The sequence below is a fragment of the Elaeis guineensis genome, chromosome 2 (genome assembly GCF_000442705.2).
Source record: "Elaeis guineensis isolate ETL-2024a chromosome 2, EG11, whole genome shotgun sequence".
NCBI lineage: Eukaryota > Viridiplantae > Streptophyta > Magnoliopsida > Arecales > Arecaceae > Elaeis > Elaeis guineensis.
Window position 1 is genome coordinate 91,807,546 of NC_025994.2, and position 139,395 is coordinate 91,946,940.

The 139,395-nt window shown below is 37.5% G+C and overlaps 6 protein-coding genes and 2 long non-coding RNA genes across 17 annotated transcripts; 6 read left to right on the forward strand and 2 right to left on the reverse strand.

The window, feature by feature from the left end:
- Positions 1–12,169: 12,169 nt before the first annotated feature.
- On the forward strand, positions 12,170–16,975 carry LOC105053337 (thioredoxin H1). Its single transcript, XM_010934437.3, is given in 4 exon segments — positions 12,170–12,331; positions 16,425–16,547; positions 16,645–16,758; positions 16,761–16,975. Coding segments are annotated over 4 exon segments (366 nt in total). The 5' UTR covers positions 12,170–12,244; the 3' UTR covers positions 16,803–16,975.
- An 11,491-nt stretch (positions 16,976–28,466) lies between these two features.
- On the forward strand, positions 28,467–35,179 carry LOC105053327 (probable ubiquitin-conjugating enzyme E2 16). The gene is made up of 6 exons (XM_010934428.2): positions 28,467–28,601; positions 28,741–28,844; positions 28,966–29,068; positions 29,149–29,212; positions 34,644–34,732; positions 34,818–35,179. The coding sequence occupies exons 1-6, from the start codon at positions 28,572–28,574 to the stop codon at positions 34,911–34,913; spliced, it is 486 nt and encodes a 161-aa protein (XP_010932730.1). The 5' UTR covers positions 28,467–28,571; the 3' UTR covers positions 34,914–35,179.
- Positions 35,180–36,863: 1,684 nt separating this feature from the next.
- LOC109505975 (uncharacterized) lies at positions 36,864–39,006 on the forward strand. Its single transcript, XM_073251181.1, has 3 exons — positions 36,864–37,150; positions 37,961–38,112; positions 38,843–39,006. Exons 1-3 carry the CDS (start codon positions 36,864–36,866, stop codon positions 39,004–39,006), a joined length of 603 nt encoding a protein of 200 aa, XP_073107282.1.
- A 991-nt stretch (positions 39,007–39,997) lies between these two features.
- On the reverse strand, positions 39,998–78,548 carry LOC105053302 (protein SABRE). Of its 5 annotated transcripts, none has more exons than XM_010934412.4 (23): positions 78,161–78,548; positions 74,459–74,570; positions 72,267–72,527; positions 69,337–69,602; positions 68,434–68,656; positions 67,056–67,229; positions 66,885–66,962; positions 63,302–63,553; positions 57,818–59,935; positions 53,260–55,171; positions 52,811–52,911; positions 51,478–51,834; positions 51,213–51,331; positions 49,088–49,343; positions 48,455–48,679; positions 46,810–46,949; positions 44,688–44,760; positions 43,246–43,347; positions 42,954–43,142; positions 42,226–42,576; positions 41,969–42,136; positions 41,199–41,583; positions 39,998–40,663 (listed from the first exon to the last, which is right to left on the reverse strand). In XM_010934412.4, the coding sequence occupies exons 1-23, from the start codon at positions 78,229–78,231 to the stop codon at positions 40,560–40,562; spliced, it is 8,037 nt and encodes a 2,678-aa protein (XP_010932714.1). In that variant the 5' UTR covers positions 78,232–78,548; the 3' UTR covers positions 39,998–40,559. The 5 variants fall into 5 exon arrangements, 3 of the variants coding, with proteins under 3 accessions (XP_010932714.1, XP_010932708.1, XP_019708910.1); XM_010934406.4 differs by having other exon boundaries at positions 40,082–40,663; positions 52,811–52,914; positions 78,161–78,446; XR_833449.4 differs by lacking the exon at positions 39,998–40,663 and having other exon boundaries at positions 41,366–41,583; positions 41,969–42,111; positions 52,811–52,914; positions 78,161–78,446.
- Positions 78,549–97,290: 18,742 nt separating this feature from the next.
- LOC105053284 (uncharacterized) lies at positions 97,291–99,518 on the forward strand. The gene is made up of 2 exons (XR_833448.3): positions 97,291–99,038; positions 99,172–99,518. It is a non-coding gene; the product is annotated as an uncharacterized lncRNA (long non-coding RNA).
- A 6,358-nt stretch (positions 99,519–105,876) lies between these two features.
- LOC140855463 (uncharacterized) lies at positions 105,877–108,378 on the reverse strand. Its single transcript, XR_012138388.1, has 4 exons — positions 108,177–108,378; positions 108,013–108,104; positions 106,375–107,882; positions 105,877–106,226 (listed from the first exon to the last, which is right to left on the reverse strand). It is a non-coding gene; the product is annotated as an uncharacterized lncRNA (long non-coding RNA).
- Positions 108,379–122,373: 13,995 nt separating this feature from the next.
- Positions 122,374–129,455, forward strand: LOC105053265 (BEL1-like homeodomain protein 7). 3 transcript variants are annotated; one of them, XM_010934370.4, is made up of 6 exons: positions 122,374–122,964; positions 123,855–123,931; positions 124,459–125,562; positions 127,587–127,963; positions 128,050–128,110; positions 128,605–129,455. In XM_010934370.4, exons 3-6 carry the CDS (start codon positions 124,627–124,629, stop codon positions 129,244–129,246), a joined length of 2,016 nt encoding a protein of 671 aa, XP_010932672.1. In that variant the 5' UTR covers positions 122,374–122,964; positions 123,855–123,931; positions 124,459–124,626; the 3' UTR covers positions 129,247–129,455. The 3 variants fall into 3 exon arrangements, with proteins under 3 accessions (XP_010932672.1, XP_010932680.1, XP_029123261.1); XM_010934378.4 differs by having other exon boundaries at positions 122,374–122,592; XM_029267428.2 differs by lacking the exon at positions 123,855–123,931.
- Positions 129,456–131,548: 2,093 nt separating this feature from the next.
- On the forward strand, positions 131,549–135,880 carry LOC105053249 (BEL1-like homeodomain protein 3). 4 transcript variants are annotated; one of them, XM_019849730.3, is made up of 6 exons: positions 131,549–131,778; positions 132,113–132,233; positions 132,601–133,641; positions 135,093–135,454; positions 135,551–135,611; positions 135,702–135,880. In XM_019849730.3, exons 3-6 carry the CDS (start codon positions 132,817–132,819, stop codon positions 135,810–135,812), a joined length of 1,359 nt encoding a protein of 452 aa, XP_019705289.1. In that variant the 5' UTR covers positions 131,549–131,778; positions 132,113–132,233; positions 132,601–132,816; the 3' UTR covers positions 135,813–135,880. The 4 variants fall into 4 exon arrangements, with proteins under 4 accessions (XP_019705289.1, XP_010932659.1, XP_010932651.1 ...); XM_010934357.4 differs by having other exon boundaries at positions 132,670–133,641; XM_010934349.4 differs by having other exon boundaries at positions 131,550–131,778; positions 132,667–133,641.
- Positions 135,881–139,395: the final 3,515 nt, after the last annotated feature.

Consider the following 139,395-nt stretch of genomic DNA (forward strand, 5'->3'; position numbering starts at 1 on the left):
TCACAGGGTGGGAGAGATTTCAACTTGCAATCTCTCCTCTCTCGACAAATCCTTAATGAACTGATTCCTATTTGGTTCAAGATGTCTACTGTGGAGTCATTCGATGGCTCCACTAATCCTTTAGATCATTTAAAAAGTTTCAAAGCCATCATGAGCCTACAAAGGGCGTCTGATGTTCTACTTTGTATTATCTTCCCTATGACCCTCAAAAAATCTGTAAAAATTTGATTCTTTGGCCTTCAGCCATGATCTATCTCCTTTGAACAATTAGCCAAACTATTTATCACTTACTTTGGCAACAACAAGGTTCACCTAAAAAATACTAACAGTTTTTTCACTGTAAAGTAATAGAAAGGTGAATCTCTGCGAGACTATACTGCACACTTCAATATAGATACTTTGGAAGTTAAAAACTTCAATAAGTCCATTGCTATAGCAGGTCTGAAGCAATGACTCAGGAGTAACCACCTGATCTTTTTCCTCAATAAAAACTATCCGGATAACTATGAGCAAATACTCGTCCGAGTACGAAAGTATGCACAAGCTAAAGAAAAAAAAATTATACTTCGTTAGACAAGAAAAGAAGAAGGTGAAAAAAAGTGGCCTCAAAAAAAAGACTACAGGAAGCAACATGATAATACTGACATATCTCAAAAAAATTTGAGGTCTAGAAGTCCACCTCAATAATTTAATTCCTACACTCCGCTGTCCACCCCTCAAGCTCAGAAACTAATGGAGATCGAGGATCAAGGATATCTTCATCGACCAAATCCTTTGAGGGCTCAACCAGAAAAAAGATATAAAAGAAAGTACTACTGTTACCATCGAAACCACAGCCATGATACTAAAGAGTGCCAACAACTGAGGGATGCAATAGAGGCACTGATACGCTGAGGTCAACTTGGCAAGTATGTTCGAGATCGAACTAACCAAACGGCCTAAAATTTTTCATAAAGATGATCTAATTCTCCTCGAGCTGAGGTATCAAAGCCAACAGAATAAGAGAAACTTGCCTCGAACTGGAAAGGGTCATATCAGATTATCGAATTAATCCATCTAGGAGCTTACTGGATTGAAAATCTGGATAGTACGACCATCCTAAGGATATGGAATATTGAAAATCTCAAAATATAATATTAGTGAAATCTTCTCAATAAAATATTTAATTTTTGTCCTGATAAAGATAAAGTTTTGATCAAAGTTTTTATTGAAAAATCCCTCTTCATCCAAATCAGATCAGTGAAACTTGACCAAACAAGATCAGAAAAATCTCAAAATAATCAAGAAAAAAGAAAAGTTGATCTTCGAATCGAGCTTAAGTCTAGATGAACCATGAAAAAAAATTCGATCTCCAAATTGAGATAAATCCCAAAGAACCAAAAATTTGATCTCCAGATCAAGATAAATCTCAATAGGATCAAAAATTTGATCTCCAAATCGATTTAAAGCTCCAGTAGGCCAAGTCCCCTTGAGGATCAAAATATCGATCTCTGGATCAAGCTCAAGTCCTAAAGAGCCAAAAAGAAAAGTCAATCTTCGGATCGAGCTTAAGTCCTAAAGGGTCAAAAAAAAAATATCGATCTCTGAATTAAGATAAGTCTCAATAGGACCAAAAATCCGATCTCCGGATCGAGACAAGTCTCAAATGATCAAAAATTCGATCTTTGGAACAAGATAAGTCCCAAAGGATCAAAAATACCTATCTCCGAAATGAGATAAGTCCCAATAGTATCAAAAATTCGATTTCTGCATCGAGACAAGTTCTAAAGAATCAAAATACCGATCTTCAGATCGAGATAAGTCCCAATAGGACCAAAAATCCGATCTTTGGATCATGATAATTCTCAAAGGACCAAAAATCCGATCTTCGGATCGATTTAAAGCTCCAATGGGCCGAGTCTCTTTGAGGACCAAAATATCGATCTCTGCATCGAGATAAGTCCCGAAAGGATCAAGATTAAGTAAGATATCCGATCTCCAGATCGAGCTTAAGTCCCAAAAGCATCAAAAAGAAAAATTGATCATCAGATTGAGTTTAAGCCCCAAAAAGATCAAAAATAAAATATTCGATCTCTGAATTGGACCTCACAAAAATCTGAAATATTGATTGGACCAAAGTCCTGATAAGACCAAGATCAAAAGTGAGATATCCGATCTTCGAATTGGATTTATTCAAAAAATGCTGAACCTCATAAAATATCATCTCGACAAGTTTTGGCTTAATTCTCAGATAATATGCCCTTGAAAAGGAAAAAAATGAGACACCAAAGATTGAAATCCTATCAAATACACAAGAGATCCGACCTGCCCACTTCAAGCTTAAGTGGAAGAATGCAATGATTCAGTTGAACCAAACGGTATGGATTCATCATCTCGGATAAGCTAAAAAAATTTTTCATGAACTACTTGTTTCGTCCGAAATGATCTCTTCAGACTCAAAAATGGGAGGCAAATATTATGGGATCTTACCACCTCAGCCAATATCCTCAAAACTCATGCTCAGGAGCTCTCGAGTTGACAAAAATACCGATGTGAGCCTTGACTGCCGACCTTATCAGGAGGTCGAGCTCATCATAAGACCGACCTCATAAGAAGATCGACCTCATCAAAAGATAGAGGTCATCAGGAAGTCGACCTCATTGGAAGGCCAAGATCATTAGTAGGCTAACAGCTGAACTCATTATAAGTCTGACCTCATCATCATCTGAGTATGAGGCAGCAAATCATTATCTGAGTTAATGACACTCTCAAGTTACATCAGTCTATAGCCGACCTAACTCTTTAGTATTATCTGCTAAGTCGGCTTAGCTCAGAACTGCTAGTAAGTCGGACACCCACTTTAATTATTTACTGATCTCCCCCAACAGAATCAGAACTTATGTTGGTTTCTAGCCGACCTGATTACTGACACTCAAGACACGGCACCCAATTCAAATATTTACTTATATTAGTTATTCCACATCAGTCTCCTACCGATATGCCATCAGAAGTACGGGCTGTTATCTGACAGCTATCATTCAGCTCAACCGTAACTGTCTTTCAGTTGTATTCTAGCTTATTTGCCATATGGATAGCTGTCCCATGATTTCTTCACAGCTGGCCATTCTGTTACAACAACCAAACGACCTAACGAATCTCTAACAGTCTAACAAATCTCCAACGGCCTAAATAGCCTTTCCTTAAGACCTAAGCAAGCTCCCTCTATAAAAGGGAGACAATGTGCTCTCCGGAAGATAAGTCCAAACTAAGTCTAAACTCACAGAGATAAAATTCTGCTAAAATTTTCACTAAGAAACCAGAGTTCTCTCTACTTAGAGTTCATTCTACTTCTCTCTACTCACAAACTCTCATTTCTTGCTTTCTAGTTCTCCATTTTCACTACTATTTTCGAGGTCCCAACTGACTTAAGTATCGAAGAGTTCTAAATCGAAGGGCACCCTAAGATTTTGGAATTTTTTTTGTAGATTTTACCAGCGGTTTTCATCGAAGCAACCTCAGCTCTCCAGCATGGTTCAGTACCAATTTCACCTCCGGAGCCTTACAGCAACAGCACCCATCTAACCTACAAAAAAGAAAGAGATAAGGAGCTTTTGGAGCTACAAGCACCCCAGAGCTTTGGGCTAGGAGTTGTAGATTCATTTGCATCAATAAAGAACAAGGCTTGTCTAATGCACTAGTCTACAAGTACCTGTGGAAAGATACATGTCTTGTTAGAGCAAAGGAAAGATAATAAAGAATCAACCAAATCAAATGGAATAGCCTTTGAACAACTTGATAATGGTATATCCCATGACTGCTTTTACAATCGGTCATTTACGGAGAATATGATCAATATCTTCATTAGCCCCACAGATATCACAGCCAACTGACATTGGATCCAACATACCTCAACTCACTAGGAATTTCATACAAGGCAACTTACCCCATGCTATCTTCGACCAAAATAAGCATACATGAGGAGCAGCCATCAATCTCCATAGAGCAACAATGCTATCTGTATTATGATCATGATCCAAAGAGCATGACATATGATAAAGGTCTCGAACTTTTACCATAGCAGAACCAGTTTGTCTCCAAACCATCAGATCTTCGCAATGGTCTTTTGGAAACTGCAGTGGATTCTATGGCATTCACCCCATCTTGGTCAAAAATCTCCTATACAGAAAGAAAACAGACTTACCTTCCAAAGGAATGCTCATATTCATACGAATAGGCCACTTATTATTGAGAGGACGTACAACCAACAACTATCATTTAAAACATCTATTTTGTTTCCATCACCAATGAACCATTGCAGTGCCGAGTTTAGCACAATTGAGGAAGTTGAATTGCCCACCGGATTGTGGATGAATGCCTTCCACAATTATAAGCTTCACAAGATCCCCTAAGGTATATTTGGAGGCAACCAATTTAGCCCATAAGATACGAGGATTAAGTATAAGAAGATTTGCAGTCGAACGAGCTGGGAAAGCTAAACGCCTCATTCTAAGATTAAAAGTACCCAAGTCACCACCCCATCTGGGCATAGACAATATCTCTCAAGATAACAGATACAGCCCTCTGCCACCAATATCATGCGCCTAAAAAGAAGGATTTGAACATCCTCTGCATTCCATCAATCACTTTCAGTGGAGCCACACAATTATATGGTAGAAGAATTTTTCAAGTGCATGAAATGAGCACCCCTTTTGTATTACTTGTATATAAATCATTAGTTTTTTTTTTTTTTTGAAAAAAAATGCCAAAACTACAATTTATATATAAAGAATATGCAAGCATTTACATTCTCTATATCAAAACTTCCAACCATTCTATAGCTCCTTGTATGATTATTAATTGTTTAAAAATGTTTAGAACTTTGCATATAGACCGTAGAATGTCCACAATTTTTACAGGGAATACATTTGTTCACAAATTACTCTTTGAAAGTCTTCCTGGAGATGGGAACTGCATTGTAGTCCAAGTAGAGTTGTAAAGGAGAATTTGTTTCAGGTTCTTTTGTTGAATCTTTTTATGAGTTTCCCAGGTTCAAGTTCAGGTTCAGGTTCTGTATTCTTTACATAACATTATAATATGGAAATAGAATGCATTTAGCAAATTCTATTTAAGATCTCTGATAAATTATTTAATTATTTACAGATCTTCAAGTTTGAGTTCTACATATGTGCTTCAAATTTTTAGCGAGGTCTTATTAAGCAAAAATTGAAGGATGTTATCGTCATTCTCTGTTGCTAGTCCTGATGTAGCTCTACTCATTTCTTATTCAATGAGATGCGTGGTGGTGACACACTGACACAGCCACCATTTTGCTATGTTTATGTTGATAAAAATTCATGTTTGAATTTTTAGTTTTCTAGAGATTTCTAAAATTCAAACTATAATATCTAGAGATAGGATTTTTTTTTTTCTTTTTTTTTTTCTTTTTGAAGGGAAAAGGGAGGCAACAGGGGAGCTACACCCCTAGAGATAGGATATTTGTCGTCCATGGAACATGTTAGGTGCCAATTGTTTGAGGTCCCTGCCTAAATCTCTAAGTTTTTGCATGTCTTTGAGGTTCAAATTCAACCAGGAGACCACAGATAATCCACTGTTAATTTTCAATGAGATATGAAAATATTATTTATATTTCCTATTTGAATCTTTTATTTTCCTATGGATCTGTAGCCTTCAGCTTCTCCATTGATGCTGCAAGGCCCCGAAATGAGCTTTTAGGATTTAATTACGTACAAGTCTATTATTTGGAAGAAAAGCACATCCTTCTTTCTTTTAGTTCTAGCATTTGTGACAAATTAAATGATGTTATAATTAGGAGAACATCACATGATCTATCCTTGACAGCGCACATTATGATGGAAGTCACCAGAAATTTTATTTTCTATTATCTATTTTCTTGTTAACAATTTAATATTTAGTGTCCAGATCGGTGGGAGTGGGATGTCTATTTCACCTAACGAAAAAAAAAAAACCCTCTCAAATTTATTTCAATTCCACTTGTATCTTCTCAAATTTAAAACATCTCAATTAGACCTTTCAAATTATCAAAGTATATCAATGTATTCCTTTCGTCCATCTTCGTTAACAGAATACTGTCACATGACCCTCACATAATGTCTTACTTTTTCGAAAGGGCAAAATTACCTTTGATTTCAATTGAAAAAAATTACACAGACACCCTTTCAAGTTTACTTAATTTCATTTACATCCCCTCAAGTTTAAAACATCTCAATTAAACCCTCCAAATTATTGAAATATATCAATGTGCCCCTTCCATCTAGTACCAGCTCCTCCACCCCCATTGCGACCATCTTTCCCCACCCCATATCGATTCCACCATCCCTTGCACCATTCCCCCACCCCACGCCAACTCCCCCACCCCCTACCGTAGTGATCTTCCCCCATCCCATGCCGGCTCCCCCGTGCCCCTCTCTTCCCCCACCCCATGTCGACTCCCCCATGGCCCGCACCCCCTCTCCCCCTACTGTGGTCTTCGTCCATCCCATGCCAGCTCCCTTGCCCCCCCATCGTCCTCCCATGATCGTGCCTCCTCACTCCCATACCGTGCCAGTCCCTCTCCCATTCGTCCCACCCCCATGTTGGCCCTCAAAATATTATCGCGATTAAGCTCGAATTTTTGAGTTAATCAATTTAGGCCAATAAAAGAAGTATCTTCTTCCCAATTTTTTATTATTTTATTATTTTAATATAAGAATCCTAATACAAATAAAATAAGAGAGAGAAAGAGAGAAGGAAAGAGGGTAGAGGGAAGAGAGAAGCCCTTTTTTTTTTTTTTCCTTTCTTTCTTTTTTTTTTTTCTTTTCTTTCTCCCTTCTTCTTCTTCCTCTCATGCATTTGGGCAAACCAAAACTGGGGATCATGATCCCCTTCTACTTCCTCCTCCATTCCAGTATAATCCAACTAGAAATAGCGACCTGGGGCTTCGGCCCACAGTGGTGCAATCGTGGCTCTCCGATCAAAAGCTCATTGGCGACGAGCGGCGTCAAAAAATCAGCCAACAAGAACGGCCAAACATGAAACCAAAATCATTCGATAAATTTCAAAACAATCAGTCAGAAAATCATAACAAATCTCTTTATAATTCAAAAAAATCAAAGGGAATGGTTTTTTATGGGATTTACCTTGCTCTTCTTAGTATTTTTGGCCACGAATCTGTAACAGCCCAGCCCACAGGGCTCTTGGGCCTTGCAAACCTGGAGAGCCCAAAACAGGGCCCGACAGGAGGAGGAAGACTCCTAACCAGAGCCTTCTTCCTCTCCGACTCCAGCAAAATCGGATCGATAGAGTCCGATTAGGGGTAGAAAATCACCTCTATAAAATTCTCTTTCTCTCTTCTAAAGCTAGCCATGACGAGCATCAGATTTTTTCTTTTATTTTTCTCGAATTTTTTCGTTGAAGCCGCGGCAGCCTCTTCTCGTGTTCGTCGGAAATTGAAGGTCGAAGAGGCCACGGGAGTTCAGGTAAGGGTTCAATCTTTCTTCCTCTCCCTCTTCTCTTTCTTCCCATGGTTTTAGACTCCTCGCCGACCGTCAGGATCGCCGGAAAATCCATGAACAAGATGACCCCTGTTTTTGATCCGTTCGGCCGGGCCATCTTCCTCTCTTTTCCGACCACCGGCACCGCCGGTTGCGGCATTCCATCCCCGAGACCGGACCCTCGTCTCTCACTCTTCCTTTCCTGAAAGTCTTGGCCGTCGGTGACCGACCAATGATCGAAAAATAAAAAGAATAGGGACGGTCTCCTGTTTTTCAAAAAAAAAAGAGAGCCGCCGGCCGAACCCCATCACCGGCCGTTGTCAGATCTCTGGCCAAGCCGCCAGAGCCCGAGCCATCGGGGGGCGACCTCACGGTCTTCCCTATTTCAGCCAAGGGAGGCCGCGGGAAGAAAAGAAAAGAAGAAGGAAGAAGAAGAAGAAAAGAAAAGAAAAGAAAAAAGAAAAAGAAAAAGAAAAGAAAAAAGAAAAAGAAAAAGAAAAGAAAAAAAAAGAGAAAGAGAAAAATAAAAATAAAATAAAATAAAAATAAGAAGAAGAGAGAAAAAATTTTCTCTCTATCTTCTCTCTCCAGTTTCTCTCTCTAGATTCTCTCTCTATTTTCTCTCTCTAGATTTTTTCTCTTTTTGTGAATTTTATCTCTCTAGAATCTTTCTCTACTCTCTCTCTGATTTCATCACAGATCCTAGGATAAATTTGAAATAAAAATATGATGATTTGAGATTGCTCCGAAATTCGTGCGGTAGATCTGATCCCAGTCCGATCCTATTCGAAATTTGTAACACTTTATTCATATTGAGTCACCCTAATAGGACCTCTGATGATCTCGATCATGAGTGCCTCATCGGAAGGATGCAAAGATTCTCTTCACTTTCTCTCTCTACTTTCTCTCTCTAAAATTTTCTCTCTCTTCATGGATTTTCTCTCTCTAGAAGTCTTCTGGATCAGTGGAGGATCCTGATACATAGACAAGTCCTAATTTTGGTTAATCCTAAGAGAGATCCTCGATCTATGTTATTAGGATCGATTATCGGTAATTTTCTCCATATATGATTTTTTATATTGATCAGGGTCATGAAGAGATGATTGTCTGCATATGATATCGAGTGAAATATTTTGTTAAAGACATTCATAATTCAAAGAAGAACATTGATTTCTGTGCTTGGATCAGTCATCGGTAAAGGTAAGAATCCATGTACATGATCACTATTATATATATGCTATTTTACTGTTGGTCTTGCATCGTTGGTTTTGCATCGTCAGATTTGAGATCGATGAATTTATTATACCTGAGATACTGTTATTTGATTTTGAGCATGAGTATGTTATGTCAATATATATGTATCAGAGATTGATGGCATGATTATATGGATATGACATATCTGAATTGATCATAATGCAAGACAGAGTTGATTGGATGAATCAACACATAATGATTAAATGAAAAGAAAGAGATATATGGTATGGACTAGCCTTGTCATATGGAACAGCCCGTCAGGAGCTTATGTCTGGGACAGCCCCCACTGGCTTACAGGTGGATCAGCCGGCCAGGAGCTCATGCCTGGGACAGTCCGCCAGGAGCTTATGCCTGGGACAGCCTCTCACGGGCTTTGGTACGTGGGACAGCCGGCCAGGAGCTCATCCTGGGACAGTCTTGAAAGACTTTTTAAGTGGATTCGATCCGGATGACGACTGAGGTATAAACTTGGATAGTCCAGAACCAGAAAGAAAAGGTTAAAAATCATGTGATTATGAAAGGAGAAATGAAAGATAAGGCATGAAATAATTGTTGAATAAAAGGGGTTTCACCTGTTAACATATGATGATGCATCTATTTTAACAAGACAGAAAATTTATGAATGTTTGCATTATTCTGGACATTGAACATGAGATTTTATATTTTATTGCTTATTCTTATTTTCAGATTTTATTACTATATCAGTGTGATATGGAAATTCTTACTGGGCTGTAAAGCTCATATCCCTTCATCTTTCTTTTTCTCCTCAGAGTTACAGGATGCTTATGATTGGCTATGACTTGGATTTACGGGTGAGCAGAAGGATAAATAGAGTGTCATAGTATCTGATCAAAGGATTGAAGAAATTTAATTTGTACTTATACAAGATTTTACGAATTATTATTGAAATTAATTGTTATGGTTGATAAGGTTGTAATGCTTTAATTTGGCCTTGCATATTCTTTAGGGCTTGCTCTAAGGAGTGTGCGGCCATCACGTATTCGACTCGGGTGTTGGGTTCGGGGTGTGACAGAATCTCTCGACACAACTTCGTCAATCCATGGACATGAAAAAGAAAAACTTGAAAGAATAAGAAAAGGAGGGATTTGTGGTGATTGATGGTACAAGTAGTGCATTGAAAGAATAAGAAAAGAAGGGATCTGCGGTGATTGATGGCACAAGCAGTGCATTGGGGGGGGGGGGGGCGGAGGCCTGGGGGGTTGGGGCGGGGAGGGGGGGTGGTGTGGGGGTGCGAGGGTTCTTAGGTCCGTATTTTTTTGGAGGATGGCCATGGCCCCTCTCCTCCCTCCCTCCCTCGATCCCTCCACATAGCTCCACTGGACGGCACAAGCATGAGGTGGGGGGTTGCCAGGGGCTCGAGAGGCTGCGGTGGAGGGGGGTGGTGTGGGGGCACGAGGATTTTCAAATCCGTATTTTTTTTAGGGATGGTCATGGCCCCTCCGTCCCCCCTGGTGCCTCCACATAGCTCCACTGGGTGGCACAAGCATGGGGTGGGGGGTTGCTAAGGGGCTCGAGAGGCTGCAGTGAAAATGGGTGGCAGTGCGGTTGCGGGAGGGAGGGGAGTCGTGAGGGAGAGAGAGGAGAAAAAAATGGGGTAGCTCAACTCCGCCCTTCGTTCACCCCCCCATCGCCCACGGCTCCGTCTTTCGTCCACGCCCCCTCCACATGCCACCCATGGCTCCACTGGTGGCTGACGGTAAAATTTTTTGAAAAAAATTAATTTAATTATAATTTAATTATAATATATAAACAGTAAAAAAATTGAAATATCTTTTAAAGCACTTAAAGGGGATGGATATTTTCATCTTTTCGAAGGGTAATATAATAACTTTATCACTTGAATGGACAGTAGGAGCATATAGATACATTTAGATAATTTAGAGAGTCTAATTGAGACGTTTTAAACTAATAAAATTAAGATAAATTTGTAAAGATATTCATATAATAAATTAAAAAAAATTCTTGTGACGTGAAAAATGAACAATTTATTAGCTTTCAACAATAGAAAGCGACTATTCCAGACAATGACTTGCAATATTTTTGTGGATGGAAACTATTTATAAAAAGTATATCTTATAGGAAAACTAAACCCAGTCGTGCTGAAAAAGGCGTAAGGTTTATGCACCGACATGTTCACCGATACAGTGTTGCGTGAAACACGTTGCTGACGGTGACGGGTGAGGGAAGCGGAACCGCAATTTTTGCTGGGTCGGCGGGCAATGGATGGTCCTACGTTTGGAACTTATCACCGTTGGAACTTCATCATCATCCATCTGCAGAAATCTCAAAGCGAGCAATGGATGATCCAAGGATGGATGGGTCCGAAGAAATGTGAATCCTTGTTACGGGATGCGACGACATTCCTTGAGCATGTGGGTAACAAAACATTTCGATCTCGAAGATGTGGCCTAAATCAATGGAACCATGAAGTTGCCCAAGGTCTTACGGAAATGACCACAAAAGTTTGTTCCAAGTCTATGTCGTAATTATGTCCAGAAAATTTTGATAAATCTCGAGCAAGTCAAGAACTTTTCTTGAACATAATTCATACACGCACGCATGCGACATATACCAACTTCGTGTGAACTAGAGGAAGCTTCCATTTTAAGTGGTGCAATTTTACGCATGAATAATTATTATTTGTGATCACACCATGGTCGCAGTACCCTCTAAATTATCGCCAACGGCAACTCCCCGCACCATTAGTTGTGCTGCCGTTTAGAATAAATAATAAATATTTAGAAAAATCCAATCTGCCGATCGTTACATTAAAGGAGGGCTCATAATCTGGACTGTTTGCGGTATGGCATTATTTTTGACTTTAAAAATGCAGCTTACTATGACATCTGGTGTTTTCATCTTCTCCTGCTGTGGTGCAATCTTCATTCAGCTTTTCAGCAGGTCTTCCCCTACTATAATATCTGGTCACTCCCACTTTGTTACATGTATTTGTATTTATTTCCTTGGTCAATATTTTTTGTTGCTGCCTCTTGTGGCTCTATCATTCTGCTGGATTTTTTGTGATATGTTACCAGTAGGGAAGACTGTTTTGGGTTATACTAAGAGTTCTTTGTTAGTAAATCTTGTCTTAAAATAAAATTAATAATAATAATAATAATAATAATAATAATAATAATAATAATAATAATAATAATAATAATAATAATGGGACCCACCATGCTGGGAGGTGAAGGAGGCTGTTGCGTTCCCAATGTGAACAGGACTCCGGGTATCATAATCCAGGAGCTACCATCGCATGCGCAAACGTCACGGGTTGAGCGGTCATATGAAATTTGACCACTTTATACAAAATACAAATCACATACGAAACAGGTGGACGAGATGATACGCTCAACGGCCAATGGCGTTTACGTAATTTTGAGGGAGACTTGGCTATATAATGGGTGGGGGTCCTCCGCCGTCGAACCCTAAACCGAGAGAGAAGAGAGAGACAGCGACCAAGATAAGGAGATACAGCGATGGCGGAAGAGGGAGCGGTGATCGCTTGCCACACCGTGGACGAATGGACCCAGCAGCTCCAACAAGGCAATGAATCCAAGAAGCTGGTAAAGCCTAATCCGCTCCTATCGACCCTTCTTCCGAATCCCTGTGTTTTTATCTCTCATTATTTTTGGACTTAGATCGCTATATCCATGTGAAATCTCGGTGCTTTGAATGCTTTTCTTTGGTTCGAGGATTTGAGGGTACTATTCTCGATTGATTTCTCCGATTTATTTGGATCTGGATGATTGGTTTGTTTTGATGATTTTTTTTGTGTGATCTGCTTTTCTGGTTTTTGTTTGATTGTCTATATTGAAGGGTTATTAACGTTTTGAGGAATCTGGATGATGGATTTGATGTGGTCCTTTTCGTAGGGTTAATTTGATCTTTCAAAATTGGATTTTTAATTTTTTTTTTTTTTTTTTTGGTGATGGTTGCATGTTCTGATTTCACTATTATATAGATTATAATGGGAAAAAAATCGGAAGGCATTTAGTAAAGTTTGGATTTTCATTTTTGCTCAACCATTTTTTTCTTAAATACATATATGTGCATGTATCTGAGCACCATTGTTAGGAATGTTCATGATGGGTTGGGGGTTTAGATTTGTTGGCCGAGGTCGAAATATTTTTCTCTTTCAGTTCCATCAGTTCTGCTTTTCTCCTTCTTTTTTTTTTTTTTAATGATTAATTTTTTTTGCTATATTTATATTGCTATTTATATTAAAAAAATATTTATATTGCTATTATTTGAATTTAGACGGATAAAATATGATCAACATTGTTGAAACCATTATCATCATTTTGTGTTTGATCTGCATAGATCCATGCGTCATATCCAATTCCAATTCTCATTGGTAGGTTAATGGTGTCCAGCTGGAGGAAGGAATATGTATCTATGGAACTAATGCTATGAGCCCCTTGCCCTAGTTTAAGGGTGTTGGGCAGTCCTTTTTGACTTCCTCATATTTAGGTCCAGAAATATTTAGTTTTATTATTATCTACGGATGCTGTGTTATGGTCATTCTTTTTCACATCATTTTATTGTGTATCACAGTCCCATACTAAGACCTGGCTATCCTAACTCTCAGAATTATTAGTTTTGCCAAAATCCTTCATGTAAAAATCAATAACTAGATGATTCCTTTTTCATTGAGTTGGTTTAATTGCCAACTTAATCAGTTATAGCAAAACAAAGATGCCAATTCATTTTCATTTTTCTATTAGTGGTAGTGTTTCGACAGAATCAACACCATCGACTTTTGCTTATATTTCTTAACTGTAAGTCTGGTCAGATTGTTTATTAAGGCAGGATCTATATTGTTCATCTATTTAGGTACAATATTATCACATTATGGACAAGTCGTCCAATTAATCTTTCTGATCAGTGACTATGACAATGAGCTTAGGTGAAGGAAAGCACCTGTTTTGGCAAAACGCTACCATGCTTTAGATAGCAGTATTAGTATGAGGATCTTCATTTTCGCCAAAGTCATTTTTAAATTTTATACCCAAAGGTGAAAGATATAAAGGTAATGGATAACATAGAACAGCTTTTTATGAGGAAAAGCCAGCTTAAGAAGTTATTTTTGGAAAAACCATAGTGCTGAATTCACTTGATATTTGATATTTTCATAGTTCCTGGACATCAACATCAACTATTCTAAATAGGTCTTGATGATGATTATGTTTTCTTTTATGCTGAATAATTAGGGAAGAAGATTGTTAAAAAAAAAAAATCAAGAACTTAGTTATTGTAAAAAAAGACTGATGAGAATTTTGGGCATAAAAAGTGAAGAGGGTGGTGATGGTGTAGCATGAGGATTTTTTCTATGCACTTTATCCCTACTTGCGGCTGAACCATCATGTAGCATAATAAATGTATGTGAACACTTTTGATCATTACTAAAATCTCCTCAGTTCTTAAGCTCATTTATGTGGTTCAGTGCTCTTGCTCCATGGAAAAAGATTGATTTAATGATTGGGCAAGCGTAGTGGAGGTAGACATAGAGGAATGCTTGATGGATAGTGCTGGCTTTAGAATGAAGTATGGCATAACTAAGCATTTCCTTGATGTGTGTCTACCTTGATGTGTGTCCATGGGTTTGCTTTCAGTAATAGCTGGATTCATTCACAATCACTATCTCCATAGCTTTTTTTAATTTGCATATGCTAATCTACCATGGAGGTTGTAAAAAAGTGTTAGTAATAAAATAAAGCAAATTATGATGTTGGCTTATTTTTTAAGAATATTAGTTGGTTCAGAACTCTACTTATGTCATTGTAGTATGAAGTCTAGTTTTGACATTATCACCACGGCTTTTGAAGCTAACATGAACATATTGAGAATTTGATCAAGTGCTAACAAATAGTCTGATAGTCTTTGTGAGTTTACTAGTGAATGCTAGTGTACTTGTGTTAGATCGCTTTTAAATAAGGTTCAAGCTTAATCTGTTTGTTACAAATAGGATTCCTCCTGACTCTAAGCTTTACATGGGTTTGCAAACTAGTTGAAGCATTATCTATGATAACCAAGTTTTTGTTGTGATTCTAGATATGGTTATCATTTTGAAAAGACCAGCATATATTGCCCAATTCTTGACTTATTGGGTAAAAAGCTTGACTGAACTCAATTTGTTCTTGCTGGTCTAATATGTTAACTATTTGATTGGACAACTTCTTTTACATGACTTAAACTCACAAACTTGATCGGTACATCTGCATGGATGTAGTCTTGAATCAGTTGATCAAATTGATCAAGTTTGGCAGGAATCCAAGCCTAAGCTGAATATTGGTTAGATAAGGTGGTCAACGATTTTATTTTTGGCCACATAAACTGGAGATGCCTTGGGAGACATGCATGGTAAAGGATGCTTGTCCAGTTGTTGATTTTGATGCAGCTGTGGTGTTGGTCTCCTTTGCTTGTTTTAAAATTCTTCCTGCGGCTCTACTATATGGAATCAATTCGCAGTAATCAGTAGGGGTGGCAATGTATTGCCTGACCGACTTGAGGTAAGCAGGTTTAGGTTTGGCAAAAAAGGTCTAGATCCTAAACAGGTTGACCTCACTTAACCCATTTATCATATTTGTGGAGTTAATTGGGTAAGATTAGCACAGCTACATCCCAACCTATTTAAGGCTTGTTTAACCCGTTTAAATTGTTTAAGACCTGTTTTAACTTGTGTAAAACCCTTTTAACTTGTTTTCATCGACATGATCTGATCTATTTTGTTTATTGATCAAGTTACGTGAATTGGGCAAGGTCATCCTGTTTAATGAACAGGTTGGGTTAGTTTTGGATTTCACACCTGTTAAATAAAAAGGCTATTTTGGGTTTGACAAGCTTTCCCTAATTCCTATGTCTCAACCCAACCCAACTTGACCCATTACTACCTGTAGTAATCTGCAGGGCCTCAATTGTCTTATGTTACTTTGCTTATTTAAATGGTTAATTAACAAAATTTTGGAACAATAGGTTTGATAACTTAGCGTTTTCTTGCTGACTAAAATGAATATATAAGTAGCTGTTGCTTGTATTTTGCTTTTAACTAATCATGGGAGGTGTTGCTTTTCTTGTTCTTTTAATTTATGATAGGGGGTGTCTATCTTGTTTCAGCATTCCTGTTTTAAGCAATCAGGGTAGCTGGAAGCGAGATTTTCATGCATCATTTATTCAACTGTTTCTTTCTCTTTACAGGCTTGTGTTGGATTTATTGTTGCGATATCTGAAATGTGAACCCTGTTGAGTTGTTTCATTCTTTACTAGTTTTGTGCACTTTGATTTTGAGTTCCTTCCTTGAGGGCTGGTGCTCTCTGTCTCTCTATGTGTGTGTGTGTGTGTGTGTGTGACTTGACTTAAATTTTTCTTGGTGCACTTAATTGTGATTTATTTAGTTTCTAGGTTGCTTTTCTTTTGTTTAAATTTTCAAGAGAACTTGTATCTTTTAGAACCATACCATTGGAGTAACAAAGTTAAGGTCTCTGACTTGATTCTTGATTTAAGAATGGTGTGTAGGTAGCTGGGCATTTCAATAGATTTAAGCATCTTCCTATTTATGAGTGAGAGAGAGAGAGAGAGAGAGATGAAACTGTACATTTTCTATGATACTACTAGGATATTTGTGTGCTCTGACTATTTTACATGTCATGCTTGGTATAGGTGGTCATCGACTTTACTGCTTCATGGTGTGCACCTTGCCGCATGATTGCCCCAATTTTTGCCGAGCTGGCTAGGAAGTTCCCTGGCGTGCTTTTTCTGAAGGTGGATGTTGATGAGCTCAAGGTAGGCATCCTCATCCTTTTGCTGAGAACACTTGTATTTGTGCCGTTTGGTCCATTTGATTGTGCTGGTTTTCTAACAATTAGTCGTATAATGGCAGTCGGTTGCCCAGGACTGGGCAATAGAAGCAATGCCAACTTTCGTATTCCTGAAAGAGGGAACTATTGTGGACAAGCTCGTTGGTGCTCACAAAGATGATCTGCCAAAGAAGATCGAGCTGCACATGCCCAAGTGAGGGCTGCCCCCCATGCTTGCTGAAGTATCATCTATGCGTAGTATGTCCTGCATATAGGGTCTTGGGTGTGGTTAATAAACATTTTATAGAATCTTGGATGTTTTGAGATTCGGATATTGATGAAGTTGCTGTGTGGTTTATGTATCTTGGATGTTTTGAGCTTCGGATATTAATGGAGTTGCTGTGTGGTTGATGATGTGCATATCTTTTTGCTGCTTGAATTACCTTTTTGCTTATACTTGAGTCAGGCTTAGGCGTGGCTTTGAATATATTTTGTATATAGCTTACGGAAAATGTGGTTGTAATTCACGATGCCCCTTCTGTCAATTATGGAATCGATCTTGCCCCTTCCCCACCAGAGCTTCTGCCCGCCCTTGATCTGTTGTATGAAGTTCAGAATGCCGGCCGGTCTGCTGGCTCTGTGGGATACCATCTAGAGAACCACTGGATTTTTGCGATGATCTCCCAGTGGAGTGAGATTGACACGATTTTTGAGGGTGTCAGTCTGTCAGGTTAAGCATTTCTTGATGGATAATGGTTTGATGTTTCACTGGCTCGCGACTGTTTGTGCATTGGGACCGTCAAATTGGAGGTACCGTCTCTCTCTTAGTACTACCGCGACTCGTGAAGTGCGTTCTCAGCCGAACCTCATGGTAATGCAGTCAGCGTTTGCACGGCCTGAGTAGTAAATACTTAATTAAAAAAATATTAAACATGAGTTCCAAATTCACACCATAGGTGAACAACTTCGGTTTTACCATAAAAAATCTTCTGTGAAGCATTCAAAATGTGATGATGCCATCAAATCAGGTTTTTCTGTTATCCTTGCAACCGGGGTTATCCAGGGATGACGAGTCGGGCATCCAAACCGTTCCTAATCCCTACCACCATCAATTCGTCACAAGCTACGTAGGCCCGGAGGACTCCATGGTTTACAGGCCTGTTCTTGGTACACATACATGTATTCTTTGTCTTAGAAGTCATGTACATGTATGAAAGAATTTGTAACTTGGACGTTTCAGGAGGGGGCTATATGGAAAAAAATAAATCTTAAGATAATCTTGAACTAGTTTTGATGACACTAGTTCCTGTATAAGATATGCATTTTTACAAACAAATCTCTGTGAAATAAAGGTATATCTGACTTCGTCATCTGATCATCCATAAATTCCCGTGGAAAATCTCTAGGATGATAGCGCAAGCCGGACACGCTTATTCGTAATAAATATTTCCTATTGGTTTGGCTAGGGTCCAAAAAGTGGGAGTGTTCTTAACACGCTATGATGGTACGATAGAAATCACACCCTCTCCTCCATTCTGTCACATGCATCGTGTGTATGTGACTGGTGATGGTGCGAGGCGAATGATGCTATTGTTGTTGTTGTTTTTTTCTTCCTCTTTTTTTTTTCTTTTTTATTTTTTTTTATTTTCAAAATGGTTAGTTATTTGACCATCACTTTTTTATTTGTGTGCGCATGTTTGGATCCTTCTCATGTAATTCATGGCTGTCATGCCATACATAAATAGTCATAATTATCTATGTGCGGATTCATATAAGCACGTGTTTTATTCTATATTGATTATATATTGAATAAATTTTAAATATTTATATATAAATAAAAATTTTAAATAATATTTTATAGATAATTTTTTAAATGAAATTTTAATTTATAATAAATGATATCATAGTGCATCCAACTTATGGTCTATGCAAATTAGTGGATGTTGCAATATAGATCCATTAAAATTGATCACCGATCGATTGTGATGCTTATGAATATATTTACACTCGACTAAAACAGTAGGGATGTGTGAAGATCCATGTGTTTATGATGGTTGTTATGACCATTAAAATAGAATGACGTGAAAATATCTATTATGTGATGGATGGATGTTATGCAATTTCAAGCAATCAACGTGCGTCATAGACAAGTTGAAACTTCTCCTACAGTGAGTACTAGCGAGAAAGGGATAACTATAATCTCTAATATTTTAATAGTAGAGACCATGAGGTGCTGCGCTTCATGTTCATCATGCATTTTGAATCCTTAGAACAGTACGGTCTAAAAGTAGCCCTATCACTCTTACGGCTCCATCGGCGCTGGTTCATACTTTAAGGCTATTCTTTTGAAGATAAAAGGTATATCCAAAAATTTTAATTTTTTTAGATAAATATTTTTCAAATAATATTTAAATAAAAAAATAATTTATTTATATTTTTTTATATATTAAAAAATAATTTAGATATCTGTTATTCATATCTTTTTACATTATTAATTTTCTGATTAAGTTGCTAAAATCTATCCATATTTTTCATAATATCTTTTATTATATAAATATTATTATATATAATAGTATAATATATTATATTATATTAATATATTATATTATTATTATATTATAATAATTTACTATAATATAATATAATATTAATATTTTATATTAATAAAATATAATATATATTATATAATATTATTATATAATAGTATAGTATAATATATTATATTAGTATATATTATATATAAAATATATTAAATTATGATAGTATTATTATAGTATTATATAAATATTATTATATATAATATTATTATATATTATTATAGTATTATATTACTATAATATTTTATAATAATATAAAATATTAATATTATAATAATATAGAATATTGTACTATATTATATTATATTGTAATATACTTCATGATAATATAATATATGATACTATTATGATTATGATTATTATTATTATTATTATTATTATTATTATTATTATTATTATTATTATTATTATTGTAAGGTTAAGCGTTAGGAATGAATTTAAAAAATTATTTTTTTGATTGATGAGAAAATGATTTAGCTATCCTCTGGATGGATAAGATTTTTCTCCATTTGATGGATAGATACTCTTCATAAAAAAATATCTTATTTATTTTAAAAAATATAAAAATATAAATAAATTGATCAATGATATTTATCCACAAAAAATCAGATTCTTGGCTCCTTTTGGTATAAATATTACTTCGAAGTCCCTTATTTTTAGTTCTTTCCGATAGAAGGGGACGGTCCTCCACTTAGTTACTGCAGGAACCACAGACTTGCTCCTGCCTGAACCTGCGCCGAGCGACTCAAGTGAAAATGATTCGTTGATGAATGACAAGCTTCGAAAGGCTAGCTGTGGTGTAACAAATTTAAGCTAGTCATAATGGCATGTTTAATGCCTTGCAGGAGTATCTCGTTCTGCCTCTTCCAATTTACCTTCTTCCAATGAGTCAATAGATTGTAATGCTTGAGAAGCAATGAGCATATATTCAAGGTACTTTTTGCCGTTCTTCGTTCAAAAAAAATTATCTGTTCTTAAACTCTTGTAAACGTGACATAGGCTTGGTTGTTCTAATGGAAAATGAGGTGGCCCAAGGTAAGGTATCATCATGATAATGGATTCTTTTCCTTTTTTTTTTTCCTCCTTTTGAGTATCCATAATTTTGCTGATAGTGGATAATGAAGTATACGGGTGCTACTTCTGTCACATATTATTCTTACTTCTTTTATCACCAATTCACATCTCCTGCTTTATTCTCCTCTTTCGGTTCTCTATCTGAAAAAGAATCCAATCCACATCTGGATGCCTCTCCTTTGGCAGCCTTTAGAGGTCCTCATGTTGAGAACTACTCATCAAAGAGCTGGAGATAATCTACCTTTTCCTCGAATGTTTATCTAACAATTACTCAACCTGGCCATATACTCCAAGCTGAAAGGAAGTGAGGGAATATTTTTTTGAGGCTCGGAAGTGAGGGAATATTATAATAGACTTGATGCTTCATAAGGTCATAAGTATCCTATCTTGTGCTTTCGTTTTGGAACCTGCCAAGATGGCAACTCCACTTTAATGCAACCTTTCCATAAAATAATTCCAGCATCTAAGTTGTGGACAAATTTAAGAAATCTGAAAGGGATCGATTACTCCTACAAATAGGATGCTGAGAAGACTTGTTCTCCTTTATGAAAGGACCACACTTTCAATAAATCTTGCACACTGATCATACCTTATTGTACGGGAATAATTAATAGTGCTCAGAATCTCCTTCAAAACTGCACAGCCTCCCACTATTTCGATAACACCTCTGCAATATGGGTCACAGCCTCCAACCATCACAGATCATAATGATCGATGGTTAAAACAGACTATGATGATGTCAGAATGTTAAAGCTTATCATGGCCAATATAAACTGTTAAAATGAAACCATAATGGTGATTTAACAGTTGATGCTATCAGGATACTGCATGTATTCAAATGATATCTCATCGATGTATTTAAAAGTATGCATTTTCTTCAAAAGAGTATTAGTGTTAAATTTCCCTGAAACCATTACAGATTTAATGTTATAACAATGCAACATGTCCCTTCTGGCCAGTATTTATTTCATTGCAGATGTTAATAGCATAAAAGAGGTGGTTCAAATCCATTGCAACTCATGTTGCCATTACAAATCTGTTCATATAGTCAAGTCTTGGATCAAGTTTTCTGAATATTTAAGCCATGGGTTTAAGTCCACTTAGAAATCGAATGAGCGTTGAATCAAGTTAATTGAGTTTTTAAGAAGACTTTGGCAAGCTCTTAAGCCATGGTTTTCTAGTGTCATGAAATCTGCCTCGCCTCTAAGCAGTGCTGGTGCCATCAAAAGAGTGAAGTATTGAAGGCCTGAAGGCAATAGAAAGCCATTTTAGTCATTTTGGAACATATCTCAGTGATAGAAACTTTTTCCAGTATTGTATGAAAGGTCGATTTCCATGTGGACTTCATGGAAGGTGAGTGGTTTTATTTAGAGGAGCATCTCAATGTAGAAATGGACAGCAAGGTTGGGAGGGGCTCCAAGAGTGAACTAGTGTGATAGTGTTCCACAATAAGTGGTTGGGTTCTGTCAAGGAGTCAGATTTTGAGTATGTGGAAGAGGTTGTCAGCAGATTTAAAAGGATCAAGACAATCCACAGACACAAACCTCAATTACGGAGGATCCAATTTAAACTGTGGTCCACTAGCCCTGTGTAGAAGGAGCTTACCCATGGCGAATTGGGATCAAATTGGCTGGTGAGAGATTTGTGAAGAGGCTTTAAGGAGGAGAGATTGGAGGCGGAGTGTTGTGGTAGGAATCAACATATCTAACCTCTTATTCTAGACGTGGAGGGCTAAATAATTACTATGGATATAACTTCCTATTCCAATGACAACATGCCTGTTTATGAAAAATCATGAACAAATGACGATATTGGAAGGGGTATGGTGTGACTAATAATTTTAAGCAAGCCACAATGGCATGTTTAATTGCGTTCTCAGGAGTTTAAAACTCAGATGTTTTAATTTATCTTCTTGCAATGACTCAATAGATTAATATACTTAAGAAATGTCTGATGCTCTAGATAATAACGTTCTTAACCTTTTTGTAGAGGTTACAATCGTTTGTTCATTCCAGTTGAAACTGAGATGACCTTTGGCTCTAGTGGCATCTTTTCACATCCCCACCAGCTAAGTTGAAGTCCGGGTCAACTGGGAGGTTCTTTATGCCGTGGTCCGTGGAAAATGAAGTTGATAGATGCTGCCATTACATGCAGTACCGTCCACCTCCTTTGTCACACTTTTGATCTCTTGCTTTGTTCTCCCATTCTGGTGTTGTAAGTTGATGGAATCCAATACACAATCTGGATGCCTCTCTTTTCTCAGACAATCCAATGGACATGTTTGTTTTTGTCTTACCAGTTGCTTTATAACTTGTCTTTTTTGATGAAAGCTTTATAACTTGTCGACGAACTTGATCATGCTGTTAACTGCATGAATCGGGCGGAATCATGTTTCTTTCTCTGCATGTTCTTTGTTGGCCATGCAACCCAAAATTGTTTTTGCTGCACATGGAGGCAAGCCTACAGTGAGCATCACCGAATGCGCTGAAGTCTTGCAGGAAGAAGCGAGACACGCATTTTATGCCCAAATTAGCCTCGCAATATCCAAGTAAAATGATTTATCGTTGACAAGCTTGGAAGTGCATGGCATGACCGATATTTTAAGCTATATGCACGGTGGCATAGCCAAGAAATAACACCTCTAAAGCATTTTAGAGTGAAATAATCCTCCTAGCGAGCCTAGAAAAGGGCATGGAGGCCTTGAGATTGAGAGAGGAAGGAGTGAGGGGCACGGGTGGTGCGGGATTTCTGAGGGATCTCTTGGCCATCATTTGACCATCCATCATCTTGGTCGATTTGGAGCTCCATCCTTCAAGCATTTGAATTGGATGAGATCTGGTATGCTGCGTTGGAACGGAAATAACTCTCAACTCTTCTATGGTTGTAACCATATGATCAGGACATTTCCCTTCGGAGAAGAGCATTTCTACGGTTGTAACTACATGAGCTTGTACACTTTATAGACCAGTTGATGCACAAGAAAAGGACCACACAGTCTAGCCATTAATTCCACCGTAGAAATATTCCATTTCTAAGAGGGAGGAATGTCCTTATCAGATGTCCTTCTACACATACTATTGTCGAAGAGTTGAGAGTTATTCCATTCCAATCCAGTAGATTAAATCTCATCCAATTCTAATGCTTGAAGTGTTGAACTCCAATAGACCAGGATGATGGATGGCAAGTTAGAGAGAAGAGCTCCAAGAGGGGCAATGAAGTGGCTAGCTGCTTGTGAGGAGATGAAGGTGGATGAATTGAGTAGTAATTTTGACATTGGTTAGGGGCTTATAGATATAAATTAGTAAAACATAGTTCAGTTTGACCTGGTCCCGGAACGCAGATAAACACATACGCTTTTACACATAAGCCCCTGTTTGAGATGAATGTTGTATATATGCCTCTCATATACATATTACATGAACAAACTTAGCATGGACTACTTTCTAGCACCTGAAATTGCTCCATCTGACCTAAGTCAAGACTTCAAACAATTTGTCAACAAATTGGGAAGCGTGACAGGATCTTGGTGTAACATAATGGTATGTGTGATAAGTCTACAAGATTATCGCAGCCCACCTGCATTATTCACAAAGACTCGATAGATTATGCTACTTCATGAACAATGTGAACCTATTGAAGATTTGTTCTTAATCTTTGTGCAAATGCAGCGAGAATTTAGTCATTCTGATTGAAAAGGAGATGGTTGCTGCTGCCATTTTTTTGCTTCCACAAGAGGCAGTGTCAAATGCTTTACCTTGCTTCCAAGGTATCTCAATGAATGATGTAGTTTAGAGTGGTTCCATTGCAATGGACAGCGTTTCTTTTACCACCAATTCATATCTCTTGCTTTATTCTCCTCTTTCGGTGTTATGGGCTGAAAAGTATCTAACCCACCATCTGGATGCCTCTCTTTTGCTTAACTCTATGCGCACTATGTCAATAGTCAATAATCGAAAACCCAGAGATAATCAATCCCAATTTTGAGCAATTGGCTTATAATTGCTCAATTTGGCCATATTCTCGATGCTCAAAGAAAGGAATAAGCATTTTTTATGAGTTCGATGCCTCGTAAAGATATGAATAACCTATCTTGTGCCTTTACTTTGGAACCTGCTAAGATAGCAATTCCATGTCAGCTCAACCTTTGTCTAAAATAATTCCATCATCTAAGACCAGGACAAACTTCAGCAATCTGAAAGGGATGATTCCTATCTATGTGAGGTTGAGAATTTTGTTCCCCTATACTAAAGGACCCCATGTTCCACTGGATCACTATGGTAGATACCTAATAGATTGGAAAGAATACAATTTAGTATCTCCACGACTGCACACAGCTTTTGCTGTTTCAATAACAAGATTATTCACATTTAAAAGCCTTACCCTGGAACTGCTATGGAATGTTATGATGGTTAAAACAGCCAATTATGCTGTCAAAATTATTACATTATATTTTAAATTGAATATTGTTGCACTGTAATGGCTGATATAGGCTCTAATAAACATGCATAACCAATTTATAATGGTGATGTGCCAATGCTATGAGATTTCAAATATGAATGACATTGTCATGATGGTTTTTTAAATGCTAATTCAAAACTTTGGTGAGAAAAACTTGAAACCAGTGTAGAATGGCATAACAATGATGTAAGCTGTATATGATGGTCAGTATATGTTTAGTTAGTAGCATGACAAAGCTGGGTAGATATTATAACAACTGTTGCTATACATAACCTTCTATATTTTTTTTCTTTTTTATTTTGAAGGGGAAGGAAAATTTTTGCCAATCACTACCAATCCATTATTGATGATGAATCTTAGACCAAATTTCGTGAATTTTGATTTAAGAGTTGAGTTAACACTAAACTGAAGTAGTTTAGGCAACTAAACTTTTGAGTAAATGGTTTCCTGGCGTCATAAGATATCCCCACAACAATTATTTAGTGGAATTAAGCATGTACAGCACTGTTTCCCTACAAGAAAAAAGGGACATATCAGACTCCACTTTCTTGAGAAGACATTTGACTCCACTTAGAAACAATGCTATCCTTTAGGTGGTGCATGCACCATCAAAAGGCCAAATAGATGGATGGTTGTAGTTTAACTAAGCAAATATAATACGTATTTTCTAAAATCAAATCATATTTTATTCATTTTGGATCGTATTTCAATGATAATAGCACGTTATAGTTAGTATGAAAAGTCAGTCTCCAGCTGGGCTTGGTAGGTCTCATTTTTTAATGCAATGACTAAGATTAGGATAAGATGGAACAAGGCAAAACAATAGTTAGATTCAAAGCGTGGGGCATGGAAAAAGCTGTCCTGGTACTCCTTTCCTGCGGACGACCCGGCAATTTGGTCAGCAAAGACATTAATAATTGCTGATATCCTATTCCCTCTTCAGTGGATGCCTTCTTAATGTTACCTCCCCCGGATACCACCAAATAGATTATCTGCAAAATGGCCTACAAAGATGAAGCATTTTAAAAGAGAGAACAAATGGAGAATGTGGAAGAACAAACAGGACTCATAATTTAGTTGGTCAGGTCTTGTGTGTTTCCTTGATGACAATTCCAAACTGTAGAGATTGACTTTTGAGTCATGACCAATCCATTTCTTTGTTGAATATGGCCTGGGTTTTATGAATCCATCTCGACATTTTGATCTAATTTTTCTCTGCCTAACCTGTCCATATGAGTCTAAACTTGTCCCATCTGAACCTAAATTGGAGTTTCAATCTTCAATTTGATATCCATGACCCCACCTATAGCATAGAGGTCCTAAGAAGAGGACTACAGCCTACATCTACGTCCCAAGACAAGCTGAAGCTGATGCAAATGAACCTGAAACATGTGGTGGAATTGCAAATCTTAACTTTAATTGCAGATGTGGACTGTAGAACCTAAGCAGACCCCTTAAATAATTGGCTTTTTTTTTTTTTTCTTTTGATGTAAAATGATTTCCAATTGGTTATCTTACTGTTTTTAGCTGTGCTACGTAATATGGGATTTTTTTTTTTTTAATAGGAGATTTCCGACCTGAAATTAATACCTTCACGAGCTAATTATGTCTTGTTTAATTAGTAGTTGAATAGAACTGCCTTTCCAAAAGAAAAGCTCCAAATTTGCTATGGCCTCAAATGGTCATTTCTTTCTTGAAAACTCGTGCTCATGTGATGATGAGCATGTAATGCCATGTCAGTTGCATAAGATAATGGATTCAAATCACTTTATTTTGAGGTTCCTACATCAGCAGCAGTGAAAGCGTTGCCCATCAGACTAAGCAGTGTTTATCAGTTACCAATATCCCATATCCAATAGCTTGGCAATCTACCAGGAATCTATTAGACTCAAGGAGACAGAGAACCATTATTCACGTACCATCAGTTGGTGATACATACGCCTGGTCGCTGTCCATCAGACATTGGCCTACACTTTTGGTGTGCTCTAGAAAAGGGAGAAGAACAGATAGGAGAACATCTCTGTGCTTAGGACGGCCAAGAGTCTGCAAGCAGTATTAAGTACAAAAAAAATAAGAGGAATTCTAGGTGGCGCCCATCCAGTCACACACGCTAAAAGAAAAAAAAAAAAAATGGTGAATCCTTTGATCTCATGGCACTACGAGATTAGTGCACCTTGTGGGGATTTAGGGATGGTAATGCTTAACAATTTAACCCACTTAAGTAGTTTCAATATGCAGAAAAGTTGATTAGATTACATGTTTAATAAAATGGGTAGATTTAGGAGTGGATTTTCGATCCATCTAGTAAACAGATTGGATTTAGGTTAATATATTTTTCATCTATCCTACATCTGGTCTACCATATTTGGTCCGATCCAATCTAATTGCCATCACTATTAGTCAGATTTTTTAGTAGTATTTTTAGTTGGCAAAGATGCTATACATATTAGACTTGATTTTTGCTATTTCATGAAAGTGATTTTAGTACCGAGCAGCGGCATTTTCTACAAAACCATGATTAGTGCCAAGATTGTCAATTATAAATGTAGTTATTGTCTAACAAGTGCTTTCAACATGTAAGAGGTACAAATACAATGATACAAGACCCACTAAAAGTTGACAAAAAGAGTTGGCTACAGGATTATGGGATTTGCATAGAGAGCTTTTTTTTTTTTTTTTTTCCTTTTTATATCATATCAACAGAAGATCTTATTAGCATCATGTATGGACATTCGTATTAAGTTTGACTAGTGTATCACTAAACTTTATAGGGACCACTTTTGTTTTTTTATGTAAAATCAACAGAAGTCATGCTTATATAGTGATACACATCAATCTCACATGCGTTCTTTGACAGAAACATGCATCTGACGTGTTAGACCACTAAAAATCAAGAAAAAGATTCCACTACAGGATTGAATAAAATCCACATGGATAGTTTCCCACTTTTGATTGCACCAACGAGTGATTCTACTAGCATCATGCTTCGACACATTTTTTGTTTGACTAGCTCTTTGTTTTGCTTTTGTTGCAGAGAAAACTTTTCAATCCGTCTCGTATTCATAAATAACAACTTCACATGCACTCTCCCTCAAAAGGGACATGAATCCACCAAATGTTAGATCCACTAAAAGCGTGGATAAAAAGTTTCCACTGTAGCACTGAGTGGTTTGCAGGGGGTATTTTTCGCTTTTTGATTGCATATAGTTCTACAAGATTGATGTGTGCTGCAACAAAAACTCCTTTTATTAATTTGTCTATTTGGCTCAAACTCTTGCTCGCATGCATCAACCCCCGTTGGTGGTTGAAACTTACCAAACAATTGATACAACTAAATTAAAAATAAAATAAAATTTTTGTTTTCGGCCATTATAAAGTAAAATTATTTTTTTGAGAAGATAAAATTATAATTTGGTGAGAAAGAGGTTGCATGTATTTTTTAATATCTTTGGATGTTTATTATGTCGCTTAATATTATTTTGATTATTTTTGAAATTTTTTATAATGTGATATTTGGATCTTTTAAAGTTAATGGTTTGATTAATAATCTATTTAGTTATGGATTAAAGTAATGGATAAAAAATAAATTTTAAGAAGATACGGATGGATTTTTCAAATTATTAGATATAAGTACGATTTATCCAGTATATTTTTGAAATTTATTTTTTCAAAAAAAAATCCACCGGCCGCCTAATTGATAATATCAAACTTTTATAGGTGCTTACTGCAAAAGAAAATCCTACGGAAAGAAAGGGCAATTTCGTCTATGAAAAAACATCACTCCACGAAGAACTGAAAACTATATTAGAAGCCAAAGGCGGTCCCTTTCTTCTCACCTCCGCCCCTTCTCCACCCTCTCCGCTGTTGCTTGCCGCCGGAGAATGACCAGCTCCTCCGCCGCTTCCCGCAAGGTCTTCTCCTTCCCCTCTCTCCCCTTCCTTCCAATCCCCTCATGATTTTTGCTTCTTCCCGTGCTCCAATTCCCCTTCTTTCTTCTCCTGGCCTTCCCATGTCTCCAAGAATTTCCTAATATTGTCAGGTTCATCGCAGGCTCTGAGCAAGATCGCGTGCAACAGGCTCCAGAAAGAGCTCGTGGAATGGGAGGTCAACCCCCCAACGGGATTCAAACACAAGGTCACCGATAATCTCCAGAGGTTGGGACTAGGGTTTTGTTCATCTCTTTTCCGCTTCTTTTGATCCGATTGTTGGTTTTTTTTTTTTTTTGGTGATTTTTTTTCATGCATTTACTTGATTATCTGTTGCTTTGATTGGAAGATGGATCATCGAAGTGGTCGGTGCACCGGGGACGCTCTATGAGAGCGAGAAATACCAGCTTCAGGTTGATTTTCCCGAGCATTACCCAATGGAAGCTCCGCAGGTGATGAATTCTTGATTTTTTCCATAAATTTTGAATCTTCGGTTGGGGAGGACTGGTCTGATCTATGGGATTTTGATCAGGTCATTTTTCTACACCCTGCACCTCTTCATCCGCACATTTACAGCAACGGGCATATCTGTTTAGGTAATTTTTATTTTCTTGAAAAGGAAAAAAGGAATTTTGATCTATTCAACATTCAAAATTAGACTTCTTATATTTTATGTTGTCAGAAAGTTCCTTTCTTGATTAAAAGCTTTTCAGCTTTATTCATTCCGAAGTCATGGTTTTAGTTAAGTTTTAATCATATATATGAATAAGAAGTAAGGTATCTTGGTATTGGTGTCACCGCCAGAGATATTTGAGGACTTGAAAACGTTGCTGTATTGAGAATCATGACATGCGATGGGGAGCTGTACAGATGCCTTTTTCTGTTAGATTGTTTGTTTGTATTGCATTCTTTTGTGTATTTTGAATGCTGTTAAGGGCTCCGATAGGGAATATCAGGTCAAAGTATGAGTTTTGTTAACTTAATGATAACAAATTTGTGTATATATATATATATACCTTAATTTTATTACCAAAATTATTTGAAAACAGGAGTAGATATGACAGTTTGGATAGCAATAAGTTTTACTTCTTTGATTTGGATTCACTAGAAAAGGTGCCAAGAAGAAATAAGATTTCAGTGTATAAATTATTAAGAAATATGTTTTGCTTTAGGTAGACTAGCCAGTCGATTGTGATATCAAGATCATTCAGAATACTTCTCTGTTTTGATTTATGAATTCCACCAACTATTTTGGAGTTAACCTGTTGTAATGTATGTAATGCCCAACCATTGTGGCTAGTATTCCACTAACTATTGTGGCTAGTATTTGGCTTAGTGGGTGGCACATTAAAGCCTGCATACTACAGCTTATATGATTTTCATGCAATGAACACAAGCGATAAGCGACAATTGCTCTCTGATGATCCGGTTGATTTTATTCTTGGAAGCTCAACCTTGAATTGACACATACATAAGCATGTATGCATATGCTTATATATGTGAATGACAGTGTCGGTGTGAGGTGTGTGGCAAAATTGTTGAACTTATGAAAGTTTTTTAGCCAGAAGTGTGTCCCAAAATTCAGAGTACGAAGATTTGATATTGCAATGGAAGTAAAAGTTGCAAATGTTTACAAATCCACATTGTTTTTAATATCATGACCAAGATAAACCTTGATATGGAACGCTATGTTTCTGGAATGGTTTGATCCATTTTTCTATGCTGATAAGATAGTGACTTGAAATGAGGGGACCTAAGAATGTTAGTTCTTTCTGCAGGTTTTTCTTGCCTTGGAATTCCATGCTTGAATTAAGAAGCTTGAAAGCAACCTACCTAGAATTATATGAAACCTATTCCTGGAACCTTGTCTTTGGAAAGATTCTTATGATAAAGTTGCTAAAACAGCAATAGACTTTTAACTATGACTTGCTGTAGATGAGATGATGCAGCATATCTTCTATTATGTTTTACTAATGAAACTTTTCTTTTGGTCTTGTATACTCGAAATGGTACAAAATAAGTTTTCATGTAACATATTCCATTTGTCATATGATGGGAACATGAAAAAGCAAAATCAGAAGATTTTTGGAAGCAAAAATTGTTTGGAAGAAACAATATATTCATTATTTGTTTTAATGTGAAGAGGCCATGTTGCTAATTAGAACTTGTTTCTTTTAAGGCCTTTCAAACATTCTTACTTTTCCTCCATATTCTCGCTTGGGTCTTCCTTTACCTTTGTCCTTTGTCCTTATGCTAGGGATTTTAGAGAATGCTTTGTTATTGCTCTTCCTCTCCATGTAATTCTGACTTTGCAAATGCTGCAGAAAAGAAAAGAGATGAAAATATTCTGGTAGAATTATTGGGTTGTTGAAGTGGTGGCACACTTTCGGAGTGTTTTGTACCTACTAGATACATGCGAGGTTAAGGGAAAAGTTGAGACATTTAACAAGCAGTAATACAGACTATAGTTAAAAGGTTTATTTTGATGCTTGGCTTGCCTTGCTCCTCCTCTCTTAAGGGATGCATTGGGAATCATAGTGGGGCTATGCAAAGTAAGAACATGCATCCCATGGAAAACTTATTCTGGAATACACGTCTTGTGCCTTATTTTGCCTTTTAAGTGAGACATTTAATACTCCGTTTCCTTATCATTGCTGTTGCTGATTAAGGGAGTGTGTTCTGTTTATTATTGGATGATGTTGTCCATAAACTTGCATGCAACACCTGCATGGCCAGATAGGCACAACAGAATGATATTGAACCAAGGCATGCAATCTGCTTAATGTTTGTGCATGGCTGTAGCATGCATGATATATCCATGCTAGCCAAAGTTTGATAAAATTATAATGTCCAATCCCCATACTTACATGCACCCTTTTTTCTTTTTCACATGGTTTCTCATAATATCTAAATATTTCTATATAAAAAGTTTTGAAAAACATGATGCTTGAACCTTACATCTTGTGTTTCCACCTTCTTATACAAATGAGAAAAATACCAATTATAGGCAAAAGTATATGGGAGCATATAAATTCAATTAGAAGGATTTTAGCGTGTATCCTGTCATTGCATGTACATCATGCATCAAATGCTCATAAAAGAATGGTGCTAAGTTAAAATACATCCATGGTGGGCCCTATATATTGGGAATCCATATCATGATCATGAATAGTGTCTATTCATCTTCTCACATAGACCAAAGTTTGAGCTGGATAGAATATTTCTGAAGTACATATCATAGCAAATGTCCAATAAACAATGCCCATTCTATTTACCACTCAATGCATTTCAGATGTTTTAAATCAAAATGGACTTTGTAATAAATAATGACTTGCAAAGAGAAATGCTAAAGTAAAACAGAAACCTCATAACAAAAAGGTTGCAAAACTAACATGTAACCTTCTGATTGATCAGATGGCTGACTGCCTGTGCTTCTTACTGTAGAGTGTGGCAATGGATGGTCCAATCAGAAAGCTACATCATTTGCAACAAGGGTTGCTTGATTTTAAAACTTTCTTTTTGTTTATGTTCCTTACCTGGTATTAAAATTTTGGTATGTTTGTGAGACATTATCTTTTTCCAGACCATGTCTCTACTCTATATCCTGTTGTTCGGAAAAATGTGCATTTATCTTATTGTTTCCAACAAGGATTTCTGCTGATCATGCAACAAGGAACACTTAGGCTTCTCTCAACAATGCGATAATAAGATAGAGGGACACAGGAAGAATTTGGTAGATGTGAACATTGCAATGATTGAGGAAGCTTCTTATGAGGAAGAATGTGGATTTGTAATTTTGTATTTGAACTGGTAAAGAAACATAACACATCAAGGCTGGTCTCAAATAGAATTGTCTATGTTCATTCATTGAAGAAATGGTTCGTTATTAATGGTGATTGCATGAAGCATTGACGTTAACCACAAAAAAGAGTAACAAAGAGAAATGTAAGAAAAGATAAATAAGAAAAACTGATGGCCAACACTAATTAATGGGTTCAACTTTTGAGCAACATAGAGAATCCAAACACAAAGGACAAGTGTTGTAGAGATGCAGCGAGGTTGATTTTTGACAGAACTAAAAGGAATGGACTGCATGAGAGGAAGTTAGAGAATTACTTGATGGATAACTATGGATCTTTGGAGAAGAGTTGATTGAGCCCTTGATGCCTTGATTTGTATCAAGGGCAAGAGAGAAGATGGTGAAACTCCCAGAAAAAAAGGATACATATCTTACAAGCTTGTCTTGGTAGAATCTATAGCCTTCAATAAGAAGACTGATTGAGCGATTCTTGCTACACTGTTGATAGAAAGATTTTTGTTTATCGATAGATCTCATAATGTGTCTGCTACAAGGCTCTTTTCAAAGTTTGAGTAAAGGTTTCTCATCCATAAATTCACTTTTATTTGGTAGCTAGTTACCCTCTGTCAGATGGCTGTTCGCAATGGTTAATGAATATGTAACTCTTGTGTCAGGCATAAATTTATTACTTTATATCTTATATATTATGTTTAAGTTGATATTCTTCTTATTACTCATAGTTTTCTGATACAAATCAAACTTTCTAGTTTCCCTGGTGTTGCATATACTACCATTTGTTGTTTTATCCATATAGTCCATATCCACACTGCATAACTGATGTAATAAAACTGAAAAGGAGTTCTTAGTTTATGTGGAGTTTTGACATTTTTTTCAATGGTGAAACAAGCTATGTTACTTGGACACTCACGTCCTACTGCTAGAAATCCATGTCAGATACATACTGATTCAGATACATAGCAGAGACTTGGATACTTACGAAGTTCTAGAGTCGTCACTTTTAAGGATTTGTGGGGAGTCGAACTTTTCCAGCAATGAGTTTGACCATCCTTTTTTCAGTATTCTTTCTTTCTAGTACTTGATCCATGATGTAGGTATTAAAATGACTTTGAAAATTATATATATAAGGGCAGACTTAGGTAAGGTCGATCGGATCTGGGCTCAGATCCAATCAGGTCAAAACTGGACAATAAGGATCCTATATCGATAATCCAAACCGTAGGATGTGATCTACTATCTAAAAACTACTTGCATACTAAAATCATATGATTTGAAGATCCCTAGCTTATGCATCAAGTTATTAAAAAATACATCTAATTCAATTTTATTTATTTAGACTGTTCAATTTTTGACTACTTGATGCATAGGCTAGGGGTTGCCAAATTATATGATTTTTATATGCAAGCAGTTTTTAGGTAGTAGATCATATTTAGCGGCTTAGATCATTGATATAGGATCCCTATTATAGAGTTTTGATCTGACTGAATCTGAGCCCCAATCCGATCGACTTGATTCTAATCTGGCTCTCTCTCTCTCTCTCTCTCTCTATATATATATATATATATACATATATATACATGCATACATCTATGTATCGATACATATGTACGTATGTATGCTTTAGTTTGAATGATAAATATATTTATTGAAAGACCTTGAAAACAGTATGTTCTTAATTTTCATTTTTAAGTTTTAAACAAAGAATATTAAAGGTATACATATCTAATTTTAAAATTATGATTTATCCTGCATATTCCTGTATCCTTTTTTCCCTCTTGCCAAATCAGACCCTTGGATACGTGTCTGAATGTGATTCTCGTATCCATCTCCATGCAATATTGAAAACAAGTTGATTCTGGATGACTTGATGGACTATCATGTAATATCTACTGTATTACTGGATCAGCCAGCTTAAAATTTTCAGTGTTCTAGGCGGAATACAGAATTATGAATAAAAATAATATTGTATTATGCGCGTGCGTGTGTGTCTGTCTGTCTGTCCATCTATTTTTCTCCTGTTTTGCTTGGGCAAGAACGAGATTGGATACTACAGATAACTAAATGATGTTTCATTGCAACATGGTTACTTGGCTTTGGGGGAGCTTTAGAAGTGCCTAGTATGAAGTCAAATGCAATGCATTGGAATTGAAGGCATGCTTAAGATAACTTCTTTTAAAGATGTACCTTACATTTTATTGTTGGCTCTGCAGATATATTATATGATTCCTGGTCACCAGCAATGACCGTTAGTTCTGTCTGCATTAGCATTTTATCCATGTTGTCAAGCTCAACTGCAAAGGTTCCAGCACCTTTCTCCTTCTTAGTGCCATCGCTTATGCTATGTATGATGGTCGTGTTATATGACAATCTTTTTGTGGTTGCAGCAACGCCCTGCTGATAATGATCGCTATGTGAAGAACTGCAGGAATGGGAGGTCTCCGAAGGAGACGAGATGGTGGTTTCATGATGACAAAGTTTGATTCTGATGGTGGTGCTTCTGCAGTATAGTAGTTACCACCAATCTAACTAAGAGAAGTGTGCTCCATTTCCCTGTGACACAGGAGTATTAGGTGATTCAAATCAAGGAACTACTGCAGGTTTGCGTGCTTTAATATTTGTGAAGGAATGAATAGCTGTATGAACTTGAAAGTACATCAAGGACCTGTAAGGCCACAAAGAACTCGATCTGAGAAACACTTGTCAGCCTTGTCAACGAAAAGCTTGTGAAGCTCAGTTTAATCTCCAACTGTGATAATTTCTTCTGCTTCTTTTCCTTTTTTTTTTTGAAAGAAATAACTATAACCTCTTATCGTGACAACCAGTTCATGGAGGTTTCTACCGGTCCAAAAAGGTGCTTGCGTAGCTAGCATTTTATGATAGCATGGGTTGTGGGGGTTGGGGTGGGGGGTGTTGTATGGAATTGTGATCAAGTTGGAAAAAATCCAGGAGAACAGGTAGACAGCTGCTCTAGAGTTGCCAATGAGATGCTTGATTATGGACAGGTGCACCAGCGAGATTTGATTACTAAATGCCCAATGTGCTAAAACTGGGAATCTTAAATCTAGATGTGATGATTCTTGACCTGGATGCTGTACTTACCGACCGGATTATGGTGATGCCGGAGCAGTATTATATGGCAACCAAAACTGACAAGCATGGGGATGGTGAAATGTGGAATTTTGTTTTCTTAAAACATAAAGTGCCCGGCCCTCTAGCGGTCAGAAACTTGGTTGAAGCCTTTCAGAGATCCTGCTCTCAGTCTAGCGGGAAAGCTCTAAATTTGTTTTGTTTATTTATTTTAATTGCCTCTCCTTTGGTTATGGTTTTTGAGTTGTTGATTTTGATAATTCAAAGCGGCTGTACGGCTGCCGTCAAATTTTTCTAAAACAAATAATTATGAAATCATATTTTATATAAACCGGTTTTATGAAAAATAAATAAGATTTTTAATTTTAGCAAAACAATTATCTAAAACAAATTTATTCTAAGTTTTTCTTTTATAGTAAAATTTGTGAACAATACAGTTCAAAAGAATCTAAAGATGCCTACCGATTGAATTGACAACATCTCTTATGTGAATACAGAAGAACTTGGGATGGATCCCAACCTTCCCATTGATTGTCAAATATTTCACAGCTAGCGTCCGTGGCGTTTATTTATTCCTTAAATTATACAAAAGGGAGCAATTCTTTGTGCACCATCTGCAGTGCGAAAAATCTGATATGGAGCACACCACTTCGTCCTATTGGATCATGTAGTTATAACTTTTTAACATATATTTAATGTCTGTTGTTCTATTTTTTTGTTTGAAATTTTGAATAATGAAAATCTCCTTCTTAAAAAGTATGACACTCCTTCATAAAAATTATGACACTCTTTTGCTTTTGAAAAAATTATGACATCCTTTCACATAATTATGACATCCTTTCTTAAAAATTATGATACCCCTCCTTCACAGAATTATGACACTCTTTCATAAAAATTATAGCACCCCTTCACAAAAATTATAGCATTCCTCCTTCACAGATGTATTATAATTTTTGTGAAGGGGTGTCATAATTTTTAAGAAAGGATGTCATATTTTTTTTCAAAGGACAGGAGTGTCATAATTTTTATGAAGGAATGTCATAACTAAAGAGTAGAGATATTTTCGTCGTATAAAATTTTTAAACGAAAAAAATAATTTGCAGATATTAAATATGCATTAAAAAATAATAACTATGTAGACCAATCAGATAAGACGGTGTGCTCCATGTCGAATTTTTTACACCGCCCACGGTGCATAAAAAATTTCTAATATGAAAAGATGGTGGAACCATACATCATCAGCTTTCATTTCAAAGGGCAGATGACTAAAAATACTTCCCGAATTCTAGACACTTGAACGCCTACGCTAGAATACAAATAAAATCGGAGTAATTTTAAAAGCCATGCCAGAAGGGAGGGCAAGAAGACGGCGAAAGAAATGGCGGCGGATGGCAAGGTTCGGCACTGGCGATCGAACAGCAACGGCGTCGAATGCAAGTGGTGGTGCAGTGCAGCCCTGCCGGCCCCCCATGCTCCTCCTCCATGGCTTCTCGGAGGGGCGCCACCAGACGGCCAACCTTGCTTGTCGCTACTTCCGCTCCCTCACCCCCGACCTCCGCAACTACGACGACTCCGATGCTCCCCCCAAACACCATTCCTGCTCCATCTTCCACCTCCAGCCACCTAGGAGGTGTTTGATATAGGATGATCCACCTAGGATCAAGGGTGATATGAGTAGAGATGATGAGATTACCATATTTGATTGCACCTTTAAGCACGATATTATATGGTCGGTATTAGATCACCCCAGGATTTGGATCATCAATGATTTTAGATCACCATGGTGATCCAAATTGGATCACCAAACGTCCTCCTAAGGGCCACACCAATCCCCTCTCTGCTCTAGAATTTGAGACCGAAATAAACGGCAGGTGTTTGTGGTGGAGTATGATCGGGGGCCTCTTTACTTTTATCACAATCTGTGGTGTACCTATGGGAGGAGTCCATGGGTCTCATAATTTTGTCCTTCAAAAGATGCTTCATATGGAAAGGATGGTTTCTTCCTATATAAGCTAGAGTCTTTTTAACTCATAATTAATATGAAACTAATGATGCCCTCCCTTCTACGTCATGATACTGAGTATTCTACTATCTTTAGCAAACCCATCCTTATAACAAAATCACTTTTCCATGGTGAGGTGTTTTTCTTTTCTTTCTTTTATTTACCGTTGTTGTTGTTGTACACGTGTAAAAGGCTTATGTGATTCAGGTCTAGATTCCAAATTCAATATTTTAGTCTATCATGGATTCAGACATCAAGACTGGGTCGATATCAAGAAGCCACATCCAAAATTTCCAAGAGAAATTATTTTATTTTCGATTTACAAGCGTTGAAGATAGCTCACAAGATCGCATTCAGGTTTTACATGGAAAATTGTTACTTCTATAGTGGAAAACTGCTGCAGTTTGGTCTAATTTTTGAAGTTTGATTGGACGTGAGAGAACCTGGAAGAGCAGAAAAAGCGTTTGCTCATTATGATGTTTCGACAGTCATGAGGAAGATTTTGTCAACTACATTGCAAGATCTTCTTATTGCTCCTTCGGGAATGGAAATCATAGATTTTATGAAGAAGGAAGATATTTTGCTAGCAAGTTTGAAAAATCTGGCTTCATTGGATCCTCGAACTAAGTTTTGTTGCTTGCTTTCAAATTCTTAAAACCTTTGCACAATGATTTATCGTGGCTATGTTTTACGCTTTGGAATCCTATTCTCTTATTTTTTATTACTTGGTAGATTGGGTTTATTAAAGGATTACATAGTTCTAATTGACGTGGATAAGAAATTGCAACGTCAGGTAATTATTAACTCCACTTATATAGTGTTCCCCCACATAGATCTTTAATATATGCGGAGAATATGAGGCAAAAATATACGTGGTCCTTATCGATTAACCAATTAGAAGTTAGTTCATCGCATTGTAATATCGGCGTTGGTATATATATGATGTTGTTACAGTTGGCTCAAGTTGATATTAGTTGTACATCATTGGAAGTATGTATCGAGAAGATGTAATCAACAGTCCATTTAGATGATTTAATTTCAGTACCAACATTTATCAGTGTGTGCAGAAAAAAATGACATAACCACCTCAGCTTCAATAATTGGAAACTATGCCACCCTTCTGAAGTATTTTAACTTCATCATAGCTATCTCATTGGTTATGCTTCTTATACTTTTATTACATTATTTTGTGCTGTTTCTTTTCCTTTAGTCTCTCTCTCTAACACACGCACGTTACAGCTGATTTTGTTGAACACAGAAATTGAAATCTTCTTGCACCTCGGCAAGGATGAAGAATTTTTGTTCCAACAAAACTTATAGTTGGTGATGATGACATCGGATTTCAATCCTCCTTTGGAAACCTTGAACTTGCTGTCATCGATGGGCATCATTTTATCCAACAAGAGAAAGCTGAAGAGGTGACTGCAGAAATATTGTCCCACTCTGGTAATCTGGTCAAGGAGTCAGCATGGCAGCATTACTAGTGACTGTATTTTGTTATTTAGAAAGAAAAATCAGAGACCTTGTAGTTTCGGTCAACCATTCAACTATGTGATTGTGGTAATATTGTTGTTATATTTGTGTTATCATGATTCTATAAAACTAACATAAAAAGTCCTTCCGTATTTTGTTGATATTCTTTTTTGTGAGAAGGAAAATATTGAATTCACGTTCAATTCCGGCAAGTGGCTTCGATTTTGAAATTTAGAATGAGAGAAACGAAAACTTTAGTTCAGTTAAGGTGTGATCACTCACATAAGTTGCGGGTGCATAACGTAACAGTGGCAGTTATGAAATTTCGTCAGAATGTTAAATAGATGAAACCTTAAGCCATTAATATTGCACGGAGAGACTGTCGGTTTGAATATTTTTATGAGAAATAAAGAAAAAAAAGAAGGTATAAAAATTTATACCATCTCATCCGATTGATTCACATAGTCATCACTTTCCAACACATAATTTTATTTTTTTATTTAAAATTTTGATTGATAAAAATATTTCTCATCTTTGATAAAAATTATGTTAAAACCGTTAACAAATTGCATCAAGCTGCACCAAGCTGTGCCACCGGTACTGGATCATGTTAAAACCACGGCAAGCACTGAAAAATGTGCTGAACTTTGCCCACTTTGATGTGAACCTGCTATAATGCCCCTCTTCCAAGACCGAAGAGGGGCAATAACCTGTGCCATTCATTCCAGCATTAGACCATGCATTCCTGCACTAGTCCTCGGGAGCCCTACCTGCCTGATCTGAACATGGCACTTCACACCATAGGGTGAGGTGGCACTGAGGTTACCGAGCTGTTGGCGTCCAAAAACGATTTCAAATTCGAGTAAAACGCAAAAAGCGATGAACAAGTTCACTGTAAGCTTTTATATGTGATGTCTGGAGACTGCTGCGCAAGGTATCAACCCGGAGCTCAACATGGCATAGCAAACAGAATCACCAAATTAAGTAACTGCATCCAGCCCGTGCAAAGAAGTCAGTAAAATGAATTTCTTTGGAGAGCTAAGCATGTTCAGTTCCAAAAGATTGACCAAGTAGAATGACTTGGGATATTTGTGAGAAAACATGAATTTAAGACCTAAATTTATAAATTACATGATGCAAACGTACTTACAAAAATATGAACCCGTTAAATCTTGTATACCCATGTTAACAAGAAGGGTTCAAACGTGCTTAGAATGCATGAAGCTGCATAGATACAAACACATGCTAGCCCTCCATACATGGAATACATACAAGATGAAGCTTGTCGAATCTGCTTCTGGTCATCGGCGAAGCAGAAATCCTGATCCTCATTACTGCATGCAGATCACTTCCGCAGCTTTGCACAGGAAGCCTGTATGATTATTCAAGTGCTGGGTGAAATCTTGCCTCTACCGTCAATCACTGACGCCAGCTTAAAACAATGAAAACAATGTTAACCTAGTCAGCCTTGCAGCCCCTAGGTTCATAGTAGTGGTGAAGCAACACCCAGCAAACTGTTTGTGCCCAGATGGACAAGAAACCCAGTTAGCAACACAGCCTCCCTCTAATCATGGAAATCCTCGTAGGAAGATGGACCAGAGGAATCACTTTGAAATGGTGTGGACTCTCTTGGAGTTGATGGAAATGAATCACGTTGCAGTGTCAACCCTGAACAGGAAAAAGGAGAGACCACAATAAAGAGTGAAAAATATGTGACATAAGATGGCAAAGTTTGAGTGTGCCTACATGACAAAAGGAGCACGTGTTACAAGTAAGGTTGATGAACATATTGACAGCAGATTAGTCATTAAAATTGTTGCTAATGCCAACTAAACCAATCATTGCTTAACCCCACAAGTGTCAGCTTGATGAGTTGTTTAGCATTACAAGTCTGTTGGACAGTTCTATTTGTTTTCAGTTATGATACAAACAGGTGCAAAGCCAAACTACTCAAGGGAGAAACAAAGCTTATGCTTCAGTAAAATGATAATGAAGTGTTTTTTTTTAAGGTAACATGCACAAAATACTCCCTTCTTCTACCAAGACGATGCTTAAAAAAATTGTACTTTTTTGGTTGAATATTGAGCACATAATATTCCCCTCATTAAAATTATGATTTTTTTAAAAAAATTTGAGCATGCCATTATATCGTAAAGAATCATTTCTGGAATAAAGATGTTGTTAATCTTGATGATAAAATCACCTGAACTCTTATGCCCTCTTGAGCGAAACTTCTTAGCATGCCGCATAAGCTTCTTAGCTTTTGTTATAGTCAGTTGCCGGGCAAAGGGTGAGAACTCAACATCACTGTCACTCCACTCACCATGGAATTCACCATCTGCATCACCTCTCATAGTTCGCAGTACAAATGCCTTGGCTTTGCGGCGCTGCGAATTGAAAAGTCCCCTAATTGATGTGACAAATCCATCACCAGCCCCATCGCTAGGCCGCTTAAGCCAAGTTATAGGAAACTGATCAGATTTTCCAGGTTGACCTCCGTCGCTATCACTGAAGTTAAGATCACTTTCAGGAACAGCACTTCCATTGGCGTCCCTTTGGCTTAGGGCTTTATCCTTGAATTTCTTACCCTGCATCATGGAAATAAAATCGAAAGATCAATTCAGTTTCCTAAACCATGTCAACTTTCCAGCCAAGGATAGTCATCTGCACATGAAAGCTAAATATTTCGATACTCACAGGGTGTTTGAGAGCACTAGTTGGATCACTAGATAAAGCGAGACTTATTTGTGGCTAAACATGAACAGGATTTGAAGGTATATTTTTGTTTGGAATTGAACTGAATGTGTTATTTCATAGAACAGACACTTCCCAAAGAAGGTTCATAAAATAACTCAGCTGTTAACTGACAATTATGAAAATAAACTAGAATATTATTTAATATATCATTAACGCTTCGAGATGCATGTTAAAGGAATGAAATGTAACATACAATGCATTATAGGTGGTACTTGCCTGCATGCCAGTTACTGACTTCAAAACTCCCCAGATGATATGCTTCTTAACTCGCGAGAAAAGCCGCCTCCACGTGCCAGTAAAATCAACACGGTGAAAAGAATCCATTAGCAACCTCAGATCATTGACTGCAAATCTTGATCCTTCATAAGTAACAAGCAACTCAACCTATGATAATATTACCACGTGAAGAAGAGGATCAATTCACACAATCTGTATTATAAATAATAACGGGCCATATGCTGAAATGCACTAACCTGGCTTATTTTGATATTATGGAACTCCATCATCTTGCGAGTCCTAGCTCTTTTCTCATCCTGAGATTTCCCTACCTTCTTTTCCTCATGAGACAAGCGGCCGGATCTTACTGACTTGGATTCTTTTGGTTTATTTTTGGATATCTCGTTAACTGCATGTTGGTGTTCTGGTGCTGGATTGAGGGGGCCACTCTTTGAAGAAGTATTTGAAGAATGAGCTTGCAACACAAGGTCATTGGCTGCTGACTCAGCCGCACTTTCTTCCCAAGTTCTGTCAGATGAAGATGTTCGCCGTAGCTCCGGATTTGAACCACATACAATATTTGCTTTTAGGCTTTGCAACTTGGATACCTGCACAAAATCCACCTTCTAAGAAATATGATAGCATCATGTGATTTGCACTCAGAATATTCTTGACATTTTTTTTCAAATATATAAATCTTAGAACGCATCGCATGCACAAAAAAGGTCCTTTGATACAGTAGAATGACAGCAGGAAGCTCAATTGTTAGAGTAGTGATAGGTAAGTCGGTTCATGGGAAAAAAGTTATAACTAGATTACAGAACACATTGGACTGGTGAAGAGTTCAGTAAATTTGAACCAAGTTGTCCCTTTTGTTTGTTTTTCATTGCAATAAATGTATAAACACACAACCCATATTTAGAGTTTAGGGTTTGAGAAAGAACAACGGATCTTCTAAAGTACCAAGACTCTTAGTGGAACTTACTTGGGAAGCATCACCATGAATAGAAGCTTGGTTGATGCTAGCATTAGCTGAAGCTCCTGTAGTTGCACTTGATCTTCCAGGAGCCTCAGATTCTCTGGTAGATTGGCTGGATGAAGCAGCTGCTTCAGGGCCAGCAAAACTTTTCCTTAGCCGTCTTGATCCAGCATTGGTTGAAACTTTCCAAACCTCCTTTTTCAAAAAAAAAAAAAAAAAAAGATTCAGCATGAGAGTAAAAACTTAAAAGCACAAATGAAGTAAGATGAGCAATTCGAGATCAAAACATTCATCCAACCTGCCGTCTTTGTGAATCTTGTTCTTCTTCTGGGAAAAAATAATCCCACATCATTCTGTACATAGTTTCAGTCAAATATATCTTCAAAGGATAGATCTCCACCTACAAAGATTGGGAAAAAAAATAAAAACATTGTACAAGACACATCACTCACCATATTCCACTGAAATGAAAAACTTTTCTACATGAAACATGTAGAAAGCCATGCTGACATTTAATGATAACTACAAACACACATTCTTCATAAGGAAAGCCAAGAAATAATAATATGATGCTCAAACTTTCTTTACATCAAGCATTTCTACGCAAAGGAAAAAAAAGAAGAAAAGGACATATACATCATGAACAAAAACAAGCAGTATACACAACTGAAGCAGCTGGATGGATCAAAATGATAGAACAAAAGGTTTTTACATTTAGCTGAAAGCTCTAGATAGAGCTAAAGTAAGTCCATTTTAAATTAATATATGCAGGATCTGGATAAGATATTTTAGGTTTATAAATGTAGTTTTCCAGTGCAATTTCATGACTATTTGTGTTTGCAGTATATTGTTGCATGCATTTCTTACGTGCCAGAGACATGCTCCTCCAAAATATTCTCTTATTTTAACCTTTTCAGTTTTTGTTAATTTCAGTGCAAAGCTAACCAATTCATTTTAATCATCTCATTGACTGGAGTAGCATATATATATATATATATATATATATATATATATATATATATATATATATGTATGTATGTATATCAAACCATGATAATTCAACAAAAGAATAATATTACATTGATGAATATCCCCAAACTTTTGCATTATCTTATTATCAAAAAATAACAACACTATGTTGACAAACTTATAGTTGATTGATATTATGCATTTGATGACATTGTGCTGTGGAATTGGAGAATTGTTTACAAACAGAGTGGTCAATAAAAAGAAACAGCTAGTTGTCTGGCATACATAAACATAATAAATATCTATATTCAATTAATTCGCACAATATTATACATAAGCATACATGCATTGCACATTGTTTAAGAGATTAAATCATGAGAATGAATAGAGAGAATTCAGGTCATTTTAGGCCTTGACGAGATGAGAATTAGGAGAGAATAGCAGGTTGATGGGATCCTCAGTGAGAGATGAGAGAAAGGAATTAGATGAGAGATAGAAGATGGAAAAGAGAGAACAATCAGATGTAATTACAAGAGAAACTACCGTGTTGATATACATGTACCATATTATCAATGCAAAACTTATGTGTACAATAAAGTTTACCAAATAATTCTTTTTCTTTGAACAAAAACCTATTGACAGGATATCTTAACTCATATTTTTCATCACATATTATAATGATGTTCTATAGCACATAAATTATAGCATAACATTTTGCAGAATTAAACAATAGCAACAGAATACAGTTGATAAATAGAAGACCAAGGTTACCTGGAAAAGTTCAAGAGGTGAATTTCCATCCTTTGGAGCACCCTGTTTGGCATCGACACGAAGCATTACATTTCTGCAGCCAATGTAAGCTATGCAGAGATTAGTCAACAGTGTAAGAGACTTTATATTATTTTAAAAAAAAAGCAAGAAGATAGATAACTGCCAATTACTAATAAAAGAGACTGAAAATCAAATTGAAAAAATTAAACCATCACATAACTACAACTGCACTTGTTAAGCAGTATTATTTATGAAATACAAAAAGAAAACATCTCAATAAAAATGTGTTGAGATGCAGACAGCTGCGGAAAAATGAAGATATAAAGCTACCAATTGTGCCTTCTGGTCAGCCCAGAAACAAGCAAATCATAGCGTATTAGTGAAGTATTCACATGTAAAAGCAATAGGAAATACAATGACATGCAGAATGTCACACTTAAAGTCTCAAGTAACAGTTGTATTTCTGCCCGGCACTAGATTGATGCTTTCATGAGTTTATCATTGTCAGAGCATGTTAGAGAAAAATGCTTTTACTTACTTGCCAATCTAATCAACCATTGATCTCATAGAATCTATGTTCCTCATGTTAGCATCAATAAGCATTACCAAAACATAAAATCACCAAACAAAAACTTCAGAAAGTTGTATATGACCCCTTATAATCTTGTGATTTACCAATAAACCCCATATTTTACTTTGTTCCAAAAACCCTGCTTATTAAATAACCTATTTATCTCCCTTCCCTCTTTCATGCACTCGACATTTCCTACTATCAGAATGCATCTAATTGGAATTCTTGGATCTTGAAAAACATTGCCCTGGTCAACTCTTTTCTGCTGTCTTCTTTGACAATATGTCCTCATCAATATTCTTCAAAAGACACCAGAAACAGATGGAAGACAGAGGTTTGACACTATTTCTTAACCTGATCCACCTCAGCACAAGATTTTTTTAGCCTAAATTTGTATACAGAAAATATTATATATTGACAAAAACTGAAATTAAAAATAATAAAAAAGGTGGAAGAGAAACCCCAAGACTCTGCCCTCCATCTCAAGGATGCCGCACCCCTTCTCTCCGCTTCCACCTCTCTCTCCGAATGACACACCTTGGGCCCAACTGACACCCCGCCTCTCTCATCCTCCACCCTCAAGCACACGTGGAACACTTATGGTTGTCAATCTGCCTCCTCTCTCTCTTATCAACATGCCTCAGGACCAGCCATTGCCCCCAATCCACCTCACACAAACCGCCCCCCACCACCCCCCCCCCCCCCCCCGCCCCGTGCAACCCAACCTCCCCACCACCAGTAGCTGTCACCAATCTCCATCTCCCCCAAATCCTAGCCAGAATGGGATGGACATGCCCTAGATCAGGCCAAGCTAAGTCAAGCCCGAGCCTATATCTTAAGAAGCTTAAAGTTTTAAGCCCAATATTGGGGTCCGGTTGGGCTACAGCCTAGTTTTGAGCCATCGATGTTATGTTTAGGCCCGACCTGAATTCAGCCTCACCCATAGATACTCAAGCCTAGTGGTACCATATGGCACTTATCTGTGCTTATGACAGCCATTGCTTGAGACTTCAATGGAAAAGAACAGATAATAACAGCCAAAGAAAGGACTCCCCTGCCCCCCACAAAAAAAAAAATCACCGTCCAACAAATATTTTTTTCTAAATTAGGATGTCAAATTTGAACTTAAAAATATTATTATGTTACATTAAGAGTTTAATAGTTAACTAGCAACCATCATAAGTGTCAACATGAAGCTGGTATACTGATTATAAAGTATATACATACCAGCAGTTATAACATGTCCATTATCGACAGAAAAAAAATATAACGGCCATGATAAGGCCACTGAGTTTTATTCAAAACCATGCTTGTAGGTTGTCAATTTGAATCTTCGTACATCAACCAGTACATGATGGTACAGATAGATGCTAAATAATGACAAGCAATATTACAAAAAGTAAAACATGAAAAACAAACAAACACATATCAGCTGCAAAGATACCATGCAGGCGAATGCAGAAACTGGCATACAATGTCTCAAGGTATAATAAGTGCAAGTAGCATGAGACATCAACTATGCAAGGGCTAAATGTAGTCAAGCTGTCTTACTTTCCCCATTCAGGAGGTGCATTCCAGGCTGATAACAGCATATCTGACTTGGCATTAGGCAGACAATTTCTCACAACAAAGGACTTTGTTGTGAACCGAGCAACACCAATATCTTTGTAGTCTCGGTCAAAATCATATATCTGTCAGAATAATTGTCAGGACAATTATTTTTGAAAAAAAAAGGGTTCTTACTAAACCATCCACAAAAGAAAATTCACTATGCGAAAAGAACAGAAGAAATGCAGAATCATGAGAAGAAGGTATCATAAACTCTGCATGATGAGATAGATGACCTTTATGATGTAGTCAAGAACGATGATAAACAAGACTCTGCAAGGTTAGAAACACTTACCAATTATACACAGCAAAGCAATTCACACCTACTGAAGGACAAAACTTGTGGACAAATAAACCTGTATACATGAGATAGGTAAGGGCCTGTTTGGATGAATGGGCTGAAAATCTGATTGGATTCTTGGATTGGGCCAGTAAATAATAGGCTTGCAGGCCAGGCCAAGCCTACATCCATAACCATCCAGGATTGGTTTTGGAGTGGCTGGCCCGAATCCCATAAGAAGAAAAAAAAGACTTGGATGGTTATGGATATAGTCTTTGCCCAGCCTGTAAGCCTATATCTAACTAATATTACTGGCCCAATCCACAAATCCAAAGTCATCCAAACAAGCCCCAAGAATTATTTAATTTGGATAGTGTTCTAGCCCAGAAAAATCAGGAAAGCAACAACGTCTGCTACATCCAAAGTAGGAGTCAACTTCCAAGTTTTGCCTCATAACCAAAGTCATGCTTCCTAACAAGGTAGACTATTTTACAATGGATTTCCATCTATATTGCTTTAATCAGCACGGTAAAAGAAATTGATTAAATCAACAAGTTAAACCACAAGCACATCTGAGGAAATAAAACCTTTTTTATAAGAGTATTAAGAAATAAGATAAAATTTGTATCCAGGAAGACAAGATATTTTTCCAACAACGTATTTTCTAGAGCATGCAGTGGAAAGGAGGAAACAATGACTAACCTCACTTTTAGCTCTCAAACCAGTCTATAGATTTAAGAGCTCATACATGAACATATGAAATGTGAATGATACCAGAAAACATAAGATCTAGCAGGTCACAGAGAACAATATCATTTATTAAAATGAAGCGAAAAACATCTTATAACCTGATGCCAGAGGAAATATATCATATAATCAATCTAAACATATAACCTTTGACAGGAAGGATTGACCCATAAAATTTGGTAGATTTAAGAATCTATTAGACAATACAGTTCTACTCGGGGACAACATCTTTGGTCAACCTAAGCCCTTTTTCACAGATTACATCTTGGTGCTCAGGTCTCTCTCTCTTCAAGTTTGAAAGAAAACATAAATTTCTTTTGGCATACCATGAAATAGTTACAGATAAACTCTCAAAATCAAACTGCAAAAAACAAAAACAGGGCAAAGATGACCTCTCAAATACTTTCTAATTTTAGAGGGTTATTTTGTGAAAAAATTTATTCGATGACAAATCCTTAAGTACCATTACTTTTTCATTAATAAGATGACAGAAAAAAAAGGTCAATAGTATGTACAACTAGCACAATCTTGTTCAAAAGATAGAATTTTGCATGCACGCACCATGTCATTTATCTCAGCTTCGGCAAAGGATTTTCCATCTGCAAGCATACTCCATACCACCTTGTTGATTCTCATAGAAATTCGCATAGCATAAGAAGGGCTTCTGTTCTTTTCTTTCTCCATAAGATGCAGCTGTGCAGCTTTTTGCAAAGCCATTCTTAATGCAGAAGATGCAGCCTTTCTAGACTTTTGTATGTTAAGTAACTCTTTCTTCAGTCCTTGCACCTAAGCATCATAGGCAAATTGTAAGTTGCAATGATATTCCAATGTCAAAATTAGTAAGAGAAACAGATACTTGTTTGACAGCTCAAATTCTATAATAATGTGAACAGAATATCACTGATCCTGTCAATACTTTGAAAGTTTGAATAAAAGATGTATTATTAACAAAGAAGATGATAGGTAGAAAATATAGGCACCCTGAGCAAGGTCCACTGAAGCACACCTGAGTAATATAGATTATCAAAGAATGAGTTTGTTCTAATTATAAATGCCAATGATATGAATGAACACATGACATTCAATTCTTAAACATAAATTCTCTGATTGAGAGAAAAATTTATTCCAAAAGCATATTAAGATTTATCTGAATATAATACGAATTTCCAATACTTTGTATGGTTCAAATCCTACCAGAACTAGTTTTCCACTAGTAATCATCCACAAATCACCATCCTTCTCTGGAGATTGGCAGAGGTCAGCAGGAACATCACTAGCTTCTGATAGGGTCCTTATGTCATCAAGCAATAACTTCCTCTCTCTCTCTTTCTGTTCGAGGTTGATCTTTGCAAGCTCTACCTCTTCAACACCATCAGGAACCACCTCATCAGCCTCCTCTTCAATATCCTCATCATCTTCAGATGGGTACAAAAGGCTACTTTTACGAGGCCTAGAAAAATGGAAGTAACACAAAAAACATCCTGTAATTCAGTAAAAGAAATTTCGTATGATCTTAGCTTCCGCTACCGAAAATAATATTGACATTTATATATTAACTAGCACAACATTCTTGCTATCAACCTTAATAATATCTAAGTGGGAAATAATTTAATGGATACAAGCAATGACAAACAAATTCATAGTTTGGAGCTTGCGTAACTGTTGGAAAGCAAGCCAAATTAAAAATATTAACTTGGTAAGTCATCAACATCTCAAGTTGAAAAATCATCAATCAGCTCAGAATCAGTAGATAGTATCAGTAACAAACATAGGCACTCCAAAGTCCAAACTAAAGTAAAAGGACTAATCTGTTATTTCTTCCATTGCCCCTAGAATACCAATATTAGCACAGATCATACAGAATGTAACTCACTATTCAAGCAACTCGTCATGAATCCTAAGGCTCCCTGTAAAGCTTGTCAAAAAACTTGTTGTCTGACCCATTTAATTGCTCTTTGTCATTGGAAATGAAACGCAATAAGGTCCACATTTATCAGTACCAAATAGAGCCAAAATGTTAATAAAAGATAATAGCACATACACCAATAATTGTGAGCATAAATTGACAAAATTTATAGCCTAAGGTACTATAAGACACTGAATGTTCAAAGCGTGTTATCTTTTGCAAATGCAACAAAAGCAACAAGATCTGAAACATTCAAAGCCTAGGAAAAAAATGTATATGAAAATAAAGCATCATTACAATATTCTAGAGTAGAAAACATACTAAGGATCAGTCATCTAAAACAGTTAAATCACAAAATTGTAAATTAACTAATATTGGTAGGTACCACCTATCGAGAGCCAGGCTGTTATAATATTAAGAAAAGCACATGGCAATATCATTAGAGTTGATAAAAAATGTTTAGGTCAAGTAGGTTAGGCTTTACATCTGGTCAAGACCAATTTGCACAGGTAGCTGTTGAAAATTGATTGGCTTGGTATAGGTAAGTCTACTAAATTTCTTTGGCTTAAAAGATAAAACTGTTCGGATGTCTTCTCCACATGTCTTCAGTAGTTTATTTTTTCTCAAAGCCCTCAAAATGGAATGCAATTGTTTTCCAACCAGGGCCTCAGAAGCAGCGAGTAACTAAATTGAAGTGCTGACCATTCTGGACTATGCCCTACGCTCTCACCATCAATCCCATGAATACCTATTTTAAACAGAGCAACATAAAACCTATTTTTCCCTCCACTGCATCTCGTAACCATATTCTATCCAATTCTTGCTTTTACAATAGGAGTATAGGACTATCATGCCAAAAAAAATACTTTTTAGAGTTAAAAATTTTCAGTTTTTTCTTTCACCAAATTATGTGCATTACAAAAGATATACTTGTACCACCACCAGGTCAGCATTTCAATTTGCTACATTTAATACAGAGGAAAACTTCCTTCTAACTTGGATCTATATACAAGATATCCTGACAATTTTTAACCGTATCCAACCAGGGTTTCAAATACCAGTCCAGGACCTGGCACCATTTTTTTTTCAGAATGTACTGGGTACCAACACAAGGTGCAGGCATCCTGTACTGAAACATTATCCATTGGTGCCTGAAACCTGCTGGAACGATACAGTACCGTTTGTACTGTCCCATTCAGGCAGTATTTGAAACTTTGTGTCCAACATTCAGTTTTGAATACCAGTTTCGTGATCAATATAACCAGCTTTTATTCCAAACTTTACAAGAAAGTATAGCCAAACATATAGGTTAAAAAAAATCAAAAAAGGTTTTGAATTTAAGAACAATAGAAAAAAAATACACTAACACGAAATATTATAGAGTTGGCATTAGGATGCAAAGTAAAGTCTCACTTGGGAAGCCTGGCAAAGAGAAGATTGCTCAGTACATCCAGCATGACCTGAAACTGGCGTGAAGTCATTGTTGCAGTAATATTAGGAGAGTTGAAAGAGAGTTCTTTTAGTGGCTTGACCTGTATGTCCATAATAAGCAGTCATAACACAGTTGCAGAGTACATAATTAAGACCCACTAAAATTATTTTATATATTATATATAAATGCACGTGCATGCACGTACTGAATTTCAGAGAGGACATAGTCAACAAGTTTACATCCTACCTTCAGACCTGCAGTTCCACTTTTGTGCCTTGTGTAGCGGAAGTACATTTGACAAGGCATAAACACCCTTTCAAGTAAAGCACCAGTACGTTTTACCTTCGGTGAACTCCTAAGAATCTTAGGGAGCCATTGGAGTCCAGCACCTGGGTCAACATCAGTTGGTGCAACATGAGCTTGAACATGCTCCAGCATCACAGAGAACTCCGCTCGTTTCCATGTCATTTCAGGTTCTGATCCAGGAATCTGTACATTGCTGGTACCTAGCGCTTGCTCAATCATCTCATATCCAACATGAAGAACTGAGTGGAATGAACGAGCTAAGACACGGCCACTGGCTGCAGCAAGCAGAAATCTACCCTGGGTACGTATACATACAAGGTCAGCTACCACATAATAATAGTGAACAGCATCTAACATAATTTTACCTTGATAAACAGTGGATAAAGTACATATAAAGCCATTCATTACTCAAGGCAGACTCATCTAGATATGTTCTATGAATACATGCTGGTAATGTTACATACCAACAATCCATCAGATCTTTCCGTAATCTAAACAATCTCCACTTATGTGAATTTGTGATGCACAACATGTCTTCAGACCCAGTGGTGGACAATATTTAACACAATTGTACCTTGACCAGCAGTGGATAAATTACATACGAAACCATTCATTGCACACAAGGCAGACTCATCCAGATATACTTCTACAAATACATGCTGGTGATGTTACATGCTAACAATCCATTGGATCTTTTTGTTATCTAAAATCTCCACTTATGTGGGCATGATGCACAACATTGTCTCAGACCTAGTGCTGAGGTATTGTACCAGCAAACGATATGCATCACTTGGAAGTTTGCAATGCCACCTTGCAACAAATAACTACTGAAGAAATTCTGAATAGTCTGGTGTTTTGATAAGAGTTGACCAAACATTTTGAGATCAACTGAAATTTCCTACAATGCAATTATAATTCAGTATCCTGCAGACAGCTTCATGGAATCGCACATCTTACAACAATTATATCTCAACACTCATAGCAAGTATGATGCACCTTGACTTCAAGGTGCTAGGATGCATATTGCTTCTGGATATATAGTAGAGTAGGATTTCACATCCTGATTTGTTGTGTTCAGAATGTTGAGTAAAACATTATGGCTCCTGGCAGTTAAATACCAAGGAGTATATGCTAAAAAAATTAAGCAAAAGGAAAGTTTGGTACCAATAAAATTACATGATTACTCCACATTCCAAGCTTTGATGATTCAAATCCTAAAGATCCAAAAGGACAAATATTGTTCAGTACATGAAATGCAACACAGTTCACTTACATTCGCTTCTTCTGAATGCAAATTGAATTGAGGTTGAATAACATTCACCATGAAGTGGCGTGTCCCCTCTTCCTCTGAGTCATCAATGTATCCATGCTTCACTGCTAGATGAGCACCGGGACTTAATATACAACTATTAAATATATTTATGAAAGAAGCACAATCTTAAATGGAAGCAAATTGTTAAAGCAGAGCAACTTTGACAACTAAAAGACCCCTCATTTGTGTTGTTAAGCTCCAAAGCTAGAGGTGACACCAAATATAATCCATATCAAAGGAAGAATAACTTTCCCATATCCTTAAATGAAGGGAAATCTGCAATACATCCATATTAAAACCAAGAGAACTAATAAAGCAATGCCTAAACTATAAAATTTGTTTTCCCTAATTTTAAAGTAAAACCCCACACAGGAAACAATATGAGAAAGATGCTTTCTTAATGAACTCACCAACTATATCAGAGGATGAGCATTCCATTTTACTCGAAGGAGATGGAGAAGAAACTGAACCCATAGTCTCAACTTGTCGAGAAGGAGAATTAACACTATGGGATGTAGGAGGAGACACAAAGTTATCATCACAAGGCATTTTAGACCCATCATGCATCTGTTGTTCCTCAATCATCTTTCTTTGTGCATACTGCCTAGATGGAGAAGGTTTTGGAGGTTCAAATGCTTTGGATATTCCACCAACCCAGGACCAAACAGCATCTCTGTTTTCTATCGTCCACAAGAGCTTAAGGCCATAAACGAAAACACGTTGACAATTATCAGCTATGACAACATTAAATCCATCATCATCACTAGGATCAGAGCGTGTATGGTCACTTTCACTACCATTCTCGAACTCAGACCTCACATATGTCATCTCAAGATTCTTTCTACCAGATTCTTGCCATGCCAACAGCCTTGCAGAATCAGCCTTTGGAGCTTGCCTTCGTATTGTGAAATAATCAGAATACAAAAGAAACCCATCATCTCGATTTTTCTCTGTAAAATTACTAAAATTATTGTATTTCACATTGCCGACTTTACCAGACAGCCCAGTGTGAGAACCTCTCTTTGTTGTTGGAATATCCTGAACTGCAGATGAGTTATTATCCCTATTCAAATATGCTTTCAACATATGAAGGTCAAGACCCTGGTAAACAAGATCAAGGTGATCACGCTTGCAATCAAATGTATACCGCTGCTTACCACGACTATAACAGAGCTCATACTTCAATTTTGACATTTTAAATGTTAGACCACTAGCAGGATCATCATCTCCTAAAGGCATGTGTTCAATGCAAGTGGGTGTAGCATCAACACGAAGAAAAAACTCAGTCATAACTTTGTCCAAGGACAAGTTGCCAGATCTTGCAGCTCTTGAAATTCCAAAGCGTGGCCATTTAGAGAATGTTCTCAGTTTATGAGGAGGATTATAATTTATGTTCCACCATTTGAATATCCATGCAAGGTCATGGGCTCCCAGGTTCATTGTTGGGGAGTCAGTGTTCTCCAACTTTTGTGAAGTATCATAAAAGGCACCATCTAGTATCATGCTGTCTCCAAAACCCGAAGATGTAGCATGCTTGTCATGTGGCAGCAGAGAAGGTCTCAGAGAAAAATTCCATCTTAGAGAGAGAGAAGTCGAACGAAATGGATCATAAACTTTCTTTCGAGGTTCCCCTTCAGAGGGAAGTGCATGCAAATAATGATTTAGGGGATTACCAGAATCACATTGCCAGTCCATGATCACTTCAAGAGAGAAAGCAGGGGAATATAAAAATGGTCTAGAGACACCACATGGAAGTTTTAAACTGGAGTTTTTGGTCAAACTCTCTAGACTGCTTAGATAAATCTTAAATGCCTTTGCAGAAACAAATACACGACCATCTGTTTGCTGGATATCCATGTAATTAGAAATGATTTGAAGTCTGTCTAGCTTCTCATAAGGATTAGTTGTTGCAAGCAGGTTCCATTTGGTCTCGTTGAAATACAAGACAATCTTCCCATGAATATAGTACCTCATGTCATCCCACCATGGCAAGCTGCGCTCCTTTTTAAATGGTTGACTCTGTGAAATATTGACATTTGCAGCCTGTGAAGTGCCCACAACATTTTGACCCTTCAAATCAGAATTCTGATTCCTAGTGCTAAGATTAGCCCGGCGCAGGGCTACTGTGAATGCATAACTTACATCTGCAAAAGCTGGCTCATATCCAACTCCAAATGAAACTTCCCCTTTATGAAAATATATAGGTAAGTCAGAGTACATTTTCATTGGTGGAGTTGTACCACTAGCTGAACGTAGCATTCGTACTCTCCTCCATCTCCCAATGTATACATCCTGATGTATTTGGGGTTGGAAACATGTTGCCTGCAACCAAAGACAGGTTTTCGTGAAAAAGCAAAGAAATAATACCAACAGAGTGTGAAAAAGCAAAGAAAATGGCCCTGTTTGTCCATATTCAGAAACCAAGGAAATGATATAAAGTATGGAATAAGGATTGGCCCCTGCAACCTTCATGAAAAATTAACATGATACATAAACAATTTTTCAAGAAAAATTACTATACGTCGCATCTTAAAATTTTTTACCACATGTTTGGAGTTTGTAGGTTTTATTTTCAGGGAGGGGGCAGTGCATGAGGTTCCCACCATTGCAGGGTTTGGGGAGGTTCAAATGTATGCAGCTTTACGATGCATGTGGAGAGAATGTTTCTATGTTTTGAACCTTTGACTTCCAAATCAAAATGGAGCTACTTTACCACCGCACCAAGGTTCACCCTCTCAGTGTAGTAGAACTGAACATATCAATTATAATCTGAAGTCTGAACATCAACCTTTTAACTGCCTAGTCATATGCCAGAGGCAGGTAAATAGTGATAAACCTTTTCAAATAAATAAAATAATACATCCCACCATGTAGAGCCAAAGTTCATAGACTCGGTATCGGAACTCATGCCAACCGGCCGGAGGTACAGATTAGTACGGATCCGTACCAGCCCAGACCGGCACAAATCGACACAGAGCAAAGAAAGCGAACCGGGAGGAAAAGAGAAAAAGAGAGATAAAGAGAGGGGGAAAGAAAGAAAAAGAGGATGGAGAAGCCGTCGGAGAGGCCGCCAGTTGGCGCACTCGACGCCTGCAGCACCGCAGGCATGAAACAAGGGCAATCACCCCTGTTTCATGATTTTTTTTTAAAAAAATCCGGATTACGGTGAAACCAGTAAAGAGATTTTTCTTAAAAAAAAAATCCGAATTACGATGAAGCCGGAAATGGGTTTGCTGGCTTCACTATTTTTAAATATTTTAAAAAAAATCTCTAAAAATGAAGCGGGCAATGGGTTTGCCGGCTTCACTATTCATCGATATTTTTTTAAAAAAACGATAAAAGAAAAGAGGTGGTTGCACCAGTTCCGCAGCCGCGGCTCTGCCTGTCGCCTGACCCCTGTTCCACGGCCGCGGCTCCGCCAGCGCATTTTCTGCCACCTGATGGTCATAATGGCCATCCAATGCCCTTTGACAGCCTCTTCGCCAGCTGCACGACCCTTCGATATCGTCGGTCCCCCTCTCTCTCCTCTCTCGTTTAAAAGTCCTATCGGACGACACCAAGCCACAGAGGCCTCTGCGGCCCTCTGACGGCCGTAGTGGACAACCGCAAGCCTTCCATGACATCGTGATCTCTCTCCCTCCCCTCCTCTCTCTGTCTTCCTCTCTTTCCCTCTCCCTTCTCTGGTGCAACATTTTTCTCGACTAAACAGTCCCAGTTCTCCGTCGGTCCGGCTCGATACAGGGCGTACCTGCCAATTTGGGTCGGTACAAAATTCCATGTGTAGAGCAATGATCTATGAAGCATCACTCTATTAACAAAGAGGGGCCTGGTGCACTAGGCTCCCGCCATTACAGGGTCAAGGGAGGGTTAGATGCACACTACCTTCCACCTATGTGTGGAAAGGCTATTTTCGTATTTCAAACCGATGACCTCCAAGTCATAATGGAGCAACCTTACCTTGCACCAAGGCTCACCCTTATGAAGCACCATTGTAATGTATATGTGAAAAGTTGCGCATCTTGATTATGAATTTTTATAAAAGCAAACCAATATTTATGGCCGGGCATTACAAGGAATGAGTACATAATGTACACTATAAATATGTGCAAGAATATATCAAACAAACAAAATTACTTTTAACCTAACAGTGACTACATAGTTAATATATCAAAAATTACATATGGCTATGCATGCTTCTGATAATGCTTCTCTAAGCATCAACTGTGCAAGGTATAAAGAGTTAAAGACTTCATCAATGTAAACTTGATGAAATCAAGTACATGAGATGCATCATGCAAGTAAAACAGAAAGCAGGAATATCAATTAGGATATTGGACGTCAACTTCAGTCACACTGCTTATGTCAGGAAAGAACACAAAATTGACAATTTCTGCCTTTAATAGAATTTTCTGATTCATATTTCCTATCATATCATATTTTTCCATATTTGGACTTTTCCTTTTGACAATGGAACACCTCCTAATAACTCTCAACTCTCAAATTTTATTTTTTTTTTAACCACTAAAAGTTCATAATCATGAATTTCAAACTAAACATCTATTGTAGCCTTTGATGGACTAACCTAGTATAAAAGATTCTCTAACTCACCAGGAAAAAAAATCCACTCATTCACAAATAATCCTCTAATAATTTTATATTTAACTAACAATGATCATAGAATGATTCTTTATTCAGCTAGCTAACTATGAACAGAAAATACATTGAGAAGAAAAACAAAAGGAAGAATGACCGGTTATGTAGAAGAAACTAGATAAATTGGATAGGTTCCATCATTGAAGAAACTAGATAGGTTTCATCATTGCTGGATGGAAGGTTTTCAACTATGATCGGTTATGTATAAGATAGTTTTCAAAATTACTATCACAAAACATACTAATGAAGCAGAAAACATGATGAATTAAATATAAGATGGCAAAACAAGCTAAAACAAGCGACATTGAACCTGACCTGTTGAGCAAGCACGATACGGCCTTGACATTTCCCTGCAGTAGCAGAAAACAATGGAAAAGTGTAATTTCTTATCTGGAGAACTAAAGAACCTGTATGTAAATGAATATCTCTTCCATACAGCCGGGAGAATGGTATATCATTTTCTAAGCAGACAGGGTCAAGTTTCTTTATAAATTCAACCATTCCAGAAACACCTCCTTCAATTTTGGTTAAACTTACATCCAAATCTGTTGCACAGAGTGATAGAAGTGAAGCTCTATGAGTACTGGGTTTGAAACCAGATTGAAAACCTCTTGAACATGCACCTGATCCTTCCACAATTACCATTTTTTGACATGCCTGATAATAAGAACGAAATGTCTGCTTATGGATTTCTTCTTGCAATCTCTGAACAACTAATTTATCATGCACATCAATCTCAATTCCATTATAACGAGTCTTCCTTTCTGAGCACAAATTATTTGGATCAGCACTTCCTGAAATCATACTGCCAGCAGAGATACTTTCATCAAGTAACTTCAATCGAACAGCTAACTCACAAACTTCATTCTTCATCAAATGGTAATGTTCATCAAGCCAGCCCTGTATGGGCTCTTCCTCAATATCTGCTGTCAGTTTACGTATGACAAATCTGACAGATCCAAATTTTGTTGTTCTGGGCTTTGGTTTTTTCGAGTTCTCCTTCCTAGAAGGAAATATTAGACTGGTTTTAGCAGCAGTAATAAGCTTCAAGCCCCGCAACATATCCTCAACAGCATCCTCTATAGCACGTAATTGCAACCTGTAAGGCATGCAGATATGTATGTCAATTCCTTGAATAACCCAATCTCTTGTTGCTGCAGAGTGTACCTTTGCATCAAGAATGCTACTCGTTGAAACTGGAATACAGGAAATCTGCATGCGGCTACTTTTAAGAACCCTGGCTTCGTTAAAACTAAGCATAAGCCCTTCAAGTAGTATGCCTATCCTGGCATTCTCAGAAAATATAGACTGAACATTGATCACTGTTTCAACACCATCTGCAAGTTCCCCAGACACTCTTAACATTTCCACATCAACAGCAAAAATTGACTCCCTTTTTCCATATGGCATCTCAGGTCGCACCTGGTCCAACCTGTTAACATTTTTCTCTGGTTCCATATCTTTCATATCATGGGATTGTACTCTTATTTCATTACCATAACCTTGGAGCTTGTTATTATGTATCAAAAACCTCAAGCGGGTAAAAAATTCATGTAGTGCCAAATGTGCGTCAGGCTCCCATCTAACAGATATATCAGTTGCACTGAAGAGAGAACAAACAGCAATATCAGTAAGCCCACCAGTACGACGCACAAATTTTGCATTCTGCATATCCACCAGTGTCACTTTAGCACCAGGTTTGTGCTCTTCAGAGTATTCCTGGTAGACCGATCTTGCTCTTTCAACATCCATTTGTGTTGACTTTGTTTCCTTGTTCACACACAAACTAAGATGGAAGATGTCAAGAGATGTTGAAAATTTCAGATTCTTGCATTCACCAGGAAGAGTTGAAATAATGCTTGCTCTGCGCGGTGTGCCATCAGCGGAGACACTAATTATAACTTCCCCACCTTGTGAACCAAAATTCACTCGCTTCGGATCTGCAATAACTGTATCTTGGATGCTCATATCACCACAATAACTTACAGAACATTTTTCAAGATTTAGTTTCAAAATTTGCGTCCCTTTTGCCGACTTTTTGCTCATGTGCCCCACCTTGCTCTCTGAAGCTCTTTTAACAGAAGATAAACTTTTAAATAGTGCCTTGAAGGACATCAAGGTAGTTATAAAAGACTCAACATGCTGAAAGCCAAAGTGTACTGCCATACCACTTATATCAATGGAAAATACCAATGCCCATCTAATGGGATCATGCTTTTCTTGCAATTCCATCTCCCTGTGTCCCCAATCTAGACTTAACCGTGCAATGTGCATTAAGGAACCTGAATTAGTTTCTACACCGAATAAATTTTCCTTCATGCACTCCTGGTATTCATCTTCCATCTGCAAATGTAGTTCACCAAGTTCTGTATGCACTTGAATCCCCCTGCTAGCTATATTATTTGCAAACAAATGGGACGACTGTGAGCATCCCTGCATCATGACGGGATGTAATAATGTGATACCCCAAATAAAAGTATAGAAGGAAAAAACAGAAGCATCAAAAATCCCTTTTTTCCTGTGCTTTCCTGGATTTGGGAAAAGGATGGCTTTTGCAAAGATAGTATTTCTTTCACAATTATCTATAAGTTTCACACGCAAATTGCTGTTGCAAGCAAAGGATCCCAATGTTTAAAAATGAAGGAAAAAATAAACAGCATATATGACATGGGACATATAAATCTAATAAAATAAGTAGCTAGCTTTTCCCACTTGCCAAGAGCATGAGGCTAGATTGCATGACGATGTACAGTGCACTATCTGTTGTGTGGATATAGTAGAAAGAGAAGATCGAAACTCAATCTTTGTTATCATAGCCATCATCCCAACTTCTTACCATTCCAATAAGAGAAAACTGCTACATAGTTTGCTGATGGTACTCATCAAATAGTTTAAAAAGGTATTGAAAGATAATTATTTATTTGTGATGTTATGTAGAGATGTCCAACATTGAACTTGTCATATTGCGGGTGCTTCCATAGACATTGCTCTTTAGGGAACATTTGAACAGCCATGTCCACTCAACCTTATTGAGTGATAGAGGGAATAGATAGATACACTATGATTTGTGATATATGGTTGCACATCTCCCTTAAAAACAGTATCTAGAGATAAAGGATTAAGGTAATGTGTGTCGTACCTATGCTGATCACAAGCAAGCATGACACATACTGTGACATTTTGTATTGTGCCATGCTGATCACATGCCAAGATTTGCAGCAACCAAATATATCTACCCCAGCCAGTATTAGACCATCTCAGTGTGGACCGGTACAAGCCAATATGCATGACAGGGGTGAGCACCCCCAAGGACTGAAGTGTCAGGCATGCTCATCAGAGCACCAGCATGCAGCACTTAAAACCTCGCATACCTTGATTATGCCACTATCTTATCAGCAAAGTACATACCATACAGTATGAACCAGCACAATACGGTACCCCAATCCATGATGAAAAGTAGAAAAGGTTTAGCGCACATTAAAGAACCATATCATGGAGATAATTTCAAAATGATCTGACAGCTATTCTTGATTTAAATATTTCCCAATTGCACAGCTTTAAAACCAGTGGTCAGAGTTTTACCCACTCCAGAGACCAGATTTTATCTACCAAAGCATCATAATATTTATAGTCATCAACAATTCAACAACGGACAAACTGATGTCATGTTTTGTCTGCTCCAAAAAGATGACCGAATTCAAAGGGCAAATTGACACAACTTAAGCTACCATTAGAAGGTATATTTTTAAGTAATTACTCTATAAATTTAAGTACATAGTCCATAAAGTTTGGCTAAAGGTTGTTTATGTGAAGAAGGCCACCACCCATAATCAAAGGTTTCCAAAATTGATAAGGACTATGGAGAAATAATAAGGTCCTCCCTAGCTAAAATATTTGTCAAATTTATAGATGATGATCATCAATTGAAATTTGAGATATGATAATCCACCTTATTATTAAGAAAGACAGGAGCCTAAATGATGATATGTCCAATTTATTTTGACCAAGAATAGAACTAGAAATGGGAGATAAAGTAACTGCTGAATATAAGCCTAATGTAATAGACCAGCATTCATTCAACACATTAGCACACTAAACAAGACCCATCTTGACTTATAAATAGGATAGATTCTTGGCCAAAAGTATAACCATTCCTTGGTTGAGCCGGGTCAAGATGAACCTACAACTAGGCCCGTCTGACCACTTGCACTGTGAGTCTTGTTTGATAGTTCACAATTTGTTCTTAGTGTCTATTTAAATGAAATTTTAAGTGATAATTAAAATAAAACAGGGTTGAAATCACACTGAAAATTTACAAGGGAAAATAAATGCTTTGAAATGTATATGTTAATGAATGGCCCAACTGATGGCTCATGCTGGTCTGTGCCGGGCAAGTACCTATCACTAGGTTGTCAACTGCATTCTCACTAGGACTTGGGCACCCAACCTTGATCAACCCACAACAATGTTCAGCCAAGGTTCGCTATTTTGATATCGGATCCTGTATCAGTACCATTCTATTACAATGTCAGTACATGGTTCGGTACAATACGAGATGGCATACCGAGCACCGATACGGTACGAGACAGCATACTAGTACAAAACTGATATGGTATGCCCCGTACTCATTTGATATGGCTCAATACCACTCCTCAATAAGCCAAAGGTCCTTTTTTATTCTCACATAGTACAAAAGTTTCATATGAAAAACTAGGGCATGCTTGCGCCAGCCAGATTGAAACTTTATGATGCCAGCACAAGTACAAATCCAGGTTTGAGAGTGAAGAGATGTCATAATTATATGGAGTAGGTCAGAGGACGTATGAAGCATCAAGCATTTGTATAAGCTAAAGGTATGCTTATTCAATTTATACAAGTTAGGTTTACCAACCAACTATTTATTCAAAGACGTTTGAGATTATAAAAAAGGTGGTGTATAACATAAAAAAGATGATATGATCAAGAAGTGGGAGTCCCCCAAAAATCACTTTGACACGTAAACAATGATTCAAATCCTAATGGGTTAGTGGGCATCCCACCCATCCCAACATGTTCCTTTGAGAAACCAGGACCTAGGTTGGGGTGCAACCTCAATCCTTGCCAACTGGGATGCCCCACCCTTTCCATATTCGTCCCACCCAGTAAACACTAGACTAGCGGGAAAAACACAATCCCCCTACTGTCAGCCATCATCCCTTTGGCTTGAAGAAAAATTGAAAACCAAAGTGGGACCAAGCCCCGCTGTCTCCTATCCATCATGGCCGCTTTTGAGAGGTGGCAATAACCCAAGCCTTCTTCATCTCCTCCAGTGTCTACGAGAGACCAGGATGAGATCTCCTACAGGATCTCAATAAGCCATGAACAGTCCTCCAACAGTCTACCTTAACCCTTTCTTCTAGCCTATGCCCTAGTTCCACTCCCTCCAGTGTCCTCTTATAGATCTTCGCATGTAGATGTGGTCCAACAACAGACGACATGTGGACCGAGATATCCATTGTCGTGAGCATTGGACATTGTAGGACGCGGCGCATCTTGTTCCATAGAAATACTGGGATGGTCCTTTCCCAGTCTTAGAATCATTGGACCTAAGAGGGTAAGGAAGCAATGTACAGACTGAGGAAATAGTTAAAGTTACTAAGATATTAAAGAAAACATTGATATCTCTCAATAAAATTGGTGAGCATGTAATGCATAAAATCACATTCTGTTACCATATTCTTGCTTATAACTTAATAAAACGAGCGACTGTCCAACAAGAAAAAACTTTGGGGTATTCTGATTTGTGATCAGATAACTTACATGGTATAATGGCAACCCATTAAGGTCGTAAAGCACGATAGTCATCTCTGGTGCTGAGACAGTACACGTCCACATGATGGCTTTCATGTCACTTGGCTGAGACCTTTCTTTTCGAGAATTTTCTTTGCCAAGCATCATTCTTTTCTTTTTAGACGAGTGAAGGTGCAACCATGGCTTTAGTCTGCTCATGATGAGGTTGCACTGGGTACCACCAAGCTTAACATCAACTTCAGCTCTAATAGGTAGAAGTGGCTGAGAGCAAAAGGTAGATCTATTAAGTATTTATTAATACTTTATAGTGAAGTAAGTTTGTAGTATAACACTATCCAGTCAAATGCATGCACGGACACTCAAACACAAAATATTATATATTATATTTCCAAAAAAAAGCAAGTTCGGTCGATCAGCATTCATTTTTTTCACTGTAATTGCCTTTATCTTTTAAATAAACAATTTAGTCATGGCATTAGAGATTTAGTCAAAGAAAAATATTTTGATGGTACGGTAATGTAAACATCAGAAAATTACATTAATTGAAACATCAGAAAATTTATGTCCAGCAGCTTAACTACCTTTTCCATTTCACTTTCTAAACTTGATTACTAGGTTTTTTATTCAGAGTTCAGATAAAAATCAAATCTTGTTTTTCCTACCATGCATTTGAACATGATCATACTAGTGGATACAACTAGTAGATACATATACACATCCATATGCATTTATGTGTGTGTATAAGATAACGTATTGTAGTTCAATATAATAGCTGAGATACATATTAGATTATAAGTTCTATTTTTAACATATGAAACTAAACAACGAGCAAGAGTGAAAGAACCACAAATTTCATAACTTCGCAAAGGCATCATATTCATAGTAACAAGATGTTTATAGGGAAAAAAATGCATGTGATTCTTTGTATTACCAAACTAGAATGCTTCAGTAATAATCCAGAGAAAAAGAGCAGATTTAATTGGAAAACATCCAAATATTGTCAAGACAAAAAAAGGGGTCAAATGAGAACTATTAGAAAGATCTAAGAAAACTAAAAAAATAAGTGCAGAAAGGATAAGGCAGAACAAACAAAATGGCTGTAACTCATCTATCTTGATTACTTATACAACGGTGCATATTTCCTGTCTAGTTCACTTAATAATAGGCAGAACTGTGTTCATGGATACCATGCAATCCTTCAAATTGTTAGAGACATGACGCACCACACTAAGACAGAAAACCTAATCTGAAACAAATATAATAAGAAGGTGACGACAGAATTGGAAACCATTTAGAATTACGGACATATGGTCTCCTTTTGGAAAACACAGGCAACATGTGCACGAATTAATTGAAAAACAACTCCATACTTTCTGCTTTTAAAAGTCCAGTTGGAACTCAGACCATGAATTTTGACAATTCATGAAAGTTTTAAGAAGTATGATGTTTTAAAAATTGAGGGCAATCTTAAGTGTGATGGATGCCACACAACATTGCTATTATCAAGGTGACAATCTTAATATAGTGCATAAATCACATGTAACAATTTGTCAAAAGATCACAAGGGATAGAACTAGATAGGTCATATCAGCGATCCATCTCAGTACTATAGAAGAATACCCTGCTCTTTGCTGCTTCATATTAAAGTCAGCACCTAGGATAGAAGTACTTCAAAATGAAAGAACTATAGAGCTAGACTTTTGTTTAGTATCATCATGAAGGTACTTCAAAACCAAACTTCAAAATCACAGCGAAAGTGAAAAGGCAAAGTAAAATAATACAGCAACACGATAAAAGATGTTGTGATTGCCTGAAGATCAGCAAAAGAAATGACAAAATGAGCAAGGAAAATCAGATTTGGTTAAAAGAGATCGCAACCTTATTTATGTTTATTTGGTGTTAAGGGTCTCCATGCCTAAACAACATTTCTCGGATGAGTAATATAGAAGATAGAGATGAAAGGCAAGTTCCCTCTCCTCTACCTTCCACTTCCACTATCAGACAAATGAACTGGCATAAATTTAGCTAATTGTGATATGAGAATTTAAGAATATGATGGTTCCGTGGAAAGGTAAAAGTACTATCTTGCAGATGAATGGTGGCTCTGATTTATGCAGTCCTCTCACAAATGCCAAGTATCATTTTATAATCTTCATGACACCATCATGGGGTCGTGGTCTGAACTCTGAAGCAATAGGGAATCTGAGTTGAAACACACACCTGGTGAAGTGGGAAGTTCTATGCAGATTAAAAGCAGATTGAGGCTTCGGTCTGGGTTTCATCAGAACGCTAATCAAAGTTGTCTAAAAATTGGTGGTGCTGGATAAAAGAGGATGATCAGCTGAGAGCATATCATTCATTTAGACAATAACAGTTCTAAGAGGAATAGGACATCCACCTACTCTTTGACTAGGCCTTTGAGCAACTGTCAAGACAAACTAATTAGAATCACTTTCAACATTTAGCGCATTTCCAAAGAAAACTTCATATCAGAAATGGAAATCCATGCTTTTCATATAAAGTTCATATGATAGAAGAAGACTTGACACCCAAATCTGTAAGCAGAGGAGTGCTACAAACGGGTTGGTTCGGGTCAGATACAGGTCCGATCAGATGGAGGTTAGATCAAAAATCTGTCAACCTAAATCTGACCCATTTATTGAACAAATAAACCAACCTGACCACAATGGGTTGAATTAAGTTAAACAGGTTAACCATGTTAAGTGTTTCCACCCCTAGGCCCTGCCACGGCATAAACATATACAGGGAAGAGCTCTAAGAAGGGTATTCCAACATCAATAGGAGATGAAGAGGGGGAGGCTATGTTAACTCGGTTCCTTCCTACATACAACTTATCTAACCCAAAAGTTAGTTCATAGTTACACTTCAGCAAACAAGGTTTGGCAAAAAGAAGTGTCACATGCCACATAAGTGTAATTACAATCCTGGAGGGAAAGAGTTCCTGCATGAGTTTTCTACTTTTCTTAGAAATAATTCATTTATCATACTAAATCAATTATCATTCCTTGGGATGACATTGATGATGCATACACAATATGAAGCATGGTTGTTAGGATGTGCAGTCAGATAATGCAATCAAGTGTAAGTCCACAAATAAAGAACCATGTGAGAATCTTTACATTGAAATTTTAATATACAAATATATTTTTTCATGAAAATCGATTTTGTATTTCATGAAAATCAATGTACTTTTTTACCGTAAAAGAATAATTTAATTTTTAATCCATGAAAAAAAATAATAAATTCCTATGATCGATTCTTTTGGGAACCACCTACCTCCACTTACCCAACAACCGAATGTATTCCATCCATTTTTCTTTTAACATTGTGGCTAGCCCTCAAGCAACCAAGACTGAAAAATACTAGATTAATCATTTCCTTCAACCCAAGAACCAAATGCAACCTATGCATAAAGAATTTACACCTTAGACCCTTTTTCTCTGGAAGATTTTCTGTCTTGATCATTTAATCTAATAGTCCAAACTTGGCCAAATGGTTACCAATATCTTATTAGGAAACAAGGGAATGGTTAAACAAAGTGAACAATAATAAGACTAGATCAAGAGCTTACCTCCATTGGAATATCTACTGAAGCAACAGCAGCAACTTTCAGAATTTCCAAGATAGAAGTTACACCTTCTCGGAGTAACTGCAAAGATGACATAAATATCAGTGGAAACACCTAAAGCTTCAAGATGAAAGAGATGCATAAAAAGAAAGTCTTGTTAAACGAGTAAGGTACATGAATTTCACTCAAGTCCATCTGAACATCAAAATGTGATGTAGTCTCTCCAGAGTCCTCATATGATATTGATTTGCTACTACTGAGATGAATGCCCATAATATTGTTCTCAACAATAAGGTCTTCACCCCGGTGCATGAACTTCAGATCAAGTTTTGGCATACTGAAGCTAACCTTCCAACGAACAAATATATTTTGTCAATTGATTGATATTCATAAATTATTTCATGACTAATTACTAATGTGAAAAGCCAAATTAAGAGTCAATATACCACCCAAACGCCATTGAGTACAGTATAACCACATATAGTAACGCATTTTGTTAACAAAACAAGCCATGTATAAAAGGCTAAACTCAATATGTAAAATGTCGTCTCTGTTGCTTATTGGCTGGTCAATAATTTAGACAGGCTAGTCTAAATTCTAAAAGCAGTATTTGCCTTTCAAAAAAAAACCAAATTCATCCAATTAGACACTATAGTTATCACCAAAAGTCATATCTTATTGTACATGAGTTCAGCTTCATGGTTTTCCTATAAGCATAAATTCCCATCTAAAATTAGGAAGACTATAGATGCATATTCCGCATGCTAGAATCAGCTCACCAATTGGAAGGACAAAATCAACTATGAGATGGGTAGTTACAATAAAAAAAAAAAGAAGAAAGTATAGAACACCATGAACTTCTATTCCCTATGTGCAAATATTAAGCATTTATGCCTATCCTTAACTAAAATTTCACCATCAACTGACTTGCAATAAAATGGAAATTAAGGTGCCCAATGCAATAATCCTTACATAGAACTGAGGAAAACCAGATTATACCTCATAATGACAAATTTTTTGCTTGCATTGAATCTAAGTAACCTTTATATAAAAAGGAAGGACAGTATAGAAGATTATTAACCATAAATGGATCCTGCTTGACCATCCAAAGTTTATATGTTACACATTGCATTTTGCAAAACCTTGCCTTAGGTTCCCATCGGATTAAGTACATTGATTGTCATTCGTTAACTTAAATAAAAAGAAGGGCAATATGCTTTCAATAAAGCATAATTTTATCATATTGCTGAACATGTTGCTAAATGTAGTTGTCACCCTTATAAGTTATATCACTTCCACACAAGATACAATTATCTTTAACTAAATGGAATATCAATAAGCCAAAAAGTTAACCAAAGTTCCAAAAATTTTCTAAACTGGTTTCTTTGCGCACCAAATACAAAAACAATTATTTCAAAAAAAGCCTACAAAAAGGTCATCAAGACTCAAGAGAATAATTAAACAGAAAAGCATGGAAAATGAATTTTCAGCATTAGTTACATTACAGTGCACAGTAGGAATGAAAACATATCTCGCTTCAATGACTACAAACCTTTTCTGGAAGCAGAAAAATATGCTTCTTTATTGATAGGAAAGAGGGTTTGTTTTCCTGAGATTTTTTAGTAGCTGTAACTGCCAGAGTAGGGCCTCCAATCGCATTATTGTCACTACCAATGTCCAACTTAGTATTAGCGTTGAGAAAAAGATCTTCATTCAGGCAAACGATGACATCTCCACATACCAAGTCCAGATTAATGATTTTGACACCTTTTTCCCTGTGGCAAACATGTAGAGTAGCTGTTAATTTCACAAGAAACATAATCACAAAATTCCAAGAGGAATAGTCAAGCATTACACCATGTAAACAAAAAGGAAAAAAAATGAGCAGCATCTCAAGCTAATTGATAATTCCTGAAAATATTGCATAGTTATTCTTCAATCCATGTCATTATCTGGCACATTTCAAACCAATGAAGTCAATACAATATTTAGTGCATCTAAGTTGGTGATGTTTTGAGCCTCATATAAAGTCTTTTCCTTTGTCGGTCAAATGGTTTACAAAATAAAAGATCAGGTCAGTCAATTTAATTAAGATTGTGATATAAGATTAATGTTAAATTGGCTTCCTTTCAAGGTGGTTGACTGTGAGTTCTGGCAACTATGGGCATCCACTTTCCCAAACTGACTTCAGACCCACCCAAGAAAAAGGAAGGAAACAAACAAACAAACAAAGTCACTTCAGTATTTTTTGGGAACTGGAGGCTTAATTTGACGGTTTTGGTCTCCCAATTCTACCAAACCAAATACAAGGAAGTAGCGACTCAACTTTTGCCACAACCTAATTCCACCCTTCCACTTCTGCAAACCAAACATCCCCTTAAGTGCAATATTGATCCACAATCTCAAACGATTCGAACTTCCATGTCATCAACCTTTTGTTAAGGCAAAAGCTCACCTATCATGACCAAGGTCACACTCAATTGATAAATCCTTGCTGACAAAAGGCACAGAGTTCTTTTCCATAATAGATGGATAGGCTTGTCCAATATGCAAGCTGTCCCTTTGATTGCAATTAAGCATCTGATCAAAACTGAACCGTGAATCCCCTAGTTGAACAATAAAAGGTTTAAGGTCCGACTTCACTCTAAGAATTTGATTGGATCCAGCAATTTTCGATATGTCTACCCTCAGATCTTTCACTTCGACAACAGATTTTGGTACCTGCAACATATGGCAAAACAATGACATGAAGCAGCATCAAGCAAGAGATTTTGATAGAAAAAAATTAAAGCTGACTGATAATAGCTAAACCAATAAGCAAGTTTATATTCAAGAGAGGATAAGTTCCTTTGGTCTCTTCCAGCTTCAAACACCAAATTGTGAAAATGACTCGCAGCTTCTCCAGTATGAAGATTTTCTACTTTGTTAAACAATTCAAGACAAGTTATCATTTGAAGCCAAATGAAGCTACCAACAAATCAATTATCATGAGTCAAACATAACTGAACAGTTTAGCAGGTCAATATGGATTATGTGTTAGATAGAGTGCAAACTGCAAAGTAAATTTGAAGAAAATATACAGTACATTCATGCTGTATATAGCACACTAGTAAAACAGGGTGGCATCAGCCATCAACAGTCACAAGCTTAAACATTAAGCATGAGAAAAGTCTAGGTATACTTTGAGAAGTTAATGTTAGAATAAACCAGTAAGAGTTTTTGATACTTCCTCTCAGAGATCTTTTTTGTTTTTCAAAAACAAAGAAAGCTTTAGAGGAGCTAACTTCATGAATAAGAACACCAATGGAGTCATGCTGCTGAAGTTTTATTTTTCTGAAAATTACAGACTTTCCCCTATGTTTTTGGCAAGGCAGCATGCTGTAGTATTTCAAAAGAATCTTATAATTCCTTTATTTCATTAAGTTTTGAGAAAATAAGAATTGGAAGGAATAGTATAAACAAATAGAATAGCATAGGTCAAAATTCTAGTATTAACACAAGGATGCCTTTGTTTTGAGGGATGCACCTTATGGCATTTATTTGATACCATAAAATATTATGAGTTATCAAAAGTCCCCTCACAAGTTTACAATTAAAAAAACTCACAAAAATTTATGTTTAACCACTAATACATCTTTATGAATATTCTAAGCAATATTTCTGCTCATCAATATTATCAGTGTATATATATATTTTTCTATGAAACGTCTTTTCAGCCTAGTAACTTAATCATGTAATTTGCTTTTTACCATTCCTAAAATCTGGTGGTATGAAAGAGAATCGAAGAAAGAGAACTCTGGCCAGAAATTGCATAGGCTTAAACCTCCCAAGTTAAAGGAACATTAGGTACTTCTGTTGGCATCTTTAATTGAAATGGCATATAACTAATAAGACAGATCTTTTGCATATAACTAGGTTATTTGCTTTCAGATTCCATGATGATATAGACCTTAATGGATTTCTTAGCAGTACATAACATGAACATCCATACATGCAAGAGTGTTATCGAATGTTTGAAATATCACCAGGAAAATATTGCAGTTTTGGAGAAAATATGAGCAATCATTTTTTATATAAAATATGTAAGTAGAGACCATTTTTTTAAAATTCATATAAATGGACATGCACGCATGCATATATATATATAGAGAGAGAGAGAGAGGGAGAGAGAGAAAGAGAGAGAGAGAGAGGCTAAAAATGCACTCAAGTCATTTGGCTCTAAATGATTCCTCATGGAAATCAATGATACACATCTCAAAATAAAAATCGATACCATTGATCATGATATGTGGTGTATAAAATACCTAAAGACGAAATCATTTATTTTAGAGATTTCTTGCCTATGCATCAAGTGAGCACAAAATGAAAAATAATAATACAGCTAGCGAGCTAAAGTAATATAATGCACCATCTAATTCCAAATTTAAATAGTTGTTCTTGATCTAAATAACTTAAAGCATATACATATCAAAATTTCAACTAATTTGAATGCTTCTAGACTATAGATCAAATGAAGGCATGGCATCATACTGTTAAAATTGTTCATTTTCATGGATTCAATGTATGGGCAAAAGATTTCAAAACTGTCCGTTTTTTTGTTTCTACGCAATTTATGTACCATGGATAATATTCAATGGTGTTGATTTTCATTTTGAAAGGTCCATCATTGATTTTCATCTCCACTAGCAAGCATTTAGGGTCAAATACACTCGAATGCATCCTAGCCTATATGTACACATATTTATATATAGATACATAAAGAGAAAGAGAGAGAGGTAGAATAGTATCCAGTCGAGTGGATTTCTAGTCAGATCCAACCGTGTCATAATCAAATGATGGGGATCCAACATCGATGATTCAAGCTGTTAGATGTAATCTACCACCTTTAAACTGCTTACACATAAAAAAATCATATAATTTGGAGATCCCTCACCTATACATTAAATGGTTGAAAATTAGATAATTAATAAGAAATAGTACATGTATTTTATCCACTTAATGCATATGCTAGGAGTCACCAAATCATACAATTTATTGTATATAAGTAATTTAAAAATAGTATATCACATTCAACGGCTTGGATCATCAATATTCTTCCCCATCTTCCAATCATGATCTAACAGGATCAGAGGGGAAATCCACTTAACCAGATCCTAGCCTACCAATACACGCACACACACACATTATCGTAGGTGCTGATGTTAATCTGCAATACTTATACACCTTTTTAGTTAGTTCCTAGTTCCTACAATGGAAACTTAATTTTATTTAGCCAACTCTGTCATGCATGTTATTATAGCATGTAAATTGATGCCGAGGAGCCAATCCAATCCCACAAAGCATATTGACTACAAATTAGACATTGTTCTGTCAGCAAGTAGATACCTTCACAACTAAATCTGTGACGGAAACTGATATTAGTCTTGCCACATTAGTTAAGACCATCCACTTCCCTTTTCCTGCAGAACGAGATTTCTTTGACTTACTTGTCTTGTTGCTTTGCTTAGAAGATCGTATTACAACTTCAATGTCACAAACCAACAATTGTAACTTCGGATCCCTAGAGATAAAACCAAATGACAACTTGACCAGTGACTTGCGCAGGCTGAGTTTGATTTCACCAATAGATACAGATTCAATAGCACCCTGAGAAACATCAAAAATTACAGTCGAGATTTGCATATGAACAAGCAAGAGATAAAGACAAATTACAAAAGAAAAAAAAAAGTAAAAGACAAGAAATAAGAAATAAGATAAGTCATAACATGCAAATGGCTGCTGACACTGATGCACAGAATTATTTTCTAAATAGATGTAATGTAGACAATTACACATAGAGATGTTAGTACAGCATGTCTGCTGTTACCACCTAAAAGTGATTTCTACAGCTCTTCACCTTTGCCAGAATTCCTGGTTCCTCTGTTCAGAAGTCATGTCAACATAGGTTCGTCACTAAAACTTGATTGGACAATATTAATAAATAACCTAACCAACAAGCACCATCCCATCTACTTCAACTTATAAACAACAAAAACATACATTTGTCCTTCTTGGCCAACCTTACATACATGCGAGCCAAACAGCAAGCAGTCAGGACAGAAATGGCATCAAACCATGATTTGGACAACTTTCCGGATCATGACTTTTCATGTGTAACTTCATGATGAATATAAAAGTTTTTTGCACAAAACAAAAGATCAGATATAGACTAAAATAAGAGTTGTTTATGGTAAGGACATAAAGAATACACCATAGAACAAGATGCATGGATAATGATTTTCTGGTTCAAATCTTGAATGCGACAGTAAGAAAAATCACACTAATAAACTAAAAGAAATCCCTTCATGACCAGCACATACGGTGACATGGAAGTGATAAGTATGATACAGGGGTATCTGCTGCTGCACTGTGCCCACATCTTGCTGGCAGCGTACATATCATATGGCACAGAGTAGCATAGCAAAATACTTTAATCTATAATGCAACTTCAACAGGTGTGTGATCAAATGGTCATAAGAACTGAGAATGATTTTTTTTCAGTTGAACCATTCATGCTTTCTTGGTTCATATAATACAAAAGGATAGGGAAACATATAAGGTGAAAGTCAGTGCTTTACATGAATATGAAGCTCTGCTGTTACATGATAATCTATCAGATTGAGTTGTAAAGGAATAATTGATGATGTAGTAGATGAACTCAACTATGTTTTGTGGATTAAAATGTTAAATAGCAAATAAGCATAAAAAGGTGGGCGTAATAGATGAGGTCACGAAGCAAATATGCAGTAAAACTACAATTGTGATAGAGCTGGTAATAAGTGCCATGCACTAAACTTAGGAATATAACAATAAATGAAGTCTACAAAAACAGTTTGACATAGCTTGGCTTGAGAAACATAGGAAAAGTCTACATTGCCAAAGGATCTCCAGTGTAGGTCATGAAGATCAGAGAAGTGGGAAAGACTAATAAAAACTTGGACGGTAGGTAGGACAGAGGAGGGCTTTGGAAACACAGTTCCAAGGGTTCTGGATTTGCCATGGATGGAAAATAATTGCAAAATAAGATTTGTGGTACAAACAAAACATCCACATTATATATTTATGGAGAGTCTTCAATGCAAAGACAATATGATCAGAATGTTACAGAACTGAAGTATATGCACTGCCCTGCTTTTGCCACCAAGGCACAATTCCAATGTTCTAAGTTATGATGTGTAAGTAAATTGCATATAAATTGTACTTAGAATTGAAAGGCTAAGGCAATGTAAATGAAATAGGACGGAGACAATCTAATAATTTATATAGTTTCAGCAAACTTGGAGATATGATAATGCTCACTGTATCTATAGATCTCATGCTAAGTTGCTAACCCTGCCCCACAATTTCAATTTTCCAGCTACAAAATGCAGAACTCTTTATAAAAGGAAAGCAGTAAAGTTTTAAAGATGCAATTAAAGGATCTTTAAAAGGCAAGAAATTGACCAAACCCTAAAACATATACAAAGAGATGAAACACAATAACATCATATGTAATGTTGCCTAAACCATAAATTGGGGTGTCTGGTACAACACAAAACCTTTTTGAACTTTACAGCTACATCTCTTAAGCAATTGCATCCGGCAACACGAAATCCAACAGATGCTCCCATTGTCCGGCTCAAAAACCAAGCCAACAACCTGGAAGAAAATCTGCCAACAAGATACACCATAACAATTACTTTGAAGTAGCTGATTGCAAGGACATGAAAGAAACAATAATCAACAATCAGAAACAATCTTCCCAAACATAGGAATTGATTACTACAGTGTTAGCATATGGCTCTGACTGGGTAGATAACTGAGAGGAAAACAGATTTCGTCAGAAAGGATTCATCAAACACATGCCATGGCAGCACTGCCCCATCAGAATAGATAGTAGGAAGCTCAAAGATGTAAAAGTGGATAACAGGATGCTGCTATGTGCCTGTACACTATAATGACAGTTGACATGATCATAAAACATTCATATAAAAGGTATGACTCTATGCTTAGCTGAACTTGTAATCAAGAAGTCTCTGCAACCAAAAACATGTGAATCTAAAATAAAGACAACATACATACATACATGCACATGATAAATACAAACACACATGTAAAAGGATTTGGTTGAAAACATGATCATTGTTAGAGGACTGCAAAGAGTTTTTGTTTAAAAAATAAGTACAAAAAGATACAGTATTGATCTCACTGATCAATTACTACATTCTCCAAAGTAGGCTTCATAGGGCCATAAAGCTTTAGTTTTAAGAGGATGAAGCGGACCCATTTGAAAGTCAGATCAACTCATTTATATGAAACTGAAATAATCAAGGAGAAAGCACTAGCAAATCTGAAGCATGTTCACTCTAGCAGGATTTGCAATTTGGATCAAGTCCAGGGCCTCTGGGAGCAATTATGTAGCCAACCATTCTAAATATCTCAGTAATAGTAAAGGAACTTTCAGGGAAAAGATAAAGAATATGACATTCTTTTAATAAAATATCAAATCTTACAACAATAGCCAGACTTCTTTTAAAAGCCTCAATGGGTTCTGTCGCCTTTCCAATTTGAGGCAAAACTCCTTTCTATGTTCTATCCAGCAAAAAGGAAAGAATACATGCTACAGCCAGAAAATGAGGGGAGGTTGGTGTATTCAAAAGGAAGAGGGAGAAAGTGGGAAGCCTTGTCTGCACCTAAAAATCTACACTGCAGCACATGTATTGAGGCAAGGGGGCTGCATGTCAATAAGTGTTGGCATGTTACATCAGTGGAGACCTTATTGCTTCTTTTCTTTCTCTTCTTCCCTAATAGGTGTTGGTGGCCTTAATCCATTTAACCCTTTATATTCATATTTGAATTATTAACACACACACACACACAGAGAACAGACAGACAGACGTATATATATGTATATATATATGTATGTATATGTATATATGTATGTATGTATATGTATATATATATGTATGTATATGTATATATATATGTATGTATTTGTGTGTGTGTGTATATATATGTATGTATATGTATATATGTATGTATGTATATGTATGTATATACACACACACACATATATATATATATGTATATGTACATACACATACATAAATGTATATGTACATACACATACATATATGTATGTGTATGTACATATACATATATGTATATGTATGTGTATGTGTGTGTATGTACATATACATATATACATATACATATGTATGTGTATGTACATATATGTGTATGTACATATACATATATGTATGTGTATGTACATATACATATATGTATATATATGTACATACACATACATAATGTATGTATGTATATGTACATATACATATATATAATGTTATCTAACTTGAAAAACAAGTACAGTTTGTGCTTACTTTCATAACTGCATAATCTGCACCAAGGTTTTAAATCCCATGCGAAAAGGCCATCTTGGTTTTTCCATGGAATGGACCGTCCTATCATCCCACAAGATGTCCCATGGGGATCTAAAACCATGATCTGCACTGTACTTCATGTAGGTACATCAAAGTAAGCTAATATAAGAAAAATGATGTTTCACTTTACTTGCACCCGAACTTAGCATATATTCTCAACTTCAGGTTGTTTATCACCAATTTTGCTGCCACATTCTTGATAATTCCATCATCTACATCCTCAGACCACCAAACGTGAATACATGCCACCTCATCTACAAGTTTAGCATTTAAACAAATTCTGGAGTTGCCATCGTAAATCACTAGAGGCTCCACTTGTATGGTGGTTAACTACACGGTTTCCTTTTCATCACAGTTTTCATTCCTAATAGGATCAAGATCTGCCAGCTCAACCATTATTCACTACACTGAGAGCAATGACTAGATAAACTCCCAATGTAACTGCTTAAGAAGCACACACAAGGGGTGATGCTGAACACACCTAGCCATGTCATTGCACTCAAATGACATTAAATCATTAGAATCCACAACCTGAATTGGTTGACATTAGAATGAGGATATTTAGGGAGCAGATTAGCCACTGAAATTGGTATGAGCTACTTAATGGCTGTACTTAAGACAAAGCTCTAATTCCCTTGCAACCTCAAATATTATTTCAAGTAGAATTTTAATTATCTCTACCTTATCCTAATATGGCATATTCAAAGGAAAACAAGTATCTTTTCAACCCCCATGCATCGATGATTGAGAAGTCAATGTGCACAAGCATGTTCACATCTTGTACACTTACACCTGCTAGAATACATGCATATCTAATTCACGATTCAAACAGGACGGTGTGCATTTGTAATTATTTCCTACAACACATACACTCCACCGGCAATGCTAGTAGCCGTAGTTCATGCATTATCCACCCTTCATATTTTTAAAACTCAAAACCTTACATGGATATTGTTAGCCCTTTTTAAGTTACAACAACGTCATAGACTTCATATAAACCCTTAAAAAGCTCTAAACTCATAAAGAAGTCCTTTGATTCTTGCAATTATTTGTTGTCAATCAAAATTGATAGACTCACAACCACCAATATAGAAATAATTTCCATTAGCTAGAGATCTTTAGAAATTGAACCTGACTCTGGTAAAGGTGCAAGTGTTACACATGACGTATGACTGTGTTTCTTGTGCATACAACAATATAAAATAAAAACATAAAAATTTAGAAGAAGACGAAAGTGAGCAACATAAAGATGAGATACATTGATATTCTTATTGATATGATCAGATTCAGGAGAAAAGAAGGATCTGATGCGATCTCAAAGGAAGGATCTTGGTCCTGGACAAAAATCAACAAGAATCAATGCTCCCAAAAATTGCAGACATGTTTGAAACCAAAGGTCTGAAGTAGTAATATGGGCATAACTAACTCCTAAATTTATACTTTCAAACCAGTAAATGCTTGATCATAAACCAGTAACATTAAGGTCAAAGCTCTACGAGCATTTATTCTTTTTAATTTTTATTATTTTGAAGATTAGTCAAGATTTGCATTCCTTCTAGAACAGCAAAAGATATGAACTATGGTGATCTTGCCCATAAATTGTAGCTGGATCCAAGTGTAAGTCCAAGATTTTCCTCATTCTAGGTCCAAAGTAAATAGTTATACCAAGAAACCAAATCCAAAGGGACGTACCATCGTGTCTCAAAGATTGATGGCATAACGAAATGAATAGACTCGCAAGATCGACCAAGATCAAAATTTGACATGAAAATCATTGTTCTGAAGCCAAGAACTAAAAGTTTCTGAAGATCTTACACGAAAAGAATCCATCCGATGACGGAAACGACCAGAAGAATGGAGAAGAACTTGACCGGCGAAGAGGCCATCTTGGCCGTAGAATCCACCGAATCCCTCAAATCGCGAAGCCTCGTCACAGATCGAAGCGTCCCATCTCCGAGAAGCAAACCGCACGCCTTTGCATCGGCGAGTCAAATCCCTTTCCTCGGATCAAAGATCCCACCTTTCTTGGCGGCATCGAAGAGGAAGCCGCGAAGAGGGCGGGAGGAGAGTCGATCGACTGCCGCGATGGAGGAGGCGAAGGCTAGGGCGCGGATCTAGGGCACCTTGGGACGGTTTTCTTGGGCCGGAAGTCGGTGGCGGGAGGTGGGAATCCAGGATCCGGTCGGAAAAGAGTGGAAAGCGGGGGAGGGATGGGGAGGGGAGGAAGACCAGACAAGACTGGATCGGCCGCAGAAGCACTCCTCAGGTTCCGAGTCCAACGGATTAGCCAGCACGCAGTCCTGGCGTGAAGCCAACGCGGACTGGGCTGGAAATTAAGCCCACTATGATTGGCCGTCCGGAGACCCATAAATAAATGCTTTGACTCCTAACTTTACTCAAAAAATTTTGGACTCTATTTCCCTTTTACTCAGTGAGGCATTATGACTTGGTAATTTTTATCTTCTTGTTTTTTTTTTTATTTTATGGTGTGAAAAATTCATGATGGTTATTAATAAAAACATTTAAATATATGCTAGAATCTAACACAAAGCATGCAAATTAGGGAAAAATTGAATAATAGCTAGAATTTTTCATGATGACTTTGAAGCTATTGATGACAAGCGAAATAACTTTGAGGATGTTTTTGGCTCCCGATCGAAATTAAAATCGGAATTGAAATCAAAATTGATTAGAATGAAAATTGGAAAGGCCATATCTCCTCAATGTTTAGTTTATGATGAGAATTTAAATTAGAATCGGAATATAATTTGAATATTATAGGAGATTAGGGATTGAGTTTGAGAAGATTGAGGCAATTTCTTTTCTTTCTTGAAATCGAAATGGAAATAGAACTTCTCCCAATCAAATGGTTGGAATTAGAACTGCTCAGTCCTATCTTCATTCTAAAGTCCAACTTCTCCAAATCAAATATGCCCCAAACACTATATAGTTGGGTCTAACATGGCCCAATTATAAGCATCAGCATTGATATAGATATATAAATAGTAATCTATGTAGATCATGATGCTGTGTAAACTATATTCGCCCCCTATAGATGCTTGACCAATATAAATTGGCCTGCAACAATTAAGGATTATTTATTATCTGCATTGCATGTAAGCAGCCTTCACCACTACTTATGAACATATAGCAAGCTTTTAAATCCGATTTGTACCAACCACATCGAACACATACCGTGCCCCATATCGACATAAGGATATCATCTTATTCAATGAACCTTTAGTAGATACGAGAGGTTTGCCATGTCTTGTACCATATTCATGCCCAAACAATATAGTGACATTGCAAAATTTGAAGTCAAGTTCTATAATAAGCCTCATGCAGAAGTAAGCTAAACTATGCTCTCTTAGGAAAGATGCAAGGAGGACATGTCAAGATGTCTACGCTTCATCGATGCGGTTGTTTTCAAATTTAAGCCATAATAAAGAGGGGCTTGCACTAGTTACCAACCATAGGAATGTCTTTTTATGGCTAGAAAGATCTGGTCTAAACTAACCGAGTTGCAATCAATGGTCTTGCTCTCAAGTTTAATGTTAACCACAATTATTGTTACTTCATTTGGAACATCACTTTGCTTTTGTCCAAGTTCATCACTTGCAATAATGAACAATTTGATGCTTCAATTTAGAGCCCAACATCGCATGGCCTAACCCCAAACATTAGCACTTAACATTGATAAGTGTGTGGATGAAGATTGAAGACCTCTTAAAAACCGAGTAAACCACATCTGCCACTTACAAAACTTGGGCCCATTTAAATCAGATGTAGGGTTTACAGTAATAATGGATCATGTGTGGTTCGCACTACATATAAGCAGTCTTTGCCTCTACACATACATAGAGCAAGTTTTCGAATCTCAACCACATCATGCCAAGTCAAATCTACATCATGTATCAGATTGATACAAGGGCATCAATTAGTTTAATGAATTACGAGTAGATACAAGGGTCGTACCATTTCTCTTACCATGCTTATGCATGAATTGTAGAGGAGCATGCTACAAGATTTGAATCTTGATGTGTAAAAATATTCATAATGCCTCTCATAAGAAACATGCAGGTGTGACATATATAAAATTCATTAGCATAGTTTCTTTCAAATTTAAATATTTTTTTTATTACATAAATTTAGATAGTATTAATGAGTTTCTTCTGCTTTCAAAAAAAAAATCTTAGATAAAAATTTTGATATTCAATATTAGAAAAAAGGTACAAAAATAAAAATAAAAACTAAGAAACATAGCATCCTATCACTATGAAGATATTGTAGACTACTCAAGTTTGCTCTAGAAAAATCTAGCATTAACCACATTGATTGTTGCTTTAATTGGAATGTCCCTTAATGCAAGAAAAAAAAACATAAAACATATGATTATGTGTATTTAAAAACCTCTAATCCTTTAATAACTAATATTTGGATTTGTTCACTTTTCCTATCACTACACCGCACCATTCCCCCCCCCCCCTATTGGCTGCTCTAAATGGCACTCGTAGCTTTTCTTTCTTTTTTTTTTTTTTTTAAATGACACTTATAGTTCTAACCTACTATGCATGACATCAGCATTGGGAATCATGTCATGCATGGTTTAAGCATATTGTAGGATAGAAACTCTATTTTTAGTAGCATGATTAGACTTTTGAATTAATGTTTCTCATATAAACCATTTTCTCTATGTATGCTAGCCAATAGTTTTATCATGTAATGCATGAAACATGAATCTTGAAATCTATACTTCGCTTTGAACTTTACTAGAGGGATTGAAAATGTTAATGTTGTATGGAAGAACCCATTTGTATTTTGATCTTGATATGAACCTCAATTATTTTAACCATGATCTTTTTCATGGAGCAAATTATGTATGACAATAGAAATTTTAATATTATAGTGATCTTGCATATAAATTGGATATCATGGCACACAATAATAGACAACTATTATAATATTTTGCCGTTCAACAAATATTGTTATTTTTCATGATAAGAAATGCAGAGCTTAAATAGTTACACCAGAAATAAGACTAATAGGATTGCAAAATTTTGCCAACAAAATACATATATTACAACATTTTTTAATGAATAAGGTCACATTAATAATATAATATTATTGAGTTAAAAAATATTACATGTCTAGGTTGTTGGATATTGCATTTCATTTGTATAGTAAATATTCTAAAAAAAATCTATAATTACATTGCTCCAAACTAATAAAGAGGGCAAAATCAATTTTGCCCATTTCCAATATAAGAGACAAGATTTACCATATTTAGTAAAAAAAAATGTGAAATGACAAAATTAATTTCTAAATGATGAATGGAATTATTGATATTTATAAAATCATCATTTTTTTTAGGAATGGAAATCCATAACATAGTCCATGGTTACTTGATATTGTTATAGTTAATTTTTCTATTTCTTACTATCATCATATTTTATGTAATTTTTTGCATAAACATATATAGGCACATACATATACGTACATGTATGTGTATTTATATGTGCATGCACATATGTTCTAATCTTTTTATTATTTCTCTTAGTAGGAATCTACTTCAGTTGGATATTCACGGGCTATCAACTCTTTTTCGCTCTTACTTACTTGAAAATTTAAAGATAGGTTAAGCCAACAACAAAATAGAATAGGCAATATTTTATTGGAATTAATTGAAAATCCAAAGGTTCATTGAGAAAAAGGCAATGTAATCGCGTTTATTTTACTTGAGTATGCAATTTTTTAAGGATATCAAAGCAGGGAGGTGTGATTTTGGGCTTTTGCACATGCGGCCTGAACTAGGAGGCCACTTGTCAATCCCACTCCCTCCCAATTAAAAAAGAAGGAAAAAAAAAGAAAAGGCAACTCCTAATATTTAGAACAAATAAAAGAGGTACAAGGACAAAATGGAAATGTATTATTGAATTAATAATTTCTTCTCAATAAAAATAATTCACCAATAATTTCAAGGGTTGATGCTAAAGCCTTTTTGCTAACTTATGCAATAAAAAATCAAAAGTCAAGGAGGATCCTAGCTTGCCATCCATATCACATGTATTACTAATAATCATTAACCATCCATCCATGTCTAATATTTGTGAATTACTCTAGGTAAATGACTAGAATTCCTCTTTTCAACAATTATTTATCCTTAAGAGGTTTAGATATCTTTACATACTTATACTAATAAATTTATTAATCATAATCACATCTTTATATATAAAAAAAAGAAAAATTTCTTAAAATGAACAAGTTTAACTCCATACAACAATGGAGAGTTCAAAGTGAAGGTTCAAAAATTACTATCAGTTCACAATCATAGCATTCTATGTATTATAGAACCATCCTTAATATACCAGATCTATACTATACATAGTATAGCATCCTGCAATACACAAAATCAATTATAAAGGATTCTGAACTCAGGAGGATGGATCTTGAATGGATTCGGTATAACCTAAAGTTTTAAAGCTCGTGGAATAGAGGTGTCTCTATTCCTTAATAGACTAACATTCCTTGTTGTCTTATTCTGTCCCAATAACGATCCTGATCATACATTTCAATAGATATACTCTGTTTCTCACCTCTTTATCTTCAATTTTTATTTTTATTTATTTTCTTATTTTTCCTTCCTTTTTTTTTTCTTGCCTTTCTTTCTTTCCTTTTTTTTTTTTTTTTTTTTTTTTTTGTTCTTTTTTTATCCCCTCGTTTCTTTGTTTCCTCTTTATTTATTCTTCTTTACTTCTTTCTTTTCTTTTCCCCTTTTTTTTTTAAAAAAATTCTTCTTTTTTTCTTTTATATATTTCCTTTTTCTGTCTTCCCCTCTTTATTCTTGACATGGATGGATTTCGGATCCCATCCGCTCCAATGTAAAATCTTGCTAAAAATAACAAGGTATGAACAGAATCAACGTGGAAACTGCTAGGCCACTTTCAACGTATCTCCCGCCTAGCAGGCTCTATTCAGGGGAGGCCTTAACCACTCACCACCTACTGGGCCTCCACCAATAGCAGTGCAGGGTGCGCGGGCTTCCAAGAAAGCATGATACCCTAAAAATAAACCGTAGAGTAGGAATGACGATGGCCCTCCTGTACGCGGCGTTGTGCTCCCAAAAACCGGACTCCCTCTTCTGGAAGCTAGAATTAGAAAAAGACCGAGATACCAAAAGGAGGGCACATGGGGGCTATAAATAAAGGCGACCCCCTCTATTCTCTCTTCCACCAAAACAAAAGGTCTCTCGTCCATGGCCTCCCTTTGGGACGTCTTCTGAGAGATACTTTTCCCTCTCTCTTCTTTCTCCTTCTCTCTCCGTTTCTAACTTTTATTTTAGCTTTACTATTTTAGAGAGAGGGGAAGGAGATGGGGAGGTACGTGGAGATGTTGGACATGGGGGTGAGGATAGCGGCGCGGTTCCACTCGCACTGCCCGCAGACGGCGCGGATGTACTACAAGCCGCCGTCGACGCCGGAAGGCGAATGGGGTAACTCCACCGATGGCGGTGACGGGAGCCATCACGGGCTGACGACGGGCTGGACGGCGTTTTCTTCTTCTTCTTCTTCTGCGTCGGCGGGAGGAGCATGGCGAGGCGACGCCGTCCGTCCGGCCTTCGACACCACCGACATCATTCTTTATACCATCTGAGTCCAAAAAAAAAAAAATTGTGCGGAAAATATTTACACTCAAAAAAACAGAGGGAGAAAAAAATACGTGTCCTTTTAGCTATTTGATGATTTCGTGAGGGATTGTTTGAAGTGTTACTCCGATTGTTTTCTCTATTCACATCAATGACACGGAGGAATTCTAAGAAAGATATTATTTATCTACTTGTTAGTTCGTTGTTGCCATCGTTGCCTTTGGAATTGGGCTCTCGCAAAGAGGAAAGGAGGTAAACGTGAGGGACGTGATGGGATCACGACTCCTCGGTAGTGGGAGATGTCTGGCTCCTCCCACCTGGGTAACGTCGTTTCGTAGCTCAATTCACGCGTTGACTGGGATTCTGCGACCCACCGGTCACCTTACCTCACGTCTTGGAGTCGCAATTGGCTCCATTGAAAGGGGGAAGAACATTAAAAAGAGAGAGAATTAATTGTGCATAGAAAGGATTTAATCACGAAAAAGGAGAAGGGTGTGGTTTATGACAAGAATAACTTACGGCAGCTTTCTATTGGAATAAATCGTGGTGCAGGAAAGTTTGATTAGCAAACTATTTCTTGTTCGTATCCATCTTCCTCGTAACTTTGTCAAGGTTTTTATTATCCCCAAACCAGGTATCCTACAAGAAGGCTTACGAACGTAATTTATTAAACTAATGTTTTCCTTGTGGGATTTATTAGATCAGCCTCTGAAGTTCGCGTGGATCCACAAGGGAATCCAAGGGAGGGCTACTAAGAAGGGGTGTTAATTTAATGCTGTGGAGAGGGACTGTTTGGAAGGAAAAGCCAAATGTGAATTGGTTGTTGGCAGATCCTTCCAAGCAGCACGGGGTGGAGGTGGTCGCCCGGTGGTGAACGCGGAGCACACGCCCTTTTTGACCGTATATGCTCTGGAATATTATATTATTATATTATAAGCCAAAAATTTTCTTGCGTTTGTTGTTGGGACTATTTTATTTTAATTTTGAACCAGTGCTATTTCAATTTTTTTTTTTTCCTAAGCTGTCACTCAAAAACAAGGAAAAAATTATTAGTTGGACCAGGTGAACCAAACAGAAAGCAATACGTGTAAATAAAAGTTTTCTCTTCCTTTTTTTAATAGCCACACAAATAATTTATTAGCAGTCCATGAAGCACCTAATCCAACTAATAATTTCTCATTTATGCACGAGAACAACTTCGTTTTGAGGATGGGATTGGAATATGACCTTCCTTTGAAATGGACTCACCTGCCGTGTAAGTTATATTTTCCATGCTTTTTGGGTACTCCACATCAATTCTCATGGGACTCGCATGTAAATTGACAGCATGCATCAGAAAAGATCACCTTAAATCGTGAGACTTTTGTGGGAAAAAAAAACCCATGCATTGAACCGGTGGAGAGGGTTACGTTCTAGGCGTTTCCAAAGGCCAGAGACAAGAAAACACAGTCTTGACTACTGTTTCTGCCACTTCCGAAGCTGAAAAGTGGGGGTGTGAGGCGTCGACAGGGTTTCCTTTCCAAAAGGAGATTTTCTGAAAAAAAGGTGAAATCTTAAAGGTGGAAAAATAAAGAATAATGATCCATTCGTCAACTTGCAAGAAAATGTTGATGGTTTAAAGATAGTGAGCACCTAAAAGGTTCTAGAGCTCAAAACTAAAAAGAATGGCTGGGAAGAACTTGGGCATATGAACGGCAGGTATTTATGTGCAGGACATCAGTGGTCAGACCCCTGCATTTAAATTAGGGGCTGGGACGGTCGGTTTGGTGGTGCAGAGAGAGATTCTTGGAGGCAATGAGTGTTGCTAAGCTTGTCCAAGTAAATGTTGATCAACACAACAACTTCAAAACCAAAAAGGAAAAAATTCTTCCAATAATTAATGCAGACAATTGTTTACGGGGAATGGTTGATGTCTTAGGTTATTGATTCAGCCATGATCACAATCTCCACCAACAATATATATATAGAGAGAGATAGAGGGAGAGAGCTCTAGATGATGACCAAAACACTCATTTTATTTATCTATTTATTTAGTAGAGAAGGATGCCAGCTGGTACAATTGATTAAGTCAAATGACAATTGATATGCTTAGAAGCTGGTTCTTACCTTTATTCTAACATCTTTCTTTGATCATAGTTCTTAAAAAAATAGAACTTTTTACATCAGTTTTTAAGATTGTGTTTGTAATATTTATGCTTTTTATTTTTCATTAAAAAACTAACTAAAATATTTTTTTAAAATCAAAATCCTAATTTATTTTATAGTGGATCGAATTATATTAGTGATGTGATAGTAATGATGGTGAAAATGACTAGCAATCATAGTGATTAAAATGATGCTAATAGGCAATAGAAAAAATGATAATGGTGCTGGGCAGTCGAAGATAAAAATGGTAATATTAAAAATGAATAAATTACTGATAGACGGCAAAAATTGATAACTCTGATCTCAATAGTAGTGATAATTATAGTTATGTGCCCACAAGCAGCTCTGATTTATAGAATTTTCAAACTTAGATGTTTACTCTTTTATAAATTCTAAAACTTAGGAGAAAATGATGCCAAGGTCTCAATAAATCCTTTATTTTCTAAATTTAGAATTGACACGAGCTGACATTTCTCACCTCTCTATGCATAAATAATAATAAATAAAACATCAGGAGCAAAGTCCACACATCCGTACCCTTTATTTTTTGATCTCTATTATTTTCATTTAGTTACATGTACCGCAATTGCTAAATACAAGCGCAAAATGGGATTAGAGAGGATGAGATCATTACCATATTCAAAATGCAATTTGGTCTCTCCCAGCTGAGAAACACTGGCTCACATTCAATGTACCGCCTTTTTCCTGTTAAAGTATTGACCCATAGGTACCACGAACTGCCACCAATTCAATCGCCTTACATCATAGCCAGGCATCGCCGAGTCCACTTTGAGCGGTGCTGCGAATCGAATGCATGTCCTGTTCTGTTTCTTTATGCAGCAAAGCAAACGTGGGTAGCATCTCAATACAAAGGAAAAACCAGGCTTGCTTCCCAACAGAATAACCCCATGGCACGGCATCCGAGGTCCCATTTTTCTTCCATTTTCATTATATTTTTTAAATTTTGGGACAAGAAAAGTACAAAGATGTGATCCGTGGGTCGCATCTCCCAAGCAATAGCGTTGGAGACCCGTGAGTTGATGAAGGGGTTGAATATTTCACGCGAAAAATCATTCACCTCCCTTCGCTCGAATTGACCGTAGGATCACCCACCACATCGCCAAACTCCATCCAATTCAATGGTGATTTGCTCGAAGAAAAATGAATCCTTCTTCCACACAAAAGCCACAACCCCTATCCCTTTCTTCTCCGATCACATGTGTGTAAGAATATCACAAACATAGATATTCACCGCACCATTTTCCTTGTCCCACCTCATGTCCGTAACTAATCTTCTTAAACAAGATAAAAGAGTCCCGGATTGCTATCATTAACACATCGTAATGGTCAATGTGGAACAAAAAAATTGATAATTATTATTCAACTATATGTAAATTGATTCAAATCATTTTTTGATTCAACTATATGTAAATTGATATTTTTGTTTATAAATTAATAGTGATTTGAGCAAATAATACTCTTAACCCTCCAAAATTCTGAAGGAGGTGGGATTTGATTCAAAATTTTATGAGACTTCTGTTAATGAAAATGAAGAAAAAATCTATCCAATTTTATTAAAAAAATAAAAAAAATAAAAAAGAAAAGATGACCAATACTGAAATTTAAATTTCAAAATTTTTTTAATATCTCATCAATATTTCAAATTTATTGATACAGAATTCTATCGACGCCGGAGAAGCTGGAGTCGAGGGGATCGCGGCCGCCGCCGGGACCTGCAAGGGAAGCCTAAATCGAAGTTGGAGGTGCTCCGGTAAGACCCTCCGATGCTCAAGTCAGTACTCTACCTCAACAGAAATGGAGCACTCGAATGGAATTTTAACAGAGTTTCGAGATAGAGTTTTTGAGCTTAAAGAAGAATGTATTTGGGGGTCTCTTTTACAGATGGGAGAGCGTAACTGATTGACAGTGACGTCCGTAACTATCTGGTAGTGGGCCGTTCGGAGCCACGCGGAGTTTGTTACAGAGAGTAGTGGCGTCAGTGGGCCGTTCAGGACCACGTGGAGTTTGTTATAGAGAGTGGAGTGGTGTCCGTTGTCGTGACTTGCCAGAGAGTGGTGGGACCACGTGAAATCTGTTACGGAGGGCGGAGTGGGGGTAGTGTCCGTTGTCGCGACTCGCCAGAGAGTTCAGGCTGGACGGCTAAAACTCGGCTGGGACGTCTGATGGAGCGGAATGACTCTCTGTCTCAGCAATCTAAGAGAAACTCGGATGTTTCTGAGGTTGCTGACGAGTCCACAGTTGTGGGGTGCCTTAGGTGCTGATGCTGCAGGTGGAAGTCATCTGCTGTAGAGGCTCGAACGAAAACTTTCTGTTGGAGAAGTCCAGCAGGAGTCTGATTGCTAGAGAAGTCCGACTGAAATTTGCCTGATGTGGAAGCTCATCTGAAGATTGTCCGCCGGAGAGATCTGGTTTCATGAGGAATCTGGTAGAGGATCGACCAACAGTGGAGTTCGGATGGTGTTATGGAGGTTCGTCCGCTGGAGGAGTCTTGAGGACACTGTGGAAGATCGAACGTTGGAGGAGTCTTGAGGACACTGTGGAAGGTCGAACGTTGGAGTCCGGGATTCCATTCTGTTGTAGAAGTTCGGATGGAGTCCGATTCTTGTAGGAGTCTGAAAGGAGGCCGCTTATTGTAGAAGCTCGAATGAAGATCGGTAGGTGGTCGACCACTGTAGAAGCTTGGATGGAGTCTGGTTACTGTAGAAGTCCCACTGCTGGAGAAGCTCGATCATTGACGAAGTCCGGAAGAAGTTCGGGGTAGAGATCCGGCTGGTGGAGCCCGTCCGTTGTAGAAGTTCGTTTGGGATCCATCCACTGTAAAAGTTCGGACGGAGTCTGGCTCTTGTAGGAGCTCGGATGAAGTCTGCTTGCAATAGAAGTTTGGAGTAGAGTCGATCATGGCTGGAAGAAGTCTGGAAGAGATTCGGAGAATAGTCGATCACTGTAGAAAATCGGCTAATAGTGGAGCTCAGAGAGCGTTTGGAGCAGTCCGGTAGATGAATGGAGGAGCTCATTATCGAAGAAGTCTGGATGGCACGATAGGAGTTCGTCCGTTGGAGGAATCTGGAGGATACTGTGAAAGGTCGATCGCTGAAAAAGTTCGGATGGTATTATGGAAGCTCGGACAGTCGGAGAAGTTCAGAAAGACGCCGCATAAGTTCGGAAGCCGGAAGAGCCCTGGGAGGGTCGGCCTCTTACGAACTTCGGCTGGGGTTATTTTATACCCAACACCAGTCCCCCTACTTCCGAGTTCGAATTTCGAATGAAGAAAGTACAGAGAAATTTTCACAGTCGAAGTTGCCTCCTTCGATTTTCGTACTCGGTTGTTTCCAGATATTTTGGCGTTTGGCATGCTGGTGCTGGAGTCTTTTCAAATTGAGACGATCCGAAAAATTTTTTTTGGAATTTTTGCTGGAGCGTTGCTCTAGGTACGACACAATAATGATTCTGTCAGTTATCAGCCACCTTCAACAGCCTGTCATGGTGAGTGGGACACGCGGCGGTTGTAGATCGACCAGAGGAGATCTGCAATCATTATTGCGTTGGACCCTGTTGCCTATTTAAACCCACTCCCCTCCTTCAGGGGTTTCACTTTATCTGAGAGTTTCTTCGGTCCTTCCTTCTTTCCGAGAGTTTCGTTCTTCTCCAGCATTCCTCTCGGCCTTAGGCGTTCTTCGAGTCGACCCCCATCTCTGCATCTCTCGGATCAGCTTAGGTTAGTTTCAGAACTCCCCTTTTTTTCTTGCTGTTCTTCTTCCGTTTTTCCTCCTTTACATTCTGTCTGTTCGGTTTTCCGCGAGCACCCCATTTCTTATTTTTTCTAATTTTTTCGAGATTTTTAGAGTTTTCACTTGATTCAAAATGTCCTCCAACACTTCCTCTTCTAGCAGTTCTAAGAGTTCATCCATTCCAGCCCCCCAAAATCTTAGTTCTGTAGATGAACCTCGTCCGATCTTTGTACCAGACACCATCCCCAGCTCTCTGACTTCGGAAGAACTCTCACTGATTAGGATTCAGTATGGGGTTCCTCTGGAGTACGAGCTGGAGCTTCTCGAGCCAACTGGCCGGGCTAGCGCTCCTCCTCCCGGCTACTTCTGTTTATACGAAGAAGCTTTCCGCGTCGGACTTCGACTTCCGCTTTCATCTTTTGTTATTGCTCTTTTTCGCTTCTTAAATATTTTTTTAGTTTCTGTAGCACCGAACTCCTTTAGATTTCTGATAGGATTTCTTTTTCTCTGTAGTTTAGCTGAAGTTCGGCCAACCCTTTCTTTGTTTAGAAATTTCTATACCTTCAAGCATCATCCCTCGGCAAAGGACTAGTGATACTTCTCCCCCCAGTTCGATAGAAAGGAGTTGCTGAAAGGCGTCCCCTCTTCTATCCAAAACTGGAAGGAGAGGTACTTCTACGTTCGATGCCCGACCTTGGAGCTAGGGTTGCCCATCGGGGGCTCCTTGAGGGATTTCATCCGTCGGGCTTCTAGCCTGGGATGGGACTGTAGCGAAAATTTAGTGCAGGGGCAAAATGATAATTTTAAAACTTTTTCAAAATTACTATTTTACAGTAGAATTATTAATTAATCTCATTAATTAATACTAATTAACCCTACACTAGGATCTAAATATGATACAACAGCATGCATTTAAATTTGAAATTCAAATTTGAATCAGTAAACCTTTTACAGTACTGTGTTCAGAACACATCACCTTTTGCGGATAGTCGATCACCGCAATCTGATCATCATCGGGGGGCTCTGATCGTCACATCATAGCCACACAAATGTCTGGCCTCTGCAGATCATCCACACGAAGCTCCCGTCTGATCAGCTCCTCACGAATGCTAGTTCATGATTTCACCCTTTTGATGGCAGATGTTGATCGAACTCCTTCGATCAATGTGTGCCGACTCCTCGGATGCTCCGGATCATTTGTACGGTTGCTTGAGAGGCTGATGGATCTCTTCCTGAAATTTGGTGGACTCATGACACTCGTGGCACACCAATCTCACTTTCCAAACCCTAGGGTACACACTAGAAACCCTGCGCTCAATTTTTTTCTTTTCTTTCTTTTTCTCTCGAAAGGTTTTGGACCTTCACCTTGCGCACAAACTTTCCTCATGCCCCAAAATTTCTCTCCTAAAATTTTTACGCACGTCCCACTTTTCTTCTCTTTTTAAAACAACGTCGAACGTGTCTTATCTGCGTGAGAGGATAAAGATAAGTGGTTGCACATTTAAATTCAAATAAATTTGAATTCAAATACAAAACCAACTCATCCCTATCCACTTGTGCATGAGAAGAGAAGGGGCGTGAGTTGATTTGTACGTGGAGAGTTTACACGAGAAACATTTTCTCGTGTAAAATATGGGGCGCACAAGATAAGACCATGGCGCATGGATTAGTTGGTTGCTCATTCAAATTCAAACTTTCTTTTGAATTTGAATGGCCAACCAACTTATTTTTATCTAGATATTTGGCGCACAAGGGTGGGCGTGGGATGGCTTCTGCGTGGAGAAAATTCATGAGAAGTTGCTTCTCGTGAATTTAAATATGCACAGAAGAAGTGAGGTGGCGCAGGGAGAAAAGTCAAGGTGATTTGAACCTAATTGAGCCAACCTAATCTAAATAGGTTAAGCACAATTAGAAAAAATTAAATCCAACTTAATTAGACTTAATTAGGCTCAATAAAATTCTAATCAAATCAAAAATTAACTAAATCTAACCCCTGATCAAATCAGAGACTAAACCACCTTAGCGATTAGGTCAACATTTAACCTAATCGGATCAATCCAAACTGAATCCAATTCAATTGGATTTGATCCAAAAATAATTATTCAATCAAATTGAGTTAATTAGCGATCAAATCACTAATTAAACTTCTCATAAATATTGAGTCCAAATCCGATGGGCAATCAGACATCAGACACCATCGATATGAAACCCTGATCAAAGAGTTCAAATTTCAAATTCAAAATTTAAAATTCAAAATTTTGACCCCGGTACCCAAAATGTGTGGAACTCATGATCAGAGAATTCTAATTCTCAATCATAGAGTTTCAGACACATAAGACTCATAATCAGCCATCTGATCAGAAAGGAACCACTAATGTGTGTGACCCCGCAGGTTCGAACCTAAGCCGGTAGCATAGGAACCAATTTCTGTACTAATCGAAGTGACCATCTAGCAATGGTACCCGACGATCGGATAGGTCAAATAATCGCAATCGCAACATTCAGAACCTACGTGAATATGGTTACCGTATAATTCATCCATTTTGACCCCTGTGTTTAGGACGACTCAGGGTTAAACTGTCAACCCTGATGATATCATCCGAATCGTGCTCAACTCAATTAGTCCTGTGACTCCTCACTAGGACTACCCTGGCCAAGATTTTGCTAAATTGAAATACGTCTGTACACAGCTCCTAAACTGGAGTGGTCAATCCCATCTTGACACACGCACCGACAAGTCAAGTACTTGACTACACCCAGCAGCCTTCCGTCATTGAATTAGAAATTCAGGTAGTCCAGTGCCTAAGTGCAGTGAGTTGCTTGCAAGTCACCGTGGCGGTCTCAGGTCGGAGGGACATTTATACCCATATCCCATCGGAGCAAATCTTGACAGCAGAAATAGCTCCGGAGTTGGTCACGTTCAGTGCAGATGTACCATTACATCTCACCTGTATGCCATACCAGTGTCTCCACACTCTTTGGTTATGAGGACAACCAACCCATATGGCACACAATGACCTATGCTCGATAAACGTTGTCGTCCTTGGTAACAACGTATCATTTGGTCGCGAATATGTTTAAGGACTAAGCGACAAATCCTCCTTTGTCGAGTCTAAATAGTCCTAAGGATTTCACCACAACACAGGAGTTCATTAGAAGATGAAATATTTATGATGAAAAAACATCAAAATAACTTTTATTTATTTATAATTCATATACTAATACAAAAGGAGCACAACCGTCAACAGACTGACGATTGGCTTTGGGATACTATTCCCAACAGGGACGACCTTGAAGCCTCCAATAAACTCGAGGCTTATCCAGCTCCTCTTCTCTCCAATCTCCTGAAGGAATAACTCTTATTTAACGTCGGCCTAAGTCCTCTCAACCCTGTCGGTATTTTTTTTTTGTCATTCGCTGCTTCCCTTTTCTTCTTATTCTTTTTCTGAGCTGTGCCGATCTTCTTTCATTGCAGATATGGATGCTGACGCAGCTCGAATGCTAGCCCAGGGTCTCAAGACTCACAAAAGGAAAGGTGCTGCATTCTCGGGGGTGGCGAAGAGGGCAAGGATAGAAGAGACGAGCTCGACCGCGCCTGTCCAGGCGGCCATTGCCGTCGACGCTCCCTCCGACGTCGAGCTCGCAGTCCCCCGAGCCTCTTCAAGAAGCTCCCCGACCGAGGTTCCCACTCCAGAGGCTCGGCTCGAGGAGGCACCGGGGGCCGAACGGAGGAGGAGAAAGAAGACATTGGCCCGCAAGAGTCGCAGCAGCAGGGTTGCCATCGAGGGGCCTGACGGCTCCGAAGAAGATCCGGAGAAAAATTTCTTCAACAATAGGGATTTAATAAAGAGATTGGTCGACGGGTGCGTCCTGCTCGAGGTCGTCCACAGGATCATCCACGTCGATCCTGAGTAGCGGGTCTGGGACTCTCTGGGGTCTTTTCTCGAAGTAGGTCAATTTACTTCTTTCTTCTCCACCAACAATATATAAAGAGTGAGAGATAGAGGGAGAGAGATCTAGATGATGACCAAAACACTCATTTTATTTATCTATTTATTTAGTAGAGAAGGATGCCAGCTGGTACAATTGATTAAGTCAAATGACAATTGATATGCTTAGAAGCTAGTTCTTACCTTTATTCTAACATCTTTATTTGACCATAGTTCTTAAAAAAATAGAACTTTTTACATCAGTTTTTAAGATTGTGTTTGTAATATTTATGCTTTTTATTTTTCATTAAAAAACTAACTAAAATATTTTTTTGAAAATCAAAATCCTAACTTGTTTTATAGCCGGTCGAATTATATTAGTGATGTGGTAGTAATGATGGTGAAAATGGCTAGCAATCATAGTGATTAAAATGATGCTAATAGGCAATAGAAAAAATGACAATGGTGTTGGCAGCCCAAGGTAAAAATGGCAATGTTGAAAAAGAGCAAACTACTAATAGGCGGCAAAGGTTGACAACTTTGATCTCAATAATAGCGGTAATTATGGTGATGTGCCTCCAAGCGGTTCTGATTTATAGAATTCTCAAACTTAGATGTTTATTTTTTTATAAATTCTAGAACTTAAGAGGAATTTTAAAAATAATTTAAAAAAATTGAAAATAAAAGGAGAAAATGATACCAAGGTCTCAATAAATCTTTTATTTTCTGAATTTAGAATTGACACGAGCTGACATTTCTCACCTCTCCATGCATAAATAACAATAAATAAAAACATCAGGAGCAAAGTCCACACATCCGTACCCTTTATTTTTTGATCTCTATTATTTTCATTTAGTTACATGTACCGCAATTGCTAAATACAAGTGCAAAATGGGATCAGGGAGGATGAGATCATTACCATATTCAAGATGCAATTTGGTCTCTCCCAGCTGAGAAACACTGGCTCACATTCAATGTACCGCCTTTTTCCTGTTAAAGTATTGACCCATAGGTACCGCGAACTGCCACCAATTCGATCGCCAGGCATCGCCGAGTCCACTCTGAGCGGTGCTGCGGATCGAATGCATGTCCTGCTCTGTTTCTTGATGCAGCAAAGCAAACGTGGGTAGCATCTCAATACAATGGAAAAACCAGGCTTGCTTCCCAACAGAATAACCCCATGGCACGGCATCCGAGGTCCCATTTTTCTTCCATTTTCATTATATTTTTTAAATTTAGGGACAAGAAAAGTACAAAGATGTGATCCGTGGGTCGCATCTCCCAAGCAATAGCGTTGGAGACCCGTGAGTTGATGAAGGGGTTGAATATTGCACGCGAAAAATCATTCACCTCCCTTCGCACGAATTGACCGTTGGATCACCCACCACATCGCCAAACTCCATCCAATTCAATGGTGATTTGCTCGAAGAAAAATGAATCCTTCTTCCACACAAAAGCCACAACCCCTATCCCTTTCTTCTCCGATCACATGTGTGTAAGAATATCACAAACATAGATATTCACCGCACCATTTTCTTTGTCCCACCTCATGTCCGTAACTAATCTTCTTAAACAAGATAAAGGAGTCCCGGATTGCTATCATTAAGTAACACATCGTAATGGTCAATGTGGAACAAAAAAATTGATAATTATTATTCAACTACATGTAAATTGATTCAAATCATTTTTTGATTCAACTATATGTAAATTGATATTTTTGTTTATAAATTAATAGTGATTTGGGCAAATAATACTCTTAACCTTCCAAAATTCTGAAGGAGGTGGGATTTGATTCAAGATTTTATGAGATTTCTGTTAACGAAAAGGGAGGAAAAATCTATCCAACTCTATTTAAAAAAAATAAAAAAGAATAAATAGGAAAAGATGATCAACACTAAAATTTAAATTTTAATTTTTTTTAATATCTTATCAATATTTCAAATTTAAATTCTTCAATACAAATAAAAATACTGGCATTCAAATTTTAAAATTTAAATTTAAAAAAAATGAGAAACCTTCTTTATGCCGCCACTAGGTTGGAGCATTGCCAACCATCAGAAAATATCATCGATTCAACTTATCTCAAAGAAGGAAAGCAAGATCCAAACCTAAGCTGCAACATAAAAAAAAGAGTCTAGTAGTTGCTCAATGGCCGGATCTAATCGGCAGCCTAGAGAGAAGAGGACCATCGATAGCACCAAGATAGAGACTTTTAAGTAGGGAGAGGTTAACAGCCGAAGGGATTTAATTAATGCAAAATAGAGAAGAGAGGAGAGAGAAACAGGAAGGATGGGGGAGAAGAGAAGTGAGGAGAGCCTTGGCACTACCTTAGGAGAGGAAATAAGAGGAACGGGGGAAACAAAAAAGTTTCCAACCAAGGAAGATAGAGATCCTCGAGACTGGAAGAAAGAAAGAGAGAAGAGAGAAAGAGGGAGGAATGGGGGCCCAACCGGCACCAAGGAGAGGAGAGAGAAGGGAAACCACGAGCTAATTCTAGCAATTGACCTATCGTCAAAAAAAGCCGGTGACAATCTGCAAAAAGTCGACAGAAAGGAGAGGGTGAGGGGCTCGGCCGAGGAGTCCCAATGGCAAAGATAGAGGAAAAGCAGAGGAGAAGAAGAGAGATAAGAAAAAATTACTTTCAACTGGAAAATAACCTCGCCAACCGCCGATGAAGAGATAGAAAGAGGGGATGGGGGGAAGAAGCTCGGCTCTCAGTCCAAAATACTTAAACTCACTGCTAAAACGGACCAGAGGAGAAAGAGAAATAAAAAATATGGGAATAACTCAGGCACCCAATTAAATTGGTCGGCCAATGCCGAAAAAGGGGGAAGAGGGAGGTAGAGAAGATGTGGAGAGAGAAGAGATGGAAAAGGAGGAAGGAGAGAGAGAGAGGGGGGAAGAGAGGAAAAGAGAGAGATATAAAGAAAAAGAAGAGAAAGGGGTCTGACGGTCGGCCAGCATCATCCTCTGCTTCTTAAAGATTAATAGGAGGGAAAAATTTCCTCAAAGCTTCTCTTTCTAAAAAGGTTAGAAGAAGGACCTTAAGTTATTTATATAATGAAATATTTGTCCACCTTGACAAGCACGCAGCATCAATATTTTTTTACATTAGAATATTAAAATTGCTCATCTACTAGTATTGAAAAAAAAATACTTAAAATTTATTTTGAAAGAAAAAAATATATTTTTAATTATATTTTAAAAAACATTTGAAAAAAAGATCTTTTCATATGAGTATAATTATTGGAAGTTATTATAGACAAGATAAAAAATAAAATATTTTAATATTTTAAATTTTTAATTAAAAAATAGTGAAGCACTAATAATTGAGAACACTAAAATAATTGAATTTTTTATTTATATATATATATATATTTTTATATACTTATTGAAATATTAGCTTTCCATTAAAGTTTAGACGTCAGCGTCCCTGAACGTGGGAAATGCTAGGGCTCAACGTATCTTCCCCACAGCGGGCTCAGGGCCGGTCACCACCTACTGGGCTCCACCAGTAGCAGGTGCCGTCGGTGCGTGGCCTTCCAAGAAAGCGTAATACCTAAAAAAGTAAACAACAGCACCGAAATTGAAATGGCCTCGCGTACGCGGTGGTGTGCCCGTTAGGAAAAGACCGAGATATCCCGAGAGAGTGGGGAGGAGTGGGGGGGGCGCCTATAAATAAGGCGAGGCAACCCCCCTATTCATCTTCAACCCAATCAAAAGATCTCTCGTCCATGGCCTCCATTTAGGACGTCTTCTGAGAGAGATTTTTCTCTCTCTCGGTCTCTCTTCTATATTTCTCCTCTCGCCGTTTCTAACTTTTATTTTTTAGTCTTAGAGGGGGAGGATGGGGAAGTACGTGGAGATGTTGGACATGGGGGTGAGGATAGCGGCGCGGTTCCACTCGCACTGCCCCCAGACGGCCCGGATGTATTACAAGCCGCCGTCTAGGCCGGAAGGCGAAGGGGGTAACTCTACCGAGGTCGGTGACGGGAGCCATCACGGGTTGATGACGGGCTGGATGGCGTTTCCTTCTTCTTCTTCGTCGGCGGGAGGGGCGTGCCGTGGCGACGCCGTCCGTCCGGCCTTCGACACCGCCGACATCATTCTTTATACTGTTTGAGTCCAAAAAGAAATTGAGGGAAAAATATTTACACACACAGAAAAAGAGAAAACAATATGTGTTTTTTTATTTATTCGATGGGTCTGTGAGAGATTGTTTTAAGTGTTGGACTTTAAGCTCTCTCTCTTCACATCCATGACATGGGAATTCTAAGAAAGAATTTTTTTTTATTCGTTCATTCATCATTCATCCATCGTTTCCAATTTTCCTTAGCTCAAAGGGAGGTGATGGGATTCGAACTCCTCGGGACCAAATGTGTGGTCTCCTCCAACAGGGGAAATGCCGGTTCGTATCTAAATTCTCGCGTTGACTGAGATTCTGGGATCCCACGGTTGGGTTACCGCAGGGCCTGGAGCCGTATTGGCCCAATGGAACGAGATGTTTTTTTCTTTCAATCGCAGGAAAGGAGATGAGATGGGTTTGCTTTTACGTCAATAATAACTTACGGCAGCTTTATTGGAATCGATCCTTGTGCTGCACAAGCAAACTATATATTGTCCATGTCTATCTTTCTAATAACTGTTTGGCAAGCTTCTTTTTTGTCCCAGAACCAGATATCCGTCAAAACTTAAACCTAACCAATTTATTAAACTTCTTTAATTTGTTAGGCAAGAAATCAAAAGGCTACGAAGACGGGGAGGTAAGCATACGAGATGGTAATTTAATGTCGTGGAGAGATTGTTTGGAAGGAAAAGCCAGAGAGCGTGAGGCTGTGAATTAGCTGTCGGCCGATCCTTTCAAGCAACTGGCGGCGAACGCGGAGAGCACACCCTTTCGGACGAGAAATTTATACCCTACACCGGATGTACCACATCAGTCACGCACCGAGCCAATGAGACCTTCCCACATCAGCTTAAGTCAAAAAAAAAAAAAGGAAAGCCCGCGCTCGAGCTCTTCCTCCCCCAGGTGTGCGCAATGAGGTAACAAGCGGTGGGGGTCCGCCTTGGAGCGCTAGGATATTCGTCCCCCACCGCCTCCCGATTCCAGCCGCCCATCAAAATCGCTACCTCCGATTCCGTACCCTTCACCTCCGCCCTCCCCGTGGCCAGGCGCGCGATGTGGCGAGGTCTCGTTGGCTTGGTGCACTACTGATGTGGTACATCAGGTACAGGATATAATTCCTCGCATATCATATTATTATTACTTCGAGAGCCAAAAAGTTTTTGGCTTGCTTTTTTGGGATTTTATTTTGATTTTGAGGTAGTGCTAGTTCTAATTAAATTTTCTTTTGCCCCGAGGTTTACGGAGTATTGCTGGAGTAGGAAAGCATGAAACGCGAGGAAGGTCGTGTGGACCTCGCTTTACGGAACTTGTTTGGAAGACACGGTTGGAATCTGCTGTTCCTTTCAAATTTCCAATATGCACGGCCCAAGTCATATTTTCCAATTTGTTTGGGCCCTCCACGTCAATTCACATGGGACTTGAAAATTAAATGAGAAGAGGCGTGGCTCGTGTTTCTTCTCTATGGTGCTTGATTTTAACTTTGCCATCTACATGTTTACTAGAACAAATATTGTTAACCCCACAAGCACATGAACGTGTATTTGATCGCATGCATCAGAAAAAATCACCTTAAATTGTGGGACCTTGGTGTTTTTGTGTAGAAAAACAATGCATTGACCTGGTTATATTTAGCCATTTTTCAAAGTTGAGAGGATTACCTTCTGGACATTTCTAAAGGCCGAAGACAAAAACACTATTTTGACCAAGTTTTTTTTTTTTTTTCTTCCCCATTATTTCTGAAGTCAAGAAGTCCGCGTGCAAGGCGTCGACAGTGTCTCCTTTCCGAATAAGAGATTTAATTTTTTAAAAAATAAAAGGGGCAAAGGTGAGATCTTAAGGATGGGAAATAAAGAATAATGATCCATTTGTCAACATGCAATAAAATAGTGATAGTTTAAAGATGGTAAGCACCGAAAAGATTCTAGGTCTTCAAAAAAAAAAAAAAAAAAAATAATAATAATAATAATAATAATGCCTGGGAAGAACTTAGGCATATATATGAATGAGGGGTATTATGCCCAGAACATCCGGAAATGGTCAGACCCCTACATCTAAATTAGGGGCTGGCCCGGGCAATTTGGTGTTGCAGAGAGAGATTCTTGGAGGCAATGAATGCTATCAAGCTTGTGCAAGTAATTAAATGTGGATCAACACAACTTCGAAACCCGCAAAAAAATCCTTCCAATAATTATTGTATACAAATTGATTTACTGGGAATAGTTGGTGTCTTAGTCTATTTATTCATCCAGGAACGAATGGAAAGCTTCACCAGCATACGTACACGCAAAGATTAATAGTCGACGGGTTCGCAGGCATCCCCATTTTTCGTTTTTGATGGATGACCGGGGCATCGCTAAAAAAAAAAAAGAACATAAAAAATAAAAATCATGGGCGTCCGCTGGCAATCCAAGGGTGCCGACTAGGCAGCATTTAATACTCATTTTCTAAATTAGCTAATTTTTAAAATTAAAAATGAATGTAATATTAATGCTGAAAATGATAAGCAGTGACAATAGTGGGTGGCGTGCAATGGCTGCCGGTGGCCAGGTAATGGGTGGAGAGACGGTGACAGACCGTCGTTAGTTTAAAAGAACAATAAAATATGAAATTAATTTTTAATCTTAAAATATTTGAATATAAATTGAATCAATCTATCTCAATTTTTTAAATTTTAAAAAATAAAAATTGAAATTGAAAACCAGCAAGTGTGCCAAACGGGATGTTGGCCGGCGACAATGCTAGGAGCCGTCAAGAGCCAACAAGTTGTATTTACCAAAAAAAAAAAAAAAAAAAGCCAACAAGTTGACCTGATGATTGATGAGGTGGAGGGCCCGAGGGGGCGTCTGGGCACTTGGTTGACCAGGTACTGAGCGGTGGAGCCACTTTTGGCGGCGAGGGGCGGTTGTGGGGAGGGGTTCTACTTTTCCAAGGCAAACAAAGACCAAGTCCGTCAAAGGTGGAGGCTGAAATATTTTGATGGATGGACCTGCTAACTTGCGATTTGTTATCTCACGCTCGCGCTTATTCAACGGCTAGTGGATACCTAGAAGGATCCTCCTGGAATGATGAAATGTTTCGGTGGATAGATCAATTGTTGATGGACTAGTCCAACCAGAAAACAACCTGGCTCCCACCCTCTTTCTTGTCTGTATTGGCTATGTTGATTTGTAATTGGATTAGTCCACTAAATTAGTGGTTGATCCAGTGTAGCCGAAAATTTCTTCCTACAATGGATACTTGAAAGTTATTTGGTAAATGTTTACCAGTGGATCCTTCTTCACCGATGCAAAAAGAAGAAGAAGATGACGACGGTTGTAGAATTTATCAATAATTAAATTGTAATTTATTATTATGGTGCAAAATTTATGGAGAAGATTCCTCACAGGAACGTAGATAATCTATTTTTCCTTGTTTACTCTCTATTTCCCCAACAAATTTTGATTAACCATTAGTTGCAGTATAATGATTTTGTCTAATTTCTCTTTTGATTAATCATGTCTATTGATAGATTCAAACTGGCTTGTGTCCATCATCACCAGGACAAAAACTATACAAGAAATTAATAAATATGGCCGAATTTTACATTCTCGTTGGCCGCTAATTTCCAACAATTACCTGAAATCCATCTGGTTGTGGAGAAAATATTAGTTAGAATAATCTTTTTTCTTTTTCATTGAAAACAGTAAAAACTAGCTAACCATCATTAATAATAAATTAATTTTTCATTCAAAAATTTTAATCAAATTTATTATCAAAAATAATTTAATTAAATTTAGATAATAATGAAGCTTTTTAATAATTAATGATATATTGACTTCCCATTGAATGGTCCAAGAGACATATATATGGATCTTCTTAAAGGAAAGATATATAGAACTTTTGCTTTACCGAGGTATTATTCACTCAGACTCTGTTGATTGTGATTTATGCCCAGGATATGTTGAAAATTGTGAGCATATTTTTATTGACTATGGTTTTGCTAAATATTGTTGGACTCTGTTGCACATTACATGCTCTTGCCCTATCCCTTCTTCTTTAACAATGCTTTTAACTCTTCTCTTGTGCTCTCGGTTAGATATGAAGAGGCAAGTCCTCATGGCATTCATGGTCTCCCTCCTTTGGCAGAATAGGAATGAGAGACCGTTTCAAGCGAAATCTTTCCAACCTATGGATCTCTTTCGACAATATATGGCTACTGTTCCATCAGTATATTTTTCTACTAATATTGTCCCTTTAAGGAATTGGGATCTTTTGAAAAATCAGTATTCTTCCTCTCACCAATTGATTACCTGGAGGTTCCCTACCCTTGGGATATTTCTGTTGAATTTTGATGGTGCAGTGAGATCTAGCAATGTGGTAGCTAGCTGTGTCATAAGAGATCATACAGATTTGTTGGTGGCTGCTGGTGGTAAGAGGCTTACCTTCTTTTCGGTTCCTTATGCTGAGATGATAGGTTTGTGGTTGGGTTTTAGTTATCTTGTTACTCAAATGAGAGCTACAAATGTTTGCATTCAAGAGGATTCCTTGGTGGTGCTAAACTGGATCAGTCATAGATCAGAAAATCGAAGGCCTCTGTCACCTTGGATGCAGGACATACGCATTTGGCTTGACTCCTTCCATAAATTTTCTTTATCTCATATTTTCAGAGAAGATAATCAAACTGCGGATTGGATTGCTAACCAAGTCTTTGGTGGGGATCTCTTTATCTCCACCACTTAATTGCATATGTATCCGTCATTTACTCAGATTCTGGTTGCTGATGCTTACTCCGTGGGATTTCAAAGACATAGCGCCTAACCCTTTTACTGGAATCTTTATAAGCTTAATGATTTTATCATCTATCTCAGGTCCGAGGAATGATCTGTTCTCATTCAACCTGATCATAGCTTTACACCTTTGGTTACACTTAAAGGGCAAGCTGCATGATCACTATATTGATGGTGTATTTGTCCGGATGAGTTTGAGGGTGTTTTGTCCACAAATAAGATTAGTTAAAGAAGGAAAAAGAGGAGAAAAAGAATCAAAAACAAATATGGAAAAAGATGTTTGGAAAAATGACAGAAAAAGAAAGGAAAAAAGGAAAATGAAGGAAGAAAAGAAAAAGAATCAAAAACAATTATGGAAAAAATATGTTCCCAAAAAAGAAAGAGAAAGAAAGAAAACAAGAAAAATTAAGGAAGAAAAGAGAAATATAAAATATTTCATGTGTCTAATTGCTGAAGTGCTCTGTATTCTTTTTGTGCAAAATACTTTTGTTCTTCAGTTTCAAAACTATGTCCTTTCACTTTGCACCGGCTTCCTGTGGTCTAAGTTATGTCCAAGCTATCAGGTTGTTTATCTGGGCCTATTTGTCCCAATATCATCCCTTCTGTTGTTTATGGATGCTATATTTTATATATGTATTCAGCTGAGGGTATCAGATTTCAATGTACAACAACAAAAATTTGAGAGAGAAGGCCCAAAAAGAAATTTAAAAAACAATACAAAGAAAAAAGAGAGCGAAAGAAAGAAAAAAGAAAATACAAAGGAACAAGAAAAAGCTTGGGAAAAATCTGAGTGGTTTTACTAACTGGTTTTTTATTTCTCTGTGCAGGATATTTGCACACTCCATTGCTGAAGTTAGGATTTTTCCTCTTGACCCTATTATACATATGATTCCCCTGTTAAAATGTTCTTTATTCCATTATATGCAAAGATTCATCATGCAGATTAGTAACATGGAATATAGATCTATGTCTGGGTTGAACGACTCTTTAGGTGTATCAGAAATATATCAACTTCACTGGTACCTGCTACATATTTCCATGCTGTTGCAATACTGGTTTCAGATGCAGGGTTTATGTGGCTTTATGTTGTCTGCAGTCAATTTCTCTTACCGCTCTGCAGATTTGTCATTGCATATCCTCGTCCAACTATGAAACTATGGCTGCCTGGATGGATTTCGGAGGGATTTTATATAATTCTATAGTATGCTGGTCTCTGATAAATGATTGTCGGCTGGTTGGAATATGTTGTTTAACATATTTCCTTCAGAATTTATGAGAACGAAGTTCTATTTTACTTTGCCTCCCAAATGATGTAAATCTCATCTTTATTACCGATGGGAGTTGGAATTTGTGGGAACGAAGTTCGATTTTTTCATTTTGCCTCCCAAATGATGTAAATTTCATCTTTATTACTGATGGGAGTTGGATTCTCTGCTGCTGTTACTACTACGTCCCAAATGCTATTTCAAAGAGAAATGAAACGGATGGGAAGGCGCATTTATTTAATTCACTCTGCTTTATTGTGCCTCTGCTTTATAACTCCGCTTTCTACCACAATATTTCACACATTCTCCACCAACAAAGGCATCATTCTATCTGCTTCAGTACACTGTTCCGGACACTAGTACAGAGCTTCATTTTCAAGGGTCTTGTGGGCTGCTTTAATCCTATTTATCTATACCTACTTACATACTACATGCACAGATCAAGTACTGCTGACTGCCTTCATTTTGGAAAACTATTAAAGATATGGTGCTTCTACAGGGCTGCTATACTTCAAATGTTTTTATCCTTACAGGGAGATCATTATAGATCTACAAATTCAACTATTTTTATTCCACATTCTTCATCCACAGCTTTCTTCATAGCTTCATCTAATTGTTCTACGGTGCATTTCACTTGTATAGATTATCAATGCACAAGTTACAGAGTTCAAGATCTCAGTTATATTTTTTTTGTATCAATCATCTTTTTTTGGCTTCTTGTTGTGTTTGTTTGTTTTAGGCCTGTTGTTGTTATTGTTTTGGCCTGTTGTTGTATACATAAACAATGTAATACTTGTCCTGACAACAAGTTCACTAATGGCGGGTTAATTACTCTGATGTGCGACAATTAATTATTGGGTAGTACAGGCTAATGGTAGTGGTGGAAAATACCGTGGAATAGTATTGCAGAGAGCTGATGTAGGACTATATTTGTCAAAGCAGTACCACTTTTGGTCCCACAAAAGACCTGTCTGAAAAATTCGTGCTTGGTCTCGCACGCTGGGCGTCGAAAGAGACAACTACAAAAAGAGGAAGATAAGGAGGAAGCCGAAGCAGGTGAGAGAGAAGATAATTTTAACGGGGAAAAAATGCTTTAGTGTTTTTTTTTTCAATCATACTAAATTTGAGCCAAGTGCCCAAGTACCCAAGTGCCCAACCAGGTAGATAGATCTTATAAAAAATTAGGAACCAAAATTTTCTTTTGAAAACACCGAGCCGTCCAAGTGTCCAACCAACTCCGCAGACGATGAAGACCAAGAAAATCTAAGTCCTCGATTTCAGGGCTGAGATCAAATGTAGGAAAATTTCCAAGGTTTTGAGGATTTTGATATCTCAGTACACATTTTATGTTCCATGCATCTAAATCATGATTTGTCCGAAAATCTAGGATGAGCAATATCAATAAACCTTTGGTTTCAGCTTTATTAGTCAAAGTATCATCTAAAGAAAGTTGAAGGACGATTGAAAATTTTTCTGGCTGATATCTAAGGATTTTATCGTCTTATATTGGCCGGTATAATATAGGTCTAGAATTTTTATAAATTGTATCAAGGGGTGTCCGATGCTCATGTTGAAGGGGTATCCGATACGAATGCAAAATAAGAAATCTGAAGAGATGAAAACCTTAATTAAGAAAAGCAAGTACCACTGGGACTTGCCATGGCCGTCGCACAGCGTCTTCCCTCCAAGTCCGGAATCTTTGAAAGGTGGTGCAGAATGCTACCCTAATCGCTCTTAAAAGACGAAAAGCAAATATTCGTTATAGGAATTCCAACTGTTAGCTCACCCAGACACGTGGATGGTGAAGTGACGACATGTAGTAGATAAGAGGATGTCCTATGGCTTTTTTTTTTTTTTGGTAAGAAGAATCGGGTGCTGTATTATGAAAAAAATAAGATCCCACAAACCAGCAAAGTAACTTTTTACAATTAACATCCCAAGGACACATGCAGACATAAACCCAAAAGTATACCCAAAAACTGTTACCCATAAAATTCCATCAACTCCCAAGTGGCCCTCATCTCCATGTTTAAAATGAGACTTTCGTGACAAAGATAAGTGGAAGACCAAATCCATTCCCCAAGCATCTTGTACTCCTGGTAATCCAAGCTCCTTTGAATAATGATAAGCCAAGAACCTCATCTGCAGTGGCTCTTCAACTGGGTCATATTGGTTCAGTTGACAGTATAAAGGCTTTACGGTTACTCCTATAAATCCATCATTGCAAAGAGCTTTAAACATTGATTCTCCTGAAATCACCTGGCAGCACAACCTATTAGCAATTGTATATTTCACTTTACAGATAATAATGAAGAAACCGGCAAAAAAGTAACAGACAGCAGGGAGTGAAGCCGGCAACCACCACATTGATTGCCAGATTCTACACCCCACAGCGCCATGTATACACCTCTGACAGTAATTGCATTCATCAATGTGATTGGAGAGAGCAATGGCAGAATTTTGAGCTAAGAATTGCATACCCAAGTTACTTAGCAGATCAACCTGCAACCAAAACAAACCAGCGTTAGTCATAATTAATTTTATTTTTTTGTTCATCTTTTCTTTCTTCTTTATTCCACTTTTTCTTTCTTTTTTCCTTTTTTCCTTTTCTTTCTTTTTGTCCTGTATACTCTTTCTGTATTTTCCTATGCTTTTTTCCTTTCTTGAAATGTCTGTTACATGATTTGTCATGAAAACCTGTTAGCCCAGCCATCTCTTGCAACTGTACAAATATGTCAGCAATACAAGTGTCGGTAAAGAAGATTATCAGTAGGAATGAAATATGTCCTTTGTGTGAAGAGTAGCATACTTTATAATTGATCCCTTGAGTTAATATATGTATAAACATAACACCACCAGCAATGTAATTGTAAAATGAATACTCCACAGCTTTGAAAGAAGCAATGCAGCATCAGAGATGTTATCCTCTTATATATGAGATTTCGGTGTAAACTTTTATTGGCACGCCAGTATGGTGTGCGTTGATAAACTTGCTGATTAGAACGATATCTTCATCCTAATATAGCAGTGCATGCATATATATATATATACACCTCGACAACCTGCAAGCAAAGCCAAAGGAAATTAGTAATAACACTTTTTTTACTTTTGACGTTTGTTTTTTTTCCTTTTTCCTCTTTTGTTTTTGTTTTCTCCTATCAATCTTTTTTATTTCATTTTTCCTTTTTTCCAAAACATTGTTCAGACGTTCCAGTAATTAACGGGCCTGTGGAACAGTCTGCACTTCGGGGATCCATATACTGTGTCATTTCCGTCTTTTCCATTTGTGTTCTATATGTTCCGCTCCAGTTGATAGTGAACCATGACACCTCATTCTCCTATGAACTTGGACAATGTTTTTTATCCTTATCCCATTTTCCTTTCTTTCTTCTACCATCCTTCTCCAGGTTCTTACTTGCATACTTGTGCTTCATGTTTTTTCCTCTCTCTTTTTTGATTCTTGTTTTCCCTTTCCCTCATTTCATATACTATATTGGCCATCAAATCATGAGTGTCACCATTGTAATCTGTAATGAAGATCTTTTTTGAGCAGCAACTCTTCAAGCCTAGTACTATAATGAGACCAGCCGACATAGCATCATTTTTCAGCTTCCTATCTCCAGAATCCCAAAAGAGCTAATGTTTTGAGCTAAATCACAGCAAATGTCTTCTTCCTTCAAACAATTTTTACAGGATATTTTGGCACCCTGTGCAAGTCTATTTCCTTGTGAAATGCACTCCATATCCATCAGCTCTGATAAGGGAAGCACATAATGGGTCCATATTGGTCTGATTTGTCCATAGAAAATCCCCCTGCAAAGCAACATGAGACATGTAATCAGCTACTTGATTTGCTTCCCGCAATACATGTGATGCCTTAAAGAATATCGCTGTCCTTTTCCAATGCCATAAGTCCTGCAGAAAAGAAAGGTGTGCGTTTAGACAGGTGTCAGAGAGGTTTATCCAAGAAACAGCAGTATTAGAATCCCCTTCTAGCCGCAATCGGTTAGCATGTAAATCATTAATAGCTGCTTTGATTCCCAACCATTAATAGCTGCTTTGATTCCCAACCATGCAGCAGTTAACTCAGCCATTGGTACGATGTAATTGTTTCCCACCAGCTTGGATCATTGCCCCCTGAAAATCACGAATAATGTAAGCAGCAGCAGCAGCAGCTTTGTCATCCATAACAAAAGCATCAAAATTTACCTTTAAAACTCCAACTGAAGGGGCAACCAAAAAAACATGTCGGGGTTGTATATAACAGCCTTTGATTGCCACAGTGCTGTCACGGAGTTGCATTAGATTGTACCTCGAACAACTTAAAGCCAGTAATTAATGAACGATTAGAGATGATAATCGGATCATAAATGAATTGGATAAAAAAACTATCAACAACTAGAGATGGCAATCGAATCGGATCGGACCATAAATGGATTGGATTAAAAAATTATCAATCCAAATCCGACCTACTTATTAAACAGATCAAAAATTCAAATATAAATCCAACCTGTTTATTAAACAAGTAATCCGATACGATCCATTTAATCTATTTATTAAATAGATTAAATTAGCTTAAATATATTAAACAAGTTAAATAACTTAAACAGGTTAAACATGTCGGATTAAATGGATCGGAAACAGGTTAAACAGATTTTAAATAGGTTAAACAGATCTTAAATGAGTTAAACAGATTAAACAGGTCATGTTAAATGAGTCAAAAATAGGTTAAACAGATTAAATAGATTATCTGATTTAATCCGACTTGAATATTAAACGGATTAAACGGATCAGATATCTAAAATCTAAATCTAATCCAATTATTAAATAGGTTAAATGGATCAATCCGTTTATGATCCAAATCCGTGTAGCCTAAATCCAAATCTGTTTATGACGGATCGAACACGGATCAGATTATATTTTGTCAGTCCTATGAACAACATTACTTTTCTCATGATATGGGCTGGGTTACAATCTATCTATTTGAAGACTCTCATTCTCAGCATTCCACAGCAATCAGGCAATATATGTCAGGATTGCTTTCTGTCCACTCTATATCGAAGCTATGGCTAAATAATGAACCATTGCTGGCAAAGAATATGGAGAGAAAGCCAATCGGCACATAGTTGCCGATTGTTGCCAACATCTTTGAGCACATTGGCATTCGATTACAGGATGAGATGAATCCTCAATTTGGTCCTTGCATAAATCACAAAAAATATTTTCTGATGAAATAATGTGACAATGAGCAAGTCTTGTCTTTGAAGGGAGTCTATCCCAAGCCAAACGCCACAGAATGTTTTAACCCATTGGGGGGGCCTTTAATTTCCATATCCAAGAAAAGCTAGTAGCGTTCCGATTACCTATGGTCACATGATTCAACAGCTCAATATCTGCCAAGAAGAACCGGCCGTGATTAGTTTTGGCCCATACTAGCTGATCATCCCAGTTCCCCTCTGGCAAAGGATGTCCTATGTTTACCTCCGAAATTCTAGGTGCAACACAGTGCATGGATTTGTAGTATAGTTTATTAAAATTAGAGTAAATTACAAAAATTTCTTTTGAGATTAGGATAAATTATTCTTATATCTAATAGTTTCAAAAACTTAAATTTATCCTCCTAAAATTTATTTTGTATCCAATACTCTAATTTATAACTTAATAGAACATTAGTCAAATCGTTAATCTTCAATAAAATCCAAAAATCCTATCAAAAAAATTTAAAAATAACTAAAATAATCTTAAATTAAGGACATATGAAACATATGTATCCTCCAACACCCCCGCCCCCCTCAGAGTAATTTCTACCACTAATAGTATTAATTTAACTAGGTGTAGACATATTATAGATCATTGGGCATAAGTATAATAATAACTTGTTTCTTGATGAAAAGGAATGAGGGCGTTAAATGTGGATTAGTAACGGACTGCCCAATCCTAACCAGCCCAAACGCCTGCACAAAAATTTTGAGCACAGGCAACAATGCCATGGTCGAAGTCTTAAAGTACAAAATCTTCGTAGCCCCAAGGCCGACTATCCATAAAGACTAGCCCAGCTAGCTTGACGGCCCACCTGATCCATGAACTGGGAGTGTAAAACGATGTTGGGCTCGGTGCTCCGTTCATCTAGTTCAAAGGTTCGAAGGATAGGCAAATTATTTATGCCAATATAGAGCACACCATATTATTCGATTAATCTACATAGTTATCATTTTTCAATATGCATTTAATATCTGCAGATTAGTTTTTCGTTTAAAAAATTTGTATGACAAAAATATCCCTATTTTTTGATAAAATTACGACATTCTATGTCCATATTATGACATCTTGCATCCAAAAAATTATAATTTTTATCTACAGGATATTATAATATAATACAGGATGTCATAATATGCACAAAATATTATAATTTTTTTCAAAGAATAAATTTTTTTTATTATTCAAAAATTTTAAAGAAAAAAATTAAAATTACAGACATTAAATACGTATTGAAAAGTGGTTGGACAAAAATATTCTTTTTATATTATGATATTCTGAAACATATTATGACATCTTAGAATATAATAATACGTAGGATATGATAATTTTTTTTAAAAAATAAAAATATTTTTGTTATATAAAATTTTTAAACAAAAAAATTGATCTATAGATATAAAATATATATTAAAAAATAATAATTATATAAATTAATTAAATAAAATAATATATTCTAAAGACTTTTTACACCGTCGCAATGCACAAAAAATTTTTTCTTGAATGGTATTATTTTTCCCAAACAAAAAATGTCTCTCCTGCGGCATCGTGGCTATAACGTACATTACCCCCAGTATTCAGAAATTATTAAATAGGCTCGTACTACTGTAGACAAAGCCAATAAAACTTCTACACATCAGTTCACTCTTCATTAATTGCTAGTCATATTTAATCATAATCGCTAGTCATATTTAATCATGATCGGCTGTGAGGTTAAAAGTAGACAATGAAAGCTTTTATTGGTTTTGCCTACGGTGGAGTGAATCCACCTGATAATTTCTTCCAGAAACCTCCAAACCAGTGACGCCACTCCAGCCTTTCCAAGAGCAGAAGTCCGAGAGCCTAAAGATAATAAGTTCATACCCATCAGGCATCAAGCTGCGGCCAAAAGGGGAAAAAAAAAAACTATGGAAGAAAAAAAATTAATATGGATGGATCACCATGCATCTCTAAGCCTGACTCCAATACTAGCCCTAGGTTCAACTAGTCCCACCATATTAATTCGAACTAAGGATATTAGAGCGAGGGTTTACCTTTTATTAGAGACTCAATGGGGCCGCCGACCTTACCCTTGTCCCAACACAATTCAAATCACAACAAATTAGGGTAATTATGAGCAAGAAGTAGATTAGATTTTGTGATGAATAAAGAAGGTAACAATACCCAGTTTAGTAGAAGGGAAAGAACAAGGGAAAGGGGCGGCTCTCCGGTGTCGCCGGCGTGGGAGGTGCACAAGAGAAGGCGGCAGGAGGGCTTTCCGACCGTGAGAAATAAAGCGGAGACGGGCGGGTTCGGCAAAGAGCCGAGTACTGCGATTGGGAAGAGGGCTCGGCGGGATTCATCCGATGGGTGGGCGGAGGAGAAGGAAATAAGGTAGGCGGAATACGACGGAGGAAAAGAAGGGGGGCCGGATCCCATTCCCGGCAGCAGCTCCTCCGTCCGCGAGCCCAAACCGGGCCAGACCCAGGCTGGCCCTAACTTGGGCCGGGCCTGGGTCATCACGAGTACATTGCAGAAGTGGAGATTAGGTAACATGCCAAAGGACATCATCAAGAGCCTGAGTCCCGCATGGGGTGAGGATTTCTTTAGAGTCCAACATAATCCTTCTATTTCCTTGTATACAGTTCTTTCATCAGACTGGGTAGGTGAGACACTGTGCTTTCGTGCTTGGTTAGTGTTGCAACAACCCGTATAATTTATTGTGAAATTGTTATATTATTCTTATCTCTGGACAATGATATGACGTTTCTTGCTTTAAAAAAAAGAGATTAAGACAGCGGAGTTTCAGAAAAGTTGACTTTTTTAAAGAGAAAATTACAAAATGCCGCCTCAAATTTCGACGATATTGTCTCGTCTTTGAAAATTTTTAAACTAACTTTCCAAATTTTCAAATCGGTCCAAAATTATCAAGCTAATTTCTTTTAATTTTTTCTTGAGGGGGGATAATTGTTGGCATTCAGCCGACTTTAACACTACATCACAGAACTTTCCTACGCAAGATTTGTTAATTGAATCTGGGAAGTTTTGGCGCTCAACGGTAGTCAATTATGCAAGTAGAAAAGCTGTTTATGTACGAAAGCGGAAGGTGAGTTTAGTGAATACAAATTCAAATCTATAGCGATTCAAATCATGAGGTTAATATTCATTGAGGAGGCTGCAATGATTAATGATGCATGCGGCCATCTGCTTTCTGCAACGCCCAAAACAATGGGTAATATAAAGTTAATAAGAAGATGTTGGGCGGCAAGTATAGACACCCCTAAAAACAAATAGCCCTCGGTTTCATTGTACCTTGGAGATTATCCAAATTATATTTGTTTAAAATAAAGATTTTAAAAGATCCAAATATGCGAAATCTGCTTCCCAAGGATTGCAAACATGTTTCTTTCCGTGGGCAAATTTAGCATCTCGACCACCGTTCCTCTCCTCCAATCATTTATTTGGCCTCTCCCATATCTATTTTAGATAGACTCTACGCGTCCTCCTCCGTCTAACAATCTGAAACTTTGGCAATTTGAAGGAGGTTGATTGCGCTCGAATCGAGTAGTGTAGTGAATGGCTGCTGTAAAATCTACCTAAAGATGTTGGCAAATAGGCTTGGAATGTTCATTTCTTCTACAATGGATAATGCTTAGGTACTTTGGTTCTCGGTCGGTATTCTCCTATTCTTTTGCAATGGCTAAAGAAATTCCTTTTGATTGTGGAAAATGTAAAGTTGATTTGGAGAAGGCCTATGATCTGGTTGACTATAATTTGTCTTAAGCAAATCTTAAGAGCATAGGGTTTGGTGTGTTAGAAAATATGTCTCGAGATTCGGTCCAGGATGACAAACGGAGTCCAACGAGTCCAAGAACAGTCCAATCAGAATCCAAATAGAAAAAATACGTGCGAAAGAAGGGTGGCACAGTGCACGAGACGACGGCGACTGATGGTAGCACCGTCGGGGCCGGCGAAGACGCGCGCGGCCCAGTGCACGGGCACATGCGCAGGCCAACCTAGCACAAGCGGGGCGCCCAGGCCCAGTGCTTGCACGGTTCACCATGGATCGCAGGGCACGGGCGGTCCATGGGAACCGCATAGACCGAACACACTATCCACGCATAGTTCAGGGGCTGGATTGCACGATCCGATGGCCCAAATTACAGTCGATCATGATCGGACGGCTAAGAGCGATTTCGAGCTTGATCAAGTGATCAGTGGCCCTGTTTTGCACAATCGAACGGCTCTGGTACAAGTCGGTCACGATCGGACGATCACGGATGATTCTCGGCTTGATTGGGACTCTTTACCTAGTGTAACGTTATTTTGGAGTTTTTGGAGTCTATACAACTCCGATTGACCAATCATTTTTTGTGCTAGGAAGCTGGTGACGTCTTGGAGGTGCAGAAAGGCTTCAAGAGAAATTTCAGAGAGCTTTTGTAAGAATTTTGAAATTTTTTTGGAGAGACTCTTGTACAAGGGTTGAGTGGTGAGTTTCTCTTGTATTGATTTTATTTTATTCTCTCGTAGTGAAGCTTGCACTCTCCGTGGAGGTAGGTTTGAGGTCGATCCACGTGTATTATATTTTTTATTTTGTTTCTTCTTTTTTGCTGCTGCACTGTGTAGTATCGGATCCTAGGCGCAACAATTGGTATCAAAGCAAGGTGGTGCCAGAGCATAGGTTGCAATGGTGGTGAACGAGATAGAAGATGGAGAAGATAAGCACAATCAAGGTAGATATCAACATGTTTGTTGAAAAGAGCAATTTTTTCTTGTGACAGCAAGGGTAAAAGACGTGCTCATCCAGTAAAGATTGATTGATGCTCTCTTATGCGAGGAGAAACCGACCACCATAGAGGTGCAGGATTGGAGGCGGCTTCAGATGCAGATAGTGAGTACGATCTGTTTGTATCTAACGGATGAGGTGGTGATCTATGTGCTTGGCGAGACTTCTCCGATGATGTTATAGTCGAAGCTCGAGGAGTTGTACATAACGAAGTCTCTCACCAACACCCTCTTCCTCTGGAGGCAGTTCTACCAGCTACGGATGATTGAGGGACAGAGTGTGCAGGACTATCTTAGCCACTTCCAGAAGATCCTCACCGACCTCCTCAGCATTGGCGAAAAAGTTAAGGAGAAGACCAGGGCGTTGGTCTTACTAGCGTCGCTCCTTCCTTCGTATGAGTCCTTGGTAATTGCTCTTCTAGTGGGAAAGAGCACCATCAATATGGATGAGATCACCTTGGTAATTCTTCAGAACGAGATTCTTAGGAGGGAGAACCCAGCTTCGAGCTCAGACGGCAGCTCAGCTTTGACGGTTTCTGAAGGAGCAGAAGGCGGCAGACAGGGCGACAGGAGTTCATGGCAAGGGCGGTCTAAGTTCAGGATGAGAGATCTGAGCAAGACCAGATGTTACCGGTGTGATGAATTGGGGCATCTAGTCAGAGATTGTCCACAACTCAGGGATCGGACGAGACCTACTGCAGCGATGGCCAGTAGCAAGTCAGAAGACAATGTCCTAGAGATATCTGATAAGGTATCTACTTCTTCTCAGTAATGGATTTTAGATTCTGCATGCACCTATCATGTATGTTACAGAAAGGAGCAGTTTTATTTCTTGGAGAGCAATAAGAGCACTATTTATCTGCCGGATAGATCCAGCTGTGCGATCATAGGTATCGAAACGGTCAACTAGAGGACACATGATGGTGTAGTGAGGAGATTGGGAGAGATCCGATACATATCCGATTTCAGACAGAATCTTATCTCACTGAGCAGACTGAATTCGAGAGGCTACAGGATGGTAGCTGGTGGAGAAATTCTGAAAGTGTTGCACGGCGATAGGATTGTTCTGGAGGAAAAGAAGAGGACAAGAGAATATTACTACCTAACAGGGAGCTCAATATGAGGTGAAGCTTCAAGAGCCAGGAGGAGCCCAGAGCAAGATGGAGCTCCAGGTGGAGGTGGATCGGACACGAGATGAGAGACTCGAAAGGACGAGAGGCGACATCACAGGATAAGATTTCTATTGCCGTGGGATGATACCCCGAGCAGATCTTTGGTCAGAGTGGATACAGCCCATGATGGAGGTAGGATCAAGTGATTTGACTCGACTTCTACGTTTGCCCATCCATGAGACAACAGGCATGCCCCATAGCATGGGGGTGAGATGGATTATAAGTTTTTAGAGACAGATGGAGGCCAAGTATCAAGTCGATGTAAAGATTGTTAGAAAATATGTCTTGAGATTCGATCCATATTAAGCCCATAACAAGGTCCAGAATGACGAACGGAGTCTAACAAGCCCAAGAATATCCCAATCGGAGTCCAAACAGAGAAAATATGCATGAAAGAACGACGGCACGGTGCACGAGGCAGTGGCGGCCGGTGGAGGCATCGTCAGGCTCGACAGAGATGCGTGCGGGCTGGTCCAGTGTGTGCAGAGTTCCCAGGCCCAACGCTCACGCGGTCCACTGTGGACCGCAGGGCACTGGCGGTCCATGGGAACCGCATGGACCGAACACGCGGTCCACGTGCGGTTCAGGGGCTGGACTGCATGATCCGACGGTCCAGATCACAGTTGGTCATGATCAGATAGCTGAGAGCAATTTCGAGCTTGATCAGGTGATCAGTGGCCCTATTTTGCACAATCAAATGGCTCTGGTACGAGCCGCTTACGATCGGACGGTCACAGATGATTCGAGATTTGATTGAGATTCTGTTACCTAGTGTAATAGTATTTTGGAGTTTTTGGAGTCTATATAACTCCGATTGACGAACTATTTTTTGTGTTGGAAAGCTGGTGACATCCTAGAGGTGCAGAAAGGCTTCAAGAGAGATTTCAGAGAGATTTTATAAGAATTTTAAGATTTTTTCTTGAGAGATTCTTGTATAAGGGTTGAGTGATGAGTTCTTCTTGTATTGATTTTGTTTTTATATTCTCTCATAGTGAAACTTGCACGCTCCGTAAAAGTAGATTTGAGATCGATCCATATATTTGTATTATATATTTTATTTTATTTTTATTTTTTGTGCTGTATCGTATGGTATCAGATCTTGGACGCAAAGTGGTGGAGCCTTGGATGGGAGAGACAGTACATACATAAAACCTCCACTATTAGTTAATGGCCATATGGAAGTAATGTTTGATGTCATAGAGGCCACTGATAAGATGATGCTCTGTCACTTCTTTTTCTTTTCTTTTCTTTTTTTCTTTTTTGGTAAAAAAAAACTTGTTTTTCTTTAGTAATGGAAACTTTGATTAGAATGTTGATGGAGCTGAAAGAACATCAATGCTAGGTTGGCTGTAGGAGGCATTGTAAACATCCAATATAGGGATGTTGCATTGTTGTTTGGCAAACTTTATGAGAAGTATCTGGGGTGCTTGAAGATTGTGTTATACCATTTCAAAGGAATATCAGCGAATGAAAGTGAACTACTCAAATAATGTCCTGGTTCATATCAAATTACCTTTTTTTTTTTTTATAAATATACAAACAATTGTTAATGTAGACTTCGCTGCAGAGAAATACATCCTAGTGATCATTCCCATTGATCAACCATCATTTTCCTTTTTCAATATGAGAAGAAGATCAACCATATCATTCTTCCATAATTGAAGTTTGTGATTTTAATGTATGAGTTATAGAGTCGAGTTTGTTGGAGCTCAAATGGTGTTAGGTTGCACTATATTTTAGTTCACATTATTGAAGACGTTCATTGGGAGTTTGAAGACATGGGAAAAACCGTACATATTTGGCTTTTAATTAAAGAGCTCATTGTGAATTGGCTAAACCCCACAGAGAACACATGGTGGTTAAATTTCCGACCACGGCTGTTAGATCCAATTTCTAACTTTTATAATTTATAGGGTTGCCATAGTCCCACATGATTCACGAGAAAACTCTCTCCTTCAACTTCGAATGTTGTCTTCCATTAAACTATCTCAAGGTAGGGTCCCACTCGAGGAAAAAGAAAAAGAAAAAAAAACAGAACCAAACACCGACAATGGATCAGGGTCCAGGCGAGGTGAAAAAAAAGAAGGTACACCAAACTCGTATCCTTTTTGTCTTATCTAAAGCTGCGCTTTATTCGGAGTTAGTACTGGACATTATCAAACTAAAACATGCTCTTCGATGTTAAAAAGGTGCTTTGGAGAAAGAACACTTTACTTTCATCATGGGAGACAATTAATCAGACAAGATTTTGGAAACTTACAAGATTGCCGTGAATGTCTTCCCTTCTACTTTATTTGGTTCATGTTTCCCATCCACCACAAAACAAAAAAGTCGGGTTTTTTCCCATTAAAGGGACCATGGAAACCGACAAATGCCATCCTTAGCCCTTCTTGGCTAGTGGGTTGGGATGAGGTCCTACGCAAGGCAAGGCGGACCGCAATCTTCCAATGCATCATGAGATGCACATCAAACTAAAGCCTGATCATTTGATGAACCGATGCGACACCGGTGCTTGATGATGCTTTTAGATCAGCAAAAAATGGAATTTTGTATGATATGCACGAGCATGTTTTCAAAATTTGTAAATTTCATGTATCCCGATATGAGAAGCAATAAATTCGAACCAGATAACATCCGGTCCATTCTCATTCCAATCAAAATATTACAAACTTATGCTTCAGGGTACGATATTTTCTGAAAAATTTGTGGAGGTGAAATCAATTGAGTTAGAGCCGGTTGGTAACACTATGTTGGAAGATTTTATTATCAAAAAAAAAAAAAAAAAAAAGAAAAAAAAAAGCTATGTTGGACGAGCAAAAGATATGACCCACTTTCAACCTACCAGTCATTTACAGAAAATATTATTGGGTTTGGTTCCCATGCGAGTGATATGGGACATGGGAAAAGTAGACTATGCAATAAAACTTATTTTTCTTTGTAGTGCCACAACAGTCATCTTTGCTGTCTTTTTGTTGGTACATCTTTTTTTGTCTTCGTTACTGCATCCCATCAAAGCAGTGATGCCGGTTTTGACGCTATATATCAGAAACAAAGTACAAAATTTGACAGAGCAACGTAGATTGTAGGCCCATGCTTAGAAATTTTATGCCAGTTTTCAAAACATAGCGTTGTTTGCTGAAGGTGCCCCACACACCGCCATGATAAATAGTTCAGAGCCTTGTCTCCTTGCTGATATCATCTTGCTAAGATCCACTGGTGCTATTGTAACTAGAATTCAATGGTGGTTCAGTAGTCACACAAGTAAAGATGAGCAGATGTCCTCCGTAGAGTTTAATCTGACTTAAGTATAAATATTTTTATCCTTTCGAGGGGTTCATCTATTAGTTGGAATAAATGATTTACTAAAAGTATGTAAAAGTTTTGAACCCGCACCTAACATACTGTACACCATCTTGAAAGTCAATGCTCTGTTTGTCACCCATCATTACTTTGGACATAGATTAAAGCCAGTTTGCCAATATATATATATATATATATATATGCCATAAGCTAATGCAATTCAAACAAAAAAAAAAACTAATGCAATTTAATAAGAAATTATTTTCATTTTTATGCATGTACAAAAAAAAAAAAATCAGGATGAGCATTAAAACATAAGCCTTTGCTCTTAAGATAAAGAATCATATCAAAGCACAAACCATAGAGGAGTAAAATAAATGATTGTAGGAGCAAAATTATTCATTCTGGCTGAATTTTTTTTTTTTTTTTTGATGAAATTATTCTGGCTGAAGATAGGAGTAATAAAATTGAGAGATCGAAAATTTTCTTTTGTGAAGTATGTTTGCAAGGCAAATCTGCTCCAAGAAATTAATATGAAGAGGCTTTTTAAATGAGAAGTTACTAGGATTTGACTAAGATAGGTGTGAATTTAAATGCGAAGTTAATGTTACCATGCTTTCATTTCCCCATGTCCAAACGAGTTTGAATGGTCAGATGAACAAACCCATGTTCTTGCCTCGCACGTTGCACCAAATTGGAAGCCATAAAGGAATGCGTGATAAGCCTTCATTTTTCCACCCCCATGTAAGAAGACTATATGAGAACTAATAGAGACGCGAGGCCGGCTACTGGGGATCAGACTCTACCTGAGCCTTTACTATTTTCTGTCCTTGTTCTGAAGATTCTGCCACCATAAATAATATTTTTTATTACGACCAAGAAAACAAAATTTTTATTTTAGCTGTTAACCTTAAATTGCAAGCTAGGCAACTAGCATTTATACCAATACAAACTTTAGAATCATGTGAATTGAAGTAGAATACATTATTGCTAGCAGATGATATATATACCTTGCTCTCTCTTAAGATTTCACATATTTATATAGAACCCAGTGGTGCAACAGATTGGATGGTAAGCTATTGTCAATTATACTGGGACTACACTATGAGATACTTCAACACGTCTTCCACCTTAATTTTTGGATATTTTATTTTCTGATTTCCACAAATATATTTAATTTATTTGACTTATCAAAAAAAAAATATATTACTAAAAGAAATGCGGAACATATAGGACATCATGATAATGTATAACTACCTTCGGAAGACAAATAAGAAATGAAAACTAAGATTGTGATGATGTAGTTGACAAAAAGCATCTTCAATACTTGAAACAATTTTTAACTCTTGATCCCTTTAATTATTATGTAGTTCATACCGGTGGGTTTCAATTGGAATCCTAGCTTACAGACTAGGTAAAAGCTTATATCTATCAATACTAGATTCAAACATCTATAGATCCTCCAATAGTTAATGAATTGTATTCTACTCGAAATTTGACATCCATGAGCATCGTATATGAATTCAATTCCAAAACCACCTCCAGAGGAGGTCGGTGCCAATTATTTAGGCTGTCTAGCTGTTGACTAGCTTGAATCGTATTTCCCCACACATATAATTGATATTTCTATGTGGTCTGCATGCATTTAATATACTTGCTATTTTTGCCTGCACTTGGAGGCATTGGAGCAAGCTTGTGTTTATGTTGCAGCTACTAGTTTTACATAGGCAACACATTAAATGGTCGGTGATAATACTACCTTATTGTAGAAACCATGTTTGGACTAGCATGATAAAATTACAACATTGGGTATCAATCAAGGGCAAAGCCATCTATAGATTGGGGATCAGAATGTGAGCCTCTTCAATTACTTGAGCATACAAGCATAACATGTCAAACCAAGCTCAATTTAACGCAAGTAGAATGATTCTATCAATCTACTTGGTAAAGTTCTGTTTTCTAGAGAAAAGCTTTGGCAAAAGTTGAGATTAATCTCTATTTATATATTTCAATGGAGATTGGGACCACATAGGAATAGGTAGGGGTAGTGTAAATTAAATTGAATTAGATATTAACAACAAAGGTGAGATATGATACGTTTGAGCAGTTGTGTTGTTGAAAGTTGTTCGATAGCCTCACCTATCGACAAAAGGAAAAAACAAATGAAAGGCATATAAAAATGGCTAAAGATAAAGAGCAAACTGTGCATGTATCATGCTCTCTTAAATATGATTAAGAGGGGAAAAAAAAATTTGATGTTGACATATTGCATGCTTTCTTTTGTCAAAGTGTTTGGTGCCCTTATAGCCATGCTTAGGCAGCCATCCCTATACCTCATTGCCCATGTGTTATAAATGGGGCAAAGCTAGCCCCACATACAGTGAGTTAGCATAGTAATTACCCTTAAAAGATAGGCCAGTGACGCAATGAGGGCTTTGTATGACTTGCTTATACTTGATTGTGTAGGTATTTACGTACTACTACTACTACTACTTCACACATACTATGTACACGCGAGAGAGCATCTAAATGTTGAGGAAATAAGAGCAACGCATAGCATGCATGTTGCCTACACCATTGCTATCAATTCCAAGTAATCATCTTTATTTTCTAGTAATTTAACACTACAAAATCAACTGATCTATCTTAATACACTTGTTATATTGTAAAGCATAGTTTGCGTATCGATTTGGTGAGGTTAATTGACCATAATTTTATGTAGAAAAATATACCATACGCATAATTAGTATAAATTATTTAGAATCCATTCTCTTTTGAGCTTTCATATGATCAAGCAAAGCAATCTCGGCTCAAAGTTTGAAAATAGAGCGTTCAACTAGAATTGGCTAGACGCTGATTCAACTCAAAGGTTAATTCAAGTTCTCAGCATCTTGAATTTTAGTACATGTTAAACAAACTGATAAACAAACAAAGAAGGATAACCATTTTATGATGCACTGAAACTAAGAAACGACCTCAAGTGCTTCTCCTTTTCGAGTCATGATAATCAAACTCAAGAGTCAACTCTATGAGTTAACAAAAGAACAACCAAGTCTTACTAATTATCAAAGCCATGAATCTGTACAAACCAACTTGGAACACAAGCACACATGACCAACTTGCTTATGCTTTGGGTCAACTCGGATAAGTTTTCGAAACAATGTCGCAGACATTATTAATCAACCAAAATGACTTGTTCGCTATTGCATGTTTGATCAGTCACAAGCTTTGATTGCCCATTTGTTGTAGTCGAATCATCTGTAATTCCAACTCTTACCTTGTCTTACTTTATACATGAAACATCAAAATGATGCATCTATCAATTAGATATTGCTGTGGGGCCTGTTCAATCACCTTGTTCCGAGAGGAAGAGCCAGAATTTCACAAGTCGTGTTAAAAAACACCCATGCAGATAATAGTCAGAAGGGGCCATGGAGGCATTAAAAAACGTAGGAAGGTGCTGCAAGCAACCAGAGGACACACCAAATTCAAAGGATTGAAAGCAACAGAAATGTGGTGTTTAATCAACAAACGTCACAGCCGAATCCTCCAAGTGGCCAAACAAGGAATGCTTAAAAGCAGGTGCATATAATAACTAATTAATCAACTAACCATGCCCATTAATTAAAGCAATCTCTTCATTTTAATAATAGTTGATCGGGGCGCAGAGCTTTCAATGATTAATATATAACCCGAAGATAACAAAACCAGCATAGCAAATAACGCAACAAAAAGAAGACAAAAATGTCAGAGACAAATATCTATCCATACTATTATTTTTTAGAGATTCATTTAAATATCCTGTGGTTATTTTATTTCTAATAAAATATATGGTCGTCCTGTTTCCACCATTTTGCTCAAAAATAATTATTAATATAAAAAATAGGAAGGGAAGGAAGTGGAAAAATGCTTCTGCATTTTTTCAACAGTATGATGATGAAAATATTGTTCTTCTTTAAAGGCATTCAAGTGCTAAGATAAGGTTTAGGTCCACCTACTGGTGGTTAGAGGATGGAGAGCATCTTAACGATACCAACTCCACAAGTTGTTTATAAGGAAACTTAGATTAGAAGAGAGGTGAAAGAAAGGAATAGAGGATAGAGATGGGGAGAGACCCTGGTCATGCCGTTTTGAAGGTAAGGTTTGCTTTCACGTGTTAATATAGAATGTTGTGTTTGATGATGATGATGATTTGATGAGAGAGAAAGAGAGACGAAAAGAGAAAGAAAATAATATTAAAGAAGTTGTTGGTGAGAGCATGAGGAGGGAAAAAAAAAAAAGTACTTGAATATTAAAAATGGATGGGTCTTCTTCTTCTATTATATGGGTTGGTGTTATTGGGGGTGGGAGGAATTTATGAGTCCGATGAAAAGGGCTTGTTTTTGAGCCTCGGGATCGGTTTTGTCTCCGTCTTGGGAGGATTTCTCTCAGCCGATCGGCTTCGAATTCATGTTCTCCTGCTCCCCACAAGGAGCACGGCGCCCCCTCTAAAGGGCTCTATCTCTCAGGTAATTTTTCTTTGTTTTTTTTTTTTGGGTCTCGGTCTCTACTTCAATTCCATGAAATCCTTGTACTTCAAGAAGAGACCTTTTTGGTTGTTTATTTGGTATCAAAATCCCATCTTTTCTTTCTTCTTCTTCGTCTTCATCATCTTCTTCTTATCTTCGGAATCTTGTTTTAACTACTGTCTGGTTGGTGCAACTAACTTTTCTGCCCATGATGAACTCAAAGTTCCGATTTTTATTGTTTTGAAGCTGATCTTTGTTTGGGTTTTTTGTTTTTTTTTTTCTTCTTTCCTATTCCTTTCTTGGATTTTTGTTTTTATTTTTATTTTTTTGAGTGTGGACTTTTTTTTGGGTCTAGGCTTTGGGTTTGTGAAATTTTGGGTATCGACTAGTTTTACAAATGGAGCTTTCATAAGGATTTTGGGTTTTCTAAGTGCGCATGCGGTTTTTTTCTTAATATATGTATTTGTTCAGGCAAAACTTTTGTCTTTCAGATGGTAAAAGAGAAGGGGTAGCGAGTCTTTTTTTTTCTGTGGCTAGGGTTTTTGGGCACTTTGGGGTTTTGAAATTTTGAGAGTGATGACAAGTTGGAAGGAATGAAAGGAGAGGAATTTGCATGTCGATTTTGGGTTTTGTAGGTGCAGGTAAGAGTTTTTCCTTCCCTTGTTCATGAAAAAAGCTCCTCCTTTTCCTTACACATGCTACAAGAACCGGAAAAATGGAAAAGAAACAATTGGGTTGTCACTGGATCTTCCTTTTGGCTTCCTTTTGCATTGGCATCAAAAAAATTGCTTTCTGCTCTGGAAACAAGGAACTTAAGTTACTATACATAGTTTTCGGTGTTCTACAAGTGGCTTCTTAAGAATAATTACTCGTCTTGAGTGTTTATGCAGATTCGTCATGAAGCAAGAATGAAGCAGAGGACTCTGATAGGTTTTGCCAACAAGTATTGTTTTGATTATTAAATAAGGTAAAAGAGAGGCCTCAAACTTTGTTATGGAAACTCCAAGATTTCCTTGTTTTCATCTTGTTAGTACATCCAGCATTTCAACCTCTGAGCTCATTCCATGTAACATTTCCAACTTTTTAAGGAGCTACCTGGAGATACATTATAGCGGCAGTTTGATGATAAGGTTTTTTTTTTTTTATTTTTATTCTTTTTTATTTTTATTTTTTTTAGTCCTTATCAGTATCTTCAGATTTTCGGTTCTTCATGCAGCGATATTTGTTGGGGGAATTCGTAGCTTTATACCAACTTATGATTTATTAATGGCCTCTGCTTTTTCTTTCTATTATAATGGATTTTTCTTTTTTTTTTTGAAAGATGATCTGTTTTCTTATCCTCATTATGATAAACTGATGTCTTCTTTACTTTATGTGATTTTACCTATACTGTATTTTATCGTCTTCTCTCGAGTTTGTATCCTCTCCATCTTTGTCAAACTTTTGTTTTCTGACTTGCTGCTAACTTTTATTTGTACTGATGATTTCTTGCAGCCATATCATTTATACACACAGGGTTTCTTTGTGGTGACAATCTGCTTGAGTCTCCATGACCAGAATAACCACACAAGAATATATATGTTGGAATGATTCACCATTATACTTATCCTGTTTGTATGATTTGTAAATCTCTCATCCATCTCAAAACCAAGGAAGAGGGTAATGGCTAGTTTCTATTCCAGCTCTACCAACCAAATGGATGTTATGCCAACCTTTTATACAAGGGATCCGGGACATGGATCATATCCTGAGTCATCAACTACAAGCCACATGATGTATCCACAGTATTCGTCTTCTGTTCCATATTCAGGCAAACTGACAGGCAATAACCAATCCCAACAAAACTGCATTGACCCTCCTGTTCCTGCCTCTATGATATCACAAGACTCATCTACAGGGGGGGCTGACTTTGCATCACATCTTGGTGAACGTCCTTACAATGCTTTGAGGGATGGAAGGAATGAGGTGTTGTTCATGCAAACAATTGGCAGGTCGCTGAATGAAGGCAGTGATCTGGTTCACGGTTCGGTTGCTGATGATCCCCATATGAGTCTTCATACTCCATTGGGCATTTTAAATGGCCATAACTTGTCTTTGCAGCAGTCAAACATTTCGACGGCACAACGCCAGGCGTTATCTCTCAGCCTCAGCACACAGATTCCAGTTCCTTCATTTCAGTTCCAGCCTTCAAACTCAGACATCTCGATTTTAAGTTCTCATCAGTCAAATTTGGGAGATGGCAGGGCATTTAGAGATGATATCTATAGAAACAAACTTATGCATTCAAATGCCTCTCCATATGACATCTCAAGTATCACAAGCACAATTCCAAATTCCAGATATCTCAAGGCAGCACAGCAGTTGCTTGATGAAGTTGTTAATGTGCAGAAGGCTTTGAATCAGAAAACAGGCAAAACTCAAAGTTTGGATAATTCTGCCGGTGCTACGGATACCAAAAATAACAATGCAGTATCAAAGGCTGATGGGATGTCTTTGAATCCTCAAGGGTCCAATGATCAATCGCCTACGGAACTCTTGCCTTCTGAGAGGCAGGACCTGCAGAACAAGATGACAAAGCTTCTGGCAATGTTGGATGAGGTGCAAACTCATTTACTTCTTAATTTTAGCTCTTCAACTACAATATACTATGTAGTAACTGTAACTAAGTTTTGCAGTCAGAAATATATGCACAAATGAAATTTTTGGATTTTCCAACACCAGTAGATTACATCAGCATCTCTTTCTGTCATAAATGTCATCTTGTCTGTAATTGATCTGCTCGGTTGTCTTCACATGGGTTCTTCTTTTATTGGTATGCTGCCTACTTCTTTAACATTGCTGTCTGATGGGTGGTTAAGCTAGCACATAACTTGTATTCAATTATGCAAACATATCTGCTACCTTCTTCAAGCCAGAAGAAAGAAAAGTCACTTATGAACTTTGATTTCCATACATAACATGCATTGCATTATTGTCTATTACCTCGAGTTATCTAACTAATCATTAGATAACAAAATTATGTGCTTAATAGCGCATCAAAATCCTTTTCTGCTTCCTCTCTTTTAGTTCCTTTTCCTTTATCACTTGGTGGAAAGAAATATTGATGTACAAACAATGTTTATGAACTTTTTTGCTTTGGAGGTTAGGTAGTGACTGGTTAGGTGATCCACAATTTTGTTATACTATGCCTTTGCGTGTGACATTATCCATCTTGTGAATTGCAGGGGAGGTTGGAAAACTAGCCTTTTGGTTGTTCTCCTCTGTCCATTTCTTTGCCCCATCTGACTCATTTTTAGTACGTTTATCATGCTTTATATTTGTGTACATATAATATTTTGAAGGATGAGCTTGAGTAGAAGGTTGGCGGTGGTTATGGATCTCTAGAGATATGCAGGTTTTCAAATGTTTTCTCCACATAACAATTGTTCATCAAGTGGTTGTTTCTTTCTGAATTTGAAAGGATTCTTTGGACTCTACATGTGACTTCTCTTCATCGGAAAACAATGGACCCTTTAATCCCTGCATTAGGCTATCTGCCTAATGCCTTTGTATATAACAGTGGGCTTCATAGAGCCGTGACTTCTGCAACACTTGAGATATTGACAACTTGGTCTGTTGAATCCTTCATCTCCTTTTTGATAGTCAATAATTTCAAAAGAATTTATTACAAGGATCTGAAATAGACACTAAAATCTCATGTTATTGTTTCATTAAAGTCATGGCTGTATTGTTTTTGTAGGACCTTCATGAAAAGCAAATTATAAATCTAACCAGCCTTTTAAAACAAATCTCAGTAAAATGTGAATCTCATCAGATGTAAAAGTAGTCTCAAATGTCAAGAGAACCTAAAAAGTTACCCTAAGAAGGTTTTGTGATGTGTCCATCCAATGCTGAGGTTTATGTTTTGTTATGTAGATGTGCTAGAATAGGCCTTTAAGTTTTCAATATAAGCTCCTAGCTACTTCCATTCTATGCAATCAGAGTTTGTATACTGAGGTAGTAAATACTAAGTGCTTGTTTGCTATGCTTGGACAGATGCTGCCTTGGTTCTTGCTTTTCTTTTTTAGTCTTTATTTTTAACATTCAAGAATATTGTTTTCAGCATGTTTAGTTTGAGATAAATGTTATCAAAATGTGTGATGAGATAGTAGTGTTAATGCATCAGATTCACCTGGTGTTAAGTGTTGTAAAGAAATTTGATTTCTTTTAGAATTTTTCAGTGAGCAATTTTTATACAAATTTAAAAGATAATAATCATGCACCTAGAAACATCATCTATGATTTTGTGTTAAAAATGACTGTGACAGTTTACTTATGTGGGAGAATTGAAAAACACAGTGATCCACAATCTTTAGGACTCAAATCACTTGCTGACATCAAAGACTTGCTATGATCTATTCAATGCCATGCTTGTAAGGAAAATATGCAAAACAATTGTGGATAAATAGGTAAAAAGTTAATTACTTTTTGATATAATTCTATGATGATTGCAAATTTGCAATGTCATGATTGATGAATAATTGTCAAATGGTACTTTTGTGAAGATATTGACTGATAATTGATTTACTCACAGACCTGAGTTTATCTTTGGTTGATCTTAATTTCCTTCCACCAAACTGCAGGTTGATAGGAGATATAAACAGTATTACCATCAGATGCAAATAGTAGTGTCATCTTTTGATGGAGTAGCAGGGTGTGGATCTGCCAAACCATACACTGCACTTGCCCTTAAAACAATTTCTAGACAGTTTCGCTGTCTGAGGGATGCTATTAATTGTCAGATTCAAGCCACCAAAAAGAACCTTGGAGAGAAAGATAGTTCAAATAGTAAGGGTGGTGGAATATCTCGCTTGAAATACATAGACCAGCAACTGAGGCAACAGAGGGCAATGCAGCAGCTTGGCATGGTTCAGCACAATGCTTGGAGACCACAGAGGGGGCTACCAGAAACCTCTGTTTCAGTGCTACGCGCTTGGTTGTTTGAGCACTTCCTTCATCCGTAGGTTCCATTAGACATCTTTTTGTTTCCTCTTGATAGTTTTGTCTCGCATGCTTCTGAGTGTTTTTGTGTATTATTTTCTACAGCTACCCAAAGGATTCTGAGAAGTTAATGCTAGCAAGACAGACAGGCTTAACGCGGAGCCAGGTATGCTATTTATTTATTTATATGCATATGTTTAAAAGAAGTTTAGGTATGATAGGGAAAGCAAGAAAAGGAAAAGTGGAGTTTTTCAGTAAGATGAATGCCTAGCTCACCTTGCTAAATATGAGAGTGCTCATTTCTGATCCAACTCAAAGACAGACATTTTACTTCCAACTCATTAGTGTTCGATAAGGTTATTTATGTCATATAACGCTCACTGCCGCATATACTTTGATCATTAAATTTATATTGCAAAGTTTGATAGGACTGTGCACTCAACATTGGTATATGATCAGAAGACCCTAGTAGACCTAATAATTATATTTCAGTGGCATCAACAAGAAATGCATGAAATATTTACCCATCTGCCTTGTTATACACACAGATCTATCATCTATGGACCATCAATTTTCATGCTGATGCAATCCTGGAGTCCCCAGACAAATTGTTTGACGTGCTCTATTTATGGTTAATTTCTTCTCTTTCCACGCACGCAGATCTCAAACTGGTTCATAAATGCTCGTGTTCGCCTGTGGAAACCGATGATTGAGGAGATGTATAGAGAGGAGATTGGTGAAGCCGAGATGGACTCAAACTCGTCGTTGGAGAATATACCCAAAAGTAAAGATGAGACTGGATCCTCTGAGGAGAGGGAACGCTCAAAAAGTCCTGCAACTGAAAGATGCCACACGAGCCAGCTCAATGAATCCTCTAAATCCAACATCTCCGACATGGATGTGGGCGGCACAGCTGCTGGGTTTCCGAACGAGGCAAATGCCGATGACACATTCATGAACCTCATGTTGAAGGACCGGCGACACGACGGAGGGGACTGCGGCCTCCTCCACGATGCTATTGCCCAAAAGTCCGACGGAGGCAGGAGGCTTGTGGCTTATCCGATGGCCGAGTTGGGGAGGTACGGGCATGGTGGGGTGTCTCTCACATTGGGTCTGCAGCACTGCGATGGCGGTCTTCCTGTATCAAACAGTCAGCAGAGCTTCCCAGGGGTGAGAGGGCAGGATGTATACACTGCTGCTCCTCCCCTTGAGGCTGATGCTGCGGATTATGACTGTATAAATCTGATGGACCAGCGCCACAGGTTCGGGCCATCACCTCTGCTGCATGATTTTGTGGCTTGAATGCTCTTAGGAAAGAGGGAATGGTTGGTTTTTGGAACTTTTTAAGAACTTCTGATGTGGGAATAACATGCCTAAAGAAGCTTGATGTTACTGTTGCAATTGTTAGAAACAATAGCATTTGATACAATGTAATATAAGCTAGGTGGTGGGATGAATAGGCTAGCATGTGAAGATAGAAGAAACATAAAAATTTTTATTCATTTTCGTTCCATGGAACGTTCTCTCTCTGTGGTTGGGTGGGTGTGTTGATGTGTCCCCGTCACGGAGACATTATCCTCAAGAACAGGAAACGATGTGACATTGCAAGCATTTTTTTTAAAGCAAAACATTTGGAGGAAAATGATGAATGCTGCTTTTAACATCGAGATAGAATCAAAGTGATTGAAGTTGTTGGGTTGAAGTACTCTTCTTTTCAGTTGCTAGTCGCAATGGACATCAAACTATCACATCAGATTTTTTTTGGTTATTCATTAAAAAAAAAAAAAAAGGAAAAAAACCTATTGCATCAGATTGGCTGGCACATGCTTGAGAAAGAAGAAGAAAGATGCTCCAAAATAAGAAAACTGAAAAGCATCTCTGATAGTTTTTGGACCCCAGATATTAAGGAGTCTTAATGCACCAGTTTTTGACTCTAGAGATTAAACTCGAATAGATTTGAAAAGAAATATATACAAGTCGAACTGCTCACGAGCTATTCGAGTTTGATTTGAGTCCAAGCTTGATGCGATTTACTTATTATCGAGCTCGAGTCACAGATTCAAACAGCTCAAATAATTTTTTGAGTCAAATTCAAATAACAAAATATTTGATTAGAAAGCTCACAGACCTATTGAAGTTTATACATATATTTAATATTATTATTTTATTTATAATATATATTAATATATATTATTAGTAGATTAAAACTCAGATGAAATGGTTTGGCTAATATTCGAATTAAGTCGAGTCGATTTCGAGTCAAATTTTAAATTCAAGATATTTTGGATCGGGTCGAACTCAAGCTTCTAACTATTCAACTCGGCTCGGTTCGATTTGCACCCTTAGACTCGAATGGCCTTCTTTTATCTTGGTCACTAATTTTAGATTTAAGTTGAGATTTTCAGCAGACTTAGATTCTCTCTCTCTCTCTCTCTCTTTGTAAAACAGGTGCTAACATTTTTTTATGTTAATAACTTTAAAATCATGCTTTCGTGTGCCACCGTGACAGCTTACCACCATCATTGCCCAGTTAAACACGATAAATATATGGGGTTTGTGGAATCAAATGGCTTCATATGGCTGTTTATAATTAATATTTCCCAAGTAATATGGTGGGAACGTGCCCCATCGGCCATCACCAACGTTGGATCATATAGCTCTCCAAAGAGCAAGCTCGGTGAGGAAAAGGATGCCAAGTATTGGACTCGAACCTTTTTGGTGATGTTGTTGTAACGATCTACAGCAAACACGAGATGATGTGGGCGGCATGACCAAAAGCTGCGTTCCATCACATAGGGAACAACGACTACTGAAGTGCAACCCAGATACAAGAAAATCCAATCTTTCTTTTACCTTGTCATTTTCTTTTTCTCTTAAAAAAGCCCAATGTATTTAGTGTCACAGACCTGCACCACCGGCCAAGTGGCCCCATAGATTGCACATCTTTTTGACAGAACTAGACTGCAGTGAATAAATGGTACACTGAACAAAGTAGAGATAGAGAGAGAGAGCTGCCATTTCAGATGGGAGCTTGAATGAAATGGTAATGAAGATATTGGGGGAAGCTGGGAAAGGAAAAGGCCAATGTCATTAACAGCCCACATGTGCCACCTATCAGAATGAGAGCACCAATGGGAGAGGCTTAAAAGAAAAGAAGACAAAAGGTAGCAATCATTACCAGAGGAAACCCCAATCTGAGGTACAGTCAAATCAAATCAAGATCAGATGATTCACCAACACACATCACAATCACACACAAACCCCACCCCACTACCAAAAATCTATTTCAAGGGTCACCTCCACAACCCTTTTATCATCTGTTTATCATTGAAACACCAGAGCGAAAAGGAGATATTCCCTTATGCTCTTGCACAGCAGAAACTAGAAAGATAGTGCCCTTTTGAACAGATATGGTCCATATGGATTCCTCCCCACCACCTCCCCCTTTTTATTTTTTATTTTTTTGAAATTCTGACCTGGCTCTTTCCTCTTTGCACCACACAACTTCCAATAAAACATGCAGAGAAAGTGTGTGTGTGTGTGAGAGAGAGAGAGAGAGAGAGAGAGAGAGTCCACTGGTTGGGGGTGAGACCTTGAGTCTTTACATGACAGCAGGGCGGTAAAGCTGAAATTTTAATTTCTCTCTTTGGTCCCCCACCTTTTATTCTGTCTACCAAGGGGACCACCCTGCCGAGCTATCTGCTTTCAGCCTTCCTTTTTCCATTGTTTGCTCTTCTTCCTTCTTCTTTTATCAAGTGTTTGAAAGCTGCTGGTGGCTTTTGGAGGCATTAGGGGTTAGAATGGTTCTCAGGCTGCTTGGGTGGTGGAAGTGAGGTGTCAAATATTCTCCTCTTTTTTTCTTTTTTTTTTTTGCATCAGCATGTATTTATGTATGCAAATTTGTAAGTTGCGAACATAACAAACATACGGATACTGTTGGATTGACTTGCTTTTAACTCTGTATGTTGGGTGCTGTCTATTCTCTCGTGTGCATCTTTAGTCTTAAGAGTTGGTTGGTCTCTCAGTTTCCTGATAGGGTAGTGTTGTTTTTTTTAGGCCCGGTGTTCCTCTTAGAGCTCTCTATTTGATCTATTGGCTTCACCACTGTTGCTTGTGGCTGCTGAAGCAAGTTGGTTTTGTTAATATGTTATCTTTAATTTTAATGCAGTTCACTGGTCAGGGCTTTTGATGTTTCGATGTGCTCTCTGGTTATGGACCTATCATTCCTCCCCAACTAGCTCATCCATGGCTTTTGGCAACCCTTCTCTTGGACACCCATGGACATGAAGGTAATCACAATCTTAATCCAGCAACAGAACCTTTTGTTAGCGAACTTCGCCCAAGGAACTCCTGCCTTATTACTCCTCCTTTTTATGAAATCATTATAAGATCGTAATCTCTATTCATGTCCCTTTCTTGTTTTTGAGTTGCAAAACAATATTTGGGACACTGAAGAGTATAATATGAATTATGCGATCTAATTTTGATTAAAAAGCAGTAAGACTGTTATTCTACTTCTCTTTTCAAGTTTCGCATTCAGGGGAAGAGAGCTTGGACAGATATATATGTGTTGAAAAGAAAAACAGTAAATGTTTGTTGATCTTCCAGCTATCATCATAATATCTTAACCTGCAAAGCTTGTTTCTTTGCTTCTAGAATCCAGGTTTTTCATTAGCAATTATAAAGTTTGTGTATTTTATGTGTGCCACTCTTTGGTACAAGGAGGATGCTGACTGATACATCTTCGCCGCCAGCACTTCTACATTTGTCCATCCTGTGACATGATAAGAAATGAAAAAGAGTTGAGCCTGTTAGTGCCAGAGAAATAATGCTTTATTGCAGTGACTTCACAATGCCATCATTCATATAGCTATGGTCTCACAAGAGCTTGCAAATCGGTCGGCCTCCAGTGTTTTACGCCGATGCATTACCTCAGATATGGATGATCACCATCGAATTCATTGCGGAGATCTTGGCAGCGCATTATATTACGATGGAAAGGACCAGAATGACTTGATTCAACCGGGCATGCCATCTGACTTCCAGTCACCTGGGGACCAATTTTTCCGGTTGACCGATATGCTTCATAATCAAAGATCAGAGGATTCTGAGTTAGGCCGGAGGCATTTGATGAATTGTCAAGCTGAGAAAGGGAACAGTTTCCATGGTTTGATTTATGGCCATCAGAATAGATTATCACTAACTCTTGGTTCTCGCCCCATCTCTGATGTGCTGTGTCCGAACCAGTATAAGCAGACATATGCAAATAGTATATCTTCAAACTATACAACTGCTAGAGAAAATTCAGAAGACCTTCATCCCCAAAGTGCTAGACATGCAAGGGATGACTGCATGTTCTGTGACTGTGAAAAGACTAGTAGCGGTAATACCTCAAATCCTGCTGATTGTATGTCATGCTTGACCAATGCTTTTCAAAATTCTTCGTACCTGAAGCCAGCTCAAGAGTTGCTTAATGAAGTTGTGTGCGTAAGCAACGCAGTGGAGCTAAGTTCAAATAAGCAATGGAGGAAACATATGACATCTGGAATGACTGATTGGATTAGTGCCCGATCTTTTCAAGCACGAGAAGGGATGAACAATCTTGAAGCAAACACAAGATGGACAAATCACTGCTCATCAGAGAAGAAACATGATGCTCAAGCCAGGATCACCAAGCTTGCTGCTCTGTTGGATGAGGTGCTCACTATCCCTCCCCCTTCATTTTTCAAACTAGTTGTAGACCCGTGCCTTGCACAGGATTTGGTATGCGTACACAAAGTTTGCGCATGTTGGTCAGTTTAAATTGAGTGACAAAAGAATATCTTTTTTCTTTATTGTAAATAATAAGTAGTGTGACAACATTTTCATGATTTGGTAGACACTGCACGTATCATTAATTAATGCTTGCATGGTCATAGACATGAGCAATGGTTACATAGGAAACAGTCATAAAGGGAGAAAAGTTTGTAAATAGTAGATGTGCATGGATATTGGCATACTGTAGTGCTTGTCGGCTATGTGGATTTTGAAGAGATGGAACCCTTCCCATGGCTATGGCAGCTTTTTTATATCCGATATCCTTAAATATTCTTTTTTGTCATCAATTTCAAGAGTCTCATCTATTACTCCAAATAAATAGGCAATCTCAGTGGCATGGAAGATGAAGAGAAAAAAAAAATTAAGGAAGATGAAGAGGTTGGAGCTTCTTTCTTATTAGCTTTTTTAATCTATTGATATGTGGCATTTTTTTTTTTTAAAGAGAAGATTAACACGTGTCCATTTATTTAGAACTTTTTGTTGAATAGATAATAGCCTATAACATACACTTGGCAATTCTATATGCAATCCTCGTAAGAAGATCGATTTTTATATTATATCATATATAATTTTAGAAGCATTGATTGATTACCTTCAATAGACATATCTCCAACTTATCTGGCATAGAAGATGAAGGTATTTTGATGTTCTTAATTTTTCCGAAACACTTACATATGGAATTTTCTAAGAAAAGATTAATAGATGGCTTTATCTCAAAATTTTTTTTGCTGAATAGATGGCAGACTTTTAAAATTTTGATTTGGGATGTTCCTTTGTTAAGTTACATATTTCAAATAGAATTTGCAATTTAGGATCTCATAAATTTAATGGTTTATTATCACTCATTAGTCTTATATAAAACCGGTCAAATGAAATTCATCATCATATATAACATTTTAAATATAAGCATTCATCAATCTTACATAAAACCAATCAAATGGGATTTATCATTTACAATATTACAAAAGCGGAGGAAGACAAAGAGATTGGAGGTGGGATTTATCATTATTCAATAGGCGACTTTGCTATGTACACTTTGGCAATATTCTACTTGGCTGTGTTTTATGCATCCTTGCTGAAATGATCAACTTTTATATTATATCATATAGGTATCTTAGCCAATGATGGCATCTTTAACATAGAGGTTTATCTTGACAACAGAATAAAAGACACAGAGCTATCTAGATGTGAACTAGCAATAACTGCATTCTGGTTAAACAAATTCTAATGCTGCTAGAACTATGCATTTTTCCTAGGATGTGAAAAAAATTATGAGTGTCAGACAGAATTACTAGGCTCAAGTTGACACTGGAAATCCTTTTCCTTTTCAGCTCGAGAGTCGATATGAGCAGTATTTCAGTCGAATGGACCAAGTGGTGTCATCATTTGAGGTCGTAGCAGGCACAGGAGCTGCTGCATCCTACACTGCCCTCACAATCCAAGCAATGTCTCGCCACTTCTCCAACCTCAGGGATGCGATAGTCACTCAAATACATGCTTCAAGGGAATCTCAGTTTGAAGACATACCAATTTCTCAACATAAATTTTCCGAGGAAAACACTGGACAAAAGGGAGAGACTCTACGGCACCTAGGAATGATCCAAATCCGACAAGTTTGGAGACCACTAAGAGGATTACCAGAAAATTCAGTTGCAGTCCTTCGATCTTGGCTTTTTGAACATTTTCTTCACCCGTAAGTTGATAACTATGCGATGCGTTCTGTTCTCAAAAGAAACTTTAACCATGCAATGCCATCTTTTCATGTTTTGATTCTGTTGTTTTCCAACAGCTATCCAACCGACAATGAGAAGATTATGCTGGCTTCGAAGACAGGCTTAACCAGAAACCAAGTAATAAGCGACTGTAAATCTGTTCCTAGACACTGTTCTTGTAGATTTCTTTCAATTGTTGGACTAAGCTTAACTTCAATTTGGTGCCAGATTTCAAACTGGTTCATAAATGCTCGTGTCCGTCTGTGGAAGCCAATGATTGAAGAGATGTACAGAGAGGAGTTTGCAGAGGATTCTGGGAGTTCAAACCCATCTTCTTAAAATATGACCATAGTAAGGTTAGCTTGGAATGTTATAAGATATGATATGATTTGGTTAATGTTCTTTTTTGTGTATGTTCCTATCTGCTAGTCCTTTTTGGAGTTTGTGACTCTTCTTACTTTATAGAAGCTAAGGTTATGCAGAAAGAAAGCGAGCTGTTTGTTGTAGCAGTAAATTATGATAGTCTTTGAGAAAGTCATATAAAAGCATTCTTATATGGTGCACATCTCACGTGCCTCACACAATTTGATCCAATCTTCCTCGACGGTTCGCCCATCCTGTTGCCCCAAGCTCAGGTTGCAAGCCCAGCAAAAAGCTCGGCAATCAATTATTCCAGGACGTTTGTATTTTAAGATGTTATATTATTATTGGTATACATCCAACGTGGGATTAAATTCTGAATTGTGGACCGATGAATTAGATTTCTGTTAAACTTCCTCTGAGAAATTATTTGTGCATCGTGGGTGGGGTAAAAAATCTGACGTGGAGCGCACCATCCCATCCAATTAATTCATATAGTTATCATTTTTCAAGACGCATTTAATACCTACAGATCAGTTTTTTTGTTTAAAAATTTTATATAACGAAAATATCTCGATCCTTTGAAAAAAATAATGATATCCTATAACGAAGTATAGTCCAAAATATCATAATATGGTTTAAGATATCATAATATGAGAGGGATATTTTTATCCAACCACTTTCTAACGCATATTTAATGTTTGCAAATCGATTTTTTCATTTGAAAATTTTGAATGATAAAAATACTTCTATTTTTTTAAAAAAATTATGACATCATGTGCATATTGTGGATGCAGGATGTCATCGTATGGACATAGCATGTCATAATTTTTTTAAAGGATAGGAATATTTTCGTTATATAAAATTTTTAAATAAAAAAATCGACCAACACGCATTAAATGCATGTTGGAAAGTGATGACTACATGAATCAATCAGATACAGCGGTGCACTCCACATCAAATTTTCTACACCGCCGATGGTGCACAAAAAATTTTGCAACTTTTTTTGATCAAACGGCAATGGGATTTTATTTTCTTATCCTATGATATTAGAATTCTAAAAATTCATCTAAGAAGAACAATTAGCTCTAAATGTCCGGCTACCAAGATCGGTTTGGTGGTAAAATAAAGGTCTGATGAGGACAAGCTCTCTCATTAAGTAGTTGAGAAAATCCGCAGCCATCTAATCATGCATGTTATAAGCTGCATTTAGTTTGGCAAGATGGCCACCAAAACTTCTGGCTTAGCCTTTTCAGCTCTTAGGACTGTCATTAATACGCCTTCCTGATAGGTATGCTTGTTGTAGCTGTAAGCAAACAAGTTTCTCCACGACAGAGAAGGTATGTTGTAGAAGCACCCCCAAACACTAACAGGCATAGTCTCCAATTTCCATTTGGGGTTTCAAATTGAGTAGCACCAATGAGGTCTTTCTTCAGATGCGTCCAAATGTTCATGTGTAATCGGGCTTGATGATCATTTGGGCTCGAAACTTTATGATCAATTATCTTAATGAGTGACTTAGGACAAAGATGAAGCAACATCTTTGTTTTTCTTGGCTAATATAGCAAGGAGGGACACTTGAAAAAAACCAAGGCCTTCGAGACAGTGGTAAATATTTAGAATGGATATATTGAATTCTTGGTTCAACATGACAAATCCGAGATCACCAACTATGTTTAAGCATGGACTTCAAGCTTTCGTAGGTAAGCAACCTATTTAAATAAGTAAAATAATGATTCAAACGTATTGACCAAATCGAACATTGTTATCGGTTGGTATCTTGATATTTACTGGTTTCTGTCGTCTGAGATAACAGGGTTGAGATTTTCATGCATATCATATGGGCCGGTATATATCTTAAAATTCATTGCTTTATGTCGTCCGAGATAGTGAACCCCATATTCATGGGATACACAATGAGATCCCAGCTGAGACACTGCCCACACAGAAAACCTTAACCACAGCATTCCTCAGATAGTTTCGTTCCTGCTGCACATCTTATATCCTCATATTCAGGATTTTCAGCTTTTTCCTCTTCCCGAATGTTTTTCTGAGTGTTGATGATTAATGATAGTCCAATATCCCTTAAATCTCTAGTTCTCTACACATCCCCATCGGATTCTGACTTGATTATTTTCCACTTTCCATGTCATCATATCAAAATTTGCTCAAGGCAAAACAGCCTCCTACCTTGGAGCATCGTGGATTTCATTCCAATAATCAAAATATAATGATTAGTCGTTAGATCTTTCCCCACATTCACATATAAGATGTGAGTCAACAATCCTGTGAAAACAAGAATAAGCCTTGCGATGGGTTCCCACTTTTGACAGCACTCCTGTAAGTGAGGGGCTTCTCCCTCATTAGGAAATTTAAAAATATATAAAACATAATTTATTTCCATGCAAGGGTACTTAGATGGCCAGTGATCACAATCTAACAATTGCTTCACTTCGTAGATCCAGATCACGTACACAATTCTACCTTGATTTTGCCATCAACACACCCTTACAACTGCTTCCGATCTTCCCCAGCACATCATCAGACTAATAATGATGCTTGCGTACCTTTTAATTTCTTCAACTTCTCAATATCTTCCTCTGCCGGGTTCTGGTGTATCAGTTGCACCACCGAAGCTTGCTTCCTCCCACCACATTCTCTACGACAGAACCGTGGGGATACCACGGCAGTCCACCGGAGATGTATCGAGGGATTGGGAACCCTCCACATTCTCTACGACAGAACCGTGGGGATACCACGGCAGTCCACCGGAGATGTATCGAGGGATTGGGAACCCTCCGAGGAGGAAGAATGGGCATGCCTGGGATACTCTAAAGGGGTGTTTGGTTCGCAACCGAAATCAGAATAAAAATATGAATCGGAATGACTTGGAATCAAAATTGAAATGACTAAATCCCCCGAAGCATTTGATTCGTGACCGGAATCAAAATTAAAATGAAAATTTGAATCTATAGAAGAGAGTAGAGATTGAGTTCTATATACATTGAGTCATTTTCATTCTATCCTGGAATCGGAATGGAACTCCTCCCAACTAAACAGTTGGAATGAAAGTCATCTATTCTGATTTCGATTCCAGACCTCCACTCTCTCCAACCAAGCACCCCCTAAATGTAAACCACAAACATCCAAGACCTAATGCGCCATGAACAACCAACGGAAAATAATTGAAATATGAAGTTCTCGATCAGGGATCACTTGAAAAAATTTGCCAATTTGAGAGTCAATCAGATTTAAAAACTAGAAAACTTCACAAAAATTCTCAAGAAAACTCTTTAAGTTCTTTGAATTCTCTGTTGGGAATTCTTGACAGTTCTGTAAATCCACAAATGGATTTTGTTGATAAGTTAAATTGTTTTCTGAAAACAAATGGATTTGTTTCAAAACCGAGCTAAGCACAAAATAATTCAATACACACTTGCATATGAAGCTAGACTAAAAAAATATATAAATTAACGATATGTAGCTTATGTTGTTTTTTTTCTTTTTGGCCGTGCTGACTTTATGTCCAAGTGGTAGAACATGCTTGGACCCAACATATACC

Excerpts from the sequence above, each read along its gene's own strand:
- LOC105053265 (XM_010934370.4), top strand. The coding sequence starts at position 124,627 with ATGGCTAGTTTCTATTCCAGCTCTACCAACCAAATGGATGTTATGCCA. Across the intron at positions 125,563-127,586 it reads TTCTGGCAATGTTGGATGAG|GTTGATAGGAGATATAAACA; the intron begins GTGCAAACTCAT and ends ACCAAACTGCAG. Across the intron at positions 128,111-128,604 it reads CAGGCTTAACGCGGAGCCAG|ATCTCAAACTGGTTCATAAA; the intron begins GTATGCTATTTA and ends CCACGCACGCAG.
- LOC105053327 (XM_010934428.2), top strand. The coding sequence starts at position 28,572 with ATGACCAGCTCCTCCGCCGCTTCCCGCAAG. Across the intron at positions 28,845-28,965 it reads GTCACCGATAATCTCCAGAG|ATGGATCATCGAAGTGGTCG; the intron begins GTTGGGACTAGG and ends TTTGATTGGAAG. Across the intron at positions 29,069-29,148 it reads ACCCAATGGAAGCTCCGCAG|GTCATTTTTCTACACCCTGC; the intron begins GTGATGAATTCT and ends GATTTTGATCAG.
- LOC109505975 (XM_073251181.1), top strand. The coding sequence starts at position 36,864 with ATGCCAGAAGGGAGGGCAAGAAGACGGCGAAAGAAATGGCGGCGGATG. Across the intron at positions 37,151-37,960 it reads CACCTCCAGCCACCTAGGAG|AGAACCTGGAAGAGCAGAAA; the intron begins GTGTTTGATATA and ends ATTGGACGTGAG. Across the intron at positions 38,113-38,842 it reads GGAAGATATTTTGCTAGCAA|TTGGTGATGATGACATCGGA; the intron begins GTTTGAAAAATC and ends CAAAACTTATAG.
- LOC105053249 (XM_019849730.3), top strand. The coding sequence starts at position 132,817 with ATGGTCTCACAAGAGCTTGCAAATCGGTCGGCCTCCAGTGTTTTACGC. Across the intron at positions 133,642-135,092 it reads TTGCTGCTCTGTTGGATGAG|CTCGAGAGTCGATATGAGCA; the intron begins GTGCTCACTATC and ends TTTCCTTTTCAG. Across the intron at positions 135,455-135,550 it reads TTTGAACATTTTCTTCACCC|CTATCCAACCGACAATGAGA; the intron begins GTAAGTTGATAA and ends GTTTTCCAACAG.
- LOC105053302 (XM_010934406.4), bottom strand. The coding sequence starts at position 78,231 with ATGGCCTCTTCGCCGGTCAAGTTCTTCTCCATTCTTCTGGTCGTTTCC. Across the intron at positions 72,528-74,458 it reads TAGCTGTAAAGTTCAAAAAG|GGTGCTATTGAATCTGTATC; the intron begins GTTTTGTGTTGT and ends GATGTTTCTCAG. Across the intron at positions 52,915-53,259 it reads CTCATCCTCTGATATAGTTG|CAGTGAAGCATGGATACATT; the intron begins GTGAGTTCATTA and ends GTGCTCATCTAG.